At 46.9% G+C, this 144,179-nt stretch overlaps 1 protein-coding gene across 1 annotated transcript; it reads right to left on the bottom strand.

The window, feature by feature from the left end:
• Positions 1 to 36,635: 36,635 nt before the first annotated feature.
• Positions 36,636 to 141,017, bottom strand: SLC15A5 (solute carrier family 15 member 5). Its single transcript, XM_063930646.1, has 6 exons — positions 140,801 to 141,017; positions 119,157 to 119,343; positions 102,640 to 102,828; positions 61,630 to 61,761; positions 39,986 to 40,094; positions 36,636 to 37,323 (listed from the first exon to the last, which is right to left on the bottom strand). Exons 1-6 carry the CDS (start codon positions 140,972 to 140,974, stop codon positions 37,176 to 37,178), a joined length of 939 nt encoding a protein of 312 aa, XP_063786716.1. The 5' UTR covers positions 140,975 to 141,017; the 3' UTR covers positions 36,636 to 37,175.
• Positions 141,018 to 144,179: the final 3,162 nt, after the last annotated feature.

Here is a 144,179-nt window from a genome sequence, read left to right as displayed (position 1 = left end):
ACGGTATGCCATACTCCAGTATTAGGAAGATGTACGGAGTTCTGCAGAGCACTGCACAGTTTCTTATACCTCATTAATAGGAAGATGTACGGAGTTCTGCAGAGCACTGCACAGTATGCCTTACCTCAGTAATAGGAAGATGTACGGAGTTCTGCAGAGTACTGCACAGTATGCCATACTCCAGTAATAGGAAGATGTACGGAGTTCTGCAGAGCACTGCACAGTGTCACATACTCCAGTAATAGGAAATATAGGGAGTTCTGCAGGGTACTGCAGTGTCACATACCTCAGTAATAGGAAGATATACGGAGTTCTGCAGAGCACTGCACAATGTCACATACCTCAGTAATAGGAAGATATACGGAGTTCTGCAGAGCACTGCACAGTATCCCATATCTCAGCAATAGGAAGATATAAGGAGTTCTGCAGAGCACTGCACAGTATCACATACCTCAGTAATAGGAAGATATACAGAGTTCTGCAGAGCACTGCACAGTATACCTCAGTAATAGGAAGATGTACGGAGTTCTGCAGAGCACTGCACAGTGTCACATACCTCAGTAATAGGAAGATATACGGAGTTCTGCAGAGCACTGCACAGTGTCACATACCTCAGTAATAGGAAGATATACGGAGTTCTGCAGAGCACTGCACAGTATACCTCAGTAATAGGAAGATGTACGGAGTTCTGCAGAGCACTGCACAGTGTTACATACCTCAGTAATAGGAAGATATATGGAGTTCTGCAGAGCACTGCACAATGTCACATACCTCAGTAATAGGAAGATGTACGGAGTTCTGCAGAGCACTGCACAGTATCCCATATCTCAGCAATAGGAAGATATAAGGAGTTCTGCAGAGCACTGCACAGTATCACATACCTCAGTAATAGGAAGATATACAGAGTTCTGCAGAGCACTGCACAGTATACCTCAGTAATAGGAAGATATACGGAGTTCTGCAGAGCACTGCACAGTGTCACATACCTCAGTAATAGGAAGATATACGGAGTTCTGCAGAGCACTGCACAGTGTCACATACCTCAGTAATAGGAAGATATACGGAGTTCTGCAGAGCACTGCACAGTGTCACATACCTCAGTAATAGGAAGATATACGGAGTTCTGCAGAGCACTGCACAGTGTCACATACCTCAGTAATAGGAAGATATACGGAGTTCTACAGAGCACTGCACAGTATGCCATACTCCAGTAATAGGAAGATTTACAGAGTTCTGCAGAGCACTGCACAGTATGCCATACTCCAGTAATAGGAAGATGTACGGAGTTCTGCAGAGCACTGCACAGTGTCTTATACCTCAGTAATAGGAAGATATACAGAGTTCTGCAGAGTACTGCAAAGTGTCACATACTCCAGTAATAGGAAGATGTACGGAGTTCTGCAGAGCACTGCACAGTATACCATACTCCAGTAATATTAAGATGACGGAGTTCTGCAGAGCACTGCACGGTATGCCATACTCCAGTATTAGGAAGATGTACGGAGTTCTGCAGAGCACTGCACAGTGGGGGTAATTCCAAGTTGATCGCAGCAGGATTTTTGATAGCAGTTGGGCAAAACCATGTGCACTGCAGGGGAGGCAGATATAACATGTGCAGAGAAAGTTAGATTTGGGTGTGGTGTGTTCAATCTGCAATCTAATTTGCAGTGTAAAGATAAAGCATACAGTATTTACCCTGCACAGAAATAAAATAACCCACCCAAATCTAACTCTATCTGCACATGTTATATCTGCCTCCCCTGCAGTGCACATGGTTTTGCCCAATTGCTATCAAAAATCCTGCTGCGATCAACTTGGAATTACCCCCAGTGTCTTATACCTCAGTAATAGGAAGATGTACAGAGTTCTGCAGAGCACTGCACAGTATCCCATACTCCAGTAATAAGAAGATATATGGAGTTCTGCAGAGCACTGCACAGTATCTTATACCTCAGTAATAGGAAGATATACAGAGTTCTGCAGAGCACTGCACAGTATCCCATACTCCAGTAATATTAAGATGTACGGAGTTCTGCAGAGCACTGCACAGTATGCCGTACTCCAGTATTAGGAAGATGTACGGAGTTCTGCAGAGCACTGCACAGTGTCTTATATCTCAGTAATAGGAAGATGTACAGAGTTCTGCAGAGCACTGCACAGTATTCCATACTCCAGTAATAAGAAGATATATGGAGTTCTGCAGAGCACTGCACAGTGTCTTATACCTCAGTAATAGGAAGATATACAGAGTTCTGCAGAGCACTGCACAGTGTCTTATACCTCAGTAATAGGAAGATATACAGAGTTCTGCAGAGCACTGCAAAGTGTCACATACTCCAGTAATAGGAAGATGAATGGAGTTCTGTAGAGCACTGCACATTATGCCATACTCCAGTAATAGGAAGATGTACGGAGTTCTGCAGAGCACTGCACAGTGTCTTATACCTCAGTAATAGGAAGATATACAGAGTTCTGCAGAGCACTGCACAGTGTCACATACCTCAGTAATAGGAAGATATATGGAGTTCTGCAGAGCACTGCACAGTATCCCATACATCAGTAATAGGAAGATGTATGGAGTTCTGCAGAGCACTGCACAGTATCCCATACCTCAGCAATAGGAAGATGTACGGAGTTCTGCAGAGCACTGCACAGTGTCTTATACCTCAGTAATAGGATGATGTATGGAGATCTGCAGAGCACTGCACAAAATGCCTTACCACAGTAATAGGAAAATGTACGGAGTTCTGCAGAGAACTGCACAGTATGCCATACTCCAGTAATAGGAAGATGTACAGAGTTCTGCAGAGCACTGCACAGTGTCTTATACCTCAGTAATAGGAAGATATACGGAGTTCTGCAGAGCACTGCACAGTATCCCATACCTCAGTAATAGGAAGATGTACGGAGTTTTGCAGAGCACTGCACAGTGTCTTATACCTCAGTAATAGGAAGATATACGGAGTTCTGTAGAGCACTGCACAGTATCCCATACCTCAGTAATAGGAAGATGTACGGAGTTCTGCAGAGCACTGCACAGTGTCTTATACCTCAGTAATAGGAAGATATACAGAGTTCTGCAGAGTACTGCAAAGTGTCACATACTCCAGTAATAGGAAGATGTACGGAGTTCTGCAGAGCACTGCACAGTATACCATACTCCAGTAATATTAAGATGTACAAAGTTCTGCAGAGCACTGCACGGTATGCCATACTCCAGTATTAGGAAGATGTACGGAGTTCTGCAGAGCACTGCACAGTATCCCATACTCCAGTAATAAGAAGATATATGGAGTTCTGCAGAGCACTGCACAGTATCTTATACCTCAGTAATAGGAAGATATACAGAGTTCTGCAGAGCACTGCACAGTATCCCATACTCCAGTAATATTAAGATGTACGGAGTTCTGCAGAGCACTGCACAGTATGCCATACTCCAGTATTAGGAAGATGTACGGAGTTCTGCAGAGCACTGCACAGTGTCTTATACCTCAGTAATAGGAAGATATACAGAGTTCTGCAGAGCACTGCACAGTGTCACATACCTCAGTAATAGGAAAATATATGGAGTTCTGCAGAGCACTGCACAGTATCCCATACCTCAGTAATAGGAAGATGTACGGAGTTCTGCAGAGCACTGCACAGTATGCCATACTCCAGTAATAGGAAGATGTACAGAGTTCTGCAGAGCACTGCCCAGTCTTATACCTCAGTAATAGGAAGATATACGGAGTTCTGCAGAGCACTGCACAGTATCACATACTCCAGTAATAGGAAGATGTACGGAGTTCTGCAGAGCACTGCACAGTGTCACATACTCCAGTAATAGGAAGATGTATGGAGTTCTGCAGAGCACTGCACAGTGTCCCATACTCCAGTAATAGGAAGATGTACGGAGTTCTGCAGAGCACTGCACAGCATGCCATACTCCAGTATTAGGAAGATGTACGGAGTTCTGCAGAGTACTGCACAGTGTCTTATACCTCAGTAATAGGAAGATGTACAGAGTTCTGCAGAGCACTGCACAGTATCCCATACTCCAGTAATAAGAAGATGTACGGAGTTCTGCAGAGCACTGCACAGTATGCCATACTCCAGTAATAGGAAGATGTACAGAGTTCTGCAGAGCACTGCACAGTGTCTTATACCTCAGTAATAGGAAGATATACGGAGTTCTGCAGAGCACTGCACAGTGTCACATACTCCAGTAATAGGAAGATGTACGGAGTTCTGCAGAGCACTGCACAGTGTCACATACTCCAGTAATAGGAAGATGTACGGAGTTCTGCAGAGCACTGCACAGTGTCCCATACTCCAGTAATAGGAAGATGTACGGAGTTCTGCAGAGCACTGCACAGTATGCCATACTCCAGTATTAGGAAGATGTACGGAGTTCTGCAGAGCACTGCACAGTGTCTTATACCTCAGTAATAGGAAGATATACAGAGTTCTGCAGAGCACTGCACAGTGTCTTATACCTCAGTAATAGGAAGATATACAGAGTTCTGCAGAGCACTGCACAGTGTCACATACCTCAGTAATAGGAAGATATATGGAGTTCTGCAGAGCACTGCACAGTATCCCATACCTCAGTAATAGGAAGATGTACTGAGTTCTGCAGAGCACTGCACAGTATGCCATACTCCAGTAATAGGAAGATGTACAGAGTTCTGCAGAGCACTGCACAGTCTTATACCTCAGTAATAGGAAGATATACGGATTTCTGCAGAGCACTGCACAGTATCACATACTCCAGTAATAGGAAGATGTACGGAGTTCTGCAGAGCACTGCACAGTGTCACATACTCCAGTAATAGGAAGATGTATGGAGTTCTGCAGAGCACTGCACAGTGTCCCATACTCCAGTAATAGGAAGATGTACGGAGTTCTGCAGAGCACTGCACAGTATGCCATACTCCAGTATTAGGAAGATGTACAGAGTTCTGCAGAGTACTGCACAGTGTCTTATACCTCAGTAATAGGAAGCTGTACAGAGTTCTGCAGAGCACTGCACAGTATCCCATACTCCAGTAATAAGAAGATGTACGGAGTTCTGCAGAGCACTGCACAGTATGCCATACTCCAGTAATAGGAAGATGTACAGAGTTCTGCAGAGCACTGCACAGTGTCTTATACCTCAGTAATAGGAAGATATACGGAGTTCTGCAGAGCACTGCACAGTGTCACATACTCCAGTAATAGGAAGATGTACGGAGTTCTGCAGAGCACTGCACAGTGTCACATACTCCAGTAATAGGAAGATGTACGGAGTTCTGCAGAGCACTGCACAGTGTCCCATACTCCAGTAATAGGAAGATGTACGGAGTTCTGCAGAGCACTGCACAGTATGCCATACTCCAGTATTAGGAAGATGTACGGAGTTCTGCAGAGCACTGCACAGTGTCTTATACCTCAGTAATAGGAAGATGTACGGAGTTCTGCAGAGCACTGCACAGTGTCTTATACCTCAGTAATAGGAAGATATACAGAGTTCTGCATAGTACTGCAAAGTGTCACATACTCCAGTAATAGGAAGATGTACGGAGTTATGCAGAGCACTGCACAGTATCCCATACTCCAGTAATAGGAAGATGTACGGAGTTCTGCAGAGCACTGCACAGTATGCCATACTCCAGTAAGTATTAGGAAGATGTACGGAGTTCTGCAGAGCACTGCACAGTGTCTTATACCTCAGTAATAGTAAGATATACAGAGTTCTGCAGAGCACTGCACAGTGTCACATACCTCAGTAATAGGAAGATATATGGAGTTCTGCAGAGCACTGCACAGTATCCCATAGCTCAGTAATAGGAAGATGTACGGAGTTCTGCAGAGAACTGCACAGTATGCCATACTCCAGTAATAGGAAGATGTACAGAGTTCTGCAGAGCACTGCACAGTGTCTTATACCTCAGTAATAGGAAGATATACAGAGTTCTGCAGAGCACTGCACAGTGTCACATACTACAGTAATAGGAAGATGTACGGAGTTCTGCAGAGCACTGCACAGTGTCACATACTCCAGTAATAGGAAGATGTACGGAGTTCTGCAGAGCACTGCACAGTGTCTTATACCTTAGTAATAGGAAGATAAATGGAGTTCTGCAGAGCACTGCACAGTATCCCATACCTCAGTAATAGGAAGATGTACGGAGTTCTGCAGAGCACTGCACAGTTTCTTATACCTCAGTAATAGGAAGATGTACGGAGTTCTGCAGAGTACTGCACAGTATGCCATACTCCAGTAATAGGAAGATGTACGGAGTTCTGCAGAGCACTGCACAGTGTCACATACTCCAGTAATAGGAAGATGTAGGGAGTTCTGCAGGGTACTGCAGTGTCACATACCTCAGTAATAGGAAGATATACGGAGTTCTGCAGAGCACTGCACAATGTCACATACCTCAGTAATAGGAAGATATACGGAGTTCTGCAGAGCACTGCACAGTATCCCATATCTCAGCAATAGGAAGATATAAGGAGTTCTGCAGAGCACTGCACAGTATCACATACCTCAGTAATAGGAAGATATACGGAGTTCTGCAGAGCACTGCACAGTATACCTCAGTAATAGGAAGATGTACGGAGTTCTGCAGAGCACTGCACAGTGTTACATACCTCAGTAATAGGAAGATATATGGAGTTCTGCAGAGCACTGCACAGTATCCCATACCTCAGTAATAGGAAGATGTACTGAGTTCTGCAGAGCACTGCACAGTATGCCATACTCCAGTAATAGGAAGATGTACAGAGTTCTGCAGAGCACTGCACAGTCTTATACCTCAGTAATAGGAAGATATACGGAGTTCTGCAGAGCACTGCACAGTATCACATACTCCAGTAATAAGAAGATGTACGGAGTTCTGCAGAGCACTGCACAGTGTCACATACTCCAGTAATAGGAAGATGTATGGAGTTCTGCAGAGCACTGCACAGTGTCCCATACTCCAGTAATAGGAAGATGTACGGAGTTCTGCAGAGCACTGCACAGTATGTCATACTCCAGTATTAGGAAGATGTACGGAGATCTGCAGAGTACTGCACAGTGTCTTATACCTCAGTAATAGGAAGCTGTACAGAGTTCTGCAGAGCACTGCACAGTATCCCATACTCCAGTAATAAGAAGTTGTACGGAGTTCTGCAGAGCACTGCACAGTATGCCATACTCCAGTAATAGGAAGATGTACAGAGTTCTGCAGAGCACTGCACAGTGTCTTATACCTCAGTAATAGGAAGATATACGGAGTTCTGCAGAGCACTGCACAGTGTCACATACTCCAGTAATAGGAAGATGTACGGAGTTCTGCAGAGCACTGCACAGTTTCTTATACCTCAGTAATAGGAAGATGTACGGAGTTCTGCAGAGCACTGCACAGTATGCCTTACCTCAGTAATAGGAAGATGTACGGAGTTCTGCAGAGTACTGCACAGTATGCCATACTCCAGTAATAGGAAGATGTACGGAGTTCTGCAGAGCACTGCACAGTGTCACATACTCCAGTAATAGGAAGATGTAGGGAGTTCTGCAGGGTACTGCAGTGTCACATACCTCAGTAATAGGAAGATATACGGAGTTCTGCAGAGCACTGCACAGTATCCCATATCTCAGCAATAGGAAGATATAAGGAGTTCTGCAGAGCACTGCACAGTATCACATACCTCAGTAATAGGAAGATATACGGAGTTCTGCAGAGCACTGCACAGTATACCTCAGTAATAGGAAGATGTACGGAGTTCTGCAGAGCACTGCACAGTGTTACATACCTCAGTAATAGGAAGATATATGGAGTTCTGCAGAGCACTGCACAGTATCCCATACCTCAGTAATAGGAAGATGTACTGAGTTCTGCAGAGCACTGCACAGTATGCCATACTCCAGTAATAGGAAGATGTACAGAGTTCTGCAGAGCACTGCACAGTCTTATACCTCAGTAATAGGAAGATATACGGAGTTCTGCAGAGCACTGCACAGTATCACATACTCCAGTAATAAGAAGATGTACGGAGTTCTGCAGAGCACTGCACAGTGTCACATACTCCAGTAATAGGAAGATGTATGGAGTTCTGCAGAGCACTGCACAGTGTCCCATACTCCAGTAATAGGAAGATGTACGGAGTTCTGCAGAGCACTGCACAGTATGCCATACTCCAGTATTAGGAAGATGTACGGAGTTCTGCAGAGTACTGCACAGTATCTTATACCTCAGTAATAGGAAGCTGTACAGAGTTCTGCAGAGCACTGCACAGTATCCCATACTCCAGTAATAAGAAGTTGTACGGAGTTCTGCAGAGCACTGCACAGTATGCCATACTCCAGTAATAGGAAGATGTACAGAGTTCTGCAGAGCACTGCACAGTGTCTTATACCTCAGTAATAGGAAGATATACGGAGTTCTGCAGAGCACTGCACAGTGTCACATACTCCAGTAATAGGAAGATGTACGGAGTTCTGCAGAGCACTGCACAGTGTCACATACTCCAGTAATAGGAAGATGTACGGAGTTCTGCAGAGCACTGCACAGTGTCCCATACTCCAGTAATAGGAAGATGTACGGAGTTCTGCAGAGCACTGCACAGTATGCCATACTCCAGTATTAGGAAGATGTACGGAGTTCTGCAGAGCACTGCACAGTGTCTTATACCTCAGTAATAGGAAGATGTACGGAGTTCTGCAGAGCACTGCACAGTGTCTTATACCTCAGTAATAGGAAGATATACAGAGTTCTGCATAGTACTGCAAAGTGTCACATACTCCAGTAATAGGAAGATGTACGGAGTTATGCAGAGCACTGCACAGTATCCCATACTCCAGTAATAGGAAGATGTACGGAGTTCTGCAGAGCACTGCACAGTATGCCATACTCCAGTAAGTATTAGGAAGATGTACGGAGTTCTGCAGAGCACTGCACAGTGTCTTATACCTCAGTAATAGTAAGATATACAGAGTTCTGCAGAGCACTGCACAGTGTCACATACCTCAGTAATAGGAAGATATATGGAGTTCTGCAGAGCACTGCACAGTATCCCATAGCTCAGTAATAGGAAGATGTACGGAGTTCTGCAGAGAACTGCACAGTATGCCATACTCCAGTAATAGGAAGATGTACAGAGTTCTGCAGAGCACTGCACAGTGTCTTATACCTCAGTAATAGGAAGATATACGGAGTTCTGCAGAGCACTGCACAGTGTCACATACCTCAGTAATAGGAAGATGTACGGAGTTCTGCAGAGTACTGCACAGTATGCCATACTCCAGTAATAGGAAGATGTACGGAGTTCTGCAGAGCACTGCACAGTGTCACATACTCCAGTAATAGGAAGATGTAGGGAGTTCTGCAGGGTACTGCAGTGTCACATACCTCAGTAATAGGAAGATATACGGAGTTCTGCAGAGCACTGCACAGTATCCCATATCTCAGCAATAGGAAGATATAAGGAGTTCTGCAGAGCACTGCACAGTATCACATACCTCAGTAATAGGAAGATATACGGAGTTCTGCAGAGCACTGCACAGTATACCTCAGTAATAGGAAGATGTACGGAGTTCTGCAGAGCACTGCACAGTGTTACATACCTCAGTAATAGGAAGATATATGGAGTTCTGCAGAGCACTGCACAGTATCCCATACCTCAGTAATAGGAAGATGTACTGAGTTCTGCAGAGCACTGCACAGTATGCCATACTCCAGTAATAGGAAGATGTACAGAGTTCTGCAGAGCACTGCACAGTCTTATACCTCAGTAATAGGAAGATATACGGAGTTCTGCAGAGTACTGCACAGTATCACATACTCCAGTAATAAGAAGATGTACGGAGTTCTGCAGAGCACTGCACAGTGTCACATACTCCAGTAATAGGAAGATGTATGGAGTTCTGCAGAGCACTGCACAGTGTCCCATACTCCAGTAATAGGAAGATGTACGGAGTTCTGCAGAGCACTGCACAGTATGCCATACTCCAGTATTAGGAAGATGTACGGAGTTCTGCAGAGTACTGCACAGTGTCTTATACCTCAGTAATAGGAAGCTGTACAGAGTTCTGCAGAGCACTGCACAGTATCCCATACTCCAGTAATAAGAAGTTGTACGGAGTTCTGCAGAGCACTGCACAGTATGCCATACTCCAGTAATAGGAAGATGTACAGAGTTCTGCAGAGCACTGCACAGTGTCTTATACCTCAGTAATAGGAAGATATACGGAGTTCTGCAGAGCACTGCACAGTGTCACATACTCCAGTAATAGGAAGATGTACGGAGTTCTGCAGAGCACTGCACAGTGTCACATACTCCAGTAATAGGAAGATGTACGGAGTTCTGCAGAGCACTGCACAGTGTCCCATACTCCAGTAATAGGAAGATGTACGGAGTTCTGCAGAGCACTGCACAGTATGCCATACTCCAGTATTAGGAAGATGTACGGAGTTCTGCAGAGCACTGCACAGTGTCTTATACCTCAGTAAAAGGAAGATGTACGGAGTTCTGCAGAGCACTGCACAGTGTCTTATACCTCAGTAATAGGAAGATATACAGAGTTCTGCATAGTACTGCAAAGTGTCACATACTCCAGTAATAGGAAGATGTACGGAGTTATGCAGAGCACTGCACAGTATCCCATACTCCAGTAATAGGAAGATGTACGGAGTTCTGCAGAGCACTGCACAGTATGCCATACTCCAGTAAGTATTAGGAAGATGTACGGAGTTCTGCAGAGCACTGCACAGTGTCTTATACCTCAGTAATAGTAAGATATACAGAGTTCTGCAGAGCACTGCACAGTGTCACATACCTCAGTAATAGGAAGATATATGGAGTTCTGCAGAGCACTGCACAGTATCCCATAGCTCAGTAATAGGAAGATGTACGGAGTTCTGCAGAGAACTGCACAGTATGCCATACTCCAGTAATAGGAAGATGTACAGAGTTCTGCAGAGCACTGCACAGTGTCTTATACCTCAGTAATAGGAAGATATACGGAGTTCTGCAGAGCACTGCACAGTGTCACATACTACAGTAATAGGAAGATGTACGGAGTTCTGCAGAGCACTGCACAGTGTCACATACTCCAGTAATAGGAAGATGTACGGAGTTCTGCAGAGCACTGCACAGTGTCTTATACCTTAGTAATAGGAAGATAAATGGAGTTCTGCAGAGCACTGCACAGTATCCCATACCTCAGCAATAGGAAGATGTACGGAGTTCTGCAGAGCACTGCACAGTGTCTTATACCTCAGTAATAGGAAGATATACGGAGTTCTGCAGAGCACTGCACAGTGTCACATACTCCAGTAATAGGAAGATGTACGGAGTTCTGCAGAGCACTGCACAGTGTCACATACTCCAGTAATAGGAAGATGTACGGAGTTCTGCAGAGCACTGCACAGTGTCTTATACCTTAGTAATAGGAAGATAAATGGAGTTCTGCAGAGCACTGCACAGTATCCCATACCTCAGTAATAGGAAGATGTACGGAGTTCTGCAGAGCACTGCACAGTTTCTTATACCTCAGTAATAGGAAGATGTACGGAGTTCTGCAGAGCACTGCACAGTATGCCTTACCTCAGTAATAGGAAGATGTATGGAGTTCTGCAGAGTACTGCACAGTATGCCATACTCCAGTAATAGGAAGATGTACGGAGTTCTGCAGAGCACTGCACAGTGTCACATACTCCAGTAATAGGAAGATATACGGAGTTCTGCAGAGCACTGCACAATGTCACATACCTCAGTAATAGGAAGATATACGGAGTTCTGCAGAGCACTGCACAGTATCCCATATCTCAGCAATAGGAAGATATAAGGAGTTCTGCAGAGCACTGCACAGTATCACATACCTCAGTAATAGGAAGATATACGGAGTTCTGCAGAGCACTGCACAGTATACCTCAGTAATAGAAAGATGTACGGAGTTCTGCAGAGCACTGCACAGTATACCTCAGTAATAGGAAGATATATGGAGTTCTGCAGAGCACTGCACAATGTCACATACCTCAGTAATAGGAAGATGTAGGGAGTTCTGCAGAGCACTGCACAGTATCCCATATCTCAGCAATAGGAAGATATAAGGAGTTCTGCAGAGCACTGCACAGTATCACATACCTCAGTAATAGGAAGATATACGGAGTTCTGCAGAGCACTGCACAGTATACCTCAGTAATAGGAAGATATACGGAGTTCTGCAGAGCACTGCACAGTGTCACATACCTCAGTAATAGGAAGATATACAGAGTTCTGCAGAGCACTGCACAGTGTCACATACCTCAGTAATAGGAAGATATACGGAGTTCTGCAGAGCACTGCACAGTGTCACATACCTCAGTAATAGGAAGATATACGGAGTTCTGCAGAGCACTGCACAGTGTCACATACCTCAGTAATAGGAAGATATACGGAGTTCTACAGAGCACTGCACAGTATGCCATACTCCAGTAATAGGAAGATTTACAGAGTTCTGCAGAGCACTGCACAGTATGCCATACTCCAGTAATAGGATGATGTACAGAGTTCTGCAGAGCACTGCACAGTGTCTTATACCTCAGTAATAGGAAGATATACGGAGTTCTGCAGAGCACTGCACAGTATCCCATATCTCAGTAATAGGAAGATGTACTGAGTTCTGCAGAGTACTGCACAGTGTCAAATACCTCAGTAATAGGAAGATATACGGAGTTATGCAGAGCACTGCACAGTATCCCATACCTCAGTAATAGGAAGATGACCGGAGTTCTGCAGAGCACTGCAAAGTGACTTATACCTCAGTAATAGGAAGATATACGGAGTTCTGCAGAGCACTGCACAGTATCCCATACCTCAGTAATAGGAAGATGTACGGAGTTCTGCAGAGCACTGCACAGTGTCTTATACCTCAGTAATAGGAAGATGTACAGAGTTCTGCAGAGCACTGCACAGTATCCCATACTCCAGTAATAAGAAGATATATGGAGTTCTGCAGAGCACTGCACAGTGTCTTATACCTCAGTAATAGGAAGATATACAGAGTTCTGCAGAGCACTGCAAAGTGTCACATACTCCAGTAATAGGAAGATGAATGGAGTTCTGTAGAGCACTGCACATTATGCCATACTCCAGTAATAGGAAGATGTACGGAGTTCTGCAGAGCACTGCACAGTGTCTTATACCTCAGTAATAGGAAGATATACAGAGTTCTGCAGAGCACTGCACAGTGTCACATACCTCAGTAATAGGAAGATATATGGAGTTCTGCAGAGCACTGCACAGTGTCACATACCTCAGTAATAGGAAGATATAAGGAGTTCTGCAGAGCACTGCACAGTGTCACATACCTTAGTAATAGGAAGATATACAGAGTTCTGCAGAGTACTGCAAAGTGTCACATACTCCAGTAATAGGAAGATGTACGGAGTTCTGCAGAGCACTGCACAGTATCCCATACTCCAGTAATATTAAGATGTACGGAGTTCTGCAGAGCACTGCACAGTATGCCATACTCCAGTATTAGGAAGATGAACGGAGTTCTGCAGAGCACTGCACAGTGTCTTATACCTCAGTAATAGGAAGATGTACAGAGTTCTGCAGAGCACTGCACAGTATCCCATACTCCAGTAATAAGAAGATATATGGAGTTCTGCAGAGCACTGCACAGTGTCTTATACCTCAGTAATAGGAAGATATACAGAGTTCTGCAGAGCACTGCAAAGTGTCACATACTCCAGTAATAGGAAGATGAATGGAGTTCTGTAGAGCACTGCACATTATGCCATACTCCAGTAATAGGAAGATGTACGGAGTTCTGCAGAGCACTGCACAGTGTCTTATACCTCAGTAATAGGAAGATATACAGAGTTCTGCAGAGCACTGCACAGTGTCACATACCTCAGTAATAGGAAGATATATGGAGTTCTGCAGAGCACTGCACAGTATCCCATACCTCAGTAATAGGAAGATGTACGGAGTTCTGCAGAGCACTGCACAGTATCCCATACCTCAGCAATAGGAAGATGTACGGAGTTCTGCAGAGCACTGCACAGTGTCTTATACCTCAGTAATAGGATGATGTACGGAGATCTGCAGAGCACTGCACAAAATGCCTTACCTCAGTAATAGGAAAATGTACGGAGTTCTGCAGAGAACTGCACAGTATGCCATACTCCAGTAATAGGAAGATGTACGGAGTTCTGCAGAGCACTGCACAGTGTCTTATACCTCAGTAATAGGAAGATATACCGAGTTCTGCAGAGCACTGCACAGTGTCACATACTCCAGTAATAGGAAGATGTAGGGAGTTCTGCAGGGCACTGCACAGTGTCACATACCTCAGTAATAGGAAGATATACGGAGTTCTGCAGAGCACTGCACAATGTCACATACCTCAGTAATAGGAAGATATACGGAGTTCTGCAGAGCACTACACAGTATCCCATATCTCAGCAATAGGAAGATATAAGGAGTTCTGCAAAGCACTGCACAGTATTACATACCTCAGTAATAGGAAGATATACGGAGTTCTGCAGAGCACTGCACAGTATACCTCAGTAATAGGAAGATGTACGGAGTTCTGCAGATCACTGCACAGTGTCACATAACTCAGTAATAGGAAGATATAAGGAGTTCTGCAGAGCACTGCACAGTATCCCATACCTCAGTAATAGGAAGATGTACGGAGTTCTGCAGAGCACTGCACAGTTTCCTTACCTCAGTAATAGGAAGATATACGGAGTTCTGCAGAGTACTGCACAGTGTCACATACCTCAGTAATAGGAAGATACACAGAGTTCTGCAGAGCACTGCACAGTGTCACATACCTCAGTAATAGGAAGATATACGGAGTTCTGCAGAGCACTGCACAGTGTCACATACCTCAGTAATAGGAACATATATGGAGTTCTGCAGAGCACTGCACAGTGTCACATACCTCAGTCATAGGAAGATATACGGAGTTCTACAGAGCACTGCACAGTATGCCATACTCCAGTAATAGGAAGATGTACAGAGTTCTGCAGAGCACTGCACAGTATGCCATACTCCAGTAATAGGAAGATGTACAGAGTTCTGCAGAGCACTGCACAGTGTCTTATACCTCAGTAATAGGAAGATATACGGAGTTCTGCAGAGCACTGCACAGTATCCCATACCTCAGTAATAGGAAGATGTACGGAGTTCTGCAGAGCACTGCACAGTGTCTTATACCTCAGTAATAGGAAGATATACGGAGTTATGCAGAGCACTGCACAGTATCACATACCTCAGTAATAGGAAGATGACCGGAGTTCTGCAGAGCACTGCACAGTGTCATATACCTCAGTAATAGGAAGATATACGGAGTTCTGCAGAGCACTGCACAGTATCCCATACTCCAGTAATAGGAAGATGTACGGAGTTCTGCAGAGCACTGCACAGTATGCCATACTCCAGTATTAGGAAGATGTACGGAGTTCTGCAGAGCATTGCACAGTGTTTTATACCTCAGTAATAGGAAGATATATGGAGTTCTGCAGAGCACTGCACAGTATCCCATACCTCAGTAATAGGAAGATGTATGGAGTTCTGCAGAGCACTGCACAGTGTCTTATACCTCAGAAATAGGAAGATGTACGGAGATCTGCAGAGCACTGCACAATATGCCTTACCTCAGTAATAGGAAAATGTACGGAGTTCTGCAGAGAACTGCACAGTATGCCATACTCCAGTAATAGGAAGATGTACGGAGTTCTGCAGAGCACTGCATAGTGTCTTATACCTCAGTAATAGGAAGATATACAGAGTTCTGCAGAGCACTGCACAGTGTCACATACTCCAGTAATAGGAGGATGTAGGGAGTTCTGCAGGGCACTGCACAGTGTCACATACCTCAGTAATAGGAAGATATACGGAGTTCTGCAGAGCACTGCACAATGTCACATACCTCAGTAATAGGAAGATATACGGAGTTCTGCAGAACACTACACAGTATCCCATATCTCAGCAATAGGAAGATATAAGGAGTTCTGCAAAGCACTGCACAGTATCACATACCTCAGTAATAGGAAGATATACGGAGTTCTGCAGAGCACTGCACAGTGTCACATAACTCAGTAATAGGAAGATATAAGGAGTTCTGCAAAGCACTGCACAGTATCACATACCTCAGTAATAGGAAGATGTACGGAGTTCTGCAGAGCACTGCACAGTGTCACATAACTCAGTAATAGGAAGATATAAGGAGTTCTGCAGAGCACTGCACAGTGTCACATACCTCAGTAATAGGAAGATATACGGAGTTCTGTAGAGCACTACACAGTATGCCATACTCCAGTAATAGGAAGATGTACAGAGTTCTGCAGAGCACTGCACACTCAGTATGCCATACTCCAGTAATAGGAAGATGTACAGAGTTCTGCAGAGCACTGCACAGTGTCTTATACCTCAGTAATAGGAAGATATACGGAGTTCTGCAGAGCACTGCACAGTATCCCATACCTCAGTAATAGGAAGATGTACGGAGTTCTGCAGAGCACTGCACAGTGTCTTATACCTCAGTAATAGGAAGATATACGGAGTTCTGCAGAGCACTGCACAGTGTCACATACTTCAGTAATAGGAAGATATACGGAGTTCTGCAGAGCACTGTACAGTATCCCATACCTCAGTACTAGGAAGATGTACGGAGTTCTGCAGAGCACTGCACAGTATCCCATACCCCAGTAATAGGAAGATGTATGGAGTTCTGCAGAGCACTGCACAGTGTCACATACTCCAGTAATAGGAAGATGAACGGATTTCTGCAGAGCACTGCACAGTATCCCATACCCCAGTAATAGGAAGATGTACGGAGTTCTGCAGAGCACTGCACAGTGTCTTATACCTCAGTAATAGGAAGATATACAGATTTCTGCAGAGCACTGCACAGTGTCACATACTCCAGTAATAGGAAGATGAACGGATTTCTGCAGAGCACTGCAGAGTGTCACATACCTCAGTCATAGGAAGATATACGGAGTTCTGCAGAGCACTGCACAATGTCACATACCTCAGTAATAGGAAGATATACGGAGTTCTGCAGAGCACTGCACAGTATCCCATACCTCAGCAATAGGAAGATATAAGGAGTTTTGCAGAGCACTGCACAGTATCACATACCTCAGTAATAGGAAGATATAAGGAGTTCTGCAGAGCACTGCACAGTGTCACATTCCTCAGTAATAGGAAGATATAAGGAGTTCTGCAGAGCACTGCACAGTGTCACATACCTAAGTAATAGGAAGATATATGGAGTTCTGCAGAGCACTGCACAGTGTCATATACCTCAGTAATAGGAAGATATATGGAGTTCTGCAGAGCACTGCACAGTGTCACATACCTCAGTAATAGGAAGATATATGGAGTTCTGCAGAGCACTGCACAGTGTCACATACCTCAGCAATAGGAAGATATACGGAGTTCTGCAGAGCACTGCACAGTGTCACATACCTCAGTAATAGGAAGATATATGGAGTTCTGCAGAGCACTGCACAGTGTCACATACCTCAGTAATAGGAAGATATATGGAGTTCTGCAGAGCACTGCACAGTGTCACATACCTCAGCAATAGGAAGATATACGGAGTTCTGCAGAGCACTGCACAGTGTCACATACCTCAGTAATAGGAAGATATATGGAGTTCTGCAGAGCACTGCACAGTGTCACATACCTCAGTAATAGGAAGATATATGGAGTTCTGCAGAGCACTGCACAGTGTCACATACCTCAGTAATAGGAAGATATATGGAGTTCTGCAGAGCACTGCACAGTGTCACATACCTCAGCAATAGGAAGATATACGGAGTTCTGCAGAGCACTGCACAGTGTCACATACCTCAGTAATAGGAAGATATATGGAGTTCTGCAGAGCACTGCACAGTGTCACATACCTCAGCAATAGGAAGATATACGGAGTTCTGCAGAGCACTGCACAGTGTCACATACCTCAGTAATAGGAAGATATATGGAGTTCTGCAGAGCACTGCACAGTGTCACATACCTCAGTAATAGGAAGATATACGGAGTTCTGCAGAGCACTGCACAGTATCCCGTACCTCAGCAATAGGAAGATATAAGGAGTTCTGCAGAGCACTGCACAGTGTCACATACCTAAGTAATAGGAAGATATATGGAGTTCTGCAGAGCACTGCACAGTGTCACATACCTCAGTAATAGGAAGATATATGGAGTTCTGCAGAGCATTGCACAGTGTCACATACCTCAGTAATAGGAAGATATACGGAGTTCTACAGAGCACTGCACAGTATCCCGTACCTCAGCAATAGGAAGATATAAGGCGTTCTGCAGAGCACTGCACAGTGTCACATACCTCAGTAATAGGAAGATGTATGGAGTTCTGCAGAGCACTGCACAGTGTCACATACCTCATTGATAGGAAGATATAAGGAGTACTGCAGAGCACTGCACAGTGTCACATACCTCAGTAATAGGAAGATATAAGGAGTTCTGCAGAGCACTGCATAGTGTCACATACCTCAGTAATAGGAAGATATAAGGAGTTCTGCAGAGCACTGCACAGTGTCACATACCTCAGTAATAGGAAGATATAAGGAGTTCTGCAGAGCACTGCACAGTGGGGGTATCTCAGATGTGGCTGGTGTTGCTTTACATGCAGCAAAGTACCGATATCCCGGATCCCATGACGACGGACGCTGATTGGCATTAGATTGTCAGTGATTGGGGGCGGCTGTTACTGAGGAGGGAAGAGGATGTAGTTTTCCTGGACACTGTGTAGGACTTGCGGCGACCGGCTTGTGCGACACCACGGATCACGCAGCCAGCCGATGGTGACGGGGAAAATCAAATACTGCATCCTGGGATGCAGCTCAGGTCAGTGATGCAGCAGGAGGAATGACAGAGTTCTGCAGAGCATCGCACAGTATCAGTTACCTCATTGAGAGGGAAGTATTCAGATTTCTGCAGAGCATCGCACAGTGTAAGTTACCTCATTGATAAGGAGGTAGTCAGATTTCTGCAGAGCATCGCACAGTGTAAGTTACCTCATTGATAAGGAGGTAGTCAGATTTCTGCAGAGCATCGCACAGTGTAAGTTACCTCATTGAGAGGGAGGTAGTCAGATTTCTGCAGAGCATCGCACAGTGTAAGTTACCTCATTGAGAGGGAGGTATTCAGATTTTTGCAGAGCATCGCACAGTATCAGTTACCTCATTGATAAGGAGGTAGTCAGAGTTCTGCAGAGCATCGCACAGTGGGCCTAATTCAGACCTGATCACTGGGCTGCTAATTTTTAGGGATGAGCGGGTTTGGTTCTCTGAGAACCGAACCCTACCGGACTTTACCATTCGAACCCGGATCCGAGCCCAGCTCGGGTTTTCCTGCCTGACTCAGAAACCAGAACGAGGCAAAACGCCATCATATCGCTGTCGGATTCTTGCGGGGTTTGGATTCCATATAAGGAGCCGTGCGTCCCCGCCATATTCACTCCGGCATTGGAGAGTGTAGAGAGAGGACGTGTCTCCGTTCTCAGTGTCCGTGTCTTGTGCTGTCTTTGTCCAGTCACAGTGGTTGTGTCCTCTGCTGCCATATGTCCAGTGCTGCTGTATTGTGCTGCATCAGACCAGTGGTAGTGTCCTGGCCATCAGTCATTCCAGTGACCAGGCAGTCACAGTGGTATACGCTGCTGCTATATGTCCACTGCTACAGTATTATAATAATAATAATAATAATAATAATAATAATAAAAGTTCCTTGCAGTGCTGCTGTGTTGTGCTGCATCAGCCATCAGTCATTCCTATACCGCATATTGGGGGTCATTCCAAGTTGTTCGCTCGTTAGCAGTTTTTAGCAGCCATGCAAACGCTATGCCGCCGGCCACGGGGAGTGTATTTTCGCTTTGTAGGAGTGTGAACGCCTGAGCGGCAGAGCGCCTGTAAACACATTTTCTGCAGAACAAGACCAGCCCTGTAGTTACTTTTCCTGTGCGATGATTGCTGTGACGAGTAACATGGTAATGACGTCAGATACCCGCCCAGCAAACGCCTGGCCACGCCTACGTTTTTACAAACACTCCCAGAAAACGGTCAGTTAACACCCATAAACGCCCTCTTCCTGTCAATCTCCTTGCGTTCGGCTGTGCGATTGGAATCGTCGCTAGAACCAGTGCAAAACCACAATGGACTTTGTACCCGTACGACGCACGTGCGCATTGCAGTGCATACGCATGGGCAGATTAGCCATTTTTTTCACTGATTACTACGCAGCGAACAACGGCAGCTAGCGATCAACACGGAATGACCCCCATTGTGTCATATAACTCCAGAAAAATAATGGAGAACAAAAATTTGGAGGATAAACTAGGAAAAGATCAAGATCCACTTCCACCTCGTGCTGAAGCTGCTGCCACTAGTCATGGCCGAGACGATGAAATGCCAGCAACGTCGTCTGCCAAGGCCGATGCCCAATGTCATAGTACAGAGCATGTCAAATCCAAAACACCAAATATCAGTAAAATGACCCCAAAAAAAGAAATTTAAATCGTCTGAGGAGAAGCGTAAACTTGCCAATATGCCATTTACCACACGGAGTGGCAAGGAACGGCTGAGGCCCTGGCCTATGTTCATGGCTAGTGGTTCAGCTTCATATGACGATGGAAGCACTCATCCTCTCGCTAGAAAAAAGAAAAGACTCAAGCTGGCAAAAGCAGCACAGCAAAGAACTGTGCGTTCTTCGAAATCACAAATCCACAAGGAGAGTCCAATTGTGTCGGTTGCGATGCCTGACCTTCCCAACACTGGACGTGAAGAGCATGCGCCTTCCACCATTTGCACGCCCCCTGCAAGTGCTGGAAGGAGCACCCGCAGTCCAGTTCCTGATAGTCAGATTGAAGATGTCAGTGTTGAAGTACACCAGGATGAGGAGGATATGGGTGTTGCTGGCGCTGGGGAGGAAATTGACCAGGAGGATTCTGATGGTGATGTGGTTTGTTTAAGTCAGGCCCCGGGGGATACACCTGTTGTCCGTGGGATGAAGAAGCCCATTGTGATGCCTGGGCAAAATACCAAAAAAGACACCTCTCCGGTGTGGAATTATTTCTCCACAAATCCGGACAACAGGTGTCAAGCCGTGTGTTGCCTTTGTCCATCTGTAATAAGTAGCGGTAAGGACGTTAACCATCTAGGAACATCCTCCCTTATACGTCACCTGCAGCGCATTCATCAGAAGTCATTGTCAAGTTGTGAAACTTTGGGTAAGAGCGTAACCAGTCCACTGACACCTAAATCCCTTCTTCCTCCTGTACCCAAGCTCCTGCAACCAGGTGTAGTATGGTATGCCGGCGGCCGGTCTCCCGGCTACCAGCATACCGGCGCCGGGAGCCCGACCGCCGGCATACCGACAGCGTGGCGAGCGCTATTTTATAATACCTCCAGGGGGGTCGTGGACCCCCACGAGGGAGAAAAAGTGTCGGTATGTCGGCTATCGGGATTCCGGCACCGGTATACTGTGTGCCGGGATCCCGACAGTCGGCATACTGAAGACCACCCCTGCAACCCACACCACCAACTCCCTCAACGTCACTTTCCTCCTCAGCCAGGAACGTCAGTAGTCCTGCAGGCCATGTCACTGGCAATTCTGACGAGTCCTCTCCTGCCTGGGATTCCTCCGATGCATCCTTGCGTGTAACGCCTACTGCTGCTGGCGCTGCTGTTGTTGCCGCTGGGAGTCGATGGTCATCCCAGAGGGGAAGTCGTAAGCCCACTTGTACTACTTCCAGTAAGCAATTGACTGTTCAACAGTCCTTTGCGAGGAAGATGAAATATCACAGCAGTCATCCTGCTGCAAAGCGGATAACTGAGGCCTTGACAACTATGTTGTTGTTAGACGTATGTCCGGTTTCCGCCGTTAGTGCAGTGAGATTTAGACAATTGATGGAGGTATTGTGTCCCCGGTATCAAATCCCATATAGATTCCACTTCTCTAGGCAGGCGATACCGAGAATGTACAAGACATCAGAAAAAGACTCACCAGTGTCCTAAAAAATGCAGCTGTACCCAATGTCCACTTAACCACGGACATGTGGACAAGTGGAGCAGGGCAGACTCAGGACTATATGACTGTGACAGCCCACTGGGTAGATGTATTGCCTCCCGCTGCAAGAACAGCAGCGGCGGCACCAGTAACAGCATCTCGCAAACGCCAACTCGTTCCTAGGCAGGCTATGCTTTGTATCACCGGTTTCCAGAATACGCACACAGCTGAAAACCTCTTACGGAAACTGAGGAACATCATTGCAGAATGGCTTACCCCAATTGGACTCTCCTGGGGATTTGTGACATTGGACAACGCCACCAATATTGTGCGTGCATTACATCTGGCCAAATTCCAGCACGTCCCATGTTTTTGCACATACAATTCATTTGGTTGTGCAGAATTTTTGACAGGGGTGTACAGGAGATGCTGTCAGTGGCCCGAAAAATTGCGGGTCAGTTTCGACATTCAGCCATCGCGTGCCGAAGACTGGAGCACCAGCAAACACTCCTGAACCTGCCCTGCCATCAACTGAAGCAACAGGTAGTAATAAGGTGGAATTCAACCCTATATATTCTTCAGAGGATGGAGGAGCAGCACTAGGCCATTCAAGCCTATACATCTGCCTTCGATATAGGCAAAAGAGGGGGAATGCACCTGACTCATGCGCAGTGGAGAATGATTTCCGTCTTGTGCAAGGTTCTCCAACTCTTCGAACTTGCCACACGTGAAGTCAGTTCAGACACTGCCAGCTTGAGTCAGATCATTCCCCTCATCAGGCTTTTGCAGAAGCAGCTGGAGAAATTGAAGGATGAGCTAATACGGAGCGATTCCGTAAAGTATGTGGGACTTGTGGATGGAGCCCTTCATTTGTTTTGCCAGGATTCAAGGGTGGTCAATCTGATGAAATCAGAGCACTACATTTTGGCCACCGTGCTCGATCCTAGGTTTAAAGCCTATGTTGTATCTCTCTTTCTGGCAGACAAGTCGGCAGAGGTGCAAAGACCTGCTGGTGAGTAAATTGTCAACTGAAGCGGAATGTGACCCGTCAACAGCTCCTCCTTCAATTTCTCCCGCCACTGGGGCTGCAAGGAAAAGGATAAGATTTCCTAGCCCACCCGCTGGCGGTGATACAGGGCAGTCAGGAGCAAAAGCTGATATCTGGTCCGGACTGAAGGACCTGCCAATGATTACTGACATGTCTACTGTCACTGCATATGATTCTGTCACCATTGAAAGAATGGTGGAGGATTATATGAGTGACCGCATCCAAGTAGGCACGTCAGACAGTCCGTACGTATACTGGCAGGAAAAAGAGGCAATTTGGAGGCCCTTGCACAAACTGGCTTTATTCTACCTAAGTTGCCCTCCCTCCAGTGTGTACTCCGAAAGAGTGTTTAGTGCAGCCGGTAACCTTGTCAGCGATCGGCGTACGAGGTTACTTCCACAAAATGTGGAGAAGATGATGTTCATCAAAATGAATTATAATCAATTCCTCCGTGGAGACATTCACCAGCAGCAATTGCCTCCAGAAAGTACACAGGGACCTGAGATGGTGGATTCCAGTGAGGACGAATTAATAATTTGTGAGGAGGGGGATGTACACAGTGAAAGGGGTGATGAATCGGAGGATGAGGATGAGGTGGACATCTTGCCTCTGTAGAGCCAGTTTGTGCAAGGAGAGATTAATTGCTTCTTTTTTGGTGGGGGCCCAAACCAACCAGTCATTTCAGTCTCAGTCGTGTGGCAGACCCTGTCGCTGAAATGATGGGTTCGTTAAAGTGTGCATGTCCTGTTTATACAACATAAGGGTGGGTGGGAGGGCCCAAGGACAATTCCATCTTGCACCTCTTTTTCTTGTGTGCATCATGGGGGTAATTCTGAGTTGATCGCAGCAGGAAATTTTTTAGCAGTTGGGCAAAACCATGTGCACTGCAGGGGGAGGGCGGGCAGATATAACATGTGCAGAGAGAGTTAGATTTGGGTGGGCTATTTTGTTTCTGTGCAGGGTAAATACTGGCTGCTTTATTTTTACACTGCAATTTAGATTCAGTTTAAATACACCCCACCCAAATCTAACTCTCTCTGCACATGTTATATCTGTCCTCCGCTGCAGTGCACATGTTTTTGCCCAAGTGCCTAACAAATTTGCTGCTGCGATCAACTCAGAATTAGGCCCCATGTGCTGTTTGGGGATTAGTTTTTTAAAGTGCCATCCTGTGTGACACTTCCGTATATGTCCAGTGGTACTGCCATTTAATTCCAGTGATTTGGACGTATAATTCCAGTGATTTTGCCATTTAATTCCAATGATTTGGACGTATAATTCCAGTGATTTTGCCATTTAATTCCAGTGATTTGGACGTATAATTCCAGTGATTTTGCCATTTAATTTCAGTGATTTTGCCATTTAATTTCAGTGATTTGGACATATGGGCCCTCATTCCGAGTTGTTCGCTCGCAAGCTGCTTTTAGCAGCTTTACACACGCTAAGCCGCCGCCTACTGGGAGTGAATCTTAGCTTCTTAAAATTGCAAACGAAAGATTCGCAATATAGCGAAAAGACATCTCTGTGCAGTTTCTGAGTAGCTCGAGACTTACTCGGCATCTGCGATCAGTTCAGTGCTTGTCGTTCCTGGTTTGACGTCATAAACACACCCAGCGTTCGCCCAGACACTCCTCCGTTTCTCCAGCCACTCCCGCGTTTTTCCCAGAAACGGTAGCATTTTTTCGCACACACCCATAAAACGGCCAGTTTCCGCCCAGAAACACCCACTTCCTGTCAATCACATTACGATCACCAGAACGAAGAAAAAACCGTGAGTAAAAAACCTAACTGCATAGCAAATTTACTTTGCGCAGTCGCACAGCGGACATTGCGCATGCGCACTAAGCGGAAAATCGCTGCGATGCGAAAAAATTTACCGAGCGAACAACTCGGAATGACCCCCATAATTCCAGTGATTTTGCCATTTAATTTCAGTGATTTTGCCATTTAATTTCAGTGATTTGGACGTATAATTCCAGTGATTTGGACGTATAATTCCAGTGATTTGGACGTATAATTCCAGTGGGAATTGTTTGTGTCGCTTGCAGGGTCGGACTGGCCCACAGGGGAACGGGAAACCACCGGTGGGCCGTACTGCCTGGGGGCCCTCCTCCTCTAGGGATCATGTTCTAGACTGTCCTAGTGCACTGGATTTATGCATTATACATATGTTACATTATACTTCACAAGAATACGGTTTATTATATATTTACCAAGGGGCACAGAACATGTAATGGTTAATGGCTGGCCACGCCCCCACTGGAACCTGGCTACACCTCTAAGCATGGGTCCCTACAGCAGCATTCCCCCGGTGGGCCCTTCATACCCCAGTCCAACACTGGTCGCTTGGCATAGTCATACAGCTACCTCATTGCACCTCTTCGACATCTTTGCATGGGGTGCTGTTTGGGGCCTAGTTTTTGAAAAGTGCCATCCTGTGTGACACTGCCGTATGAATCCTGGGGTACTGCTGTATTAGTCCTGGGGTACTGCTGTATTAGTCCTGGGGTACTGCTGTATGAGTCCACCAATTGCAGATTTTTTCAAAAGTGACTGAAGCGTGCTGGAGGTGCTGTCAGTGGACCGAACAATTGCGGCCCACTCTCGACATTCAGCCACTGCAGTGCCACTCCTAGATGGGCCAGGTGTTTGTGTCGGCCACTTGTGTCGCTTAGCTTAGTCACACAGCGACCTCGGTGCAAATTTTAGGACTAAAAATAATATTGTGAGGTGTGAGGTGTTCAGAATAGACTGGAAATGAGTGGAAATTGTGGTTATTGAGGTTAATAATACCGTAGGAGCAAAATTACCCCAAAATTCTGTGATTTTAGCTGTTTTTGTCTTTTTAAAAAATCATCCAGATCCAAAACCAAAACATGAGCAGGGAATTAGAACCAAAACACGAAAAGTGCCCGCCGCACATCTCTAGTAATTTTGCTGTCCTGCGTTCAGATAGCCGACGCCCAAGGAGAGTGTAAAATTATCCGTGCAAGTGTGCGATTCGATATGTACGCTGTGCTAAAAATGTCCCTCAGTCAGCGGACATCTGCAAATCCGTTCACATCACACTCACCAGTGAATGGTTTTCCAGTGCGCGCAGCCCAGGACATACTGCTCCAGTGTGATGAGAACAGGCTGATCGGGGCCGGAGATGATGTCAGACACCCGCCATGACAACGCTTGGGAACGCCTGCGTATTTCCGGACACTCCCTGAAAACGGCCGGTTACCACCCACAAACGTCCTCTTCCTGTCAATCACCTTGAAAATGACTGACTGAAATTTTCGCACCAGCTTGTCGCTGTTCGGCGATGCCTGATGTTATTTGGCGCTCAGGGGCGGATCTAGACCTTGTGGCGCCCAGGGTGAAAAATAGGGGCGTGGCTTCATGGAGAAGGGGCGTGGTCAGTTATGCCCCCTGTAGCTGTGCCCCCTGTAGAGTTGTGCCCCCAGTAGTATTGCCCCAGTAGTGTGCCCCCTGTAGAGTTGTGCCCCCAGTAATACTGCCCTAGTACTGTGCCCCCTGTAGAGTTGTGCCCCCAGTAGTACTGCCCCAGTACTGTGCCCCCTGTAGAGTTGTGCCCCCTGTAGTACTGCCCCAGTACTGTGCCCCCTGTAGAGTTGTGCCCCTAGTAGTACTGCCCCAGTACTGTGCCCCCCTGTAGAGTTGTGCCCGCAGTAGTACTGCCCCAGTACTGTGCCCCCCTGTAGAGTTGTGCCCCCTGTAGTACTGCCCCAGTACTGTGCCCCCTGTAGAGTTGTGCCCCCAGTAGTACTGCCCCAGTACTGTGCCCCCCTGTAGAGTTGTGCCCCCTGTAGTATTGCCCCCTGTAGAGTTGTGTCCCATGTACTGTGCCCCCTGTAGAGTTGTGTCCCATGTACTGTGCCCCCTGTATAGTTGTGCCCTCAGTACTGTGCCCCCTGTAGAGTTGTGTCCCATATACTGTGCCCCCTGTAGAGTTGTGCCCCCAGTAGTATTGCCCCCTGTAGAGTTGTGCCCCGAGTAGTATTGCCCCCTGTAGAGTTGTGTCCCATGTACTGTGCCCCCTGTAGAGTTGTGCCCACAGTAGTATTGCCCCCTGTAGAGTTACGCCCCCTGTAGTATTGCCTCCAGTAGTATTGCCCCAGTACTGTGCCCCCTGTAGAGTTGTGCCCACAGTAGTATTGCCCCCTGTAGGGTTGTGTCCCATGTACTGTGCCCCCTGTAGAGTTGAGCCCACAGTAGTATTGCCCCAGTAGTGTGCCCCCTGTAGAGTTGTGCCCCCAGTAGTATTGCCCCAGTACTGTGCCCCCTGTAGAGTTGTGCCCACAGTAGTATTGCCCCAGTAGTGTGCCCCTGTAGAGTTGTGCCCACAGTAGTATTGCCCCAGTAGTGTGCCTCCTGTAGAGTTGTGCCCACAGTAGTATTGCCCCCAGTAGTGTGCCCCCTGTAGAGTTGTGCCCACAGTAGTATTGCCCCAGTAGTGTGCCCCTGTAGAGTTGTGCCCACAGTAGTATTGCCCCAGTAGTGTGCCCCCTGTAGAGTTGTGCCCACAGTAGTATTGCCCCAGTAGTGTGCCCCCTGTAGAGTTGTGCCCACAGTAGTATTGCCCCCAGTACTGTGCCCCCTGTAGAGTTGTGCCCACAGTAGTATTGCCCCAGTAGTGTGCCCCCGGTAGAGTTGTGCCCACAGTAGTATTGCCCCCAGTAGTGTGCCCCCGGTAGAGTTGTGCCCACAGTAGTATTGCCCCCAGTAGTGTGCCCCCTGTAAAGTTGTGCCCACAGTAGTATTGCCCCAGTAGTGTGCCCCCTGTAGAGTTGTGCCCACAGTAGTATTGCCCCAGTAGTGTGCCCCCGGTAGAGTTGTGCCCACAGTAGTATTGCCACCAGTAGTGTGCCCCCTGTAGAGTTGTGCTCACAGTAGTATTGCCCCAGTAGTGTGCCCCCTGTAGAGTTGTGCTCACAGTAGTATTGCCCCAGTAGTGTGCCCCCTGTAGAGTTGTGCCCACAGTAGTATTGCCCCAGTAGTGTGCCCCCTGTAGAGTTGTGCCCACAGTAGTATTGCCCCAGTAGTGTGCCCCCGGTAGAGTTGTGCCCACAGTAGTATTCCCCCCAGTAGTGTGCCCCCTGTAGAGTTGTGCCCACAGTAGTATTGCCCCAGTAGTGTGCCCCCTGTAGAGTTGTGCCCACAGTAGTATTGCCCCAGTAGTGTGCCCCTGTAGAGTTGTGCCCACAGTAGTATTGCCCCAGTAGTGTGCCCCCGGTAGAGTTGTGCCCACAGTAGTATTGCCCCAGTAGTGTGCCCCTGTAGAGTTGTGCCCACAGTAGTATTGCCCCAGTAGTGTGCCCCCTGTAGAGTTGTGCCCACAGTAGTATTGCCCCAGTAGTGTGCCCCCTGTAGTTGTGCCCACAGTAGTATTGCCCCAGTAGTGTGCCCCCTGTAGAGTTGTGCTCACAGTAGTATTGCCCCAGTAGTGTGCCCCCTGTAGAGTTGTGCTCACAGTAGTATTGCCCCAGTAGTGTGCCCCCTGTAGAGTTGTGCCCACAGTAGTATTGCCCCAGTAGTGTGCCCCCTGTAGAGTTGTGCCCACAGTAGTATTGCCCCAGTAGTGTGCCCCCTGTAGAGTTGTGCCCACAGTAGTATTGCCCCCAGTAGTGTGCCCCCTGTAGAGTTGTGCCCACAGTAGTATTGCCCCCAGTAGTGTGCCCCCTGTAGAGTTGTGCCCACAGTAGTATTGCCCCAGTAGTGTGCCCCCTGTAGAGTTGTGCCCACAGTAGTATTGCCCCAGTAGTGTGCCCCCTGTAGAGTTGTGCCCACAGTAGTATTGCCCCAGTAGTGTGCCCCCTGTAGAGTTGTGCCCACAGTAGTATTACCCCAGTACTGTGCCCCCTGTAGAGTTGTGCCCACAGTAGCATTGCCCCCTGTAGAGTTGTGCCCACAGTAGTATTGCCCCCAGTAGTGTGCCCCCTGTAGAGTTGTGCCCACAGAGTATTGCCCCCAGTAGTGTGCCCCTGTAGAGCTGTGCCCACAGTAGTATTGCCCCAGTAGTGTGCCCCCTGTAGAGTTGTGCCCACAGTAGTATTGCCCCAGTAGTGTGCCCCCGGTAGAGTTGTGCCCACAGTAGTATTGCCCCAGTAGTGTGCCCCCTGTAGAGTTGTGCCCACAGTAGTATTGCCCCCAGTAGTGTGCCCCCTGTAGAGTTGTGCCCACAGTAGTATTGCCCCAGTAGTGTGCCCCCTGTAGAGTTGTGCCCCCAGTAGTACTGCCCCAGTAGTGTGCCCCCGGTAGAGTTGTGCCCACAGTACTATTGCCCCCCCGTAGTGTGCCCCCGGTAGAGTTGTGCCCACAGTAGTATTGCCCCAGTAGTGTGCCCCCTGTAGAGTTGTGCCCACAGTAGTATTGCCCCAGTAGTGTGCCCCCGGTAGAGTTGTGCCCACAGTAGTATTGCCCCAGTAGTGTGCCCCCTGTAGAGTTGTGCCCACAGTAGTATTGCCCCAGTAGTGTGCCCCCTGTAGAGTTGTGCCCACAGTAGTATTGCCCCAGTAGTGTGCCCCCTGTAGAGTTGTGCCCACAGTAGTATTGCCCCAGTAGTGTGCCCCCTGTAGAGTTGTGCCCACAGTAGTATTGCCCCCTGTAGAGTTGTGCCCACAGTAGTATTGCCCCCAGTAGTGTGCCCCCTGTAGAGTTGTGCCCACAGTAGTATTGCCCCAGTAGTGTGCCCCCTGTAGAGTTGTGCCCACAGTAGTATTGCCCCAGTAGTGTGCCCCCGGTAGAGTTGTGCCCACAGTAGTATTGCCCCAGTAGTGTGCCCCCTGTAGAGTTGTGCCCACAGTAGTATTGCCCCAGTAGTGTGCCCCCTGTAGAGTTGTGCCCACAGTAGTATTGCCCCAGTAGTGTGCCCCCTGTAGAGTTGTGCCCACAGTAGTATTGCCCCAGTAGTGTGCCCCCTGTAGAGTTGTGCCCACAGTAGTATTGCCCCCTGTAGAGTTGTGCCCACAGTAGTATTGCCCCCAGTAGTGTGCCCCCTGTAGAGTTGTGCCCACAGTAGTATTGCCCCCAGTAGTGTGCCCCCTGTAGAGTTGTGCCCACAGTAGTATTGCCCCAGTAGTGTGCCCCCTGTAAAGTTGTGCCCACAGTAGTATTGCCCCAGTAGTGTGCCCCCTGTAGAGTTGTGCCCACAGTAGTATTGCCCCAGTAGTGTGCCCCCAGTAGAGTTGTGCCCACAGTAGTATTGCCACCAGTAGTGTGCCCCCTGTAGAGTTGTGCTCACAGTAGTATTGCCCCAGTAGTGTGCCCCCTGTAGAGTTGTGCTCACAGTAGTATTGCCCCAGTAGTGTGCCCCCTGTAGAGTTGTGCCCACAGTAGTATTGCCCCAGTAGTGTGCCCCTGTAGAGTTGTGCCCACAGTAGTATTGCCCCAGTAGTGTGCCCCCGGTAGAGTTGTGCCCACAGTAGTATTGCCCCAGTAGTGTGCCCCTGTAGAGTTGTGCCCACAGTAGTATTGCCCCAGTAGTGTGCCCCCTGTAGAGTTGTGCCCACAGTAGTATTGCCCCAGTAGTGTGCCCCCTGTAGAGTTGTGCCCACAGTAGTATTGCCCCAGTAGTGTGCCCCCTGTAGAGTTGTGCCCACAGTAGTATTGCCCCAGTAGTGTGCCCCCTGTAGTTGTGCCCACAGTAGTATTGCCCCAGTAGTGTGCCCCCTGTAGAGTTGTGCTCACAGTAGTATTGCCCCAGTAGTGTGCCCCTTGTAGAGTTGTGCTCACAGTAGTATTGCCCCAGTAGTGTGCCCCCTGTAGAGTTGTGCCCACAGTAGTATTGCCCCAGTAGTGTGCCCCCTGTAGAGTTGTGCCCACAGTAGTATTGCCCCAGTAGTGTGCCCCCTGTAGAGTTGTGCCCACAGTAGTATTGCCCCCAGTAGTGTGCCCCCTGTAGAGTTGTGCCCACAGTAGTATTGCCCCCAGTAGTGTGCCCCCTGTAGAGTTGTGCCCACAGTAGTATTGCCCCAGTAGTGTGCCCCCTGTAGAGTTGTGCCCACAGTAGTATTGCCCCAGTAGTGTGCCCCCTGTAGAGTTGTGCCCACAGTAGTATTGCCCCAGTAGTGTGCCCCCTGTAGAGTTGTGCCCACAGTAGCATTGCCCCCTGTAGAGTTGTGCCCACAGTAGTATTGCCCCCAGTAGTGTGCCCCCTGTAGAGTTGTGCCCACAGTAGTATTGCCCCCAGTAGTGTGCCCCTGTAGAGTTGTGCCCACAGTAGTATTGCCCCAGTAGTGTGCCCCCTGTAGAGTTGTGCCCACAGTAGTATTGCCCCAGTAGTGTGCCCCCGGTAGAGTTGTGCCCACAGTAGTATTGCCCCAGTAGTGTGCCCCCTGTAGAGTTGTGCCCACAGTAGTATTGCCCCAGTAGTGTGCCCCCTGTAGAGTTGTGCCCACAGTAGTATTGCCCCAGTAGTGTGCCCCCTGTAGAGTTGTGCCCACAGTAGTACTGCCCCAGTAGTGTGCCCCCGGTAGAGTTGTGCCCACAGTAGTATTGCCCCCCGTAGTGTGCCCCCTGTAGAGTTGTGCCCACAGTAGTATTGCCCCAGTAGTGTGCCCCCTGTAGAGTTGTGCCCACAGTAGTATTGCCCCAGTAGTGTGCCCCCGGTAGAGTTGTGCCCACAGTAGTATTGCCCCAGTAGTGTGCCCCCTGTAGAGTTGTGCCCACAGTAGTATTGCCCCAGTAGTGTGCCCCCTGTAGAGTTGTGCCCACAGTAGTATTGCCCCAGTAGTGTGCCCCCTGTAGAGTTGTGCCCACAGTAGTATTGCCCCAGTAGTGTGCCCCCTGTAGAGTTGTGCCCACAGTAGTATTGCCCCAGTAGTGTGCCCCTGTAGAGTTGTGCCCACAGTAGTATTGCCCCCAGTAGTGTGCCCCCTGTAGAGTTGTGCCCACAGTAGTATTGCCCCAGTAGTGTGCCCCCTGTAGAGTTGTGCCCACAGTAGTATTGCCCCCAGTAGTGTGCCCCCTGTAGAGTTGTGCCCACAGTAGTATTGCCCCAGTAGTGTGCCCCCGGTAGAGTTGTGCCCACAGTAGTATTGCCCCCAGTAGTGTGCCCCCTGTAGAGTTGTGCCCACAGTAGTATTGCCCCAGTAGTGTGCCCCCTGTAGAGTTGTGCCCACAGTAGTATTGCCCCAGTAGTGTGCCCCCTGTAGAGTTGTGCCCACAGTAGTATTGCCCCCTGTAGAGTTGTGCCCACAGTAGTATTGCCCCCAGTAGTGTGCCCCCTGTAGAGTTGTGCCCACAGTAGTATTGCCCCCAGTAGTGTGCCCCCTGTAGAGTTGTGCCCACAGTAGTATTGCCCCAGTAGTATTGCCCCCTGTAGAGTTGTGCCCACAGTAGTATTGCCCCAGTAGTGTGCCCCCTGTAGAGTTGTGCCCACAGTAGTATTGCCCCAGTAGTGTGCCCCCTGTAGAGTTGTGCCCACAGTAGTATTGCCCCAGTAGTGTGCCCCCTGTAGAGTTGTGCCCACAGTAGTATTGCCCTCAGTAGTGTGCCCCCTGTAGAGTTGTGCCCACAGTAGTATTGCCCCAGTAGTGTGCCCCCTGTAGAGTTGTGCCCCCTAGTTGCGCCGCTTACAATAAATAAATAAATACTCACCATCTCCTCTCCTGCTTCCTGACCGCTGCTGTCCTCCGTCTCCGGCCGCCGGCGCCGCTCCTCTGATCTATGGGAGAGACGTCATGACATCTCTCCCACAGCACCGCATAGACACTAGTGTCTATGTGCTGCTCCCACAATGCCGTGCGGTGCGCGATGACTTCATCGCGCACCGCACAGCACCGCATCTACACAGCACCGGGTGGCACCAGTAGCGGATCTTGCCATGGCGGTGGCGCCCTCCGGACGGTGGCAGCGCCCTCCGGAAGGCGGCGCCCCTGGCAAAAATCCTGCTTGCCCGTAACAAGATCCGCTACTGTTGGCGCTGTATGCGCAGTCTATCGATAATCGCCCAGCAGCAATCAGGTCTGAATCGGGCCCTGTGCCTCATTGATAGGGAGATAGTCAGAGTTCTGCAGAGCATCGCACAATATCAGTTACTACATTGATAGGGAGGTAGTCAGAGTTCTGCAGAGCATCGCACAATATCAGTTACTACATTGATAGGGAGATAGTCAGAGTTCTGCAGAGCATCGCACAATATCAGTTACTACATTGATAGGGAGGTAGTCAGAGTTCTGCAGAGCATCGCACAATATCAGTTACTACATTGATAGGGAGGTAGTCAGAGTTCTGCAGAGCATCGCACAATATCAGTTACTACATTGATAGGGAGGTTGTCAGAGTTCTGCAGAGCATCGCACAATATCAGTTACTACATTGACATGGAGGTAGTCAGAGTTCTGCAGAGCATCGCACAATATCAGTTACTACATTGATAGGGAGGTAGTCAGAGTTCTGCAGAGCATCGCACAATATCAGTTACTACATTGACATGGAGGTAGTCAGAGTTCTGCAGAGCATCGCACAGTAGGGATTATTCAGAGATGGACGACCAGCATGTGTTTGCCCCACCTCGTGATGTATTCAAAAATTAATTGCGAGCGTATCGATTTGTGGACGACCCCTACCTGCTCAGACAGGCAGTCCAGCGCCATCTTTTTCCTCAGAGCGGTTGCATGTGACGTCACGCAGTTGCCCCTGGAAACGGTCCGAACATGCCTCCATTGTTTGGCCGCGCTAACGAAATGCCGTGGCGCCGCCTCCCCCGTTGCCTGGAACTGTCAATCATGATGCGATCACATGTTCCGGGATGCGACATGACAGGCTGCCGGTGCGCGCTGCGTACAGACTGAATCAGACCCAGCGTCTGCAGCGCACAGATAGGGAGAAAACAGAACGTAATGACATCACTAATAGAACAGCCTGAGAATTGTGATGTCAGTAAGAAGTGACGCTGCAGACTGTACATTGTATCATATGTGTTTTATTGGCGCTAACAGAAGATATAATACACAAACCCGTGATATACAATAACAAACGCACACGTCACAATATCATGCACACATATATACATACCACATACATGTAACCATTACTGTACATGACATACACATGAATACCACATACATGTAACCATTACTGTACATGACATACACATGAATACCACATACATGTAACCATTACTGTACATGACATACACATGAATACCACATACATGTAACCATTACTGTACATGACATACACATGAATACCACATACATGTAACCATTACTGTACATGACAAACACATGAATGCCACATACATGTAACCATTACTGTACATGACATAGACATGAATACCACATACATGTAACCATTACTGTACATGACATAGACATGAATACCACATACATGTAACCATTACTGTACATGACATACACACGAATACCACATACATGTAACCATTACTGTACATGACATACACACGAATACCACATACATGTAACCATTACTGTACATGACATACACACGAATACCACATACATGTAACCATTACTGTACATGACATAGACATGAATACCACATACATGTAACCATTACTGTACATGACATACACACGAATACCACATACATGTAACCATTACTGTACATGACATAGACATGAATACCACATACATGTAACCATTACTGTACATGACATAGACATGAATACCACATACATGTAACCATTACTGTACATGACATAGACATGATGGATGGGATGTCACTAATCCTCCGCCTTTCTATTCTTACCCCCCCATACTGTCTCCCCTCTGTGCTGCCCCTACTATTCTACCACTCACTACCTACCCCTACACTCCACACTGTTTCTAGGTACCCCTCCCCCTGCGTGTGATGCCGACACACATCTCATGTATGTCTGTTTATCCCGTCTGTGTCCATCCCATGAGTGTTATACAGTATATAGATACCCCCTTCCCCCCAATGTCATTATAATGCCAGCTGGCAGGATCCCGACACTGGAGTCCCGACACCCAATATTTTACAGGCTGTCGAAGTGCCGACAACCCCCCCTAGTTCTCACTCGGTTGGTGGGTCCACGCCACCAACCGAGTAAGAACGCTCGCCACCAAGCCCGAAGCATGGTGAGTGCAGCGAGCCCGGGAGGGGACTCGCTGGCGGTATACCGGATGACGGGGTGCACTGTCGGTATACGTCAGCCGGTATATCATCCCCATTTACCCCTGCGATTGGTATTTATGTATTCCTGTTCTATACTGTTACACTAACAGAATATTTCTCACTATTTTCCACATGTAATAAACAGTCACGTTATTCTCCAAGCCCTTAATGCTGCATTGTGTCAGTAAGCAGATCGTATTTCCCATGCTTGTAATGGGGAAGGTGATCTGGTTCAGATTTATAAAAGTCCAGCTGTGAAAAAGGGAGCCCTGTGATAATAACGCTCTCTTCAGATGGTGTTATTAGGTCTTCCCTCCGGTTCCCCTACTCTAGCTCAGCTTTTCCCCTTCTGTGATCAGCCATATGAGAGACCACAGGCTGATCACTGCATAGAAAACACCTGCACCCAGGGACCGGTGAGCTCCAAACACCCGTCTACAGGCCTGACCTTCACGCCCGTCTACAGGCCTGACCTTCACACCCGTCTACAGACCTGACCTTCACACCCATCTACAGACCTGACCTTCACACCCATCTACAGACCTGACCTTCACACCCATCTACAGACCTGACCTTCACACCCATCTACAGACCTGACCTTCACACCCGTCTGACCTTCACACCCGTCTGACCTTCACGCTCGTCTACAGACCTGACCTTCACACCTGTCTACAGACCTGACCTTCACACCCATATACAGACCTGACCTTCACACCCATCTACAGACCTGACCTTCACACCCGTCTACAGACCTGACCCTGATGAGTCTGTTTAGGGCCAGATTTATCGCAAGCTGCATTATTGATGCCATGTCACCTAAAATCACAAGGTGACAATGCCCTCACTGGGAGAGGTGCACTGATTGGAATCCGTCCTGGTGAAGAGCAGCTTGCGCAATCCCCTGCGGGTACTGTGCGTCTGTCTGCCAGCACGTGTCTCGGGGGATGAGGGAAGGGGACCCCCAGGATCCGCACTATAGTAGGCTAATGCCATCGCCAGCTTGGTAGAAACCTATGGGAACTGTTTGCGGATGGAAATGGACGGCCCGTAGAAGATATTGGAGATATCTCGGCTGTCCCTCCATGGTATATCCCGGGGGTTATGAATAGGCCCTTTATCAGGTACGAGAGACACCACATTTCCTGTACTGGATCACATTGTGTTTGCCTGTGGACTCATACACTATGGCAGTGGTTCTCAGGCCTCAGGACCCCACACAGGTCAGGTTTTCCATGTCACCCGGCAGGCGCACAGGTGTATTCATTACTCCATGACACATTTATAAAGATCCACAGGTGGAGCTGATTATTTCACTGGTGATTCAGTGAGGAGATCTGGAAAACATGCCCTGTGTGGGGTCCTGAAGACCATGGTATGTGATTACAGCCACTATTTGAGACTGTGGGCGGGATATATTAACATACATCGCCGCCCCTTGCAGCAATGTTGATCGCATATGTACTAACATATGCGATCAACATGGAAATGCGGTGACGGAGGCCCCCCGCATTACCTGTCTCTGTCACCTCCCTGGACTCTCCCTCTCCTCAGCTGCTGGGAACACGGCAGCAGACTGTTCCCGGTGCCTCCTCCGGCTGCGTTGCTAGGGAGAGAAGGAGTTTACCTTCTGGGTCCAGGCTTCCTGGAGGCAGGTATGCCAGGGAGGAGGAGGGTCTGCAGCGGGGAGCGGCGGAATGAGCGGCCGGCGAAAAGAAGCCCATAGGCTTCTATAGGGTATCGCCATCAGCTGCGAAAACCCGGCGGCCGGGTCTTAGTACATATGAAAATGAGGTAAGACCCCTGAAAACGGGGGTTTTACTGCATTTTCCCTTTAGTACACCCGCCCTGTGTATGACCCCACTTGTAATATGCATGAATTATTTGTATTGCTGTATATATTTCTATATAATATGACATTGTGTCCAATAGCGTGGCAGACCAGAATAGCGCAGTCAGCCCCAGGCCGCCTCTGTGTGTGTATGAGATCAGCGTCTTGTGAGCAGGTAACGCCTGCATTACCTGGGGCAGATTACAATCACAGTCTGGTCTCCATAGGGGTATAAGGTGACGGCCAATCCAGGACAGAGTCATAAAACTTCAGGGACTTTTCATGGAGCAGTAAGTTCTCCTCTAAGAGACTCTGTCTGAATCCTTGGTCGCTGTGTTCATCCAGATCCCGGTACCTGTTACAGAGGCGGCAGTCAGTGGGGAACTACTGGTTACAGGATAGATGGGTGACATGCTCCCGCTGACGCCTGGTTACAGGATAGATGGGTGACATGCTCCCGCTGACGCCTGGTTACAGGATAGATGGGTGACATGCTCCCGCTGACGCCTGGTTACAGGATAGATGGGTGACATGCTCCCGCTGACGCCTGGTTACAGGATAGATGGGTGACATGCTCCCGCTGACGCCTGGTTACAGGATAGATGGGTGACATGCTCCCGCTGACGCCTGGTTACAGGATAGATGGGTGACATGCTCCCGCTGACGCCTGGTTACAGGATAGATGGGTGACATGCTCCCGCTGACGCCTGCTTACAGGACTTTGCTTCATTTGTAGGTTTATTGGAGCTTATCTGCAGCTCTATTACATAAACGTAGAACTTTGCACCCTGCAGCCGCCAGCCTGGACGTGGAACAGGACACGGTCTCTGTATTACTCCTCCTGTCAGTCACAGACCAGTGTACTCTGCAGTACTTATATATTCTTATGTTTCTCTGACATAACTTTTATTATTCACCATTTATCAAGACTGTACCAAGAAACATCTGCAATTATACATTTGTGGGCCCATCGCAGGATTTTTTAAGGGCCCCCATATACTGACCAAGGGTGAAAACACACAGACATGAGAGGTGGGCTTTCCAGAAGGGGGCCTCATAGCACCACATATAGGGTAGGATGTAATGAAATCCGAGTAGGCCAGAGGTGTGGGTTCCCGGGTTTTTTTTTAAAGCAGCAATCACTTACAACGCATGGTTTTACCTTGTACATGATTTATGCTTTAAAAAAGTCAGAGTAGCTACATCTCCAGCCAATTTCATCACACCCGGCCCATAGTGGGTTCTCAGGGCCAGCAGATCCTTTCACTCCCACAAACAGGACACGGATATGAAGGTCTGGGGCAGGGGTTAAAGTGGGGGGATTGAGGTGAAACTGAGTTGGTAATGGTACCTGTAATGGTAGGTGCCCTCATGACCTTGCACAGTATAAGCGGTACCACTGTGTAGCATAATGTAAATAAGGGACACTGCTGTGTGGTGTAATGTGAATCAGGGGCACTATGTGCGGTGTAATGTGAATCAGGGGCACTACGTGCGGTGTAATGTGAATCAGGGGCACTACATGCGGTGTAATATGAATCAGGGGCACTACATGCGGTGTAATATTAATCAGGGGCACTACATGTGGTGTAATGTGAATCAGGGGCACTACATGCGGTGTAATATAAATCAGGGGCACTACATGTGGTGTAATATGAATCAGGGGCACTGCATGTGGTGTAATGTGAATCAGGGGCACTACATGCGGTGTAATATTAATCAGGGGTACTACATGTGGTGTAATGTGAATCAGGGGCACTACATGCGGTGTAATATAAATCAGGGGCACTACATGTGGTGTAATGTGAATCAGGGGCACTACATGTGGTGTAATATGAATCAGGGGCACTACATGCGGTGTAATATTAATCAGGGGCACTACATGTGGTGTAATATGAATCAGGGACACTACATGCGGTGTAATATGAATCAGGGGCACTACATGCGGTGTAATATGAATCAGGGGCACTACATGCGGTGTAATGTGAATCAGGGGCACTACATGCGGTGTAATATGAATCAGGGGCACTACATGCGGTGTAATATGAATCAGGGGCACTACATGCGGTGTAATGTGAATCAGGGGCACTACATGCGGTGTAATATGAATCAGGGGCACTACATGCGGTGTAATATGAATCAGGGGCACTACATGCGGTGTAATGTGAATCAGGGGCACTACATGCGGTGTAATATGAATCAGGGGCACTACATGCGGTGTAATGTGAATCAGGGGCACTACATGCTGTGTAATATGAATCAGGGGCACTACATGTGGTGTAATATGAATCAGGGGCACTACATGTGGTGTAATGTGAATCAGGGGCACTACATGCGGTGTAATATGAATCAGGGGCACTACATGTGGTGTAATGTGAATCAGGGGCACTACATGCGGTGTAATATGAATCAGGGGCACTACATGTGGTGTAATATGAATCAGGGGCACTACATGCGGTGTAATATGAATCAGGGGCACTACATGCGGTGTAATATGAATCAGGGGCACTACATGCGGTGTAATATGAATCAGGGGCACTACATGCGGTGTAATATAAATCAGGGGCACTACATGTGGTGTAATGTGAATCAGGGGCACTACATGCGGTGTAATATGAATCAGGGGCACTACATGCGGTGTAATATTAATCAGGGGCACTACATGTGGTGTAATGTGAATCAGGGGCACTACATGTGGTGTAATGTGAATCAGGGGCACTACATGTGGTGTAATGTGAATCAGGGGCACTACATGCAGTGTAATGGGAATAGAATCATGCTACTGTGTGGTGTCATTTGAATTGGGGGTACTATTGTGTGACCACACCCTTCCTTGTCTCTTTATAATGTATGGGAGGTAAAGCACAAATCTATAGTTTGTAGGGGGACGCTGAACACCCTAGCACTGGCCCTGGCTCTGTCTAATGGGGAGTGGTGGGGGGTGGTTTGGGGTGGTGGCAGGGTAAATACGTTTCACCACCTCTCCTGGACCACTTGAAGCCCTGGTCTGGGATTACCTGTGAGAGATTCGCCAGAAAGCCAGTGAGTTCAGGAGCATAGCGGAGGCCAACACGAAGAAGAATCTCTCTAAATGGCCATTTGACAAGATGGTCGGGTACCAGTCCCCTGAGGAGAGAGCAACAGATGTATGTCACAGAGCTGCATTATCACAGCGGCGGGGTGAGGCCTTTCCTGTCATACTAACGTCTGCACCAGAGTTTTGACTATATAAAGTATATGAAAAATACAGAGAATATGTTAGAAATATCTTCTTTATACTATTCTAATCGACTTTATAGTCAAAACTCTGGAGTAAAAAGTCTGTGGCAGGTGAGGCAGTGCCCCCCCCCTCTTCGCTACCTATCTTTTCCACACATCTCTGATCAAAGCGCACCAAATATCCAGGGCTTTTACTGTGTATAATGCCCACGTGAATATACCGCTGCACCTGTGTATAATGCCCACATGTATATACCGCTGCACCTGTGTATAATGCCCAGATGTATATACCGCTGCACCTGTGTATAATGCCCACATGTATATACCGCTGCACCTGTGTATAATGCCCACATGTATATACCGCTGCACCTGTGTATAATGCCCACATGTATATACTGCTAATGCGAAGGATGATACAGCGCCACTTGTGGATTAAGATCTCAGTGGTAAAAAATTTTATTAAAAAAAAATTGTTAAGAAGAAATTTAAAACACAACCGCCTTGTTATAGGTGTCTGCCACCCCTTAAGGTTGCAACACTAGTACAATGCTGCCTAAAAAGATATACAGTGGGGGGATAAGGGTACCGGCGACTACTGTTGTGTGAACGCGCAAAAGGTTACTATTAAAAACGTATGATTCATGAGCCAAAAAATATAAAATCGAACAAACAGTTTTAATAGCAGATATAGGTAAGATACATAAAAGGTCATAAAAGATCCAAAAACACGTAAAAAGGGTAAAAAGATAAAAAGGTAAGGACTTAGCTTTTAAAATAGGCAAGGGGGTCACTGCAGGGAACCCAACGCGTTTCGTCACATCAGACTTCTTCAAAGGGTAGGGACAGAGTGAGATGGCATGCCTATTTATAGCCCTAGTGGTGGCTGATATGGATGTGTGATGACATCATTGATCATGTGATCAGTAAACAACATTCAAGGATATTTAACATAAGCACAGTCAGGACATGGCATCAGAGCATGGCCCCAGATAGTATGGATCACAGTAGCCAATATCTTGTAGAAAACGAGTATTCACAGTTAATATAATAGTTCAGAGGGACTTAAAACAGTAAATTGCGGCACTTCCGCCACCCTTCCGGTGACGGAGGTAGCGCGTCACGTGACCTCCGATACTTCCGCCCCACTTCCGGTTCGCTTGTGCGCATGCGCCGGCGGCGATTCGTGTGCACCGCGCATGTGCCCATTGTCCTGTTCAGGTTAGCAGCAGACGTGCTTCTTGGGCTCAGGGGAACTGTATGTCCATCACATCGGGTATTACGGCGGCCATTTTGCAGGGGCTGTGTTCCATAGGAAATACATGGATTGCGACGACCATCTTTCCGGAGTCTAAGGAGACTCAGTGCTAGCGATTTTGCGGTATCCATGGCAACAGTCATATGTAAATAGAACAAACAGGAAAAACGTGGTGAAACCTATGTAGTGGTCTTTACCTAGATATATAACTTGTTAGTTTGAGACATCTGAGTGGCCACACATGTATAATAATGCAATATTTCAATGTTTGATATATTCTTAAAAGTTTGTGAAGAGATGATACCAAGTGCAGGGTAAAATAAGGGGAACAGTTAGTGCAGAAAGTGAGCCAGGTGCAAAGTGAGATTGCATAGTAATTAATAAACATACTTATGTCTTATAAACTGGTATTTTAAATATATATATATTTGTTATAAATTGACTTAATTTTAGGAAAGAGTGTGTACTCCATAATTAATAGTAAAGTGGCATGTGCAATATGTGACCTCATGTGTGTCAAGTGATGACAGACCGGTTACTGGTTGGCTTGACGTCATTTGTCAGTCATTACAGTACCCGATCTTCCCGGATAGTCACCCTCTCTGGTACTGGTCGGGCCCAAACACTGCTTAGCTTCCAAGGTCGGACGAGATTGGGCGTGCCAGTGTGGTTTGACTGTACACACCGGTAGACGTCGTAACACCAGTACATGATCGCATGATACTTGAAACACAGCTTTATTTGTGATCACAGATACAGACAAAAGAACACGGAAAGTTGTGAAAAGAAGATACGGCACCTCATAGGAAGGGTGCAATCTCATATCCCTCGTTCAGACCCCTCGGTTGCAGGGTCTGCAGCTGGAATATCCAATACATCTCCCTTCTCGAGAGTTTGTTCGCAAGGTCGCCTCCTCTTTCTCCAAGACAAACATGCTCGATGGCCTTGAATGTGAGATCTTCAGGATTGGAGTTGTGCCGTGCCGTAAAATGTCTTGAAACAGTGTGGCCCTCCACCTTGTTCTTGATGTTTCGTATGTGTTCCTGGATCCTTGTTTTAAGTGATCTTTTAGTCTTTCCCACATATCTCTTTTTGCAGGGGCATTCAAGTAAGTAGATCACGGACATACTGTTGCAATTCATGAAGTCTTTTATGGTGTACTGTTTCTTGTCATCTGTGTCGCTGAATGTTTTCCGGTTAGGATGCAGGTATTTGCAGATGTTGCATTTTCCACATTTAAAGGACCCCACACATTTGGGCATCATGTTGTTCCTGGTCTGATTCTCCTTCAAAAGACTCGGAGCAAGATGGTCCTTGAGGTTTCTGGATTTCTTAAAAATAAGGACAGGTTCGGGCGGTAGGATGTCCTTGAGTACCGGGTCCATGAGGAGAATATTCCAGTGGTTCCTAAGTGAGTTCCTAATGGTCTTCTCATGTTGGCTGTAGGTGGTGATGAAGGCAACAGAATTCATATTGGTATCCCTTTGCTTATACTTCAGGAGGTCCCTTCTGTCCACTCTCCTTGTTTTTGCTAGGGCTTCCTCCAGAATGGGTCCTGGATATTCCTTGTCCTTGAATCTTTTGCTGTAGATCTCTAGTTGGTCCTCACAATCCTTGGGATTCGTGCAGTTCCTTTTCACCCTTGAAAATTGTGATGCTGGTATGTTGTCCTTCCACTTCCGGAGGTGGTTGCTCTGGTAGTGCAAATAACTGTTCATATCCACCTCCTTGATGAAGTTCTTAGTGGTGATCCTTCCATCTTCACCAGTAAGAATCAGGTCCAGATACTCAACAGATTTGGCATCAAGTTTTGAGGTGAAAGTTAAGTTGAGATCATTACTTCCCATTGTGTTTAAAAATTCATTAAAAGATTCTGCAGAGCCGTTCCAAATAATTAAAATGTCATCGATGTATCGTTTGTACAGTATCACATTCTTAAAAGCACTGGAGTTATAGACATGTGTCTCTTCCCACCGTCCCATGAATAAATTAGCAAAGCTCGGGGCAAAGATAGTCCCCATAGCTGTGCCACATCGTTGCAGATAAAACTGGTTAAGAAACTTAAAATAATTGCGGCTGAGGATAAAAAGCATAAGATCGCAAATAAAATCTCGGTGAATGGGGGTTAAATCTAGATCGTTGTCCAAGTATTCCCTGCACGCAGCTATGCCCTTAGAGTGTTCGATGCAAGTATATAAAGATTGGACATCCACGGTCGCCCATAAATATGTGTCCTTCCATTCCACCGCACTGAGTATGTTGAGTATCGATGTCGTGTCCTTGAGATATGATGGCAATGCTGTTACGTGCTTTTTCAAAAAAATATCCACATATTCGGATAGATTGGAGGTCAGAGAGCCTATGCCCGCCACTATCGGTCTCCCTGGCGGGTTCGTCGTGGATTTGTGGACCTTCGGTAAGAAGTAAAAAATGGGGGTAATGGGATTGGATTGTATGAGATACTGGTATTCCTCCTTTGTTATCACATTCTTTCGAAGGCCATGCAAGAGTTTGGTCCTCAGCTCTTCCACAAATGGTTCCTTCGGGTCACCCTGTAGTGGTGTGTAAGAGTTTGTATCTCCAAGCAGTCTTAATGCCTCTTTGGTGTAGAGGTCATGGTCCATGATAACCAATCCCCCCCCTTTGTCAGCCGGTTTTATGACTATATTATTATTTCTCTGCAGTTTTTTCAGTGCTTCGCATTCGCGATTCCCCAAATTTTTTCCTTCAGCCGGTTTCTGTTCAGTTTCACACAGGTCCTTCTTCACCATGTCATAGAAGATACTAACATTTGATCCCTTGGATTCTAAGGGGTAGTACTTTGACACTGGTTTCAGGCCTGACTTGGAACGTTCCTCATAGTTGCTAATGATGGCATCTTCTTTGCGCAGGAAGTGTCTCTTTAGTGTAAGTTTTCTCACAAACTTGTTTAGGTCGATGAAAGTCTCAAATTTATTCAAACCGCTCGTGGGTGCAAAAGACAAACCTCTGCTGAGTAATGTTAATTCTGGAGCTGTTAGAACGTGTTTGGACAAGTTGAAGATGCCTTTTTCCCTTGGTTCGGCTAGTGCAGGTTTCTTCTTTTCTGGTCTCTCCCTCCTACCGCCCCGTTTTCCTCTTCCTCTGCGAGTCTTCTTTTCAAAGGTGAAGCCTGTCTGCTGTCTTCCCTCACTGTGTTTCTTATCATGTCTTTGGCTCTTGCGCCTGTCCTTACTGATAAAAAATCCTGGTCCCCCGTGGAGTCTCTTCTTTGTAATGTAGAGAATCTGTTCGTAGTTTTTAGGTGTGGGTTACATGGGGAGTCCTCACTGTTGATCCTGGTTCTCTTCCCTTTGTTCGGTATCGTTCTCCATTGGTATTTCCCTGTTCCATTGGGTAAATGACCTGGAGCCTTGAATCTGCTCCAGTTTTTCATATGTCCTTGAATGTAGTCGTTTTTGTCCCGAAGAAACTTCTTTTCTTTCCCTTTGATGACTTCCCCTTCTATATGCTCTAATTTTTTGTTAAGAACCTTTTCGTTAATGATATAGTCCTCTTTGTCCTTGAATTCGATCAGTTCAGATTCTTTTGCCTTTATTTCAACCTCTAATTCTGCCAAAACATCCTTCTTTTTGCGGATGAGGAGTTTCATGAGGTCTATTGAACATCTGTGTAAGATGGAATCCCATTCTTCTATGAAGTCTGTGTCCATCGTACCTGAGGTGGGTTGTTTGAGTAATCTTAGGCCCCTGGGTACTCGGTTGACTGTAATATAGTGCTCAAGTCCTTTCACATCCCACCAGGCTTTTACTTCTTTAATGAGAAGTTTCTCCATGCCCCAGAATAGATCATCAAGGTCTTGTGTGGGTGTTGGAGCGTCCACCTGCTTGTTTTCATTAAATATTTTTTGGCATAAATCATTTCTTTTGCCCGCGCGATCAGTGTTTCTAAACATTCTGATCTAATTTGTTCAGTACTGGATGTTATGCTCACCAGGCTGCTATATCGATGTACCAAAAGATAATAGTAATGCGAAGGATGATACAGCGCCACTTGTGGATTAAGATCTCAGTGGTAAAAATTTTTATTAAAAAAAAATTGTTAAGAAGAAATTTAAAACACAACCGCCTTGTTATAGGTGTCTGCCACCCCTTAAGGTTGCAACACTAGTACAATGCTGCCTAAAAAGATATACAGTGGGGGGATAAGGGTACCGGCGACTACTGTTGTGTGAACGCGCAAAAGGTTACTATTAAAAACGTATGATTCATGAGCCAAAAAATATAAAATCGAACAAACAGTTTTAATAGCAGATATAGGTAAGATACATAAAAGGTCATGAAAGATCCAAAAACACGTAAAAAGGGTAAAAAGATAAAAAGGTAAGGACTTAGCTTTTAAAATAGGCAAGGGGGTCACTGCAGGGAACCCAACGCGTTTCGTCACATCAGACTTCTTCAAAGGGTAGGGACAGAGTGAGATGGCATGCCTATTTATAGCCCTAGTGGTGGCTGATATGGATGTGTGATGACATCATTGATCATGTGATCAGTAAACAACATTCAAGGATATTTAACATAAGCAGTCAGGACATGGCATCAGAGCATGGCCCCAGATAGTATGGATCACAGTAGCCAATATCTTGTAGAAAACGAGTATTCACAGTTAATATAATAGTTCAGAGGGACTTAAAACAGTAAATTGCGGCACTTCTGCCACACTTCCGGTGACGGAGGTAGCGCGTCACGTGACCTCCGATACTTCCGCCCCACTTCCGGTTCGCTTGTGCGCATGCGCCGGCGGCGATTCGTGTGCACCGCGCATGTGCCCATTGTCCTGTTCAGGTTAGCAGCAGACGTGCTTCTTGGGCTCAGGGGAACTGTATGTCCATCACATCGGGTATTACGGCGGCCATTTTGCAGGGGCTGTGTTCCATAGGAAATACATGGATTGCGACGGCCATCTTTCCGGAGTCTAAGGAGACTCAGTGCTAGCGATTTTGCGGTATCCATGGCAACAGTCATATGTAAATAGAACAAACAGGAAAAACGTGGTGAAACCTATGTAGTGGTCTTTACCTAGATATATAACTTGTTAGTTTGAGACATCTGAGTGGCCACACATGTATAATAATGCAATATTTCAATGTTTGATATATTCTTAAAAGTTTGTGAGGAGATGATACCAAGTGCAGGGTAAAATAAGGGGAACAGTTAGTGCAGAAAGTGAGCCAGGTGCAAAGTGAGATTGCATAGTAATTAATAAACATACTTATGTCTTATAAACTGGTATTTTAAATATATATATATTTGTTATAAATTGACTTAATTTTAGGAAAGAGTGTGTACTCCATAATTAATAGTAAAGTGGCATGTGCAATATGTGACCTCATGTGTGTCAAGTGATGACAGACCGGTTACTGGTTGGCTTGACGTCATTTGTCAGTCATTACAGTACCCGATCTTCCCGGATAGTCACCCTCTCTGGTACTGGTCGGGCCCAAACACTGCTTAGCTTCCAAGGTCGGACGAGATTGGGCGTGCCAGTGTGGTTTGACTGTACACACCGGTAGACGTCGTAACACCAGTACATGATCGCATGATACTTGAAACACAGCTTTATTTGTGATCACAGATACAGACAAAAGAACACGGAAAGTTGTGAAAAGAAGATACGGCACCTCATAGGAAGGGTGCAATCTCATATCCCTCGTTCAGACCCCTCGGTTGCAGGGTCTGCAGCTGGAATATCCAATACATCTCCCTTCTCGAGAGTTTGTTCGCAAGGTCGCCTCCTCTTTCTCCAAGACAAACATGCTCGATGGCCTTGAATGTGAGATCTTCAGGATTGGAGTTGTGCCGTGCCGTAAAATGTCTTGAAACAGTGTGGCCCTCCACCTTGTTCTTGATGTTTCGTATGTGTTCCTGGATCCTTGTTTTAAGTGATCTTTTAGTCTTTCCCACATATCTCTTTTTGCAGGGGCATTCAAGTAAGTAGATCACGGACATACTGTTGCAATTCATGAAGTCTTTTATGGTGTACTGTTTCTTGTCATCTGTGTCGCTGAATGTTTTCCGGTTAGGATGCAGGTATTTGCAGATGTTGCATTTTCCACATTTAAAGGACCCCACACATTTGGGCATCATGTTGTTCCTGGTCTGATTCTCCTTCAAAAGACTCGGAGCAAGATGGTCCTTGAGGTTTCTGGATTTCTTAAAAATAAGGACAGGTTCGGGCGGTAGGATGTCCTTGAGTACCGGGTCCATGAGGAGAATATTCCAGTGGTTCCTAAGTGAGTTCCTAATGGTCTTCTCATGTTGGCTGTAGGTGGTGACTATATACCAGAGTTTTGACTATATAAAGTATATGAAAAATACAGAGAATATGTTAGAAATATCTTCTTTATACTATTCTAATCGATTTTATAGTCAAAACTCTGGAGTAAAAAGTCTGTGGCAGGTGAGGCAGTGCCCCCCCCCCCTCTTCGCTACCTATCTTTTCCACACATCTCTGATCAAAGCGCACCAAATATCCAGGGCTTTTACTGTGTATAATGCCCACGTGAATATACCGCTGCACCTGTGTATAATGCCCACATGTATATACCGCTGCACCTGTGTATAATGCCCAGATGTATATACCGCTGCACCTGTGTATAATGCCCACATGTATATACCGCTGCACCTGTGTATAATGCCCACATGTATATACCGCTGCACCTGTGTATAATGCCCAGATGTATATACCGCTGCACCTGTGTATAATGCCCACATGTATATACCGCTGCACCTGTGTATAATGCCCACATGTATATACCGCTGCACCTGTGTATAATGCCCACATGTATATACTGCTATCTTTTATTAAGAAAAATTGCAACATACATTACATAAATATGGTAAAACTCATAAAAATAGGACATACAATATACATTGAATTGTTGCCCAATAATCCAAACCAAAAAGCAACAAAGCTTGTATAACTATACGCAATGTCAAAATTGCTTAACATCTAAGCAAAAAACAACCTACTGTATTCGAACAACACATCTCATAACCACAAGCAATGAAAAGATGAATGAAGTCTTTTAGTCACATGCAAACCGCTTTAATGAAAAAAACAGAAAAAAGAAAATCTACGGGAAGGTGAAGGATAGGAAGCCATAAGATGAACAAGAAAAGGACTTCTGCTACCCACTCAAGGGGGTTTCAGGTTGCGCCAGAGCCTGGACCACCCGACAGCATCCAACCTCTTCCTATCCATATCCATCATCCTCTTAACCTCGTGCAGAATATTTCCCACCACCTCCTCACAGGGGAGGACCTTTGCTCTAAGGGAAACCTGACACCGTGCACCCCATGTGTGAAACCTAACTGCTAAACTAACTATAAAAATTGTGGTTAAATCAAACCTTCTATACCCTTTGAACGCCCTATAAACCCACTCAGGGTAACTAAGCCCCGAAAGGCACGGGATGCGTAAGGCCCTTGATACCGCTCTGTAAACCTTTATATTGAAGGGACACTCAAGGAGGAAATGGTCCATTGTCTCCACCTCCCCTAGACATTCCTCACGTGGGCAGCCACGATCATTGGCACTTCGACACTTGAGGTTACCCCATACATAAAGCCTCCCTTGGAAAGAAAGCCAGGCAATATCTCTGAACTTCAGTGGGATTCCTTGAGAATTAATCAAAGACAACCCATCTGAGCAGACACTGCCTGGGCAGTCCCTCAATGACAGCGGAGCATAAAAGTGAGTCCGCAAAATTCTTCTCTCCAACTCCCTTCTAGAGAAGTTTTTGACTTCACCCACCTCCAGCCCCCAAAGCCTCGTCATCTTCAAGCACAGTATAACGTAGATCGGGAGGTAGCCATGCCGGACTCGAAAGGTTTTTACTTGGCCACCATCCATCCATAACCTGAGGAAGGGAAACACCCAGGCCCTAAAACTCTCTACCCATCGAGGGGGAGTTCTTAGAAACAAACTCCCTAGATTCAGTTTTAAAAACGTTGTAGCAAAAAACACCACAGGGTTGACCATACTCAGCCCCCCCTGTTCCCTCGATCTGTAGGTGATCCCTCTCTTGACCAGATTCATTCTATTCCCCCATAACATCAGGAAGAATAAAGAATTCATCTTAGTCCACAAAGACTGTGGCAAGAAGCACACATAACTGACATACAGAAAAAGCGGAATCAGATAGGTTTTGCATAAGTCAACCCTCTCCCTGAGAGAAAGTTGCCACCTTCTCCAGAACTGCACCTTCCTGGTAGCATCTTCCAGCCTCTTCTCCCAATTCTGAGTGTCATAATCACCACGGCCAAATTTGATACCTAGAATTTTTATCTCTGGACTGGCGCTGGGGAGGCTATCCGGAAGGGTAAACTCATCACCTTCCTCCCCCATCCAGAAAGCTTCACACTTATCCTGATTGATTCGGGAGCACGAAGCCTCAGAGTACTCACAGATAAGATGTTCCATGCCACGTGCCTCTGCCACAGATAACAGGACCACAGTAACATCGTCTGCGTAGGCAACCACCCTCAGCGGCAACCCAGGGCCCAGCTGAACCCCTGCCACAGCACCGCTCTCAATCCTCCGCACAAAAGGATCAATTGCAAATACATATAGAAGGGAGCTCAGGGGACACCCCTGACGGACACCCGAGTCGACCGCAAAAGCAGGGCCTACCCAGCCATTGACCATTGGGAAGCTCTCAGCCTGATTGGCTACGTGTCATTTACAATCTACCACCCTCGCTGGAAGACCATACCTCTCCAGCACAGCCCACAGGTACTGATGATTAACTCGGTCAAAAGCCTTGGACTGATCCAATGCCAGCAAATACTTACCCCATTTTTCAGCACGACATTGCTCCACAGCCTCCCGGATGCCAAGGACAGCACTAAAGGTGCTTCGGCCTTTTACAGTGCAATGCTGAGATGGAGAAAGTAACAGCCCGGAAACTTCCATCAGCCGATTAAAAAGTACCTTTGCCAGAATCTTTCTGTCCGTATTGAGAAGAGCGATGGGGCGCCAGTTCTCAACACGCACCGGGTCCCTACCTTTAGACAATAATATGAAAGCAGAGGATCTCATAGAGGGAGGGAGTGATCCCTTACCCAGGCTTTCATTAAATACCTCCATGAGATGAGGAGCCAAGATGTCTGAAAAAGCTTTAAAAAATTCAGATGTTAACCCATCTGGGCCCGGAGATTTTTTTATAGACAAACGTCTATGGCTCTCTTGACCTCCTCCACTGTCACATCACTGCCCAAAGAGTCAAAAGAAGGATCAAGTTGCTCAAGCCCAGGTGTCTCCCTCAGAAACTGATCCATCCTCTCTCTGATGAGTGGCTGCTCAGACAAAAGGCTGGAGTAATAGGACCTGATGACTCCCAAAATACCATCCCTGTCTTCATGAAGAGTACCCTGGTCATCAAACAGGCCCCGGACCTCCCTCAAATCAACTGATTTTCTGCAACTCTGGTAGGGATCAGGCGAGTGGTACTTTCCATAATCCCTCTCCAGAATCAAAGAAGCCAGGCGATCGTACTGATATTCCTTCATCTGAGCCTTCACCCGGGAGATTTCCCCACTATCTCCACGCTCAGAGATCAAGAAATCCAGTTTCTTTCTCAGGCTCTGGTAGATACATCTTTTTGTCAAGTTTTTCCTGGCTACCAGCCTTTGAAAAAGCCTTTGAGTCCTCTTTTTACACTCCTCCCACCACTCAGACCTACTCCAACCAGCCTCCAGAAGTGTTTCCTGTAGTTGAAGAAAGTCTCTAAAGGACTGTCTAACTCCCTCCTCCTTTAGGAGCTCGGAATTCAAACGCCAAAGGCCATGCCCTTTCTGAGGGGTTTCTGAGACGTTCAAAGCAACACACAGAAAAACGTGATCGGAGAACTCTACTGGCTTTGTCTCAGGAGGCAAAGTTTTCGAGGACTCCTTAACAAAAAACCTATCTATCCTAGACCTACGACTACCACAATGATAGGTGAAACCTGTGAGGTCTGGGAAATGGCGAACGTGCACATCCACCAGACCAGCCTCTCTAATCATGCTAACTAGAAAATTGGAATCATAGCCCAGGGTCGCCTTTGTGTCCCCTCTGTCTTTTGGCCTAATGACGGTGTTAAAATCACCTCCAAAGACAATCTGCCGGGCCGTAAAAAGAAATGGTTTTATCTCCCTGAAAAGACATTTCCTGTCCTACTTTGAATGGGGCCCATAGATGTTTATTAGCCTCAGGTCATGTCCTCTCAGGTTGACATCTAAAACCATGCACCTACCTACCTGTAAATCTATAATCCTGTGCACGTTTACCATATCAGTAAAAAGCACTGCCAACCCACTGGACGCCTCGGCCGCAAGAGACCAGAAGGAAGGCCCCCGCTTCCACTGACACTTGGCCCGATGGAGTGTGGCCAAGTCACCTACCCTGGTCTCCTGCAAAAATAAAAAGTCAACATCAACCGTGTTGAAAAAAATCGAAGGCCAAGAAACGAGCACGTTCAGAAAACACGGAAGCCACATTAATGGTGGCACATCGTATAGGTTGGGGATCCATGTTTCTTGGATTATAGAGGTAGGACCCCATTCACTTTTTCTTTGCTTGTCTTTTAGAATCCTCATCCGAGGATCCTACTCTTTTACACGTAACCCCGAAAGGAAGAACATCCTCATCGGACAAAGAGATTTCTTCCACCTCCCCCTCCTCCACCCCACCAACAGAGACCGCAGTCTCACAGAACAGACCCTTAGATCCCTCTACAACAACACCCTCCCTAATATCACACCCCTCCCCATTTGCAACCCTGTCTGGGGGAGGATCCGGATCAGGGGCTTTTGGGGCAATAATACAAGAACCGCCCCCAGGATCATCCCCACCAGAGGATGCCAAAGGAGAATAGGTAAGGCTCCCCGCCTCAAGGCTAGGAGTCTCCTCCACCACCATCACTTCTCCCGGAGATTGAGGGGCCTTCAGATTAGAGGCCTGTTTTGGCTTTTTACTTTTAGAAGTATTCGGAACAAACACTAGCTCTTTTCCCCCAACCATGACTACCTCCCCCTCATCCTCATCATCAGCGGAGGACAAAATGTCAAACCTATTAGAGCATACAACGTCCACCCCCCTCTTTTTCAGCTTCTTCCTCCTGCCTTTACTCACTGCATGAAAAGATGCTTCCCCCCTTTCGACCTGGACTTTCCCTACCCCGCAAGCTTCTAGTTTCCTCAACATATCCTGATGCTGTAAAGCAACCACCATGTTATCCTCATGACTGGGCCTGATTTCTAGTGCCTCCTCAACCACCCCTGCATCATGATTATGCAATGCTTTAGGGCACCGACTATAGGGATGGCCATCCGCTCCGCAGAGATTGCACCTCACCTTATTACACTCACGGGACCCATGCCCCATCTGGCCACACAGAGCACATTTAACAACCGTACAATCATTACTAAGGTGGCGAAAGTCACCACACTTGTGACAAGTTCTGGGCTGCCCAGGATAGAAGCACTGAAGCCGGTCACGGCCAATATAAGCAGCAGATGGTATGTGCTTAGTCTCAGCCCCTACCTGGTGCAACCTCACAAAGGTCGAATAGGCACCACCCCAGACCCCCTTAGTGTAATCAAATTTCTCAAGTGGGGACAACACTGTGCAGGACCTGGACAAACAATATATGATATCTGCAGACGGTAGTGACTCATTGCGCACCAGAACAGTAATCTTTACCCTATCCTGCCTGGTGATGGTGTTGGGTTTTAAAATGGCAGTACGGCTCCTTGGTCTTGTTCTTCTCCCATTGGGAGCCAAAAGCTTGCAAACCATTCAGGGAGAGGAAGCTCAGATCAAAGTCGGGAGTTCTCACCGGATGGATGCACGCAAAAAGGTCTGCGGCCCTAAAACCCAGCGAGAATACTATATCCAAGAACTCCGACTTTGAAGGAGCCTCCCCCTCCCCTACCCATCTAAACTGAACCACATTACGCCTTTTTATAGGCTGACCCCCACTTACCCCAAGCTGAGGACCAGTACTAGCCCAACCAGAACCCTCCAAAGTTTTGGCATATGAACCAGATCCTGGTCTAACCACAGGAGAGATTACAGGGAGACCCTTGGGTGCCTTTACATTTACCTTCTTACTGACCTCTATACCCGCACTACCAGCCCCACCAGCCATCCTAGTTTGGTTTGCCTGGATCAAGCTTATGGCCGCTAAAGCCCTCACAGGCATATCCATATCTCCGTAAACTGTTTCTACTAGTGTAGTCTCCTCAGGGGTTAAGATGCTCTTATCAACTGCCGGCAGTCCTTGGGCCAATCTTTGCCCAGTTTTTAATATGGCTTCATACTCCGGAATTCCCATTGATGCAGTTAATGATGTCACTCGTGATGTCACACATGATGCGTCTTTGGCCCCGCCCCCCTCAGCCACCACAGCGACTAAGCCAGAGCCAGTCGCTGCTGGCTTACAGGGAGAGCCAGCCTCAGCATCTACCACGGCCCGCGCCGTCCCCATATCCGCAGCTTCAGAGACAAGTGCATCGGGAGCAAGTCCACAGGAAGCAGTAGCAGCCACCAGAGCTCTGGCTGCCCACCTCCATGTCTTCCACTGGAAATATGAGCTCAGATGCCGCCACAGAACCCGCCGGGACCGGGCCGCCATCACATCCGCCATCTTGTCCTGGTATGGACTCTAGCAGTGCTTTTTCCTTTTGCAATAGAGCCTGATCCTGCAACATTTTAATACTCTTTTTAACTGCAGCCAAAGTGTCATTCAGCTCCCAAAGTTCATCTTTCAGGGCAACTCTCTCCCATCTGCTGCTACAGTTACGCCTTCTTTTTTTATATGTAATACGGGAGTATATACGGTTCTGCTCCATTCTTAATTCCTCTAGACTCATATTCATGTATTTATCACTAGAGGATGTTGAATCCTCCAGGCTGCAATCAGAAACCTCAGCATCTCCACCTGCAGCACTAACCCCCGCCCCACCACAGGCAAGTTCATTCACCTTATCACCTCCCTGGGTTACCTCACCCAGAGAGCCGGCATCCTGTGGTTTGGGGGTCTCCAGTTGGGGATCCTGTTTCATCGCCGGACCCACAATCACTGGAAATGCTGTACTGTCCAAATCCTCCAGCACTGAGGCTTCCACTGCAATCGGTAGGTCAGAATTCCCAGGGCCTCCCTCAGGCCTTGCAGCCTGGGACTCTCCGTCATCCTCCTCCCCAGGAGGATCCATCCTCCCCTGGGAGGCTCCCAGGGGAAACACTGCAGGCTTTTAAGAAGAACCAGGGCCTAGGAGCTATACACTGAATGTCCAGATGTATATACTGCTGCACCTGTGTATAATGTCCAGATGTATATACTGCTGCACCTGTATGTAATGCCCACATGTATATACCGCTGCACCTGTGTATAATGTCCACATGTATATACTGCTGCACCTGTGTATAATACCCAGATGTATATACCGCTGCACTTGTGTATAATACCCAGATCTATATACCGCTGCACCTGTGTATAATGCTCAGATGTATATACTGCTGTACCTGTGTATAATACCCGCATGTATATACTGCTGCACCTGTGTATAATGCCCACATGTATATACTGCTGTACCTGTGTATAATGCCCACATGACTATACCCGCTACACCTGTGTATAATGCCCACATGAATATACCGCTGCACCTGTGTATAATGCCCACATGTATATACCGCTGCACCTACGTATAATGCCCACATGTATATACCGCTGCACCTACGTATAATGCCCACATGTATATACTGCTGTACCTGTGTATAATGCCCACATGAATATAACGCTGCACCTGTGTATAATGCCCACATGAATATACCGCTGCACCTGTGTATAATGCCCACATGTATATACCGCTGCACTTGTGTATAATACCCAGATGTATATACTGCTGCACTTGTGTATAATACCCAGATGTATATACCGCTGCACCTGTGTATAATGCTCACATGTATATACTGCTGTACCTGTGTATAATACCCGCATGTATATACTGCTGCACTTGTGTATAATGCCTGCATGTATATACCCGCTACACCTGTGTATAATGCCCACATGAATATACCGCTGCAACTGTGTATAATGCCCACATGAATATACCGCTGCAACTGTGTATAATGCCCACATGTATATACCGCTGCACCTGTGTATAAGGCCCACATGTATATACTGCTGCTCCTATGTATAATGCGCACATGTATACACCGCTGCACCTGTGTATAATGCCCAGATGTATATACTGCTGTACCTGTGTATAATACCCACATGTATATACTGCTGCACCTGTGTATAATGCTCGCATGTATATACCGCTACACCTGTGTATAATGCCCACATGAATATACCGCTGCACCTGTGTATAATGCCCACATGAATATACCGCTGCACCTGTGTATAATGCCCACATGTATATACTGCTGCACCTGTGTATAATGCCCACATGTATATACCGCTGCACCTGTGTATAATGTCCACATGTATACACCGCTGCTCCTGTGTATAATGCCTACATGTATATACTGCTGCACCTGTGTATACTGCCCACATGTATATTAGAGATGAGTGGGTTCGGTTCGTCGAAATCTGAACCCTCCCGAACTTCACGTGGTTTTCACAGGTCCGAGGCAGCCTCGGTTCTTCCCGCCTTGCTCGGTTAACCCGAACGAGGCTGAACGTCATCATCCCGCTGTCGGGTTCTCGCTAGATTCGTATTCCGTATAAAGAACCGTGCGTCGCCGCCATTTTCACTCATGTATTGTAGATTGAGCGGAGAGGATGTGGCTATGTTCTCTGCCTGAAAAGCTCAATATCTGTGCTCAGTGTGCTGCATTGTGGTGACCAGTATATATAGTAGTACAGTGCTGCATTGTGGTGACCACCAGTATATAGTAGTATAGTACAGTAGGCCATTGCTGTATCTTGCAGCACCGTGTCAGACTCAGTTCTAGTATCCTAATCAGTGCTCAATATCTGTGCTGCATTGTTATGACCAGTATATAGTAGTACAGTATAGTAGCATTGTGGTGACCACCAGTATATAGTAGTACAGTACAGTAGGCCATTGATGTATCTTGCTGCTCTGTGTCACTTCTAGTATCCTGATCAGTGCTCAATATCTGTGCTGCATTGTGGTGACCAGTATATAGTAGTGCAGTGCTGCATTGTGGTGACCACCAGTATATAGTAGTACCATAGTACAGTAGGCCATAGCGTTATCTTGCTGCACCGTGTCACTTCTAGTATCCTGATCAGTGCTTAATATCTGTGCTCAGTGTCAGTGCTGCATTGTGGTGACCAGTATACTACAGTACAATAGTCCAGTGCTGTTCTCGCTGCTCAGTGTCAGTTCTCCGTACTATCATCAGTGCTCAGTATCATCAGTGCTCAGTATCATCAGTGCTCAGTATCATCAGTGCTCAGTATAATCAGTTCTCAGTATAATCAGTGCGCTGTTAGACGTGCGCCCATTTTCCACCATTAGTGCATTGGGATTTAGACAATTGATGAAGTTATTGTGTCCCCGGTACAAAATCCCATCTAGATTCCACTTCACTAGGCAGGCGATAGCGAGATTTTACCAATTAATATCAGTGATTTATAATTATTAATTACAGTGATTTTGCCAAATAATACCATTGATTAGTACGAATAATTCCTGTGATTTTGTCATTTTCTTCCAGTGATTTGGACTAATAATACCATTGATTAGAACGAATAATTCCTGTGATATTGAGGTGTTTGTGTCGCTTAGCTTAGCCATCTAGCGACCTTGATGCACCTCTTTTTCTCTTTGCATCATGTGCTGTTTGGGGACTATTTTTTTAAGTGCCATCCTGTCTGACACTGCAGTGCCACTCCTAGATGGGCCTGGTGTTTGTGTCGGCCACTTGGGTCGCTTAGCTTAGTCACACAGCAACCTCGGTGCAAATTTTAGGACTAAAAATAATATTGTGAGGTGTGAGGTGTTCAGAATAGACTGGAAATGAGTGGAAATTGTGGTTATTGAGGTTAATAATACTATAGGATCAAAATTACCCCAAAATTCTAGGATTTTAGCTGTTTTTGAGGTTTTTTTAAAAATCACCCGAATCCAAAACACGTCCGAATCCAAAACCTGAAAGGGTGGTTTTGCCAAAACGCGTCCGAATCCAAAACACGGCCGCGGACCCGAATCCAAAACCAAAACACAAAACCCGAAAAATGTCTGGTGCACATCTCGAATGTATATACTGCTGCCCCTGTGTATAATGCCCACATGTATATATACCGCTGCACCTGTGTATAATGCCCACATGTATATACCGCTGCACTTGTGTATAATGCCCACATGTATATACCGCTGCACCTGTGTATAATGCTCATATGTATATACCGCTGCACCTGTGTATAATGCCCAGATGTATATACTGCTACACCTGTGTATAATGCCCACATGTATATACTGCTGCACCTGTGTATAATGCCCACATGTGTATATATAGCTGCACCTGTGTATAATGCCCACATGTATATATACTGCTGCACCTGGGTATAATGTCCACATGTATATACTGCTGCACCTGTGTATAATGGCCACATGTATATATAGCTGCACCTGTGTATAATGCCCACATGTATATATACTGCTGCACCTGGGTATAATGTCCACATGTATATACTGCTGCACCTGTGTATAATGGCCACATGTGTGTATATATAGCTGCACCTGTGTATCAGGGACGTGCAGTCAGGGGAGGCAGTGCCTCACCTGTCATTAATGAGTAAAATAATACAAAGAAGATACTTATGACACATAAGTTTCTTCTTTATTATTTTACTCATGATTAAATCAGTTTGGGAGGCACCGATCGTGGTGCCTCCCGTACCGACTGATAAAAGATATGGGAGCGGGGGGCGGGTGCGGGCCTAACAATGGGCAGGAAAAGCCCATTGAAATTGTATGGGAAAGCGGCACCATTAGAGGTGCCGCTTTCCTACAGGGACGTGCTTTCAACCTATGAAAGCACGTCCCCTGTCAGTGAGGCCACAGTGATTGGCCAGCGGATCCGTCACTGGATCCGCTGTCAATCACTGTGTGGGCCTCGGTGGCGGCGGAGGTGCGGGCGGCGGAGGTGCGGGATGCGGCGGGCCGGGCGGCGGAGGTGCTGGCGGCGGTGATGCGGACGACGGTAGCGGCGGGACGCGGCATTACCTACAGTTCAGCAGAGTTTGGCAGCGGAAGCGGTACCCATTTCAAAAATGGCGCCTCAGCGTCATTTTTGAAATTCAAGATGGCCGCCGCGAGCCGGCTCGCCGCGTCATCGCCCCGCCCCCTCCGCTGACTTATATAAGTCAGCGCGAGGCAGCGGCTGTCAGTCCGACGGCGGAGGAGGAGCTGAGAAGAGCTCCTGAAGACCGAAGACGCCGGAAGTCCTGGATGGGCGGTGGCTCTGCAAAAGAGCTTAGCAGCCGCCGCCCACCAGGTGAAGATGCCGCCGCCCATCCAGGACTTCCGGCGTCTTCGGTCTTCAGGAGCTCTTCTCAGCTCCTCCTCCGCCGTCGGACTGACAGCCGCTGCCTCGCGTCAGCGGAGGGGGCGGGGCGATGACGCGGCGAGCCATGATTGGCTTAGCGGCGGCCATCTTGAATTTCAAAAATGACGCTGAGGCGCCATTTTTGAAATGGGTACCGCTTCCGCTGCCAAACTCTGCTGAACTGTAAGTAATGCCGCGTCCCGCCGCTACCGTCGTCCGCATCACCGCCGCCAGCACCTCCGCCGCCCGCACCTCCGCCGCCACCGAGGCCCACACAGTGATTGACAGCGGATCCAGTGACGGATCCGCTGGCCAATCACTGTGGCCTCACTGACAGGGGACGTGCTTTCATAGGTTGAAAGCACGTCCCTGTAGGAAAGCGGCACCTCTAATGGTGCCGCTTTCCCATACAATTTCAATGGGCTTTTCCTGCCCATTGTTAGGCCCCACCCGCACCCCGCTCCCATATCTTTTATCAGTCGGTACGGGAGGCACCACGATCGGTGCCTCCCAAACTGATTTAATCATGAGTAAAATAATAAAGAAGATACTTATGTGTCATAAGTATCTTCTTTGTATTATTTTACTCATTAATGACAGGGGAGGCACTGCCTCCCCTGCCTCCCCTGACTGCACGTCCCTGCCCCCCAGCTGGTTCTGCCTGGTGCTGGTTTTAGCGGTGGGGGGGAACTGCATTTTTTTGTGTGTGCGGGGGATGGGGGGGGGGTTAGTTGCAGTGCCTCCCCAGCCCCTGACCTCACCGCACGTCACTGTTCTCAGAATGTGTGCCGTGGCACCTGGGGTACCTGGGGGCGCTTGCAGGGGTGCCCTGAGTTGGTGGTCCAGGACCAATTAAAATTATTTATGGTCAATGTAATAGGCAAAATCAGCGCCGGTGGCCGACAATATTAAAATATGTGGAAAAACAATTTACTTAATTTAATATTTATTTTCTACATTTCTCAATAAGAAACTTATAGCCTAGGAGAGCCGTGAAGAAAATTCTGACGCTCTAGGGCGCCGTTCACACCATATAAGAAAACGGTTCCTGTAGTTCCTTTATAACCCCCCCACCCCCCCATGTCATCTGTGGCCAGTAGGACCAGGGCAGGATGTGTATTAGCTATGAGACCCCCACTCATCCCATCCAGACCAGAGTGCTCGCTCACATACAGTAATGTGCAGGTAATACGGCTTCCAGCTGCGGCCACTTCTGCTATTATTGTCCAGTAATGACAGATATTCTGTTGCTGGGAATCGGGCGACTCAGAGAGCGCTCTCCCACGATGTGACTCCCTGGAACAGCTCATCGTGTCCAGCAACATCACAACCTATCGCAGTGCGCAGGAAAATTGAGCAATGTTCAGCAAACGTGTGCAGCCAAACACCGGCCGCACATCACCGCTGACTCATGTCCGACATCCCGGGGGAAACAAATCATTTATTACATGAATCCTGATGACTGGAAATTAGTCTTTCCATAGCATACCTCCCGATATCGGGAGACGGGGAAGTGCGACTCCCAGGCACGCCGAAAGGGACATGACTTGCATAAAAGGGGGCGTGGCTTCGCAGAGTGCCACGATCACAAGCCACTCCCCCAGTTTCCATCACTATGCGGGCATGCCCATCGCTCTGTGAGCAGACCCTCTGTTTCCCGTGGCACTGCGTCTATTCTCCGGCGAGTTGAAGTGACATCATCCCCGGAGATGTGCTCTGCGCTGTTACCAGCGACGGGCTGCTGTCTGTGATGAGGTGAAGTGACATCGTCCCCGGAGGTGTGCTCTGCGCTGTTACCAGCGACGGGCTGCTGTCTGCGGCAAGGTGAAGTGACATCGTCCCCGGAGGTGTGCTCTGCGCTGTTGCCAGTGACGGGCTGCTGTCTGCGGCGAGGTGAAGTGACATCATCCCCGGAGGTGTGCTTTGCGCTGTTAACAGCGACGGGCTGCTGTCTGCGGTGAGGTGAAGTGACATCATCCCCGGAGGTGTGCTCTGCGCTGTTACCAGTGACGGGCTGCTGTCTGCGGCGAGGTGAAGTGACATCATCCCCGGAGGTGTGCTCTGCGCTGTTACCAGCGACGGGCTGCTGTGTAATGCACAGCACCCAGCGGAGACGGTATTACATAGCAGCTGATTGTTAGGAGTCACTTCCAATTTCTTTAAGATTAGAAACACATTTTTACAAGATTCCAGGTTTTGAAATATTCTCCACTAAACGATTCCCTTCCTGGGACCTTAGTGCGGAAGATTCTAGAGAAATTGCAATGTCTGATCCTAGGACCTGAGCTCCAGGTCTAGCAGTAGAACGTTACCACCTGTTTGTTTTGTTTCCCATTTCCATAAGGAGATATAGCACAATTAATTCAGAAAAATAGATCCACAAGAATCCAAAAAGGAGGCAATGTCCTCTTCTAGAGACACTGGGAGGGTCGCGGCTCCTAAACTATAACATTATTCTGTAATGACCTCTATACACCACATAAGGTAATATATTCATACCACTAGTGTATTATATAGATATTATCAGAGCTCCCTACTAGTCCCCAGGATAGTCTGACTGGCAATATGGAAGCGGAACACTAATGGAGCATAATATCTGTGATGAGTTAGATAATAGTGCAAACCCCAGACACTTACCTTCTGATGCTATAAACACTGATCGGATGAGAAGTGCTCCTAAAAAGCAGCCCATTGCCTGGAAGAGAGTCATAACGGCCATGCAGATGCTTCTGATCCGAATCGGAGCCAGGCGAAATATTATAAAGGAACCTGGAGATACAGCAATTGGAGTAGGGGTACTGTAATCAGGGTGAGGAATCAGTATAGGACTGAGGAAGACAGTAATCGGTGTAAGGAATCAGTAATAGAAGTGAGGTGTCAGTAATCAGGGTGAGGAATCAGGAATAGGAGTGAGGAATCAGTAATGGGAGTGAGGGGTCAGTAATCAGGGTGAGGAATCAGTAACAGGAGTGAGGGGTCAGTAATCGGGGTGAGGAATCAGTAATAGAAGTGAGGGGTCAGTAATCAGGGTGAGGAATCAGTAATAGGACTGAGGGGTCAGTAATCAGGGTGAGGAATCAGTAATAGGAGCGAGGGGTTTGTAATCAGGGTAAGGAATCAGTATAGGACTGAGGAGGACAGTAATCAGGGTGAGGAATCAGTAATAGGACTGAGGGTTCAGTAATCAGGGTGAGGAATCAGTAATAGGAGCGAGGGGTTTGTAATCAGGGTAAGGAATCAGTATAGGACTGAGGAGGAGAGTAATCAGGGTGAGGAATCAGTAATAGGAGTGAGGGGTCAGTAATCAAGGTGAGGAATCAGTAATAGGACAGAGGGGTCAGTAATCAGGGTGAGGAATCGGTAATAGGAATGAGGGGTCAGTAATCAGGGTGAGGAATCAGTATAGGACTGAGGAGGACCGTAATCAGGGTGAGGAATCAGGAATAGGAGTGAGGAATCAGTAATGGGAGTGAGGGGTCAGTAATCAGGGTGAGGAATCAGAAATAGGAGTGAGGGGTCAGTAATCAGGGTGAGGAATCAGTAATAGGACTGAGGGGTCAGTAATCAGGGTAAGGAATCAGTAATAGGAGCGAGGGGTTTGTAATCAGGGTAAGGAATCAGTATAGGACTGAGGAGGACAGTAATCAGGGTGAGGAATCAGTAATAGGACTGAGGGGTCAGTAATCAGGGTAAGGAATCAGTAATAGGAGCGAGGGGTTTGTAATCAGGGTAAGGAATCAGTATAGGACTGAGGAGGACAGTAATCAGGGTGAGGAATCAGTAATAGACCTGAGGGGTCAGTAATCAGGGTGAGGAATCAGTAATAGGAGTGAGGGGTCAGTAATCAGGGTGAGGAATCAGTAATAGGAATGAGGGGTCAGTAATCAGGGTGAGGAATCAGTAATAGAAGTGAGGGGTCAGTAATCAGGGTAAGGAATCAGTAATAGGAGCGATGGGTCAGTAATCAGGGTGAGGAATCAATATAGGACTGAGGGGTCAGTAATCAGGGTGAGGAATCAGTAATAGGAGCGAGGAGTTTGTAATCAGTGTAAGGAATCAGTATAGGACTGAGGAGGACAGTAATCAGGGTGAGGAATCAGTAATAGGACTGAGGGGGCAGTAATCTGGGTGAGGAATCAGTAATAGGAGCGAGGGGTCAGTAATCAGGGTGAGGAATCAGTATAGGACTGAGGAGGACAGTAATCAGGGTGAGGAATCAGTCATAGAAGTAAGGGGTCAGTAATCAAAGTCAGGAATCAGTATAGGACTGAGGGGTCAGTAATCAGGGTGAGGAATCAGTAATAGGAGCGAGGGGTCAGTAATCAGGGTGAGGAATCAGTAATAGGAGCGAGGGATCAGTAATCAGGGTAAGGAATCAGTATAGGACTGAGGGGTCAGTAATCGGGGTAAGGAATCAGTAATAGGAGCGAGGGGTCATTAATCAGGGTAAGGAATCAGTATAGAACTGAGGAAGACAGTAATCGGGGTAAGGAATCAGTAATAGAAGTGAGGGGTCAGTAATCAGGGTAAGGAATCAGTATAGGACTGAGGAGGACAGTAATCAGGGTGAGGAATCAGTAATAGGAGTGAGTGGTCAGTAATCAGGGTGACGAATCAGTAAAAGGAGTGAGGGGTTTGAAATCAGGGTGAGGAATCAGTAATAGGAGCGAGGGGTCAGTAATCAGGGTAAGGGATCAATATAGGACTGAGGAATACACTAATCGGGGTATGGAATCAGTAATAGAAGTGAGGGGTCAGTAATCAGGGTGGGGAATCAGTAATAGGAGTGAGGGGTCAGTAATCAGGGTGAGGAATCAGTAATAGGGCTGAGGACGTCAGTAATCGTGAGGAATCAGTAATAGGAGTGAGGGGTTTGTAATCAAGGTGAGGAATCAATAATAGGACAGAAAGGTCAGTAATCAAGGTGAGGAATCAGTAATAGGACAGAGGTGTCAGTAATCAGGGTGAGGAATCATTAATAGGAATGAGGGGTCAGTAATCAGGGTGAGGAATCAGTATAGGACTGAGGAGGACAGTAATCAGGGTGAGGAATCAGTAATAGGACTGAGGGGTCAGTAATCAGGGTGAGGAATCAGTAATAGGAGCGAGGGGTTTGTAATCAGGGTAAGGAATCAGTATAGGACTGAGGAGGACAGTACTCAGGGCGAGGAATCAGTAATAGGACTGAGGGGTCAGTAATCAGGGTGAGGAATCAGTAATAGGAGCGAGGGGTTTGTAATCGGGGTAAGGAATCAGTATAGAACTGAGGAGGACAGTAATCAGGGTGAGGAATCAGTAATAGGAGTGAGGGGTCAGTAATCAGGGTAAGGAATCAGTAATAGGAGTGAGAGGTCAGTAATCAGGGTGAGGAATCAGTAATAGGAATGAGGGGTCAGTAATCAGGGTGAGGAATCAGTAATAGGAGTGAGGGGTCAGTAATCAGGGTGAGGAATCAGTATAGGACTGAGGAGGACAGTAATCAGGGTGAGGAATCAGTAATAGGACTGAGGGGTCAGTAATCAGGGTGAGGAATCATTAATAGGAGTGAGGGGTCAGTGATCAGGGTGAGGAATCAGTATAGGACTGAGGAGGACAGTAATCAGGGTGAGGAATCGGTAATAGAAGTGAGAGGTCAGTAATCAGGGTGAGGAATCAGTAATAGGAGCGATGGGTCAGTAATCAGGGTGAGGAATCAGTAATAGAAGTGAGGGGTCAGTAATGAGGGTGAGGAATCATTAATAGGAATGAGGGGTCAGTAATCAGGGTGAGGAATCAGTAATAGAAGTGAGGGGTCAGTAATCAGGGTGAGGAATTAGTATAGGACTGAGGAGGACAGTAATCAGGGTGAGGAATCAGTAATAGAAGTGAGAGGTCAGTAATAAGGGTGAGGAATCAGTAATAGGAGCGATGGGTCAGTAATCAGGGTGAGGAATCAGTAATAGAAGTGAGGGGTCAGTAATGAGGGTGAGGAATCAGTAATAGGAGTGAGGGGTCTGTAATCGGGGTAAGGAATCAATAATAGAAGTGAGGGGTCAGTAATCAGGGTGATGAATCAGTAATAGGCGTGAGGGGTCAGTAATCGGGGTGACGAATCAGTAATAGAAGTGTGGGGTCAGTAATCAGGGTGAGGAATCAGTATAGGACTGAGGAGGACAGTAATCAGGGTGAGGAATCAGTAATAAGACTGAGGGGTCAGTAATCAGGGTGAGGAATCAGTAATAGGAGCGAGGGGTCAGTAATCAGGGTAAGGAATCAGTATAGGACTGAGGAAGACAGTAATCGGGGTATGGAATCAGTAATAGAAGTGAGGGGTCAGTAATCAGGGTGAGGAATCAGTAATAGGAGTGAGGGGTCAGTAATCAGGGTGAGGAATCAGTAAAAAGAGTGAGGGGTTTGTAATCAAGGTGAGGAATCAATAATAGGACAGAAAGGTCAGTAATCAAGGTGAGGAATCAGTAATAGGACAGAGGGGTCAGTAATCAGGGTGAGGAATCAGTAATAGGACAGAGGTGTCAGTAATCAGGGTGAGGAAACAGTAATAGGAGTGAGGGGTCAGTAATGAGGGTGAGGAATCAGTAATAGGCGTGAGGGGTCAGTAATCTGGGTGATGAATCAGTAATAGAAGTGAGGGGTCAGTAATCAGGGTGAGGAATCAGTATAGGACTGAGGAGGACAGTAATCAGGGTGAGGAATCAGTAATAGACCTGGGGGGTCCGTAATCAGGGTGAGGAATCAGTAATAGGAGCGAGGGGTTTGTAATCAGGGTAAGGAATCAGTATAGGACTGAGGAGGACAGTAATCAGGGTGAGGAATCCGTAATAGGAGAGAGGGGTCAGTAATCAGGGTGAGGAATCAGTAATAGGAGTGAGTGGTCAGTAATCAGGGTGACGAATCAGTAATAGGACTGAGGGGTCAGTAATCAGGGTGAGGAATCAGTAATAGAAGCGAGGGGTCAGTAATCAGGGTAAGGGATCAGTATAGGACTGAGGAAGACAGTAATCGGGGTATGGAATCAGTAATAGAAGTGAGGGGTCAGTAATCAGGGTGGGGAATCAGTAATAGGAGTGAGGGGTCAGTAATCAGGGTGAGGAATCAGTAATAGGGCTGAGGACGTCAGTAATCGTGAGGAATCAGTAATAGGAGTGAGGGGTTTGTAATCAAGGTGAGGAATCAATAATAGGACAGAAAGGTCAGTAATCAAGGTGAGGAATCAGTAATAGGACAGAGGTGTCAGTAATCAGGGTGAGGAATCATTAATAGGAATGAGGGGTCAGTAATCAGGGTGAGGAATCAGTATAGGACTGAGGAGGACAGTAATCAGGGTGAGGAATCAGTAATAGGACTGAGGGGTCAGTAATCAGGGTGAGGAATCAGTAATAGGAGCGAGGGGTTTGTAATCAGGGTAAGGAATCAGTATAGGACTGAGGAGGACAGTACTCAGGGCGAGGAATCAGTAATAGGACTGAGGGGTCAGTAATCAGGGTGAGGAATCAGTAATAGGAGCGAGGGGTTTGTAATCGGGGTAAGGAATCAGTATAGAACTGAGGAGGACAGTAATCAGGGTGAGGAATCAGTAATAGGAGTGAGGGGTCAGTAATCAGGGTGAGGAATCAGTAATAGGAGTGAGAGGTCAGTAATCAGGGTGAGGAATCAGTAATAGGAATGAGGGGTCAGTAATCAGGGTGAGGAATCAGTAATAGGAGTGAGGGGTCAGTAATCAGGGTGAGGAATCAGTATAGGACTGAGGAGGACAGTAATCAGGGTGAGGAATCAGTAATAGGACTGAGGGGTCAGTAATCAGGGTGAGGAATCATTAATAGGAGTGAGGGGTCAGTGATCAGGGTGAGGAATCAGTATAGGACTGAGGAGGACAGTAATCAGGGTGAGGAATCAGTAATAGAAGTGAGAGGTCAGTAATCAGGGTGAGGAATCAGTAATAGGAGCGATGGGTCAGTAATCAGGGTGAGGAATCAGTAATAGAAGTGAGGGGTCAGTAATGAGGGGGAGGAATCAGTAATAGGAATGAGGGGTCAGTAATCAGGGTGAGGAATCAGTAATAGAAGTGAGGGGTCAGTAATCAGGGTGATGAATCAGTAATAGGCGTGAGGGGTCAGTAATCAGGGTGAGGAATCAGTATAGGACTGAGGAGGACAGTAATCAGGGTGAGGAATCAGTAATAAGACTGAGGGGTCAGTAATCAGGGTGAGGAATCAGTAATAGGAGCGAGGGGTCAGTAATCAGGGTAAGGAATCAGTATAGGACTGAGGAAGACAGTAATCGGGGTATGGAATCAGTAATAGAAGTGAGGGGTCAGTAATCAGGGTGAGGAATCAGTAATAGGAGTGAGGAGTCAGTAATCGGTGAGGAATCAGTAATAGGAGTGAGGGGTCAGTAATCAGGGTGAGGAATCAGTAAAAAGAGTGAGGGGTTTGTAATCAAGGTGAGGAATCAATAATAGGACAGAAAGGTCAGTAATCAAGGTGAGGAATCAGTAATAGGACAGAGGGGTCAGTAATCAGGGTGAGGAATCAGTAATAGGACAGAGGTGTCAGTAATCAGGGTGAGGAAACAGTAATAGGAGTGAGGGGTCAGTAATGAGGGTGAGGAATCAGTAATAGGAGTGAGGGGTCAGTAAACGGGGTAAGGAATCAATAATAGAAGTGAGGGGTCAGTAATCAGGGTGATGAATCAGTAATAGGCGTGAGGGGTCAGTAATCTGGGTGATGAATCAGTAATAGAAGTGAGGGGTCAGTAATCAGGGTGAGGAATCAGTATAGGACTGAGGACAGTAATCAGGGTGAGGAATCAGTAATAGGAGCGATGGGTCAGTAATCAGGGTGAGGAATCAGTAATAGAAGTGAGGGGTCAGTAATGAGGGTGAGGAATCAGTAATAGGAGTGAGGGGTCTGTAATCGGGGTAAGGAATCAATAATAGAAGTGAGGGGTCAGTAATCAGGGTGATGAATCAGTAATAGGCGTGAGGGGTCAGTAATCAGGGTGAGGAATCAGTATAGGACTGAGGAGGACAGTAATCAGGGTGAGGAATCAGTAATAAGACTGAGGGGTCAGTAATCAGGGTGAGGAATCAGTAATAGGAGCGAGGGGTCAGTAATCAGGGTAAGGAATCAGTATAGGACTGAGGAAGACAGTAATCGGGGTATGGAATCAGTAATAGAAGTGAGGGGTCAGTAATCAGGGTGAGGAATCAGTAATAGGAGTGAGGAGTCAGTAATCGGTGAGGAATCAGTAATAGGAGTGAGGGGTCAGTAATCAGGGTGAGGAATCAGTAAAAAGAGTGAGGGGTTTGTAATCAAGGTGAGGAATCAATAATAGGACAGAAAGGTCAGTAATCAAGGTGAGGAATCAGTAATAGGACAGAGGGGTCAGTAATCAGGGTGAGGAATCAGTAATAGGACAGAGGTGTCAGTAATCAGGGTGAGGAAACAGTAATAGGAGTGAGGGGTCAGTAATGAGGGTGAGGAATCAGTAATAGGAGTGAGGGGTCAGTAAACGGGGTAAGGAATCAATAATAGAAGTGAGGGGTCAGTAATCAGGGTGATGAATCAGTAATAGGCGTGAGGGGTCAGTAATCTGGGTGATGAATCAGTAATAGAAGTGAGGGGTCAGTAATCAGGGTGAGGAATCAGTATAGGACTGAGGACAGTAATCAGGGTGAGGAATCAGTAATAGACCTGAGGGGTCCGTAATCAGGGTGAGGAATCAGTAATAGGAGCGAGGGATCAGTAATCAGGGTAAGGAATCAGTATAGGACTGAGGAGGACAGTAATCGGGGTAAGGAATCAGTAATAGGAGCGAGTGGTCAGTAATCAGGGTGAGGAATCAGTAATAGGAGTGAGGGGTCAGTAATCAGGGTGAGGAATCAGTAATAGGACTGAGGGGTCAGTAATCGGGGTAAGGAATCAGTAATAGGAGCGAGGGGTCATTAATCAGGGTAAGGAATCAGTATAGAACTGAGGAAGACCGTAATCGGGGTAAGGAATCAGTAATAGAAGTGAGGGGTCAGTAATCAGGGTGAGTAATCAGCAATAGGAGCAATGGGTCAGTAATCAGGGTAAGGAATCAGTATAGGACTGAGGAGGACAGTAATCAGGGTGAGGAATCAGTAATAGGAGCGAGGGGTCAGTAGTCAGGGTGAGGAATCAGTAATAAGACTGAGGGGTCAGTAATCAGGGTGAGGAATCAGTAATAGGAGCAAGGGGTCAGTAATCAGGGTAAGGAATCAGTATAGGACTGAGGAGGACAGTAATCAGGGTGAGGAATCAGTAATAGGAGCGAGGGGTCAGTAATCAGGGTGATGAATCAGTAATAAGACTGAGGGGTCAGTAATCAGGGTGAGGAATCAGTAATAGGAGCGAGGGGTCAGTAGTCAGGGTAAGGAATCAGTAATAGGACTGAGGAAGACAGTAATCGGGGTATGGAATCAGTAATAGAAGTGAGGGGTCAGTAATCAGGGTGAGGAATCAGTATAGGACTGAGGAGGACAGTAATCAGGGTGAGGAATCAGTAATAGACCTGAGGGGTCCGTAATCAGGGTGAGGAATCAGTAATAGGAGCGAGGGATCAGTAATCAGGGTAAGGAATCAGTATAGGACTGAGGAGGACAGTAATCGGGGTAAGGAATAAGTAATAGGAGCGAGTGGTCAGTAATCAGGGTGAGGAATCAGTAATAGGAGTGAGGGGTCAGTAATCAGGGTGAGGAATCAGTAATAGGACTGAGGGGTCAGTAATCGGGGTAAGGAATCAGTAATAGGAGCGAGGGGTCATTAATCAGGGTAAGGAATCAGTATAGAACTGAGGAAGACCGTAATCGGGGTAAGGAATCAGTAATAGAAGTGAGGGGTCAGTAATCAGGGTGAGTAATCAGCAATAGGAGCAATGGGTCAGTAATCAGGGTAAGGAATCAGTATAGGACTGAGGAGGACAGTAATCAGGGTGAGGAATCAGTAATAGGAGCGAGGGGTCAGTAGTCAGGGTGAGGAATCAGTAATAAGACTGAGGGGTCAGTAATCAGGGTGAGGAATCAGTAATAGGAGCAAGTGGTCAGTAATCAGGGTAAGGAATCAGTATAGGACTGAGGAGGACAGTAATCAGGGTGAGGAATCAGTAATAGGAGCGAGGGGTCAGTAATCAGGGTGATGAATCAGTAATAAGACTGAGGGGTCAGTAATCAGGGTGAGGAATCAGTAATAGGAGTGAGGAGTCAGTAATCGGTGAGGAATCAGTAATAGGAGTGAGGGGTCAGTAATCAGGGTGAGGAATCAGTAAAAAGAGTGAGGGGTTTGTAATCAAGGTGAGGAATCAATAATAGGACAGAAAGGTCAGTAATCAAGGTGAGGAATCAGTAATAGGACAGAGGGGTCAGTAATCAGGGTGAGGAATCAGTAATAGGACAGAGGTGTCAGTAATCAGGGTGAGGAAACAGTAATAGGAGTGAGGGGTCAGTAATGAGGGTGAGGAATCAGTAACAGGAGTGAGGGGTCAGTAATCGGGGTAAGGAATCAATAATAGAAGTGAGGGGTCAGTATCAGGGTGATGAATCAGTAATAGGCGTGAGGGGTCAGTAATCGGGGTGACGAATCAGTAATAGCAGTGAGGGGTCAGTAATCAGGGTGAGGAATCAGTATAGGACTGAGGAGGACAGTAATCAGGGTGAGGAATCAGTAATAGGAGCGAGGGGTTTGTAATCAGTGTAAGGAATCAGTATAGGACTGAGGAGGACAGTAATCAGGGTGAGGAATCAGTAATAGGAGAGAGGGGTCAGTAATCAGGGTGAGGAATCAGTAATAGGAGTGAGGGGGCAGTAATCAGGGTGAGGAATCAGTAATAGGAATGAGGGGTCAGTAATCAGGGTGAGGAATCAGTAATAGGAATGAGCGGTCAGTAATCAGGGTGAGGAATCAGTAATAGGAGTGAGGGGTCAGTAATCAGGGTGAGGAATCAGTATAAGACTGAGGAGGACAGTAATCAGGGTGAGGAATCAGTAATAGAAGTGAGGGGTCAGTAATCAGGGTGAGTAATCAGCAATAGGAGCAAGGGGTCAGTAATCAGGGTAAGGAATCAGTATAGGACTGAGGAGGACCGTAATCAGGGTGAGAAATCAGTAATAGGAGCGAGGGGTCAGTAATCAGGGTGAGGAATCAGTAATAAGACTGAGGGGTCAGTAATCAGGGTGAGAAATCAGTAATAGGAGCGAGGGGTCAGTAATCAGGGTGAGGAATCAGTAATAGGAGCGAGGGGTCAGTAATCAGGGTGAGGAATCAGTAATAGGGCTGAGGACGTCGGTAATCTGTGAGGAATCAGTAATAGGAGTGAGGGGTCAGTAATCAGGGTGAGGAATCAGTAAAAGGAGTGAGGGGTTTGTAATCAAGGTGAGGAATCAATAATAGGACAGAAAGGTCAGTAATCAAGGTGAGGAATCAGTAATAGGACAGAGGGGTCAGTAATCAGGGTGAGGAATCAATAATAGGACAGAGGTGTCAGTAATCAGGGTGAGGAATCAGTAATATAAGTGAGGGGTCAGTAATCAGGGTGAGGAATCAGTAATAGGAGTGAGGGGGCAGTAATCAGGGTGAGGAATCAGTAATAGGAATGAGGGGTCAGTAATCAGGGTGAGGAATCAGTAATAGGAATGAGCGGTCAGTAATCGGGGTGACGAATCAGTAATAGGAGCGAGGGATCAGTAATCAGGGTGAGGAATCAGTATTGGACTGAGGAGGACAGTAATCAGGGTGAGGAATCAGTAATAGGACTGAGGGGTCAGTAATCAGGGTGAGGAATCAGTAATAGGAGCGAGGGGTTTGTAATCAGGGTAAGGAATCAGTATAGGACTGAGGAGGACAGTAATCAGGGTGAGGAATCAGTAATAGGAGAGAGGGGTCAGTAATCAGGGTGAGGAATCAGTAATAGGAGTGAGGGGGCAGTAATCAGGGTGAGGAATCAGTAATAGGAATGAGGGGGCAGTAATCAGGGTGAGAAATCAGTAATAGGACTGAGGGGTCAGTAATCGGGGTGAGGAATCAGTAATAGGAGCGAGGGATCAGTAATCAGGGTAAGGAATCAGTATAGGACTGAGGAGGACAGTAATCGGGGTAAGGAATCAGTAATAGAAGCGAGGGGTCAGTAATCAGGGTGAGGAATCAGTAATAGGAGCAAGGGGTCAGTAATCAGGGTAAGGAATCAGTATAGGACTGAGGAGGACAGTAATTAGGGTGAGGAATCAGTAATAGGAGCGAGGGGTCAGTAATCAGGGTGAGGAATCAGTAATAGGAGTGAGGGGTCATTAATCAGGGTAAGGAATCAGTATAGAACTGAGGAAGACAGTAATCGGGGAATGGAATCAGTAATAGAAGTGAGGGGTCAGTAATCAGGGTGAGGAATCAGTAATAGGAGTGAGGGGTCAGTAATCAGGGTGAGGAATCAGTAATAGGAGCGAGGACGTCAGTAATCGGTGAGGAATCAGTAATAGGAGTGAGGGGTCAGTAATCAGGGTGAGGAATCAGTAAAAAGAGTGAGGGGTTTGTAATCAAGGTGAGGAATCAATAATAGGACAGAAAGGTCAGTAATCAAGGAGAGGAATCAGTAACAGGATAGAGGGGTCAGTAATCAGGGTGAGGAATCAGTAATAGGAGTGAGGGGTCAGTAATGAGGGTGAGTAATCAGCAATAGGAGCAAGGGGTCAGTAATCGGGGTAAGGAACCAATAATAGAAGTGAGGGGTCAGTATCAGGGTGATGAATCAGTAATAGGCGTGAGGGGTCAGTAATCGGGGTGACGAATCAGTAATAGAAGTGAGGGGTCAGTAATCAGGGTGAGGAATCAGTAATAGGAGTGAGGGGGCAGTAATCAGGGTGAGGAATCAGTAATAGGAATGAGGGGTCAGTAATCAGGGTGAGGAATCAGTAATAGGAATGAGCGGTCAGTAATCGGGGTGACGAATCAGTAATAGAAGTGAGGGGTCAGTAATCAGGGTGAGGAATCAGTATAGGACTGAGGAGGACAGTAATCAGGGTGAGGAATCAGTAATAGGACTGAGGGGTCAGTAATCAGGGTGAGGAATCAGTAATAGGAGCGAGGGGTTTGTAATCAGGGTAAGGAATCAGTATAGGACTGAGGAGGACAGTAATCAGGGTGAGGAATCAGTAATAGGAGAGAGGGGTCAGTAATCAGGGTGAGGAATCAGTAATAGGAGTGAGGGGGCAGTAATCAGGGTGAGGAATCAGTAATAGGAATGAGGGGTCAGTAATCAGGGTGAGGAATCAGTAATAGGAATGAGCGGTCAGTAATCAGGGTGAGGAATCAGTAATAGGAGTGAGGGGTCAGTAATCAGGGTGAGGAATCAGTATAAGACTGAGGAGGACAGTAATCAGGGTGAGGAATCAGTAATAGAAGTGAGGGGTCAGTAATCAGGGTGAGTAATCAGCAATAGGAGCAAGGGGTCAGTAATCAGGGTAAGGAATCAGTATAGGACTGAGGAGGACAGTAATCAGGGTGAGAAATCAGTAATAGGAGCGAGGGGTCAGTAATCAGGGTGAGGAATCAGTAATAAGACTGAGGGGTCAGTAATCAGAGTGAGGAATCAGTAATAGGAGCGAGGGGTCAGTAATCAGGGTAAGGAATCAGTATAGGACTGAGGAAGACCGTTATCGGGGTATGGAATCAGTAATAGAAGTGAGGGGTCAGTAATCAGGGTGAGGAATCAGTAATAGGAGTGAGGAGTCAGTAATCAGGGTGAGGAATCAGTAATAGGGCTGAGGACGTCGGTAATCTGTGAGGAATCAGTAATAGGAGTGAGGGGTCAGTAATCAGGGTGAGGAATCAGTAAAAGGAGTGAGGGGTTTGTAATCAAGGTGAGGAATCAATAATAGGACAGAAAGGTCAGTAATCAAGGTGAGGAATCAGTAATAGGACAGAGGGGTCAGTAATCAGGGTGAGGAATCAATAATAGGACAGAGGTGTCAGTAATCAGGGTGATGAAACAGTAATAGGAGTGAGGGGTCAGTAATAAGGGTGAGGAATCAGTAATAGGAGTGAGGGGTCAGTAATCAGGGTGATGAATCAGTAATAGGCGTGAGGGGTCAGTAATCAGGGTGAGGAATCAGTATAGGACTGAGGAGGACAGTAATCAGGGTTAGGAATCAGTAATAGACCTGAGGGGTCCGTAATCAGGGTGAGGAATCAGTAATAGGAGCGAGGGGTTTGTAATCAGGGTAAGGAATCAGTATAGGACTGAGGAGGACAGTAATCAGGGTGAGGAATCCGTAATAGGAGAGAGGGGTCAGTAATCAGGGTGAGGAATCAGTAATAGGAGTGAGGGGGCAGTAATCAGGGTGAGGAATCAGTAATAGGACTGAGGGGTCAGTAATCAGGGTGAGGAATCAGTAATAAGAGCGAGGGATCAGTAATCAGGGTAAGGAATCAGTATAGGACTGAGGAGGACAGTAATCGGGGTAAGGAATCAGTAATAGAAGTGAGGGGTCAGTAATCAGGGTGAGTGATCAGCAATAGGAGCAAGGGGTCAGTAATAAGGGTAAGGAATCAGTATAGGACTGAGGAGGACAGTAATCAGGGTGAGGAATCAGTAAAAAGACTGAGGGGTCAGTAATCAGGGTAAGGAATCAGTATAGTACTGAGGAGGACAGAAATTAGGGTGAGGAATCAGTAATAGGAGCGAGGGGTCAGTAATCAGGGTGAGGAATCAGTAATAGGAGTGAGGGGTCATTAATCAGGGTAAGGAATCAGTATAGAACTGAGGAAGACAGTAATCGGGGTATGGAATCAGTAATAGAAGTTAGGGGTCAGTAATCAGGGTGAGGAATCAGTAATAGGAGTGAGGGGTCAGTAATCAGGGTGAGGAATCAGTAAAAGAAGTGAGGGGTTTGTAATCAAGGTGAGGAATCAATAATAGGACAGAAAGGTCAGTAATCAAGGTGAGGAATCAGTAATAGGACAGAGGGGTCAGTAATCAGGGTGAGGAATCAGTAATAAGACTGAGGGGTCAGTAATCAGGGTGAGGAATCAGTAATAGGAGCGAGGGGTCAGTAATGAGGGTAAGGAATCAGTATAGGACTGAGGAAGACAGTTATCGGGGTATGGAATCAGTAATAGAAGTGAGGGGTCAGTAATCAGGGTGAGGAATCAGTAATAGGAGTGAGGAGTCAGTAATCAGGGTGAGAAATAAGTAACAGGGCTGAGGACGTCGGTAATCTGTGAGGAATCAGTAATAGGAGTGAGGGGTCAGTAATCAGGGTGAGGAATCAGTAAAAGGAGTGAGGGGTTTGTAATCAAGGTGAGGAATCAATAATAGGACAGAAAGGTCAGTAATCAAGGTGAGGAATCAGTAATAGGACAGAGGGGTCAGTAATCAGGGTGAGGAATCAATAATAGGACAGAGGTGTCAGTAATCAGGGTGAGGAAACAGTAATAGGAGTGAGGGGTCAGTAATGAGGGTGAGGAATCAGTAATAGGAGTGAGGGGTCATTAAACGGGGTAAGGAATCAATAATAGAAGTGAGGGGGCAGTAATCAGGGTGAGGAATCAGTAAAAGGAGTGAGGGTTTTGTAATCAGGGTGAGGAATCAGTATAGGACTGAGGAGGACAGTAATCAGGGCGAGGAATCAGTAATAGGACTGAGGGGTTAGTAATCAGGGTGAGGAATCAGTAATAGGAGCGAGGGGTCAGTAATCAGGGTGAGGAATCAGTATAGGACTGAGGAGGACAGTAATCAGGGTGAGGAATCAGTAATAGAAGTGAGGGGTCAGTAATGAGGGTGAGGAATCAATAATAGGAGTGAGGGGTCAGTAATCGGGGTAAGGAATCAATAATAGAAGTGAGGGGTCAGTAATCAGGGTGATGAATCAGTAATAGGCGTGAGGGGTCAGTAATCGGGGTGACGAATCAGTAATAGAAGTGAGGAGTCAGTAATCAGGGTGAGGAATCAGTATAGGACTGAGGAGGACAGTAATCGGGGTGAGGAATCAGTAATAGGACTGAGGGGTCCGTAATCAGGGTGAGGAATCAGTAATAGGAGCGAGGGGTTTGTAATCAGGGTAAGTAATCAGGGTGAGGAATTAGTAATAGGAGAGAGGGGGTCAGTAATCAGGGTAAGGAATCAGTAATAGGACTGAGGGGTCAGTAATCGGGGTAAGGAATCAGTAATAGGAGCGAGGGGTCATTAATCAGGGTAAGGAATCAGTATAGGACTGAGGAGGACAGTAATCGGGGTAAGGAATCAGTAATAGGAATGAGCGGTCAGTAATCGGGGTGACGAATCAGTAATAGAAGTGAGGGGTCAGTAATCAGGGTGAGGAATCAGTATAGGACTGAGGAGGACAGTAATCAGGGTGAGGAATCAGTAATAGGACTGAGGGGTCAGTAATCAGGGTGAGGAATCAGTAATAGGAGCGAGGGGTTTGTAATCAGGGTAAGGAATCAGTATAGGACTGAGGAGGACAGTAATCAGGGTGAGGAATCAGTAATAGGAGAGAGGGGTCAGTAATCAGGGTGAGGAATCAGTAATAGGAGTGAGGGGGCAGTAATCAGGGTGAGGAATCAGTAATAGGAATGAGGGGTCAGTAATCAGGGTGAGGAATCAGTAATAGGAATGAGCGGTCAGTAATCAGGGTGAGGAATCAGTAATAGGAGTGAGGGGTCAGTAATCAGGGTGAGGAATCAGTATAAGACTGAGGAGGACAGTAATCAGGGTGAGGAATCAGTAATAGAAGTGAGGGGTCAGTAATCAGGGTGAGTAATCAGCAATAGGAGCAAGGGGTCAGTAATCAGGGTAAGGAATCAGTATAGGACTGAGGAGGACAGTAATCAGGGTGAGAAATCAGTAATAGGAGCGAGGGGTCAGTAATCAGGGTGAGGAATCAGTAATAGGAGTGAGGGGGCAGTAATCAGGGTGAGGAATCAGTAATAGGAATGAGGGGTCAGTAATCAGGGTGAGGAATCAGTAATAGGAATGAGCGGTCAGTAATCAGGGTGAGGAATCAGTAATAGGAGTGAGGGGTCAGTAATCAGGGTGAGGAATCAGTATAAGACTGAGGAGGACAGTAATCAGGGTGAGGAATCAGTAATAGAAGTGAGGGGTCAGTAATCAGGGTGAGTAATCAGCAATAGGAGCAAGGGGTCAGTAATCAGGGTAAGGAATCAGTATAGGACTGAGGAGGACCGTAATCAGGGTGAGAAATCAGTAATAGGAGCGAGGGGTCAGTAATCAGGGTGAGGAATCAGTAATAAGACTGAGGGGTCAGTAATCAGGGTGAGAAATCAGTAATAGGAGCGAGGGGTCAGTAATCAGGGTGAGGAATCAGTAATAGGAGCGAGGGGTCAGTAATCAGGGTGAGGAATCAGTAATAGGGCTGAGGACGTCGGTAATCTGTGAGGAATCAGTAATAGGAGTGAGGGGTCAGTAATCAGGGTGAGGAATCAGTAAAAGGAGTGAGGGGTTTGTAATCAAGGTGAGGAATCAATAATAGGACAGAAAGGTCAGTAATCAAGGTGAGGAATCAGTAATAGGACAGAGGGGTCAGTAATCAGGGTGAGGAATCAATAATAGGACAGAGGTGTCAGTAATCAGGGTGAGGAATCAGTAATATAAGTGAGGGGTCAGTAATCAGGGTGAGGAATCAGTAATAGGAGTGAGGGGGCAGTAATCAGGGTGAGGAATCAGTAATAGGAATGAGGGGTCAGTAATCAGGGTGAGGAATCAGTAATAGGAATGAGCGGTCAGTAATCGGGGTGACGAATCAGTAATAGGAGCGAGGGATCAGTAATCAGGGTGAGGAATCAGTATTGGACTGAGGAGGACAGTAATCAGGGTGAGGAATCAGTAATAGGACTGAGGGGTCAGTAATCAGGGTGAGGAATCAGTAATAGGAGCGAGGGGTTTGTAATCAGGGTAAGGAATCAGTATAGGACTGAGGAGGACAGTAATCAGGGTGAGGAATCAGTAATAGGAGAGAGGGGTCAGTAATCAGGGTGAGGAATCAGTAATAGGAGTGAGGGGGCAGTAATCAGGGTGAGGAATCAGTAATAGGAATGAGGGGGCAGTAATCAGGGTGAGAAATCAGTAATAGGACTGAGGGGTCAGTAATCGGGGTGAGGAATCAGTAATAGGAGCGAGGGATCAGTAATCAGGGTAAGGAATCAGTATAGGACTGAGGAGGACAGTAATCGGGGTAAGGAATCAGTAATAGAAGCGAGGGGTCAGTAATCAGGGTGAGGAATCAGTAATAGGAGCAAGGGGTCAGTAATCAGGGTAAGGAATCAGTATAGGACTGAGGAGGACAGTAATTAGGGTGAGGAATCAGTTATAGGAGCGAGGGGTCAGTAATCAGGGTGAGGAATCAGTAATAGGAGTGAGGGGTCATTAATCAGGGTAAGGAATCAGTATAGAACTGAGGAAGACAGTAATCGGGGAATGGAATCAGTAATAGAAGTGAGGGGTCAGTAATCAGGGTGAGGAATCAGTAATAGGAGTGAGGGGTCAGTAATCAGGGTGAGGAATCAGTAATAGGAGCGAGGACGTCAGTAATCGGTGAGGAATCAGTAATAGGAGTGAGGGGTCAGTAATCAGGGTGAGGAATCAGTAAAAAGAGTGAGGGGTTTGTAATCAAGGTGAGGAATCAATAATAGGACAGAAAGGTCAGTAATCAAGGAGAGGAATCAGTAACAGGATAGAGGGGTCAGTAATCAGGGTGAGGAATCAGTAATAGGAGTGAGGGGTCAGTAATGAGGGTGAGTAATCAGCAATAGGAGCAAGGGGTCAGTAATCGGGGTAAGGAACCAATAATAGAAGTGAGGGGTCAGTATCAGGGTGATGAATCAGTAATAGGCGTGAGGGGTCAGTAATCGGGGTGACGAATCAGTAATAGAAGTGAGGGGTCAGTAATCAGGGTGAGGAATCAGTAATAGGAGTGAGGGGGCAGTAATCAGGGTGAGGAATCAGTAATAGGAATGAGGGGTCAGTAATCAGGGTGAGGAATCAGTAATAGGAATGAGCGGTCAGTAATCGGGGTGACGAATCAGTAATAGAAGTGAGGGGTCAGTAATCAGGGTGAGGAATCAGTATAGGACTGAGGAGGACAGTAATCAGGGTGAGGAATCAGTAATAGGACTGAGGGGTCAGTAATCAGGGTGAGGAATCAGTAATAGGAGCGAGGGGTTTGTAATCAGGGTAAGGAATCAGTATAGGACTGAGGAGGACAGTAATCAGGGTGAGGAATCAGTAATAGGAGAGAGGGGTCAGTAATCAGGGTGAGGAATCAGTAATAGGAGTGAGGGGGCAGTAATCAGGGTGAGGAATCAGTAATAGGAATGAGGGGTCAGTAATCAGGGTGAGGAATCAGTAATAGGAATGAGCGGTCAGTAATCAGGGTGAGGAATCAGTAATAGGAGTGAGGGGTCAGTAATCAGGGTGAGGAATCAGTATAAGACTGAGGAGGACAGTAATCAGGGTGAGGAATCAGTAATAGAAGTGAGGGGTCAGTAATCAGGGTGAGTAATCAGCAATAGGAGCAAGGGGTCAGTAATCAGGGTAAGGAATCAGTATAGGACTGAGGAGGACAGTAATCAGGGTGAGAAATCAGTAATAGGAGCGAGGGGTCAGTAATCAGGGTGAGGAATCAGTAATAAGACTGAGGGGTCAGTAATCAGAGTGAGGAATCAGTAATAGGAGCGAGGGGTCAGTAATCAGGGTAAGGAATCAGTATAGGACTGAGGAAGACCGTTATCGGGGTATGGAATCAGTAATAGAAGTGAGGGGTCAGTAATCAGGGTGAGGAATCAGTAATAGGAGTGAGGAGACAGTAATCAGGGTGAGGAATCAGTAATAGGGCTGAGGACGTCGGTAATCTGTGAGGAATCAGTAATAGGAGTGAGGGGTCAGTAATCAGGGTGAGGAATCAGTAAAAGGAGTGAGGGGTTTGTAATCAAGGTGAGGAATCAATAATAGGACAGAAAGGTCAGTAATCAAGGTGAGGAATCAGTAATAGGACAGAGGGGTCAGTAATCAGGGTGAGGAATCAATAATAGGACAGAGGTGTCAGTAATCAGGGTGATGAAACAGTAATAGGAGTGAGGGGTCAGTAATAAGGGTGAGGAATCAGTAATAGGAGTGAGGGGTCAGTAATCAGGGTGATGAATCAGTAATAGGCGTGAGGGGTCAGTAATCAGGGTGAGGAATCAGTATAGGACTGAGGAGGACAGTAATCAGGGTTAGGAATCAGTAATAGACCTGAGGGGTCCGTAATCAGGGTGAGGAATCAGTAATAGGAGCGAGGGGTTTGTAATCAGGGTAAGGAATCAGTATAGGACTGAGGAGGACAGTAATCAGGGTGAGGAATCCGTAATAGGAGAGAGGGGTCAGTAATCAGGGTGAGGAATCAGTAATAGGAGTGAGGGGGCAGTAATCAGGGTGAGGAATCAGTAATAGGACTGAGGGGTCAGTAATCAGGGTGAGGAATCAGTAATAAGAGCGAGGGATCAGTAATCAGGGTAAGGAATCAGTATAGGACTGAGGAGGACAGTAATCGGGGTAAGGAATCAGTAATAGAAGTGAGGGGTCAGTAATCAGGGTGAGTGATCAGCAATAGGAGCAAGGGGTCAGTAATAAGGGTAAGGAATCAGTATAGGACTGAGGAGGACAGTAATCAGGGTGAGGAATCAGTAAAAAGACTGAGGGGTCAGTAATCAGGGTAAGGAATCAGTATAGTACTGAGGAGGACAGAAATTAGGGTGAGGAATCAGTAATAGGAGCGAGGGGTCAGTAATCAGGGTGAGGAATCAGTAATAGGAGTGAGGGGTCATTAATCAGGGTAAGGAATCAGTATAGAACTGAGGAAGACAGTAATCGGGGTATGGAATCAGTAATAGAAGTTAGGGGTCAGTAATCAGGGTGAGGAATCAGTAATAGGAGTGAGGGGTCAGTAATCAGGGTGAGGAATCAGTAAAAGAAGTGAGGGGTTTGTAATCAAGGTGAGGAATCAATAATAGGACAGAAAGGTCAGTAATCAAGGTGAGGAATCAGTAATAGGACAGAGGGGTCAGTAATCAGGGTGAGGAATCAGTAATAAGACTGAGGGGTCAGTAATCAGGGTGAGGAATCAGTAATAGGAGCGAGGGGTCAGTAATGAGGGTAAGGAATCAGTATAGGACTGAGGAAGACAGTTATCGGGGTATGGAATCAGTAATAGAAGTGAGGGGTCAGTAATCAGGGTGAGGAATCAGTAATAGGAGTGAGGAGTCAGTAATCAGGGTGAGAAATAAGTAACAGGGCTGAGGACGTCGGTAATCTGTGAGGAATCAGTAATAGGAGTGAGGGGTCAGTAATCAGGGTGAGGAATCAGTAAAAGGAGTGAGGGGTTTGTAATCAAGGTGAGGAATCAATAATAGGACAGAAAGGTCAGTAATCAAGGTGAGGAATCAGTAATAGGACAGAGGGGTCAGTAATCAGGGTGAGGAATCAATAATAGGACAGAGGTGTCAGTAATCAGGGTGAGGAAACAGTAATAGGAGTGAGGGGTCAGTAATGAGGGTGAGGAATCAGTAATAGGAGTGAGGGGTCATTAAACGGGGTAAGGAATCAATAATAGAAGTGAGGGGGCAGTAATCAGGGTGAGGAATCAGTAAAAGGAGTGAGGGTTTTGTAATCAGGGTGAGGAATCAGTATAGGACTGAGGAGGACAGTAATCAGGGCGAGGAATCAGTAATAGGACTGAGGGGTTAGTAATCAGGGTGAGGAATCAGTAATAGGAGCGAGGGGTCAGTAATCAGGGTGAGGAATCAGTATAGGACTGAGGAGGACAGTAATCAGGGTGAGGAATCAGTAATAGAAGTGAGGGGTCAGTAATGAGGGTGAGGAATCAATAATAGGAGTGAGGGGTCAGTAATCGGGGTAAGGAATCAATAATAGAAGTGAGGGGTCAGTAATCAGGGTGATGAATCAGTAATAGGCGTGAGGGGTCAGTAATCGGGGTGACGAATCAGTAATAGAAGTGAGGAGTCAGTAATCAGGGTGAGGAATCAGTATAGGACTGAGGAGGACAGTAATCGGGGTGAGGAATCAGTAATAGGACTGAGGGGTCCGTAATCAGGGTGAGGAATCAGTAATAGGAGCGAGGGGTTTGTAATCAGGGTAAGTAATCAGGGTGAGGAATTAGTAATAGGAGAGAGGGGGTCAGTAATCAGGGTAAGGAATCAGTAATAGGACTGAGGGGTCAGTAATCGGGGTAAGGAATCAGTAATAGGAGCGAGGGGTCATTAATCAGGGTAAGGAATCAGTATAGGACTGAGGAGGACAGTAATCGGGGTAAGGAATCAGTAATAGGAATGAGCGGTCAGTAATCGGGGTGACGAATCAGTAATAGAAGTGAGGGGTCAGTAATCAGGGTGAGGAATCAGTATAGGACTGAGGAGGACAGTAATCAGGGTGAGGAATCAGTAATAGGACTGAGGGGTCAGTAATCAGGGTGAGGAATCAGTAATAGGAGCGAGGGGTTTGTAATCAGGGTAAGGAATCAGTATAGGACTGAGGAGGACAGTAATCAGGGTGAGGAATCAGTAATAGGAGAGAGGGGTCAGTAATCAGGGTGAGGAATCAGTAATAGGAGTGAGGGGGCAGTAATCAGGGTGAGGAATCAGTAATAGGAATGAGGGGTCAGTAATCAGGGTGAGGAATCAGTAATAGGAATGAGCGGTCAGTAATCAGGGTGAGGAATCAGTAATAGGAGTGAGGGGTCAGTAATCAGGGTGAGGAATCAGTATAAGACTGAGGAGGACAGTAATCAGGGTGAGGAATCAGTAATAGAAGTGAGGGGTCAGTAATCAGGGTGAGTAATCAGCAATAGGAGCAAGGGGTCAGTAATCAGGGTAAGGAATCAGTATAGGACTGAGGAGGACAGTAATCAGGGTGAGAAATCAGTAATAGGAGCGAGGGGTCAGTAATCAGGGTGAGGAATCAGTAATAAGACTGAGGGGTCAGTAATCAGAGTGAGGAATCAGTAATAGGAGCGAGGGGTCAGTAATCAGGGTAAGGAATCAGTATAGGACTGAGGAAGACCGTTATCGGGGTATGGAATCAGTAATAGAAGTGAGGGGTCAGTAATCAGGGTGAGGAATCAGTAATAGGAGTGAGGAGTCAGTAATCAGGGTGAGGAATCAGTAATAGGGCTGAGGACGTCGGTAATCTGTGAGGAATCAGTAATAGGAGTGAGGGGTCAGTAATCAGGGTGAGGAATCAGTAAAAGGAGTGAGGGGTTTGTAATCAAGGTGAGGAATCAATAATAGGACAGAAAGGTCAGTAATCAAGGTGAGGAATCAGTAATAGGACAGAGGGGTCAGTAATCAGGGTGAGGAATCAATAATAGGACAGAGGTGTCAGTAATCAGGGTGATGAAACAGTAATAGGAGTGAGGGGTCAGTAATAAGGGTGAGGAATCAGTAATAGGAGTGAGGGGTCAGTAATCAGGGTGATGAATCAGTAATAGGCGTGAGGGGTCAGTAATCAGGGTGAGGAATCAGTATAGGACTGAGGAGGACAGTAATCAGGGTTAGGAATCAGTAATAGACCTGAGGGGTCCGTAATCAGGGTGAGGAATCAGTAATAGGAGCGAGGGGTTTGTAATCAGGGTAAGGAATCAGTATAGGACTGAGGAGGACAGTAATCAGGGTGAGGAATCCGTAATAGGAGAGAGGGGTCAGTAATCAGGGTGAGGAATCAGTAATAGGAGTGAGGGGGCAGTAATCAGGGTGAGGAATCAGTAATAGGACTGAGGGGTCAGTAATCAGGGTGAGGAATCAGTAATAGGAGCGAGGGATCAGTAATCAGGGTAAGGAATCAGTATAGGACTGAGGAGGACAGTAATCGGGGTAAGGAATCAGTAATAGAAGTGAGGGGTCAGTAATCAGGGTGAGTGATCAGCAATAGGAGCAAGGGGTCAGTAATAAGGGTAAGGAATCAGTATAGGACTGAGGAGGACAGTAATCAGGGTGAGGAATCAGTAAAAAGACTGAGGGGTCAGTAATCAGGGTAAGGAATCAGTATAGTACTGAGGAGGACAGAAATTAGGGTGAGGAATCAGTAATAGGAGCGAGGGGTCAGTAATCAGGGTGAGGAATCAGTAATAGGAGTGAGGGGTCATTAATCAGGGTAAGGAATCAGTATAGAACTGAGGAAGACAGTAATCGGGGTATGGAATCAGTAATAGAAGTTAGGGGTCAGTAATCAGGGTGAGGAATCAGTAATAGGAGTGAGGGGTCAGTAATCAGGGTGAGGAATCAGTAAAAGAAGTGAGGGGTTTGTAATCAAGGTGAGGAATCAATAATAGGACAGAAAGGTCAGTAATCAAGGTGAGGAATCAGTAATAGGACAGAGGGGTCAGTAATCAGGGTGAGGAATCAGTAATAAGACTGAGGGGTCAGTAATCAGGGTGAGGAATCAGTAATAGGAGCGAGGGGTCAGTAATGAGGGTAAGGAATCAGTATAGGACTGAGGAAGACAGTTATCGGGGTATGGAATCAGTAATAGAAGTGAGGGGTCAGTAATCAGGGTGAGGAATCAGTAATAGGAGTGAGGAGTCAGTAATCAGGGTGAGAAATAAGTAACAGGGCTGAGGACGTCGGTAATCTGTGAGGAATCAGTAATAGGAGTGAGGGGTCAGTAATCAGGGTGAGGAATCAGTAAAAGGAGTGAGGGGTTTGTAATCAAGGTGAGGAATCAATAATAGGACAGAAAGGTCAGTAATCAAGGTGAGGAATCAGTAATAGGACAGAGGGGTCAGTAATCAGGGTGAGGAATCAATAATAGGACAGAGGTGTCAGTAATCAGGGTGAGGAAACAGTAATAGGAGTGAGGGGTCAGTAATGAGGGTGAGGAATCAGTAATAGGAGTGAGGGGTCATTAAACGGGGTAAGGAATCAATAATAGAAGTGAGGGGGCAGTAATCAGGGTGAGGAATCAGTAAAAGGAGTGAGGGTTTTGTAATCAGGGTGAGGAATCAGTATAGGACTGAGGAGGACAGTAATCAGGGCGAGGAATCAGTAATAGGACTGAGGGGTTAGTAATCAGGGTGAGGAATCAGTAATAGGAGCGAGGGGTCAGTAATCAGGGTGAGGAATCAGTATAGGACTGAGGAGGACAGTAATCAGGGTGAGGAATCAGTAATAGAAGTGAGGGGTCAGTAATGAGGGTGAGGAATCAATAATAGGAGTGAGGGGTCAGTAATCGGGGTAAGGAATCAATAATAGAAGTGAGGGGTCAGTAATCAGGGTGATGAATCAGTAATAGGCGTGAGGGGTCAGTAATCGGGGTGACGAATCAGTAATAGAAGTGAGGAGTCAGTAATCAGGGTGAGGAATCAGTATAGGACTGAGGAGGACAGTAATCGGGGTGAGGAATCAGTAATAGGACTGAGGGGTCCGTAATCAGGGTGAGGAATCAGTAATAGGAGCGAGGGGTTTGTAATCAGGGTAAGTAATCAGGGTGAGGAATTAGTAATAGGAGAGAGGGGGTCAGTAATCAGGGTAAGGAATCAGTAATAGGACTGAGGGGTCAGTAATCGGGGTAAGGAATCAGTAATAGGAGCGAGGGGTCATTAATCAGGGTAAGGAATCAGTATAGGACTGAGGAGGACAGTAATCGGGGTAAGGAATCAGTAATAGAAGTGAGGGGTCAGTAATCAGGGTGAGTAATCAGCAATAGGAGCAAGGGGTCAGTAATCAGGGTAAGGAATCAGTATAGGACTGAGGAGGACAGTAATCAGGGTGAGGTATCAGTAACAGGAGCAAGGGGTCAGTAATCAGGGTGAGGAATCAGTAATAGGAGTGAGGGGTCAGTAATCAGGGTAAGGAATCAGTATAGGACTGAGGAAGACAGTAATCGGGGTATGGAATCGGTAATAGAAGTGAGGGGTCAGTAATCAGGGTGAGGAATCAGTAATAGGAGTGAGGGGTCAGTAATCAGGGTGAGGAATCAGTAAAAGGAGTGAGGGGTTTGTAATCAAGGTGAGGAATCAATAATAGGACAGAAAGGTCAGTAATCAAGGTGAGGAATCAGTAATAGGACAGAGGGGTCAGTAATCAGGGTGAGGAATCAGTAATAGGACAGAGGTGTCAGTAATCAGGGTGAGGAAACAGTAATAGGAGTGAGGGGTCAGTAATCAGGGTGAGGAATCAGTAATAGGAGTGAGGGGTTTGTAATCAGGGTAAGGAATCAGTATAGGACTGAGGAGGACAGTAATCAAGGTGAGGAATCAGTAATAGGACAGAGGGGTCAGTAATCAAGGTGAGGAATCAGTAATAGGACAGAGGGGTCAGTAATCAGGGTGAGGAATCCGTAATAGGAGCGAGGGGTCATTAATGAGGTTAAGGAATCAGTATAGGACTGAGGAAAACAGTAATCGGGGTAAGGAATCAGTAATAGAAGTGAGGGGTCAGTAATCAGGGTGAGGAATCAGTAATATGAGCGAGGGGTCAGTAATCAGGGTGAGGAATCAGTAATAGGGCTGAGGAGGTCAGTAATCAGGGTGAGGAATCAGTAAAAGGAGTGAGGGGTTTGTAATCAGGGTGAGGAATCAATAATAGGACATAAAGGTCAGTAATCAGGGTGAGGAATCAATAATAGGACAGAAAGGTCAGTAATCAGGGTGAGGAATCAGTAATAGGACAGAGGTGTCAGTAATCAGGGTGACGAATCAGTAAAAGGAGTGAGGGGTTTGAAATCAGGGTGAGGAATCAGTAATAGGAGCGAGGGGTCAGTAATCAGGGTGAGGTATCAGTAATAAGAGTGAGATGTCAGTAATCAGGGTGAGGAATCAGTAAAAGGAGTGAGGGGTTTGTAATCAGGGTGAGGAATCAATAATAGGACAGAGAGGTCAGTAATCAGGGTGAGGAATCAGTAATAGGACAGAGGTGTCAGTAATCAGGGTGAGGAATCAGTAAAAGGAGTGAGGGTTTTGTAATCAGGGTGAGGAATCAGTAAAAGGAGTGAAGGGTCAGTAATCAGGGTGAGGAATCAGTAATAGGAGTGAGGGGTCAGTAATCGGGGTAAGGAATCAGTATAGGACTGAGGAGGACAGTAATCAGGGTGAGGAATCAGTAATAGAAGTGAGGGGTCAGTAATCAGGGTGAGTAATCAGTAATAGGAGTGAGGGGTCAGTAATCAGGGTGAGGAATCAGTATAGTACTGAGGAGGACAGTAATCAGGGTGAGGAATCAGTAATAGGACTGAGGGGTCAGTAATCAGGGTGAGGAATCAGTAATAGGACTGAGGGGTCAGTAATCAGGGTGAGGAATCAGTAATAAGACTGAGGGGTCAGTAATCAGGGTGAGGAATCAGTAATAGGAGCGAGGGGTCAGTAATGAGGGTAAGGAATCAGTATAGGACTGAGGAGGACAGTAATCAGGGTGAGGAATCAGTAATAGGACTGAGGGGTCAGTAATCAGGGTGAGGAATCAGTAATAGGAGCGAGGGGTCAGTAATCAGGGTGAGGAATCAGTAATAGGAGCGAGGGGTCAGTAATGAGGGTAAGGAATCAGTATAGGACTGAGGAAGACAGTTATCGGGGTATGGAATCAGTAATAGAAGTGAGGGGTCAGTAATCAGGGTGAGGAATCAGTAATAGGAGTGAGGAGTCAGTAATCAGGGTGAGGAATCAGTAATAGGGCTGAGGACGTCGGTAATCTGTGAGGAATCAGTAATAGGAGTGAGGGGTCAGTAATCAGGGTGAGGAATCAGTAAAAGGAGTGAGGGGTTTGTAATCAAGGTGAGGAATCAATAATAGGACAGAAAGGTCAGTAATCAAGGTGAGGAATCAGTAATAGGACAGAGGGGTCAGTAATCAGGGTGAGGAATCAATAATAGGACAGAGGTGTCAGTAATCAGTGTGAGGAAACAGTAATAGGAGTGAGGGGTCAGTAATGAGGGTGAGGAATCAGTAATAGGAGTGAGGGGTCATTAAACGGGGTAAGGAATCAATAATAGAAGTGAGGGGCAGTAATCAGGGTGATGAATCAGTAATAGGCGTGAGGGGTCAGTAATCGGGGTGATGAATCAGTAATAGAAGTGAGGGGTCAGTAATCAGGGTGAGGAATCAGTATAGGACTGAGGAGGACAGTAATCAGGGTTAGGAATCAGTAATAGACCTGAGGGGTCCGTAATCAGGGTGAGGAATCAGTAATAGGAGCGAGGGGTTTGTAATCAGTGTAAGGAATCAGTATAGGACTGAGGAGGACAGTAATCAGGGCGAGGAATCAGTAATAGGACTGAGGGGTTAGTAATCAGGGTGAGGAATCAGTAATAGGAGCGAGGGGTCAGTAATCAGGGTGAGGAATCAGTATAGGACTGAGGAGGACAGTAATCAGGGTGAGGAATCAGTAATAGAAGTGAGGGGTCAGTAATGAGGGTGAGGAATCAATAATAGGAGTGAGGGGTCAGTAATCGGGGTAAGGAATCAATAATAGAAGTGAGGGGTCAGTAATCAGGGTGATGAATCAGTAATAGGCGTAAGGGGTCAGTAATCGGGGTGACGAATCAGTAATAGAAGTGTGGAGTCAGTAATCAGGGTGAGGAATCAGTATAGGACTGAGGAGGACAGTAATCAGGGTGAGGAATCAGTAATAGGACTGAGGGGTCCGTAATCAGGGTGAGGAATCAGTAATAGGAGCGAGGGGTTTGTAATCAGGGTGAGGAATTAGTAATAGGAGAGAGGGGGTCAGTAATCAGGGTGAGGAATCAGTAATAGGAGTGAGGGGGCAGTAATCAGGGTGAGGAATCAGTAATAGGAATGAGGGGTCAGTAATCAGGGTAAGGAATCAGTATAGGACTGAGGAGGACAGTAATCAGGGTGAGGAATCAGTAATAGAAGTGAGGGGTCAGTAATCAGGGTGAGGAATCAGTAATAGGACTGAGGGGTCAGTAATCAGGGTGAGGAATCAGTAATAGGAGCGAGGGATCAGTAATCAGGGTAAGGAATCAGTATAGGACTGAGGAGGACAGTAATCGGGGTAAGGAATCAGTAATAGGAGCGAGTGGTCAGTAATCAGGGTGAGGAATCAGTAATAGGAGTGAGGGGTCAGTAATCAGGGTGAGGAATCAGTAATAGGGCTGAGGACGTCAGTAATCGGTGAGGAATCAGTAATAGGAGTGAGGGGTCAGTAATCAGGGTGAGGAATCAGTAAAAGAAGTGAGGGGTTTGTAATCAAGGTGAGGAATCAATAATAGGACAGAAAGGTCAGTAATCAAGGTGAGGAATCAGTAATAGGACAGAGGGGTCAGCAATCAGGGTGAGGAATCAGTAATAAGACTGAGGGGTCAGTAATCAGGGTGAGGAATCAGTAATAGGAGCGAGGGGTCAGTAATGAGGGTAAGGAATCAGTATAGGACTGAGGAAGACAGTTATCGGGGTATGGAATCAGTAATAGAAGTGAGGGGTCAGTAATCAGGGTGAGGAATCAGTAATAGGAGTGAGGAGTCAGTAATCAGGGTGAGGAATCAGTAACAGGGCTGAGGACGTCGGTAATCTGTGAGGAATCAGTAATAGGAGTGAGGGGTCAGTAATCAGGGTGAGGAATCAGTAAAAGGAGTGAGGGGTTTGTAATCAAGGTGAGGAATCAATAATAGGACAGAAAGGTCAGTAATCAAGGTGAGGAATCAGTAATAGGACAGAGGGGTCAGTAATCAGGGTGAGGAATCAATAATAGGACAGAGGTGTCAGTAATCAGGGTGAGGAAACAGTAATAGGAGTGAGGGGTCAGTAATGAGGGTGAGGAATCAGTAATAGGAGTGAGGGGTCATTAAACGGGGTAAGGAATCAATAATAGAAGTGAGGGGGCAGTAATCAGGGTGAGGAATCAGTAAAAGGAGTGAGGGTTTTGTAATCAGGGTGAGGAATCAGTAATAGGACTGAGGGGTCAGTAATCAGGGTGAGGAATCAGTAATAGGAGCGAGGGGTTTGTAATCAGTGTAAGGAATCAGTATAGGACTGAGGAGGACAGTAATCAGGGCGAGGAATCAGTAATAGGACTGAGGGGTTAGTAATCAGGGTGAGGAATCAGTAATAGGAGCGAGGGGTCAGTAATCAGGGTGAGGAATCAGTATAGGACTGAGGAGGACAGTAATCAGGGTGAGGAATCAGTAATAGAAGTGAGGGGTCAGTAATGAGGGTGAGGAATCAATAATAGGAGTGAGGGGTCAGTAATCGGGGTAAGGAATCAATAATAGAAGTGAGGGGTCAGTAATCAGGGTGATGAATCAGTAATAGGCGTGAGGGGTCAGTAATCGGGGTGACGAATCAGTAATAGAAGTGAGGAGTCAGTAATCAGGGTGAGGAATCAGTATAGGACTGAGGAGGACAGTAATCGGGGTGAGGAATCAGTAATAGGACTGAGGGGTCCGTAATCAGGGTGAGGAATCAGTAATAGGAGCGAGGGGTTTGTAATCAGGGTAAGTAATCAGGGTGAGGAATTAGTAATAGGAGAGAGGGGGTCAGTAATCAGGGTGAGGAATCAGTAATAGGAGTGAGGGGGCAGTAATCAGGGTGAGGAATCAGTAATAGGAATGAGGGGTCAGTAATCAGGGTAAGGAATCAGTATAGGACTGAGGAGGACAGTAATCAGGGTGAGGAATCAGTAATAGAAGTGAGGGGTCAGTAATCAGGGTGAGGAATCAGTAATAGGACTGAGGGGTCAGTAATCAGGGTGAGGAATCAGTAATAGGAGCGAGGGATCAGTAATCAGGGTAAGGAATCAGTATAGGACTGAGGAGGACAGTAATCGGGGTAAGGAATCAGTAATAGGAGCGAGTGGTCAGTAATCAGGGTGAGGAATCAGTAATAGGAGTGAGGGGTCAGTAATCAGGGTAAGGAATCAGTAATAGGACTGAGGGGTCAGTAATCGGGGTAAGGAATCAGTAATAGGAGCGAGGGGTCATTAATCAGGGTAAGGAATCAGTATAGGACTGAGGAGGACAGTAATCGGGGTAAGGAATCAGTAATAGAAGTGAGGGGTCAGTAATCAGGGTGAGTAATCAGCAATAGGAGCAAGGGGTCAGTAATCAGGGTAAGGAATCAGTATAGGACTGAGGAGGACAGTAATCAGGGTGAGGTATCAGTAACAGGAGCAAGGGGTCAGTAATCAGGGTGAGGAATCAGTAATAGGAGTGAGGGGTCAGTAATCAGGGTAAGGAATCAGTATAGGACTGAGGAAGACAGTAATCGGGGTATGGAATCAGTAATAGAAGTGAGGGGTCAGTAATCAGGGTGAGGAATCAGTAATAGGAGTGAGGGGTCAGTAATCAGGGTGAGGAATCAGTAAAAGGAGTGAGGGGTTTGTAATCAAGGTGAGGAATCAATAATAGGACAGAAAGGTCAGTAATCAAGGTGAGGAATCAGTAATAGGACAGAGGGGTCAGTAATCAGGGTGAGGAATCAGTAATAGGACAGAGGTGTCAGTAATCAGGGTGAGGAAACAGTAATAGGAGTGAGGGGTCAGTAATCAGGGTGAGGAATCAGTAATAGGAGTGAGGGGTTTGTAATCAGGGTAAGGAATCAGTATAGGACTGAGGAGGACAGTAATCAAGGTGAGGAATCAGTAATAGGACAGAGGGGTCAGTAATCAAGGTGAGGAATCAGTAATAGGACAGAGGGGTCAGTAATCAGGGTGAGGAATCCGTAATAGGAGCGAGGGGTCATTAATGAGGTTAAGGAATCAGTATAGGACTGAGGAAAACAGTAATCGGGGTAAGGAATCAGTAATAGAAGTGAGGGGTCAGTAATCAGGGTGAGGAATCAGTAATATGAGCGAGGGGTCAGTAATCAGGGTGAGGAATCAGTAATAGGGCTGAGGAGGTCAGTAATCAGGGTGAGGAATCAGTAAAAGGAGTGAGGGGTTTGTAATCAGGGTGAGGAATCAATAATAGGACATAAAGGTCAGTAATCAGGGTGAGGAATCAATAATAGGACAGAAAGGTCAGTAATCAGGGTGAGGAATCAGTAATAGGACAGAGGTGTCAGTAATCAGGGTGAGGAATCAGTAAAAGGAGTGAGGGGTCAGTAATCAGGGTGACGAATCAGTAAAAGGAGTGAGGGGTTTGAAATCAGGGTGAGGAATCAGTAATAGGAGCGAGGGGTCAGTAATCAGGGTGAGGTATCAGTAATAAGAGTGAGATGTCAGTAATCAGGGTGAGGAATCAGTAAAAGGAGTGAGGGGTTTGTAATCAGGGTGAGGAATCAATAATAGGACAGAGAGGTCAGTAATCAGGGTGAGGAATCAGTAATAGGACAGAGGTGTTAGTAATCAGGGTGAGGAATCAGTAAAAGGAGTGAGGGTTTTGTAATCAGGGTGAGGAATCAGTAAAAGGAGTGAGGGGTCAGTAATCAGGGTGAGGAATCAGTAATAGGAGTGAGGGGTCAGTAATCGGGGTAAGGAATCAGTATAGGACTGAGGAGGACAGTAATCAGGGTGAGGAATCAGTAATAGAAGTGAGGGGTCAGTAATCAGGGTGAGAAATCAGTAATAGGAGTGAGGGGTCAGTAATCAGGGTGAGGAATCAGTATAGGACTGAGGAGGACAGTAATCAGGGTGAGGAATCAGTAATAGGACTGAGGGGTCAGTAATCAGGGTGAGGAATCAGTAATAGGAGCGAGGGGTCAGTAATCAGGGTGAAGAATCAGTAATAGGAGTGAGGGGTCAGTAATCAGGGTGAGGAATCCGTAATAGGAGTGAGGGGACAGTAATCGGGGTAAGGAATCGGTATAGGACTGAGGAGGACAGTAATCAGGGTGAGGAATCAGTAATAGGACTGAGGGGTCAGTAATCAGGGTGTGGAATCAGTAATAAGACTGAGGGGTCAGTAATCAGGGTGAGGAATCAGTAATAGGAGCGAGGGGTCAGTAATGAGGGTAAGGAATCAGTATAGGACTGAGGAGGACAGTAATCAGGGTGAGGAATCAGTAATAGGACTGAGGGGTCAGTAATCAGGGTGAGGAATCAGTAATAGGAGCGAGGGGTCAGTAATCAGGGTGAGGAATCAGTAATAGGAGCGAGGGGTCAGTAATGAGGGTAAGGAATCAGTATAGGACTGAGGAAGACAGTTATCGGGGTATGGAATCAGTAATAGAAGTGAGGGGTCAGTAATCAGGGTGAGGAATCAGTAATAGGAGTGAGGAGTCAGTAATCAGGGTGAGGAATCAGTAATAGGGCTGAGGACGTCGGTAATCTGTGAGGAATCAGTAATAGGAGTGAGGGGTCAGTAATCAGGGTGAGGAATCAGTAAAAGGAGTGAGGGGTTTGTAATCAAGGTGAGGAATCAATAATAGGACAGAAAGGTCAGTAATCAAGGTGAGGAATCAGTAATAGGACAGAGGGGTCAGTAATCAGGGTGAGGAATCAATAATAGGACAGAGGTGTCAGTAATCAGGGTTAGGAATCAGTAATAGACCTGAGGGGTCCGTAATCAGAATGAGGAATCAGTAATAGGAGCGAGGGGTTTGTAATCAGTGTAAGGAATCAGTATAGGACTGAGGAGGACAGTAATCAGGGCGAGGAATCAGTAATAGGACTGAGGGGTTAGTAATCAGGGTGAGGAATCAGTAATAGGAGCGAGGGGTCAGTAATCAGGGTGAGGAATCAGTATAGGACTGAGGAGGACAGTAATCAGGGTGAGGAATCAGTAATAGAAGTGAGGGGTCAGTAATGAGGGTGAGGAATCAATAATAGGAGTGAGGGGTCAGTAATCGGGGTAAGGAATCAATAATAGAAGTGAGGGGTCAGTAATCAGGGTGATGAATCAGTAATAGGCGTGAGGGGTCAGTAATCGGGGTGACAAATCAGTAATAGAAGTGAGGAGTCAGTAATCAGGGTGAGGAATCAGTATAGGACTGAGGAGGACAGTAATCAGGGTGAGGAATCAGTAATAGGACTGAGGGGTCCGTAATCAGGGTGAGGAATCAGTAATAGGAGCGAGGGGTTTGTAATCAGGGTAAGTAATCAGGGTGAGGAATTAGTAATAGGAGAGAGGGGGTCAGTAATCAGGGTGAGGAATCAGTAATAGGAGTGAGGGGGCAGTAATCAGGGTGAGGAATCAGTAATAGGAATGAGGGGTCAGTAATCAGGGTAAGGAATCAGTATAGGACTGAGGAGGACAGTAATCGGGGTAAGAAATCAGTAATAGGAGCGAGTGGTCAGTAATCAGGGTGAGGAATCAGTAATAGGAGTGAGGGGTCAGTAATCAGGGTAAGGAATCAGTAATAGGACTGAGGGGTCAGTAATCGGGGTAAGGAATCAGTAATAGGAGCGAGGGGTCATTAATCAGGGTAAGGAATCAGTATAGGACTGAGGAGGACAGTAATTGGGGTAAGGAATCAGTAATAGAAGTGAGGGGTCAGTAATCAGGGTGAGTAATCAGCAATAGGAGCAAGGGGTCAGTAATCAGGGTAAGGAATCAGTATAGGACTGAGGAGGACAGTAATCAGGGTGAGGTATCAGTAACAGGAGCGAGGGGTCAGTAATCAGGGTGAGGAATCAGTAATAGGAGTGAGGGGTCAGTAATCAGGGTGAGGAATCAGTAAAAGGAGTGAGGGGTTTGTAATCAAGGTGAGTAATCAATAATAGGACAGAAAGGTCAGTAATCAAGGTGAGGAATCAGTAATAGGACAGAGGGGTCAGTAATCAGGGTGAGGAATCAGTAATAGGACAGAGGTGTCAGTAATCAGGGTGAGGAAACAGTAATAGGAGTGAGGGGTCAGTAATCAGGGTGAGGAATCAGTAATAGGAGTGAGGGGTTTGTAATCAGGGTAAGGAATCAGTATAGGACTGAGGAGGACAGTAATCAAGGTGAGGAATCAGTAATAGGACAGAGGGGTCAGTAATCAAGGTGAGGAATTAGTAATAGGACAGAGGGGTCAGTAATCAGGGTGAGGAATCCGTAATAGGAGCGAGGGGTCATTAATGAGGTTAAGGAATCAGTATAGGACTGAGGAAAACAGTAATCGGGGTAAGGAATCAGTAATAGAAGTGAGGGGTCAGTAATCAGGGTGAGGAATCAGTAATATGAACGAGGGGTCAGTAATCAGGGTGAGGAATCAGTAATAGGGCTGAGGAGGTCAGTAATCAGGGTGAGGAATCAGTAAAAGGAGTGAGGGGTTTGTAATCAGGGTGAGGAATCAATAATAGGACATAAAGGTCAGTAATCAGGGTGAGGAATCAATAATAGGACAGAAAGGTCAGTAATCAGGGTGAGGAATCAGTAATAGGACAGAGGTGTCAGTAATCAGGGTGAGGAATCAGTAAAAGGAGTGAGGGGTCAGTAATCAGGGTCAGGAATCAGTAAAAGGAGTGAGGGGTTTGTAATCAGGGTGAGGGATCAATAATAGGACAGAGAGGTCAGTAATCAGGGTGAGGAATCAGTAATAGGACAGAGGTGTCAGTAATCAGGGTGAGGAATCAGTAAAAGGAGTGAGGGTTTTGTAATCAGGGTTAAAATCAGTAAAAGGAGTGAGGGGTCAGTAATCAGGGTGAGGAATCAGTAATAGGAGTGAGGGGTCAGTAATCGGGGTAAGGAATCAGTATAGGACTGAGGAGGACAGTAATCAGGGTGAGGAATCAGTAATAGAAGTGAGGAGTCAGTAATCAGGGTGAGTAATCAGTAATAGGAGTGAGGGGTCAGTAATCAGGGTGAGGAATCAGTATAGGACTGAGGAGGACAGTAATCAGGGTGAGGAATCAGTAATAGGACTGAGGGGTCAGTAATCAGGGTGAGGAATCAGTAATAGGAGCGAGGGGTCAGTAATCAGGGTGAGGAATCAGTAATAGGAGTGAGGGGTCAGTAATCAGGGTGAGGAATCCGTAATAGGAGTGAGGGGACAGTAATCGGGGTAAGGAATCAGTATAGGACTGAGGAGGACAGTAATCAGGGTGAGGAATCAGTAATAGAAGTGAGGGGTCAGTAATCAGTGTGATGAATCAGTAATAGGAGCGAGGGGTCTATAATCAGGGTAAGGAATCAGTATAGGAATGAGGAGGGCAGTGATCAGGGTGAGGAATCGGTAATAGGAGCGAGGGGTCAGTAATCAGGGTGAGGAATCCGTAATAGGAGCGAGGGGTCATTAATCAGGGTAAGGAATCAGTGTAGGACTGAGGAAGACAGTAATCGGGGTAAGGAATCAGTAATAGAAGTGAGGGGTCAGTAATCAGGGTGAGGAATCAGTAAAAGGAGTGAGGGGTTTGTAATCAGGGTGAGGAATCAATAATAGGACAGAAAGGTCAGTAATCAGGGTGAGGAATCAGTAATAGGACAGAGGGGTCAGAAATCAGGGTGAGGAGTCAGTAATAGGACAGAGGTGTCAGTAATCAGGGTGAGGAATCAGTAATAGGAGTGAGGGGTTTGTAATCAGGGTGAGTAATCAGTATAGGACTGAGGAGGACAGTAATCAGGGTGAGGAATCAGTAATAGAAGTGAGGGGTCAGTAATCAGGGTGAGGATTCAGTAATAGGAGCGAGGGGTCAGTAATCAGGGTGAGGAATCAGTATAGGACTGAGGAGGACAGTAATCAGGGTGAGGAATCAGTAATAGGACTGAGGGGTTAGTAATCGGGATGAGGAATCAGTAATAGGAGCGATGGGTCAGTAATCAGGGTGAGGAATCAGTAATAGCGTGAGGGGTCAGTAATCGGGGTGACGAATCAGTAATAGAAGTGAGGGGTCAGTAATCAGGGTGAGGAATCAGTATAGGACTGAGGGGTCAGTAATCAGGGTAAGGAATCAGTATAGGACTGAGGAGGGCAGTAATCAGGGTGAGGAATCGGTAATAGGAGCGAGGGGTCAGTAATCAGGGTGAGGAACCAGTAATAGGAGTGAGGGGTCAGTAATCAGGGTGAGGAATCAGTAATAGTACTGAGGGGTCAGTAATCGGGGTAAGGAATCAGTAATAGGAGCGAGGGGTCATTAATCAGGGTAAGGAATCAGTAATAGGAGCGAGGGGTTTGTAATCAGGGTAAGAAATCATTATAGGACTGAGGAGGACAGTAATCAGGGTGAGGAATCCGTAATAGGAGCATGGGGTCAGTAATCAGGGTGAGGAATCAGTATAGGACTGAGGAGGGCAGTAATCAGGTTGAGGAGTTAGTAATAGGAGCGAGGGGTCAGTAATCAGGGTAAGGAATCCGTAATAGGAGCGAGGGGTCAGTAATCAGGGTGACGAATCAGTAAAAGGAGTGAGGGGTTTGTAATCAGGGTGAGGAATCAGTAATAGGAGTGAGGGGTCAGTAATCAGGGTGAGGAATCAGTAATAGTACTGAGGGGTCAGTAATCGGGGTAAGGAATCAGTAATAGGAGCGAGGGGTCATTAATCAGGGTAAGGAATCAGTAATAGGAGCGAGGGGTTTGTAATCAGGGTAAGGAATCAGTATAGGACTGAGGAGGACAGTAATCAGGGTGAGGAATCCGTAATAGGAGCGAGGGGTCAGTAATCAGGGTGAGGAATCAGTATAGGACTGAGGAGGGCAGTAATCAGGTTGAGGAGTTAGTAATAGGAGCGAGGGGTCAGTAATCAGGGTGAGGAATCCGTAATAGGAGCGAGGGGTCAGTAATCAGGGTGACGAATCAGTAAAAGGAGTGAGGGGTTTGTAATCAGGGTGAGGAATCAGTAATAGGAGCGAGGGGTCAGTAATCAGGGTGAGGAATCAGTAATAAGAGTGAGATGTCAGTAATCAGGGTGAGGAATCAGTAATAGGAGTGAGGGGTTTGTAATCAGGGTAAGGAATCAGTATAGGACTGAGGAGGACAGTAATCAGGGTGAGGAATCAGTAATAGGAGTGAGGGGTCAGTAATCAGGGTGAGGAATCAGTAATAGTACTGAGGGGTCAGTAATCGGGGTAAGGAATCAGTAATAGGAGCGAGGGGTTTGTAATCAGGGTAAGGAATCAGTATAGGACTGAGGACAGTAATCTGGGTGAGTAATCCGTAATAGAAGCGAGGGGTCAGTAATCAGGGTGAGGAATCAGTAATAAGACTGAGGGGTCAGTAATCAGGGTGAGGAATCAGTAATAGGAGTGAGGGGTCAGTAATCAGGGTGAGGTATCAATAATAGGACAGAAAGGTCAGTAATCAGGGTGAGGAATCAGTAATAGGACAGAGGTGTCAGTAAACAGGGTGAGGAATCAGTAATAGGAGTGAGGGGTCAGTAATCAGGGTGACGAAGCAGTAAAAGGAGTGAGGGGTTTGTAATCAGGGTGAGGAATCAGTAATAGAAGCGAGGGGTCAGTAATCAGGGTGAGGAATCAGTAATAAGAGTGAGATGTCCATAATCAGGGTGAGGAATCCGTAAAAGGAGTGAGTGGTTTGTAATCAAGGTGAGGAATCAATAATAGGACAGAAAGGTCAGTAATCAAGGTGAGGAATCAGTAATAGGACAGAGGGGTCAGTAATCAGGGTGAGGAATCAGTAATAGGACAGAGGTGTCAGTAATCAGGGTGAGGAATCAGTAATAGGAGTGAGGGGTCAGTAATCAAGGCGACGAATCAGTAAAAGGAGTGAGGGGTTTGTAATCAGGGTGAGGAATCAGTAATAGGAGTGAGGGGTCAGTAATCAGGGTAAGGAATCAGTAATAGAAGTGAGGGGTCAGTAATCAGGGTGAGGAATCAGCAATAAGAGAGAGGGTTCAGTAATCAGGGTAAGGAATCAGTATAGGACTGAGGAGGACTGTAATCAGGGTGAGGAATCAGTAATAGGACTGAGGGGTCAGTAATCAGGGTGAGGAATCGGTAATAGGAGCGAGGGGTCAGTAATCAGGGTAAGGATTCAGTATAGGACTGAGTAGGGCAGTAATCAGGGTGAGGAATCAGTAATAGGAGCGAGGGGTCATTAATCAGGGTAAGGAATCAGTATAGGACTAAGGAAGACAGTAATCGGGGTAAGGAATCAGTAATAGAAGTGAGGGGTCAGTAATCAGGGATAGGAATCAGTATAGGACTGAGGAGGGCAGTAATCAGGTTGAGGAGTTAGTAATAGGAGCGAGGGGTCAGTAATCAGGGTAAGGAATCCGTAATAGGAGCGAGGGGTCAGTAATCAGAGTGACGAATCAGTAAAAGGAGTGAGGGGTTTGTAATCAGGGTGAGGAATCAGTAATAGGAGTGAGGGGTCAGTAATCAGGGTGAGGAATCAGTAATAGTACTGAGGGGTCAGTAATCGGGGTAAGGAATCAGTAATAGGAGCGAGGGGTCATTAATCAGGGTAAGGAATCAGTAATAGGAGCGAGGGGTTTGTAATCAGGGTAAGGAATCAGTATAGGACTGAGGAGGACAGTAATCAGGGTGAGGAATCCGTAATAGGAGCGAGGGGTCAGTAATCAGGGTGAGGAATCCGTATAGGACTGAGGAGGGCAGTAATCAGGTTGAGGAGTTAGTAATAGGAGCGAGGGGTCAGTAATCAGGGTGAGGAATCCGTAATAGGAGCGAGGGGTCAGTAATCAGGGTGACGAATCAGTAAAAGGAGTGAGGGGTTTGTAATCAGGGTGAGGAATCAGTAATAGGAGCGAGGGGTCAGTAATCAGGGTGAGGAATCAGTAATAAGAGTGAGATGTCAGTAATCAGGGTGAGGAATCAGTAATAGGAGTGAGGGGTTTGTAATCAGGGTAAGGAATCAGTATAGGACTGAGGAGGACAGTAATCAGGGTGAGGAATCCGTAATAGAAGCGAGGGGTTAGTAATCAGGGTGAGGAATCAGTAATAGGAGTGAGGGGTCAGTAATCAGGGTGAGGAATCAGTAATAGTACTGAGGGTTCAGTAATCGGGGTAAGGAATCAGTAATAGGAGCGAGGGGTTTGTAATCAGGGTAAGGAATCAGTATAGGACTGAGGACAGTAATCTGGGTGAGTAATCCGTAATAGAAGCGAGGGGTCAGTAATCAGGGTGAGGAATCAGTAATAAGACTGAGGGGTCAGTAATCAGGGTGAGGAATCAGTAATAGGAGTGAGGGGTCAGTAATCAGGGTGAGGTATCAATAATAGGACAGAAAGGTCAGTAATCAGGGTGAGGAATCAGTAATAGGACAGAGGTGTCAGTAAACAGGGTGAGGAATCAGTAATAGGAGTGAGGGGTCAGTAATCAGGGTGACGAAGCAGTAAAAGGAGTGAGGGGTTTGTAATCAGGGTGAGGAATCAGTAATAGAAGCGAGGGGTCAGTAATCAGGGTGAGGAATCAGTAATAAGAGTGAGATGTCCATAATCAGGGTGAGGAATCCGTAAAAGGAGTGAGTGGTTTGTAATCAAGGTGAGGAATCAATAATAGGACAGAAAGGTCAGTAATCAAGGTGAGGAATCAGTAATAGGACAGAGGGGTCAGTAATCAGGGTGAGGAATCAGTAATAGGACAGAGGTGTCAGTAATCAGGGTGAGGAATCAGTAATAGGAGTGAGGGGTCAGTAATCAGGGCGACGAATCAGTAAAAGGAGTGAGGGGTTTGTAATCAGGGTGAGGAATCAGTAATAGGACAGAGGTGTCAGTAATCAGGGTGACGAATCAGTAAAAGGAGTGAGGGGTCAGTTATCAGGGTGAGGAATCAGTAATAGGAGTGAGGGGTCAGTAATCAGTGTGAGGAATCAGTAATAGGAGCGAGGGGTCAGTAATCAGGGTGAGGAATCAGTAATAGGACTGAGGGGTCAGTAATCACGGTGAGGAATCGGTAATAGGAGCGAGGGGTCAGTAATCAGGGTAAGGATTCAGTATAGGACTGAGTAGGGCAGTAATCAGGGTGAGGAATCAGTAATAGGAGCGAGGGGTCATTAATCAGGGTAAGGAATCAGTATAGGACTGAGGAAGACAGTAATCGGGGTAAGGAATCAGTAATAGAAGTGAGGGGTCAGTAATCAGGGATAGGAATCAGTAATAGGAGTGAGGGGTCAGTAATCAAAGTGAAGAATCCGCAATAGGAGCGAGGGGTCAGTAATCAGGGCGAGGAATCAGTAATAGGGCTGTGGAGGTCAGTAATCAGGGTGAGGAATCAGTAATAAGAGTGAGATGTCAGTAATCAGGGTGAGGAATCAGTAAAAGGAGTGAGGGGTTTGTAATCAGGGTGAGGAATCAATAATAGGACAGAAAGGTCAGTAATCAAGGTGAGGAATCAATAATAGGACAGAGGGGTCAATAATCAGGGTGAGGAATCAGTAATAGGACAGAGGTGTCAGTAATCAGGATGAGGAATCCGTAATAGGAGTGAGGGGTCAGTAATCAGGGTGACGAATCAGTAAAAGGAGTGAGGGGTCAGTTATCAGGGTGAGGAATCAGTAATAGGAGTGAGGGGTCAGTAATAAGGGTGAGGAATCAGTAATAGGAGCGAGGGGTCAGTAATCAGGGCGAGGAATCAGTAATAGGATAGAGGGGTCAGTAATCAGGGCGAGGAATCAGTAATAGGAGCGAGGGGTCAGTAATCAGGATGAGGAATCAGTAATAAGAGTGAGATGTCAGTAATCAGAGTGAGGAATCAGTAATAGGAGTGAGGGGTCAGTAATCCGGATGTTCCCTCCCCTCCCTGCATGTTACAAACATTAGTGTCCCCTCAGCTCCCCATGTGTCACAGACATTAGTGTCCCCTCAGTTCCCCGCATGTCACAAAATTAGTGTCCCCTCAGTTCCCCGCATGTCACAGACATTAGTGTCCCCTCAGCTACCCGCGTGTCACAAACATTAGTGTCCCCTCAGCTCCCCTCGTGTCACAAACATTAGTGTCCCCTCAGCTCTCTGTGTGTCACAGACAGTGTCCCCTCAGCTACCCACGTGTCACAGAAATTAGTGTCCCCACAGCTCCCCGTGTGTCACATACATTAGTGTCCCCTTGGCTCCCTGTGTGTTACAAACATTAGTGTCCCCTCACCTCCCTGTGTGTCACAGAAATTAGTGTCCCCTCAGCTCCCCATGTGTCACAGAAATGAGTGTCCCCTCAGCTCCCCATGTGTCACAGACATTAGTGTCCCCTTGGCTCTCTGTGTGTCACAGACATTAGTGTCCCCTCAGCTCCCTGCGTGTCACAGACATTAGTGTCCCCTCAGCTCCCTGCGTGTCACAAACATTAGTGTCCCCTCAGCTCCCCGCGTGTCACAGACATTAGTGTTCCCTCAGCTACCCACATGTCACAGAAATTAGTGTCCCCTCAGCTCTCCATGTGTCACAGACATTAGTGTCCCCTCAGCTCCCTGCGTGTCACAGACATTAGTGTCCCCTCAGCTCTCTGTGTGTCACAGACATTAGTGTCCCCACAGCTCCCCGCGTGTCACAGCCATTAGTGTCCCCTCAGCTCCCCACGTGTCACAGACATTAGTGTCCCCGCAGCTCCCCATGTGTCACAGACATTAGTGTCCCCACAGATACCAACGTGTCACAGACATTAGTGTCCCCTCAGCTCCCCACGTGTCACAGACATTAGTGTCCCCACAGCTCCCCACGTGTCACAGACATTAGTGTCCCCTCAGCTCCCCACGTGTCACAGACATTAGTGTTCCCTCAGCTCTCTGTGTGTCACAGACAGTGTCCCCTCAGCTCCCCACGTGTCACAGAAATTAGTGTCCCCACAGCTCCCCATGTGTCACAGACATTAGTGTCCCCTCAGCTTTTTGATCACTAGAACAGATACCATGTTACACTTACAAGCTGGAGCCACCATTGCTTCTGCAACGCCCAGCAAGGCGTATTGAGGGGCTAAGTGGAGACAGGACATTGAAGACACTAATAAAACCTTTCCTGAAAGGGTCTGTTCCACTAGAGGGAACCACTTGCGATGGATTTCATAGATTCCAGCGACGAACAGCGAGAAGGCGGCACCAACATGGCCACAAACTAAAGAGAAGAATAATCATTAACTTTACATAATTCAGAGCGTTCATGTTAACGACTACACAGAGATTGGCGAGGTCAGCGGTGGCACTTGCTGGCGGTATGCATGGGGAAGACTATGTATATAGCGCACACATATTCTGCAGCGCTTTACAGACAATATATTCTCATCAGTCACTGCCCCAGTGAGCTTACACTCTATATTCCCTGTCACATGTACACATACACGCCCCGTCCAGCATGTGTGGCGCTGCCTCACACTGCATTCGCAATTAAATTGCGGACGTATTGAATTAAGGTGGACCCCCGCCTGCGCAGCCTGGATCAGGCATTACCCAGTTATACAGTATATGTTACAGTATACCGCACAGGACTACAATGCGTTGCTGTTATTAATCTGGTGCAGTATTACTATATACATATCTCCCAACTGTCCCTACTTTTGGTGGGACAGTCACATTTTTGTTTGGAGCTAGCTGCTCACAGAACGCTGGGCATGCACCCATGGTGATGAAAATGGGGGGCGTGGCTTGCGATCGCGGTATTCCCACAAAGCCACTTTCCCCGAGGTCATGCCCCCTTTGCATGGACATGTGACTTCAGCACGCATAAGTGTCCCTACTTGAACATTGTTGGGAGGTATTTATCTATGGTTCCAGACCATGCACTCTCTAATTGCGTTTGGTAAATTTCCATGATTGAAAAATTGACCAAAGACAGAACACGGGTGTAATCACAAATACGATCAACTACACCAACGGCCAATCGCTGGAGTGCTCTCATAGAAATAACAAAACACGGGAATTTACTAGAGATGAGCGGGTTCGGTTTCTCTGAATCCGAACCCGCCAGAACTTCATGTTTTTTTTCACGGGTCCGAGCGACTCGGATCTTCCCGCCTTGCTCGGTTAACCCGAGCGCGCCCGAACGTCATCATGACGCTGTCGGATTCTCGCGAGGCTCGGATTCTATCGCGAGACTCGGATTCTATATAAGGAGCCGCGCGTCGCCGCCATTTTCACACGTGCATTGAGATTGATAGGGAGAGGACGTGGCTGGCGTCCTCTCCGTTTAGAATAGATTAGAGAGACACTTGATTTACTAATTTTGGGGAGCATTAGGAGTACTCAGTACAGTGCAGAGTTTTGCTGATAGTGACCACCAGTTTTATTTATAATCCGTTCTCTGCCTGAAAAAAGCGATACACAGCACACAGTGACTCAGTCACATACCATATCTGTGTGCACTGCTCAGGCTCAGGCCAGTGTGCTGCATCATCTATTATCTATATATAATATTATATATATCTGTCTGACTGCTCAGCTCACACAGCTTATAATTGTGGGGGAGACTGGGGAGCACTACTGCAGTGCCAGTTATAGGTTATAGCAGGAGCCAGGAGTACATAATATATTATATAGTGAGTGACCACCAGACACACAGTGCAGTTTATTTAATATATCCGTTCTCTGCCTGAAAAAAGCGATACACACAGTGACTCAGTCAGTCACATACCATATCTGTGTGCACTGCTCAGGCTCAGGCCAGTGTGCTGCATCATCTATATATATTATATATCTGTCTGACTGCTCAGCTCACACAGCTTATAATTGTGGGGGAGACTGGGGAGCACTACTGCAGTGCCAGTTATAGGTTATAGCAGGAGCCAGGAGTACATAATATTATATTAAAATTAAACAGTGCACACTTTTGCTGCAGGAGTGCCACTGCCAGTGTGACTAGTGACCAGTGACCTGACCACCAGTATATATAATATTAGTAGTATACTATCTCTTTATCAACCAGTCTATATTAGCAGCAGACACAGTACAGTGCGGTAGTTCACGGCTGTGGCTACCTCTGTGTCGGCACTCGGCAGCCCGTCCATAATTGTATATACCACCTAACCGTGGTTTTTTTCTCTTTCTTTATACATACATACTAGTTACGAGTATACTATCTCTTTATCAACCAGTCTATATTAGCAGCAGACACAGTACAGTGCGGTAGTTCACGGCTGTGGTTACCTCTGTGTCGGCACTCGGCAGCCCGTCCATAATTGTATATACCACCTAACCGTGGTTTTTTTTTCTTTCTTTATACATACATACTAGTTACGAGTATACTATCTCTTTATCAACCAGTCTATATATTAGCAGCAGACACAGTACAGTGCGGTAGTTCACGGCTGTGGCTACCTCTGTGTCGGCACTCGGCAGCCCGTCCATAATTGTATATACCACCTAACCGTGGTTTTTTTTTCTTTCTTTATACATACATACTAGTTACGAGTATACTATCTCTTTATCAACCAGTCTATATATTAGCAGCAGACACAGTACAGTGCGGTAGTTCACGGCTGTGGCTACCTCTGTGTCGGCACTCGGCAGCCCGTCCATAATTGTATATACCACCTAACCGTGGTTTTTTTTTCTTTCTTTATACATACATACTAGTTACGAGTATACTATCTCTTTATCAACCAGTCTATATATTAGCAGCAGACACAGTACAGTGCGGTAGTTCACGGCTGTGGCTACCTCTGTGTCGGCACTCGGCAGCCCGTCCATAATTGTATATACCACCTAACCGTGGTTTTTTTTTCTTTCTTTATACATACATACTAGTTACGAGTATACTATCTCTTTATCAACCAGTCTATATATTAGCAGCAGACACAGTACAGTGCGGTAGTTCACGGCTGTGGCTACCTCTGTGTCGGCACTCGGCAGCCCGTCCATAATTGTATATACCACCTAACCGTGGTTTTTTTTTCTTTCTTTATACATACATACTAGTTACGAGTATACTATCTCTTTATCAACCAGTCTATATATTAGCAGCAGACACAGTACAGTGCGGTAGTTCACGGCTGTGGCTACCTCTGTGTCGGCACTCGGCAGCCCGTCCATAATTGTATATACCACCTAACCGTGGTTTTTTTTTCTTTCTTTATACATACATACTAGTTACGAGTATACTATCTCTTTATCAACCAGTCTATATTAGCAGCAGACACAGTACAGTGCGGTAGTTCACGGCTGTGGCTACCTCTGTGTCGGCACTCGGCAGCCCGTCCATAATTGTATATACCACCTAACCGTGGTTTTTTTTTCTTTCTTTATACATACATACTAGTTACGAGTATACTAACTCTTTATCAACCAGTCTATATATTAGCAGCAGACACAGTACAGTGCGGTAGTTCACGGCTGTGGCTACCTCTGTGTCGGCACTCGGCAGCCCGTCCATAATTGTATACTAGTATCCAATCCATCCATCTCCATTGTTTACCTGAGGTGCCTTTTAGTTGTGCCTATTAAAATATGGAGAACAAAAATGTTGAGGTTCCAAAATTAGGGAAAGATCAAGATCCACTTCCACCTCGTGCTGAAGCTGCTGCCACTAGTCATGGCCGAGACGATGAAATGCCAGCAACGTCGTCTGCCAAGGCCGATGCCCAATGTCATAGTACAGAGCATGTCAAATCCAAAACACCAAATATCAGTAAAAAAAGGACTCCAAAACCTAAAATAAAATTGTCGGAGGAGAAGCGTAAACTTGCCAATATGCCATTTACCACACGGAGTGGCAAGGAACGGCTGAGGCCCTGGCCTATGTTCATGGCTAGTGGTTCAGCTTCACATGAGGATGGAAGCACTCAGCCTCTCGCTAGAAAAATGAAAAGACTTAAGCTGGCAAAAGCACCGCAAAGAACTGTGCGTTCTTTGAAATCCCAAATCCACAAGGAGAGTCCAATTGTGTCGGTTGCGATGCCTGACCTTCCCAACACTGGACGTGAAGAGCATGCGCCTTCCACCATTTGCACGCCCCCTGCAAGTGCTGGAAGGAGCACCCGCAGTCCAGTTCCCGATAGTCAGATTGAAGATGTCAGTGTTGAAGTACACCAGGATGAGGAGGATATGGGTGTTGCTGGCGCTGGGGAGGAAATTGACCAGGAGGATTCTGATGGTGAGGTGGTTTGTTTAAGTCAGGCACCCGGGGAGACACCTGTTGTCCGTGGGAGGAATATGGCCGTTGACATGCCAGGTGAAAATACCAAAAAAATCAGCTCTTCGGTGTGGAGGTATTTCACCAGAAATGCGGACAACAGGTGTCAAGCCGTGTGTTCCCTTTGTCAAGCTGTAATAAGTAGGGGTAAGGACGTTAACCACCTCGGAACATCCTCCCTTATACGTCACCTGCAGCGCATTCATAATAAGTCAGTGACAAGTTCAAAAACTTTGGGTGACAGCGGAAGCAGTCCACTGACCAGTAAATCCCTTCCTCTTGTAACCAAGCTCACGCAAACCACCCCACCAACTCCCTCAGTGTCAATTTCCTCCTTCCCCAGGAATGCCAATAGTCCTGCAGGCCATGTCACTGGCAATTCTGACGAGTCCTCTCCTGCCTGGGATTCCTCCGATGCATCCTTGCGTGTAACGCCTACTGCTGCTGGCGCTGCTGTTGTTGCCGCTGGGAGTCGATGGTCATCCCAGAGGGGAAGTCGTAAGCCCACTTGTACTACTTCCAGTAAGCAATTGACTGTTCAACAGTCCTTTGCGAGGAAGATGAAATATCACAGCAGTCATCCTACTGCAAAGCGGATAACTGAGTCCTTGACAACTATGTTGGTGTTAGACGTGCGTCCGGTATCCGCCGTTAGTTCACAGGGAACTAGACAATTTATTGAGGCAGTGTGCCCCCGTTACCAAATACCATCTAGGTTCCACTTCTCTAGGCAGGCGATACCGAGAATGTACACGGACGTCAGAAAAAGACTCACCAGTGTCCTAAAAAATGCAGTTGTACCCAATGTCCACTTAACCACGGACATGTGGACAAGTGGAGCAGGGCAGGGTCAGGACTATATGACTGTGACAGCCCACTGGGTAGATGTATGGACTCCCGCCGCAAGAACAGCAGCGGCGGCACCAGTAGCAGCATCTCGCAAACGCCAACTCTTTCCTAGGCAGGCTACGCTTTGTATCACCGCTTTCCAGAATACGCACACAGCTGAAAACCTCTTACGGCAACTGAGGAAGATCATCGCGGAATGGCTTACCCCAATTGGACTCTCCTGTGGATTTGTGGCATCGGACAACGCCAGCAATATTGTGTGTGCATTAAATCTGGGCCAATTCCAGCACGTCCCATGTTTTGCACATACCTTGAATTTGGTGGTGCAGAATTTTTTAAAAAACGACAGGGGCGTGCAAGAGATGCTGTCGGTGGCCAGAAGAATTGCGGGACACTTTCGGCGTACAGGCACCACGTACAGAAGACTGGAGCACCACCAAAAACTACTGAACCTGCCCTGCCATCATCTGAAGCAAGAAGTGGTAACGAGGTGGAATTCAACCCTCTATATGCTTCAGAGGTTGGAGGAGCAGCAAAAGGCCATTCAAGCCTATACAATTGAGCACGATATAGTAGGTGGAATGCACCTGTCTCAAGCGCAGTGGAGAATGATTTCAACGTTGTGCAAGGTTCTGATGCCCTTTGAACTTGCCACACGTGAAGTCAGTTCAGACACTGCCAGCCTGAGTCAGGTCATTCCCCTCATCAGGCTTTTGCAGAAGAAGCTGGAGACATTGAAGGAGGAGCTAACACGGAGCGATTCCGCTAGGCATGTGGGACTTGTGGATGCAGCCCTTAATTCGCTTAACAAGGATTCACGGGTGGTCAATCTGTTGAAATCAGAGCACTACATTTTGGCCACCGTGCTCGATCCTAGATTTAAAGCCTACCTTGGATCTCTCTTTCCGGCAGACACAGGTCTGCTGGGGTTGAAAGACCTGCTGGTGACAAAATTGTCAAGTCAAGCGGAACGCGACCTGTCAACATCTCCTCCTTCACATTCTCCCGCAACTGGGGGTGCGAGGAAAAGGCTCAGAATTCCGAGCCCACCCGCTGGCGGTGATGCAGGGCAGTCTGGAGCGACTGCTGATGCTGACATCTGGTCCGGACTGAAGGACCTGACAACGATTACGGACATGTCGTCTACTGTCACTGCATATGATTCTCTCAACATTGATAGAATGGTGGAGGATTATATGAGTGACCGCATCCAAGTAGGCACGTCACACAGTCCGTACTTATACTGACAGGAAAAAGAGGCAATTTGGAGGCCCTTGCACAAACTGGCTTTATTCTACCTAAGTTGCCCTCCCACAAGTGTGTACTCCGAAAGAGTGTTTAGTGCCGCCGCTCACCTTGTCAGCAATCGGCGTACGAGGTTACATCCAGAAAATGTGGAGAAGATGATGTTCATTAAAATGAATTATAATCAATTCCTCCGCGGAGACATTGACCAGCAGCAATTGCCTCCACAAAGTACACAGGGAGCTGAGATGGTGGATTCCAGTGGGGACGAATTGATAATCTGTGAGGAGGGGGATGTACACGGTGATATATCGGAGGGTGAAGATGAGGTGGACATCTTGCCTCTGTAGAGCCAGTTTGTGCAAGGAGAGATTAATTGCTTCTTTTTTGGGGGGGGTCCAAACCAACCCGTCATATCAGTCACAGTCGTGTGGCAGACCCTGTCACTGAAATGATGGGTTGGTTAAAGTGTGCATGTCCTGTTTTGTTTATACAACATAAGGGTGGGTGGGAGGGCCCAAGGACAATTCCATCTTGCACCTCTTTTTTCTTTTCTTTTTCTTTGCATCATGTGCTGATTGGGGAGGGTTTTTTGGAAGGGACATCCTGCGTGACACTGCAGTGCCACTCCTAGATGGGCCCGGTGTTTGTGTCGGCCACTAGGGTCGCTAATCTTACTCACACAGTCAGCTACCTCATTGCGCCTCTTTTTTTCTTTGCGTCATGTGCTGTTTGGGGAGGGTTTTTTGGAAGGGACATCCTGCGTGACACTGCAGTGCCACTCCTAGATGGGCCCGGTGTTTGTGTCGGCCACTAGGGTCGCTAATCTTACTCACACAGCTACCTCATTGCGCCTCTTTTTTTCTTTGCGTCATGTGCTGTTTGGGGAGGGTTTTTTGGAAGGGACATCCTGCGTGACACTGCAGTGCCACTCCTAGATGGGCCCGGTGTTTGTGTCGGCCACTAGGGTCGCTTATCTTACTCACACAGCGACCTCGGTGCAAATTTTAGGACTAAAAATAATATTGTGAGGTGTGAGGTATTCAGAATAGACTGAAAATGAGTGTAAATTATGGTTTTTGAGGTTAATAATACTTTGGGATCAAAATGACCCCCAAATTCTATGATTTAAGCTGTTTTTTAGTGTTTTTTGAAAAAAAACCCGAATCCAAAACACACCCGAATCCGACAAAAAAAATTCGGTGAGGTTTTGCCAAAACGCGTTCGAACCCAAAACACGGCCGCGGAACCGAACCCAAAACCAAAACCCGAAAAATTTCAGGCGCTCATCTCTAGAATTTACCAAGATTCATGTTTTCAGACACACCCGTGAATTGTCCATACTCGCCCCAAAATTGAAGCTCCAAATGTACCCCCTCGTGTCCGCGGAATCACCCGTGATAATTTCATTACTTACAACAGAAAATTCCTCATTTAACAAAAAAATGATATACTTATTATTATTAACAAACAATAAACCCCAGTTCCCACTGATTGTGGATACAATAACCGCACATGCGCATGTTACTCGTCACTGAATACACTGTATATACACAGGTCCTTCATGTAAATGTGAAGGTGTTGGGACATGGTTTTTTAGTTGGGTTACCCATATAATAGTTTACAATAAATATACTACATACCTGCCACCATCCACTGGAGGTAAATCGGGTAGAGGGGGCGTGGTCTGTGGGAAAAGGGGTGTAGCTTCGCCAGGATGCCGCGATCGCAGACCACGACTCACATTTTAGTCACAGTGGGGGCATTACCAGCGCTATGTGAGCTGATGACCACACCCCCAGCCCCTCTGCCTCCCGGGAATAGACGCTGCGCGCATACACCAAGCAGAGCAGCGAGTGACAGGAGCATCCCAACTGCCACCCCCCCCCCCCACCGCGGGACACTGCAGCCCACGGGAGGGACTGCGGGACACTGCAACCCACGGGAGGGACTGCGGGACACTGCAACCCACGGGAGGGACTGCGGGACACTGCAACCCACGGGAGGGACTGCGGGACACTGCAACCCACGGGAGGGACAGCGGGACACTGCAGCCCACGGGAGGGACAACCCACGGGATGGACAGCGGGACACTGCAGCCCACGGGAGGGACAGCGGGACACTGCAGCCCACGGGAGGGACTGCGGGACACTGCAGCCCACGGGAGGGACAGCGGGACACTGCAGCCCACGGGAGGGACAGCCCACGGGAGGGACAGCGGGACACTGCAGCCCACGGGAGGGACAGCCCCCCAAAAAACAGGACACTTGGGAGACATGCATATGACTTGTCAACGGATGCTTAAAAATATAAATATCTAAAAGCGTTTTGTAGTCCTGTAAACCTTTCTTTGGTGACATTGGGGCAGATTTATTAAGCCTGATGACGTGATAAAGTTGAGGGAGATAAAGTACCAGACAATCAGCTCCTAATTGTCATTTTTCAAACCCAGCCTGTGGCATGGCAGTTAGGAGCTGATTGTCTGGTACTTTATCACTTCACCAGGCTTAATAAATCTGCCCCATTGAAACATAAATGGACAGGATGCACTTTTTATAAGAAATGACGTTATCACTTTAATAACAATGGTGGTGTCCAGTTTGGAAACACAGGAATACGGATGCAACTGAAAAACAAAGACTGGACTCAGAAGCAGCCATTTATAGGAGCGCTGGGTGATTCTCACCTGAAAACCCCACAGCGCGTAACAGATAATAAAAGATATATGTAGTCACCTGTTTGGAGGTCTCAGGTGGTCTCGACGGCTCCCGGTGGTCTCCCCTCCATCTTCCGACTAGGGAGGGGCTGCTGAGCTGGAGCAAGGACTGCTGGGAGATGTAGTTCTCCCAGTGGCCACCTCTGGGGGATCACACACAGAAGGGTCTCACACACACACTCCCAGGGCTTCTCTCTGCAGCGCTGGTTTGAAAAATCTGATCGGATCCCTCCCAGCATGCCTCAAAGGCCGCCAGGTCACTCAGTCAGAATGACTCCCAGGGCCGAAACCTGGAAGTCAGGGACCCACCGGAGATCGCGAATGGACAGCTGTTAGAGGAAGAGCTGTCCTCTGCAATACTAAAGGCATATGTTAGTGCATATGCAATTTGTATCAGTGCGATGGGCGGCGATGTCATTTAGTACATCCCGCCCTGAGTGAGAAGGTATTGCGTCTTCATCATATGAAATTACAGAAGAAGATGCCTGACTGCATTTGGACCCAGCTTCCACAATAGTGCATGAAACAACAGTAGCACTAGAAGGACCACCACTCACAAACAGTGGCCATGGCCTGAGTCTTTCCTTACCACTGTGTGTGGTATATGGAATGTTGGCAATATTACATATTTCGGCAGTAAATGATTTCTATATTATTAGAGATCATGTTTTCTTTACATTGTAAAATATTTCGATTTCAGGTGCCCCAAACTTTGTGTCTCCTGAACCACCTTTAGTAGATGTTGTAGTACTACCATGACTGGCAGCAGCCACAGCACTAGTACTGGGTTGCTGCTCCTGCTCTTCTATCTATCTAACTTTTTTTTTTTTTTTACACACTGCGATTCACAGTATTTCTAATATTGGTGGCATTTCTAATTTTGAGTTTTATATTTTTAACACGGTGCCTGCATTGAACATAGAAACGCAGTGACTCACAGTGCTGCACCCCACAGCCCTTCGCTGACAGTCACAGCAGTGATACAGCCCACAGTCTTTCACAGTCCAAAATAGCCACAGCAGTGCTGCAGCCCTTTACAGTCCGACACAGCCACAGTAGTACTGCAGCCCCCAGCTGTTCAGTGTGACACAATCGCAGTAGTGCCACAGCAGTGATGCAGCCCACAGCCCATACCAGTCTGACATAGTCACAGCAGTGCTGCAGCCCACAGCCCATAACAGTCTGACACAGTCACAGCAGTGCTGCAGCCCACAGCCTTTCACAGTGTGACAGAAACACAGCAGTGCTGCAGCCCACAGCCCTTCACAGTGTGACAGAAACACAGCAGTGCTGCAGCCCACAGCCCTTCACAGTGTGACAGAAACACAGCAGTGCTGCAGCCCACAGCCCTTCACAGTGTGACAGAAACACAGCAGTGCTGCAGCCCACAGCCCTTCACAGTGTGACAGAAACACAGCAGTGCTGCAGCCCACAGCCCTTCACAGTGCGACAGAACCACAGCAGTGCTGCAGCCCACAGTCCTTCACAGTACGACAGAACCACAGCAGTGCTGCAGCCCACAGTCCTTCACAGTGCGACAGAACCACAGCAGTGCTGCAGCCCACAGTCCTTCACAGTGCGACAGAACCACAGCAGTGCTGCAGCCCACAGTCCTTCACAGTACGACAGAACCACAGCAGTGCTGCAGCCCACAGTCCTTCACAGTACGACAGAACCACAGCAGTGCTGCAGCCCACAGCCCTTCACAGTGTGACAGAAACACAGCAGTGCTGCAGCCCACAGCCCTTCACAGTGTGACAGAAACACAGCAGTGCTGCAGCCCACAGCCCTTCACAGTGTGACAGAAACACAGCAGTGCTGCAGCCCACAGCCCTTCACAGTGTGACAGAAACACAGCAGTGCTGCAGCCCACAGCCCTTCACAGTGTGAAACAATCACAGTAGTGATGCAGCCCACAGCCCTTCACAGTGTGACAGAAACACAGCAGTGCTGCAGCCCACAGCCTTTCACAGTGTGACAGAAACACAGCAGTGCTGCAGCCCACAGCCCTTCACAGTGTGACAGAAACACAGCAGTGCTGCAGCCCACAGCCCTTCACAGTGTGACAGAAACACAGCAGTGCTGCAGCCCACAGCCCTTCACAGTGTGACAGAAACACAGCAGTGCTGCAGCCCACAGCCCTTCACAGTGTGACAGAAACACAGCAGTGCTGCAGCCCACAGCCCTTCACAGTGTGACAGAAACACAGCAGTGCTGCAGCCCACAGCCCTTCACAGTGTGAAACAATCACAGTAGTGATGCAGCCCACAGTCCATAACAGTCTGACACAGTCACAGCAGTTCTGCAGCCCACAGTCCTTCACAGTGCGACAGAACCACAGCAGTGCTGCAGCCCACAGTCCTTCACAGTGCGACAGAACCACAGCAGTGCTGCAGCCCACCGTTCATAACAGTCTGACACAGTCACAGCAGTGCGGCTTGGCCTCATTAAAATGGGCGTGGCCTCATCTGAAATCATCACGGTCACCACAGGGGAAAAAATAATAATCAAAAGTCCCCATTTTACAGAGTACGGCAGGCAAGAGTCCCAATTTTACACAGTGCGGCAGGCAAGAGTCCCACTTTTATGAAGTGCAGCAGGCAAGAGTCCCAATTTTACATAATGCGGCAGGCAAGTGTCCCCATTTTACACAGTACAGCAGGCAAGTGTCCCCATTTTACACATTTCGGCAGGCAAGAGTCCCCATTTTACACAGTGCGGCAGGCAAGTGTCCCCATTTTACACAGTACGACAGGCAAGTGTCCCCATTTTACACAGTACGGCAGGGAAGTGTCCCCATTTTACACAGTACAGCAGGCAAGTGTCCCCATTTTACACAGTACGGCAGGGAAGTGTCCCCATTTTACACAGTACAGCAGGCAAGTGTCCCCATTTTACACAGTACGGCAGGGAAGTGTCCCCATTTTACACAGTACGGCAGGCAAGTGTCACTATTTTACACAGTACGGCAGGCAAGAGTCCCTATTTTACACAGTACGGCAGGCAAGAGTCCCTATTTTACACAGTACGGCAGGGAAGTGTCCCCATTTTACACAGTACGGCAGACAAGAGTCCCCATTTTACACAGTACGGCAGGCAAGAGTCCCCATTTTACACAATGCGGCAGGCAAGTGTCCCTATTTTACACAGTACGGCAGGCAAGAGTCCCCATTTTACACAATGCGGCAGGCAAGTGTCCCTATTTTACACAGTACGGCAGGCAAGAGTCCCCATTTTACACAGTACGGCAGGCAAGAGTCCCCATTTTACACAATGCGGCAGGCAAGTGTCCCTATTTTACACAGTACGGCAGGCAAGAGTCCCCATTTTACACAGTACGGCAGGCAAGTGTCCCCATTTTACACAGTACGACAGGCAAGTGTCCCCATTTTACACAGTACGGCAGGCAAGAGTCCCCATTTTACACATCACGGCAGGCAAGAGTCCCCATTTTACACATTACGGCAGGCACGAGTCCCCATTTTACACATTACGGCAGGCACGAGTCCCCATTTTACACATTACGGCAGGCACGAGTCCCCATTTTACACATTACGGCAGGCATGAGTCCCCATTTTACACAGTACGGCAGGCAAGAGTCCCCATTTTACACATCACAGCAGACAAGAGTCCCCATTTTACACATCACGGCAGGCAAGAGTCCCCATTTTACACATCACGGCAGGCAAGAGTCCCCATTTTACACATTACGGCAGGCACGAGTCCCCATTTTACACATTACGGCAGGCACGAGTCCCCATTTTACACATTACGGCAGGCACGAGTCCCCATTTTACACATTACGGCAGGCACGAGTCCCCATTTTACACATTACGGCAGGCACGAGTCCCCATTTTGCACAGTACGGCAAGTGGGGGGGAACGAGGGGGGAAGGGAGAGGGAGGGGGGGAAAGAGACTACTTGCATATGAAGAGGTTCTTCCTGCTCTTCGGTTCGGGCCGCCTCTCCTCCCTCCAGCTTGTCTCCCCCTCCTCCCTCTTCCCGAGTACTCCTGGGCGGGGTTTCGTGGAATGATGCGATTGTGTTGTGACGTCACGACGCAACCGCGTCATTCCGCAAAACTCCCCCCCCCCGAGGGAGGAGAGGGAGACAAGGACCCACAAAGTGCCGCGGCACACCCGCCGCAAGAAAAGGCACTGAGTCAGACACAGTCACAGCAGTGCTGCAGCCCACAGCCCATAACATTGTGACACAGTCACAGCTGCCTCATGATAAAGGCTCATACTAAAACACATCCAGAGAGCTAACATACCTGGGAGCCACCCCCAGGATCTTCCATTAGCACTACAAGGAACAGCATGCCTTCCAAATCCTGCTCCCATTCAATGCCTTTCTCACACATGCAGACAAACAGTGGCAGTTGCTCTATCATTCCTGGGGGTATATTTACTAAGATTCGTAATTGTCGGGATTTGGTGGGAGATTAAACACGAATGACATCGGTAGTGTGAATTTGCAACTTTTTTGTTTTTTTTACGTGTAATTTACTATGCTGTCGTATTTTGCATTTTCGTATTTTCCGATGTCGATGTCATTCGTAATGTCTGGCAGTGTTTTACGGGAGTGATTAGTAAAACACTACCGGACTTAACACAATGAATCCCGGCCGGATCTGTGAGATCCATGCAGGGCTTCATTGTGTATATTGGAGGTCATTCCGAGTTGTTCGCTCGCAAGGCGATTTTAGCAGATTTGCTCATGCTAAGCCGCCGCCTACTGGGAGTGAATCTTAGCATCTTAAAATTGCGAACGAAGTAATCGCAATATTGCGATTACACACCTCGTAGCAGTTTCTGAGTAGCTTCAGACTTACTCGGCATCTGCGATCAGTTCAGTGCTTGTCGTTCCTGGTTTGACGTCACAAACACACCCAGCGTTCGCCCAGACACTCCTCCGTTTCTCCGGCCACTCCTGCGTTTTTTCCGGAAACAGTAGTGTTTTTTCCCAAACGCCCATAAAACGGCCAGTTTCCGCCCAGTAACACCCATTTCCTGTCAATCACATTACGATCGCCAGACCGATGAAAAAGCCGTGAGTAAAATTACTAAGTGCATAGCAAATTTACTTGGCGCAGTCGCAGTGCGGACATTGCGCATGCGCATTAAGCGGAAAATCGCTGCGATGCGAAGATTTTTACCGAGCGAACAACTCGGAATGAGGGCCATTATGAGAAGTGAAGAAAGAGTTAAAAATCATTTTTTTTAAAATGCGTGGGTCCCCCCTCCTAAGCAAACCAGCCTCGGGCTCTTTGAGCCGATCCTGTTTGTAAAAATAGAGAAAAAAAAATGACTGGGGTCCCCCCATATTTAAACAACCAGCACCGGGCTCTGCACCTGGTCCTGGTGCATGCGGGACAAAAAACGTAGGGGTCCCCCGTATTTTTAACACCAGCACTGGGCTCCATTAGTCAGAGAGTTAATGCAACAGCCGGGGGACACTTTTATACTGGTCCCTGCGGCCGTGGCATTAAATCCCCAACTAGTCACCCCTGGCCGGGGTACCCTGGAGGAGTGGGGACCCCTTAAATCAAGGAGTCCCCCCCTCCAAGCACCCAAGGACCAGGGGTGAAACCCAAGGCTGCCCCCCCCATCCGTGGGCGGTGGATGGGAGGCTGATAGCCTTTTGTGTAAAAAGAAAGAATATTGTTTTTTGTAGCGGATCTAGAAGTCCCAGCAAGCCTCCCCCGCAATCTGGTACTTGGAGAACCACAAGTACCAGCATGCAGGGAAAAAATTGTCCCGCTGGTACCTGTAGTTCTACTCAAAAAAAAATACCCAAATAAAAACACAACACAGACACCGTGACAATACAAGTGTACATACATGCACACTTACATACACACATACTTACCTACGTTGACACGAAGCAGTCGGTCCTCTTGTCCAGTAGAATCCAGGGGTACCTGTAAATAAAAATTATACTTACAAAGAATCCGGAGTAGATCGGTCTCTTCTTAAAAGTTATAATCCAGGGACTTGGCAAAAAAAACAAACCGCTCACCCGAACCACGAACTGAAAGGGGATCCATGTTTACACATGGATCCCCTATCCCCGAATGTCGGGACCCCCTGTGACTCCTGTCAAAGAGGGTCCCTTCAGCCAATCAGGGAGCGCCATGTCATGGCACTCTCCTGATTGGCTGTGCATGCCTGCACTGTCAGTCAAGCGGAGTACTGCGGATACAATGTAGCGTAGCAGCGCTACATTATATCCAATGGTGGGAACTTTGCGGTCTGCGGTAGACCGCGAGGTTAAGTGGGGTCACTCTTGTGGGTGACATTTGGGGAAAGGGGTCCCATGTGTAAACATGGATCCCCTTTCAGTTCGTGGTTCGGGTGAGCGGTTTTTTTTTTTCCCAAGTCCCTGGATTATAACTTATAGAAGAGACCGATCTACTCCGGATTCTTTGTAAGTATAATTTTATTTACAGGTACCCCTGGATTCTACTGGACAAGGGGACCGACTGCTTTGTGTCAATGTAGGTAAGTATGTGTGTATGTATGTAAGTGTGCATGTATGTACACTTGTATTGTCACGGTGTGTGTGTTGTGTTTTTATTTGGGTATTTTTTTTGCAGTATAACTACAGGTACCAGTGGACCCATTTCCCCCCCGCATGCTGGTACTTGTGGTTCTCCAAGTACCAGCTTGCGGGGGAGGCTTGCTGGGATTTGTAGTTCTGCTACAAAAAACAATATTATTTATTTTTACACAAAAGGCTATCAGCCTCCCATCCACTGCCCGCGGATGGGGGGGGGGGGCAACAACCTCGGGCTTCACCCTGGCCCTTGGGTGCCTGGAGGGGGGTAACCCTTGATTTAAGGGGTCCCCATTCCTCCAGGGTACCCGGCCAGGGGTGACTAGTTGGGGATTAATGTCTGGGCCGCAGGGACCAATTTAAAAGTGTCCCCCAGCTGTGGCATTAACTCTCTGACTAGTGGAGCCCGGTGCTGGTGTTAAAATACAGGGGACTGCTTGTGTGTGAGAGGCATTGAATGGGAGCAGTATTTGGAAGGCATGCTGTTCCTTGTAGTGCCAATGGGAGATCCTGGGGGTGGCTCCCGGGTAAGTTAGCTCTCTGTCTGGATGTGTTTTAGTAATAACCTTTATCATGAGGCCTTACTGTAGACAAATTACATAGCCCTATGTGGGCACTATAATGTAGTGTTAGGACTGCTGATATCGGAGAAGCCGTGAAGTGGCTCAGCAGCTAAACATGTCTTTGCAAACACGTGTGACCAATTCTCTGAATAATAGAGCAACTGCCACTGTTTGTCTGACTGTGTGTGACTGGCCAGATATTCTCTGTACAGCGCTGTGGACTGTGTGTGCGCTACATAAATAAATGGTAATAGTTAGTATCTAAGATGTGATCCTGAAGTTACGGCCACTGACTTGGGTGCACAGTCGGACAATAATCGCTCAACTGCGTAAGATGAGCACTGCGTACATCTCTGAATGAAGCCCACTATAGATAAAGCATACTGTACCTATTGATGTTCCGGGCTGTAGTCCGTACCCACGTCGGGAAAACAGAAATGAGTTGATGCTCTCTAGACAAGGAGCCAGAATCAGGATTGGGATTATGCTTAGAATCTTCATTACCGCAATCGGCAGCAGAACCCCATTTAAGCTCAAGTTTGTGTTCATAGATTGAATGAAGTATCCAGATGCAACCTGTACATTAAACACAATATGTACACAAATTCACCACACACATTATAAACCCCCTATCCGCAGACGTGAGATCGAGGGGCTCCTCAAAAACCCCTTTAACAATAAAACCCTAAACCAGAGGTTCCCAAAGGTGGTCCTCAAGGCACCCAACGGTCCAGGTTTTAGGTTTATCTATGCTTGGCCACAGGTGACCTTAATTAGCACCTAAGTCAATTTGATGTCAATTTAGGATATACCTAAAACCTGGCATGTTGGGTGCCTTGAGGACAGCATTTGGGAACTTCTGCTCTAAACTTAACTAAAATAAGGTCACGGACAACAGAAATGCCATTAAAATCGGTCAACTTTTTATTATTCAAGAAAGCTCTTTGATTAGGTATGGTGGCAGAAAGAAAGAAAGAAAGAATGGGCAGTAAACACATGTGCGCATTGGGCAATGGGAGTGCGCACAACTACCGCACGCGACTTACCTGACTTGTACAGGCCCCACAGGAAAGCTTGTGCGGGATGTAGTTATGTGACCAGTGGTCAGGAGAACGCCGGACACGATACCTCCCCCTACATCCCGCCCCCTTAGTATCCAGACAGCCGGCATCCCGACTAGCAGGGACTATTCCCACTCACCACTGAGCACGCAGCGCGGCGAGCGCAGTAAGCTCACAAGGGGCTTGTTGCATTTGCCCCCTCGAGATGCCGGGATCCCGGTGTTGGTATGATGACGGCAGTCAGGATACCCGTTTCCCAAAATAAACGCCTCCCACTGATCCGTGCACCCCGATCGGTGATAGCGCGATTTTTTTGTTTTCTTTGCCACCAATACTTCCCTCACCGAGGAACGCAGGAAAGAGAGACCCCATCTGGGATTAGACATTCTACCCTATACACGCCTCCAGGAATACCTATCTGCCAAACAATCCCTAACCTTCCCTGAGTGACAGCCCTCAGTCTCACTCTCCCTAGGAGCTTACGCTCACCCGACATACTAATACAACAACGATTACACATGCACATAGGACACACTAATACAACAACGATTACCCATGCACATAGGACACACTAATACAACAACGATTACACCTGCACATAGGACATACTAATACAACAACGATTACACCTGCACATAGGACATACTAATACAACAACGATTACACCTGCACATAGGACACACTAATACAACAACGATTACACCTGCACATAGGACACACTAATACAACAACGATTACACCTGCACATAGTACACACTAATACAACAACGATTACACCTGCACATAGGACACACTAATACAACGATTACACCTGCACATAGGACATACTAATACAACAACGATTACACCTGCACATAGGACACACTAATACAACAACGATTACACCTGCACATAGGACACACTAATACAACAACGATTACACCTGCACATAGGACATACTAACACAACAACGATTACACCTGCACATAGGACACACTAATACAACAACGATTACACCTGCACATAGGACACACTAATACAACAACGATTACACCTGCACATAGGACACACTAATACAACAACGATTACCCATGCACATAGGACACACTAATACAACAACGATTACACCTGCACATAGGACATACTAATACAACAACGATTACACCTGCACATAGTACACACTAATACAACAACGATTACACCTGCACATAGGACATACTAACACAACAACGATTACACCTGCACATAGGACACACTAATACAACAATGATTACACCTGCACATAGGACACACTAATACAACAACGATTACACCTGCACATAGGACACACTAATACAACAACGATTACACCTGCACATAGGACATACTAATACAACGATTACACCTGCACATAGGACACACTAATACAACAATGATTACACCTGCACATAGGACACACTAATACAACAACGATTACACCTGCACATAGGACACACTAATACAACAACGATTACACCTGCACATAGGACACACTAATACAACAACGATTACACCTGCACATAGGACATACTAATACAACGATTACACCTGCACATAGGACACACTAATACAACAATGATTACACCTGCACATAGGACACACTAATACAACAATGATTACACCTGCACATAGGACATACTAATACAACAATGATAACACACGCACATAGGACACACTAATACAACAACGATTACACCTGCACATAGGACATACTAATACAACAATGATAACACACGCACATAGGACACACTAATACAACAACGATTACACCTGCACATAGGACATACTAATACAACAATGATAACACACGCACATAGGACATACTAATACAACAACGATTACACCTGCACATAGGACACACTAATACAACAACGATTACACCTGCACATAGGACACACTAATACAACAACGATTACACCTGCACATAGGACATACTAATACAACAACGATTACACCTGCACATAGGACATACTAACACAACAACGATTACACCTGCACATAGGACACACTAATACAACAATGATTACACCTGCACATAGGACACACTAATACAACAACGATTACACCTGCACATAGGACATACTAATACAACGATTACACCTGCACATAGGACACACTAATACAACAATGATTACACCTGCACATAGGACACACTAATACAACAACGATTACACCTGCACATAGGACACACTAATACAACAACGATTACACCTGCACATAGGACACACTAATACAACAATGATTACACCTGCACATAGGACACACTAATACAACAACGATTACACCTGCACATAGGACACACTAATACAACGATTACACATGCACATAGGACACACTAATACAACAATGATTACACCTGCACATAGGACACACTAATACAACAACGATTACACCTGCACATAGGACATACTAATACAACAACGATTACACCTGCACATAGGACATACTAACACAACAACGATTACACCTGCACATAGGACATACTAACACAACAACGATTACACCTGCACATAGGACACACTAATACAACAATGATAACACACGCACATAGGACATACTAATACAACAACGATTACACCTGCACATAGGACACACTAATACAACAACGATTACACCTGCACAAAGGACACACTAATACAACAACGATTACACCTGCACATAGGACACACTAATACAACAACGATTACACCTGCACATAGGACACACTAATACAACGATTACACCTGCACATAGGACATACTAATACAACAACGATTACACCTGCACATAGGACATACTAATACAACAACGATTACACCAGCACATAGGACACACTAATACAACAACGATTACACCTGCACATAGGACACACTAATACAACAACGATTACACCTGCACAAAGTACACACTAATACAACAACGATTACACCTGCACATAGGACACACTAATACAACAACGATTACACATGCACATAGGACACACTAATACAGCAACGATTACACCTGCACATAGGACACACTAATACAACAACGATTACACCTGCACATAGTACACACTAATACAACAACGATTACACCTGCACATAGTACACACTAATACAAAAACGATTACACCTGCACATAGGACACACTAATACAACAACGATTACACATGCACATAGGACACACTAATACAGCAACGATTACCCATGCACATAGGACACACTAATACAACAACGACTACACCTGCACATAGGACACACTAATACAACGATTACACCTGCACATAGGACACACTAATACAACAACGATTACACCTGCACATAGGACATACTAATACAACAACGATTACACCTGCACATAGGACACACTAATACAGCAACGATTACACCTGCACATAGGACACACTAATACAACAACGATTACACCTGCACATAGGACACACTAATACAACAACAATTACACCTGCACATAGGACACACTAATACAACAACTATTACACCTGCACATAGGACACACTAATACAACAACGATTACACCTGCACATAGGACACACTAATACAACAACGATTACACATGCACATAGGACACAATAATGCAACAACGATTACACCTGCACATAGGACACACTAATACAACAACGATTACACCTGCACATAGGACACACTAATACAGCAACGATTACACCTGCACATAGGACATACTAATACAACGATTACACCTGCACATAGGACATACTAATACAACAACGATTACACCTGCACATAGGACACACTAATACAACAACGATTACACCTGCACATAGGACACACTAATACAACGATTACACCTGCACATAGGACACACTAATACAACAACGATTACACCTGCACATAGGACACACTAATACAACGATTACACCTGCACATACAGTAGGACACACTAATACAACAATAATCACACATGCATATAGGGCGCCAGAGGCTATTAGAGACCCCGAAATACTGAACTCAACTGAATGCAATAGTATGTACTGATCTAGCACTGCCTAACCTATGTGTGACCACAACCTCACAACACATACAACTAACAATACAGTGACCACAACCTCACAACACATACAACTAACAATACAGTGACCACAACCTCACAACACATACAGTACAACTAACATTACAGTGACCACAACCTCACAACACATACAGTACAACTAACATTACAGTGACCACAACCTCACAACACATACAACTAACATTACAGTGACCACAACCTCACAACACATACAGTACAACTAACATTACAGTGACCACAACCTCACAACACATACAGTACAACTAACATTACAGTGACCACAACCTCACAACACATACAACTAACATTACAGTGACCACAACCTCACAACACATACAGTACAACTAACATTACAGTGACCACAGCCTCACAACACATACAGTACAACTAACATTACAGTGACCACAACCTCACAACACATACAACTAACATTACAGTGACCACAACCTCACAACACATACAGTACAACTAACATTACAGTGACCACAACCTCACAACACATACAGTACAACTAACATTACAGTGACCACAACCTCACAACACATACCGTACAACTAACATTACAGTGACCACAACCTCACAACACATACAGTACAACTAACATTACAGTGACCACAACCTCACAACACATACAGTACAACTAACATTACAGTGACCACAACCTCACAACACATACAGTACAACTAACATTACAGTGACCACAACCTCACAACACATACAGTACAGCTAACATTACAGTGACCACAACCTCACAACACATACAACTAACATTACAGTGACCACAACCTCACAACACATACAACTAACATTACAGTGACCACAACCTCACAACAGATACAGCTAACATTACAGTGACCACAACCTCACAACACATACAGTACAACTAGCATTACAGTGAGCACAACCTCACAACACATACCGTACAACTAACATTACAGTGACCACAACCTCACAACACATACAACTAACATTACAGTGACCACAACCTCACAACACATACAACTAACATTACAGTGACCACAACCTCACAACACATACAGTACAACTAACATTTCAGTGACCACAACCTCACAACACATACAGTACAACTAACATTACAGTGACCACAACCTCACAACACATACAACTAACATTACAGTGACCACAACCTCACAACACATACAGTACAACTAACATTACAGTGTCCACAACCTCACAACACATACAGTACAACTAACAATACAGTGACCACAACCTCACAACACATACAGTACAACTAACATTACAGTGACCACAACCTCACAACACATACAACTAACATTACAGTGACCACAACCTCACAACACATACAACTAGCATTACAGTGAGCACAACCTCACAACACATACAGTACAACTAGCATTACAGTGAGCACAACCTCACAACACATACCGTACAACTAACATTACAGTGACCACAACCTCACAACACATACAACTAACATTACAGTGACCACAACCTCACAACACATACAGTACAACTAACATTACAGTGACCACAACCTCACAACACATACAGTACAACTAACATTACAGTGACCACAACCTCACAACACATACAGTACAACTAACATTACAGTGACCACAACCTCACAACACATACAGTACAACTAACATTACAGTGACCACAACCTCACAACACATACAGTACAACTAACATTACAGTGACCACAACCTCACAACACATACAGTACAACTAACATTACAGTGACCACAACCTCACAACACATACAACTAACATTACAGTGACCACAACCTCACAACACATACAACTAACATTACAGTGATCACAACCTCACAACACATACAGTACAACTAGCATTACAGTGAGCACAACCTCACAACACATACAACTAACATTACAGTGACCACAACCTCACAACACATACAACTAACATTACAGTGACCACAACCTCACAACACATACAGTACAACTAACATTACAGTGACCACAACCTCACAACACATACAGTACAACTAACATTACAGTGACCACAACCTCACAACACATACAACTAACATTACAGTGACCACAACCTCACAACACATACAGTACAACTAACATTACAGTGACCACAGCCTCACAACACATACAGTACAACTAACATTACAGTGACCACAACCTCACAACACATACAACTAACATTACAGTGACCACAACCTCACAACACATACAGTACAACTAACATTACAGTGACCACAACCTCACAACACATACAGTACAACTAACATTACAGTGACCACAACCTCACAACACATACCGTACAACTAACATTACAGTGACCACAACCTCACAACACATACAGTACAACTAACATTACAGTGACCACAACCTCACAACACATACAGTACAACTAACATTACAGTGACCACAACCTCACAACACATACAGTACAACTAACATTACAGTGACCACAACCTCACAACACATACAGTACAACTAACATTACAGTGACCACAACCTCACAACACGTACAACTAACATTACAGTGACCACAACCTCACAACACATACAACTAACATTACAGTGACCACAACCTCACAACAGATACAGCTAACATTACAGTGACCACAACCTCACAACACATACAGTACAACTAGCACTACAGTGAGCACAACCTCACAACACATACCGTACAACTAACATTACAGTGACCACAACCTCACAACACATACAACTAACATTACAGTGACCACAACCTCACAACACATACAACTAACATTACAGTGACCACAACCTCACAACACATACAGTACAACTAACATTTCAGTGACCACAACCTCACAACACATACAGTACAACTAACATTACAGTGACCACAACCTCACAACACATACAACTAACATTACAGTGACCACAACCTCACAACACATACAGTACAACTAACATTACAGTGTCCACAACCTCACAACACATACAGTACAACTAACAATACAGTGACCACAACCTCACAACACATACAGTACAACTAACATTACAGTGACCACAACCTCACAACACATACAACTAACATTACAGTGACCACAACCTCACAACACATACAACTAACATTACAGTGACCACAACCTCACAACACATACAGTACAACTAGCATTACAGTGAGCACAACCTCACAACACATACCGTACAACTAACATTACAGTGACCACAACCTCACAACACATACAACTAACATTACAGTGACCACAACCTCACAACACATACAGTACAACTAACATTACAGTGACCACAACCTCACAACACATACAGTACAACTAACATTACAGTGACCACAACCTCACAACACATACAGTACAACTAACATTACAGTGACCACAACCTCACAACACATACAGTACAACTAACATTACAGTGACCACAACCTCACAACACATACAGTACAACTAACATTACAGTGACCACAACCTCACAACACATACAGTACAACTAACATTACAGTGACCACAACCTCACAACACATACAGTACAACTAACATTACAGTGACCACAACCTCACAACACATACAACTAACATTACAGTGACCACAACCTCACAACACATACAACTAACATTACAGTGATCACAACCTCACAACACATACAGTACAACTAGCATTACAGTGAGCACAACCTCACAACACATACCGTACAACTAACATTACAGTGACCACAACCTCACAACACATACAACTAACATTACAGTGACCACAACCTCACAACACATACAACTAACATTACAGTGACCACAACCTCACAACACATACAACTAACATTACAGTGACCACAACCTCACAACACGTACAACTAACATTACAGTGACCACAACCTCACAACACATACAACTAACATTACAGTGACCACAACCTCACAACACATACAACTAACATTACAGTGACCACAACCTCACAACACATACAACTAACATTACAGTGACCACAACCTCACAACACATACAACTAACATTACAGTGAGGGCTGGTTCTAGACCTTGTGGTGCCCAGGGCGAAAGTTTCCTGTGGGGCTCTCTCCCCCGCAGGTAAAATAGAGTTGGTGCGCGCCGAAGGGGTGTGGCTTCTTCATAGGTAAAGGGCTTGCCCACTGTTTTCCCCCTGTACTTGTGCCCCTCTGTAGCTGTGCCCCCAGTAGTTGTGACCCCAGTAGATTTGCCCCTGTAGCTGTGACCCCCCAGTAGATTTGCCCCCAGCAGCTGTGCCCCCAGTAGATTTGCCCCCAGCAGCTGTGCCCCCAGTAGATTTGCCCCTAGTAGATTTGCCCCCTGTAGTAGTGCCCCCAGTAGCTGTGACCCCAGCAATATTGCCCCCTCCTGTAGCTGTGCCCCCAGTAGTAGTGCCCTCAGCAGTTGTGCCCCCTGTAGTAGTGCTCCCAGTAGTAGTGCCCTCAGCAGTTGTGCCCCCTGTAGTAGTGCTCCCAGTAGTAGTGCCCTCAGCAGTTGTGCCCCCTGTAGTAGTCCTCCCAGTAGTAGTGCCCTCAGCAGTTGTGCCCCCTGTAGTAGTGCTCCCAGTAGTAGTGCCCTCAGAAGTTGTGCCCCCTGTAGTAGTGCTCCCAGTAGTAGTGCCCTCAGCAGTTGTGCCCCCTGTAGTAGTGCTCCCAGTAGTAGTGCCCTCAGCAGTTGTGCCCCCTGTAGTAGTGCTCCCAGTAGAAGTGCCCTCAGAAGTTGTGCCCCCTGTAGTAGTGCTCCCAGTAGTAGTGCCCTCAGAAGTTGTGCCCCTTGTAGTAGTGCTCCCAGTAGTAGTGCCCTCAGAAGTTGTGCCCCCTGTAGTAGTGCTCCCAGTAGTAGTGCCCTCAGCAGTTGTGCCCCCTGTAGTAGTGCTCCCAGTAGTAGTGCCCTCAGCAGTTGTGCCCCCTGTAGTAGTGATCCCAGTAGTAGTGCCCTCAGCAGTTGTGCCCCCTGTAGTAGTGCTCCCAGTAGTAGTGCCCTCAGAAGTTGTGCCCCCTGTAGTAGTGCTCCCAGTAGTAGTGCCCTCAGCAGTTGTGCCCCCTGTAGTAGTGCCCCCAGTAGCTGTGACCCCAGCAACAGTGCCCCCTGTAGCTGTGCCCCCAGTAGTAGTGCCCTCAGCAGTTGTGCCCCCAGTCGCAGTGCCCCCAGTAGTAGTGCCCTCAGCAGTTGTGCCCTCTGTAGCAGTGCCCCCTGTAGTTGTGACCCCTGTAGCGCCGCTTACAAACACACAAAAAAACACAAAAAAACCCACAATACTTACCAGCCCCGCTCCTGCTTCCCGATCGCTGCTGCGCTGTCCTCCGTCTCCGGCCGCCGACTCCTCTGTATGGCAGAACCGTCATGACATCTCTCCCATAGCAGCGCCGCACAGACACTAGAGGTCAATTATGACCTCTAGTGTCTGTCAGTGGAGCCACCTGCAGAGGGAACCTACACAGCCCACGGCGCCTGCTGCAGCCGGGAGAGGGGAGCGGGGATCAGTAGCGGCTCCTGCCAGGGCGGCGGCAGCGCCCTCGGGACAGCGACGCCCTAGGCAAAAAGCCTGCTTGCCCGTGGCAAGAGCCTCTACTAATTACAGTGACCACAACCTCACAACACATACAACTAACATTACAGTGACCACAACCTCACAACACATACAACTAAAATTGCAGTGACCACAACTTCGCAACACATACAACTAACATTACAGTGATCACAACCTCACAACACATACAACTAACATTGCAGTGACCACAACTTCGCAACACATACAACTAACATTACAGTGACCACAACACATACATTGCAGTGACCACAACCTCACAATACAGTGACCACAACCTCACAACACATACAACTAACATTACAGTGACCACAACCTCACAACACATACAACTAAAATTGCAGTGACCACAACTTCGCAACACATACAACTAACATTACAGCGACCACAACCTCACAACACATACAACTAACATTACAGTGACCACAACCTCACAACACATACAACATTACAGTGACCACAACCTCACAACACATACAACTAACATTACAGTGACCACAACCTCACAACACATACAACTAACATTGCAGTGACCACAACTTCGCAACACATACAACTAACATTACAGTGACCACAACACATACATTGCAGTGACCACAACCTCACAATACAGTGACCACAACCTCACAACACATACAACTAACATTACAGTGACCACAACCTCACAACACATACAACTAAAATTGCAGTGACCACAACTTCGCAACACATACAACTAACATTACAGTGACCACAACACATACATTGCAGTGGCCACAACCTCACAATACAGTGACCACAACCTCACAACACAGTGACCACAACCTCACAACACATACAACATTACAGTGACCACAACCTCACTACACGTACAACTAACATTACAGTGACCACAACCTCACAGTACTCACCCTAAATACTACCCCTACCTCCAGGACATAACCGAAACCTGACCTACCACCTGGCCCCTGGAACATGTCCTACCCCACAGCCTCCCCGATATACAGCATCCCCCCCAGGCCAGAGACACACACTACCTTACAACAACACCCCACACCACCCCAGCCCCAGGGACTTCCACCACTCACCATGCCCCCCCATTCCCAGGTACATACACTGCCCAGCCCCATGGCCCACTAGACACAGTACCCCCCCAACCCTGGGACTTACACTATCCACCCCCAAGGAACATACAGATCCCCACCTTACCCCCTGGTCACCTAAACACAGTGCCACCCCAACCCAGGGACATACACTATTCACCCTATTCTTTTCCTGTGGAGGCTAACGTGTTTTAATTTTTCCAGTAGGGGTCAATGTGTTTTTTTCCCTGTCGGGGGTCAATGAGTTTGTTTTTCTTTTCTTTTCCTTGTGGGGGCCAATGTTTTTTATTTTTTGGTATAGTGGCTAATATGTTTTTTGTTTCTCCTTTCAGGAGTCAGTGGTTTTTTTTCCTTACCTATGGGGGCCAATGTGTTTGTTTTTTGTCTGTGGGGACTAATGTGTTTGTTTTTTTTCTTGTTGAGGCCAATTTTTTTGTTTTTATTCCCTGTGGGAGCAGATTTCTTTTTATCCATCTCCTGTAATGGTCAATGTGTTTTATTTTTTCCCCTGTATGGGCTAATGTGCGTGTGTTTTATTTTTTTCTTTACTGTCGGGTGAAAGGGGGGGGGGGGGGGGGGGGAGTGTAATGTATTTGTTTGCTTTTTCCTGTGGTGGCCAATAGTTTTTTTTTCCTCCTATTGAGGCTAATATGTTTTTTTTCTCTGTTTATTCTTCTGTGGGGGTCAGTGTGTGTGGTTTTTCCTGTGGTGGAAAAATAGGATTTTGGTACCTACCGGTAAATCCTTTTCTCGTAGTCCGTAGAGGATGCTGGGGTCCACATTAGTACCATGGGGTATAGACGGGTCCACCAGGAGCCATTGGCACTTTAAGAGTTTTAGAGTGTGGGCAGGCTCCTCCCTCTGTGCTCCTCTTACCAGACTCAGTCTAGAAACTGTGCCCAAGGAGACAACATACCTTGAGAGAAGGATTATACACAGATAGTGGTGAGATTCATACCAGCTCACACATACAAGGCACGTCAAGACAACTAGCTTGAACTACTCAGCAACAGCTGAAACATTACTTACCAAGTAACAATGCAGTACTCAACTAAACGAAGGGGTACTGAACGAAATAACACTTGCCGGAAAACGAAGCACTGGTCTGGCGCCCAGCATCCTCTACGGACTACGAGAAAAGGATTTACCGGTAGGTACCAGAATCCTATTTTCTCTTACATCCTAGAAGATGCTGGGGACCACATTAGTACCATGGGGATGTACCAAAGCTCCCAGAATGGGAGGGAGAACGCGGAGGCTCCTGCAGAACTGATTGACTGAACTTCAGATCATCAGAGGCCAAAGTATCGAACTTGTAGAACTTTGCAAACGTGTTCGACCCAGACCAAGTTGCAGCTCGGCAAAGTTGTAACGCTGAGACACCCCGGGCAGCCACCCAGGAAGAACCCACCTAACGAGTAGAGTGGTCCTTAACAGATTTTGGACACGGCAGTCCTGCCGTAGAATAAACGTGCTGGATAGTGAATCTGATCCAGTGAGAGATCGTCTGCTTAGAAGCAGGACACCCAATTTTCTTGGGATCATACAGGACAAACAGAGAGTCTGACTTTCTGTGATGAGAAGTTCTCTTCACATATATCTTCAGAGCCCTTTATGACATCCAAGGACTTTGAAGTAATTGAGGAGTCAGTAGCCACTGGCACCACAATAGGTTGGTTGATATGAAATGCTGACACAACCTTCGGAAGAAACTGCTGATGAGTCCGGAGCTCAGCTCTATCTTCGTGGAAGATCAAGTAAGGGCTTTCACAGGATAAATCCCCAGCTCGGACACACGTCTAGCAGAAGCCAAGGCCAACAAAGTGACCGCCTTCCATGTAAGAAATTTGAGCTCTACCTCCTGTAGAGGTTCAAATGAATCCGATCGGAGGAACTGCAACACCACGTTAAGGTACCAAGGCGCCGTAGGCGGTACAAAGGGAGGTTGGATATGCAGAACTCCCTTCAAAAAGGTCTGAACCTCAGTGAGGGCAGCCAATTGTTTCTGAAAGAAAATGGATAGGGCTGAAATCTGGACCTTCAGAGATCCCAACTGCAGACCCATATCCACTCCTGCTTGCAGGAAGAGGAGGAAACATCCCAGTTGAAACTCCAACGTAGGAAACTTCTTGGACTCACACCAAGAGATATATTTCTTCCAAATACGATGGTAATGTTTAGACGTTACCCCTTTCCTAGCCTGTATGAGGGTAGGAATAACCTTCTTATGAATGCCCTTCCGAGCAAGAATCAGGCGCTCAACTTCCATGCCATTAAACGTAGCCACGGTAAGTCTTGATAGGCGAACAGCCCCTGCTGCAGCAGGTCTTCCCAAAGAGGAAGAGGCCTTGGCTCTTCATATAGTAGATTCAGAAGATCCGCGTACCAAGCCCTTCTTGGCCAGTCTGGGGCAATGAGGATCGCTTGAACCCTTGTTCTCCTTATGAGCTTTAGGATTCTTGGGATGAATGGAAATGGTGGAAACATGTACACTGACTGGAACACCCACGGAGACACCAGGGCGTCCACTGCCACTGCCTGTGGGTCCCTTAACCTGGAACAATAACGCCGAAGCTAATTGTTGAGACAAGAGGCCATCATGTCTATTTGGGGTAGGCCCCAAAGATCTGTTATTTCCTTGAACACCTCCGGATGGAGTCCCCACTCTCCTGGATGGAGATCGTGTCTGCTGAGGAAGTCTGCTTCCCAGTTGTCTACTCCCGGAATGAAGATGGCTGACAGCACCAACGCGTGCTTTTCTGTCTAGAGGAGTATTCTTGTCACCTCCGACATTGCCGCTCTGCTCTTCGCTCCGCCCTGTCGGTTTATGTAAGCCACTGTTGTTACGTTGTCTGACTGCACTTGAATAGCCCGATTTCTTAGAAGAGGGGCCGCCTGAAGAAGACCTTTGTAGACGGCTCTTAGTTCCAGAATGTTGATGGGCAGGCCGGCTTCCAGGCTTGACCACCTTCCTTGGAAGTTGTTAGCAGGACCCAGTCCTGAATCCCGAACCTGCGGCCTTCCAGGAGGTGAGGCAATTGGAGCCACCAGAGGAGTGAAATCCTGGCCCTTGGCGACAGACGAATTCTCTGATGCATGTGGAGGCGAGATCCTGACCACTTGTCCAGGAGATCCAGTCGGAAGGTCCGAGCGTGGAACCTCCCATACTGGAGGGCCTCGTAAGAGGCCACCATCTTTCCCAATAGGCGAATGCAAAGATGAACCGACACCCGGGGTGGCTTCAAGACATCCCGGACCATGGATTGGATCACCAACGCCTTTTTCTGCGGAAGAAACACCCGTTGCACTTCCATATCCAGGATCATTCCCAGAAATGACAATCTCTGGGTTGGTTACAAATGTGACTTTGGAAAATTCAGAATCCAACCGTGACTCTGGAGCAGTCGCATTGTGAGAACAATGGATTGCAGTAGCTTCTCCTTGGACGATGCCTTTATCAGGAGATCATCCAGATATGGAATGATGTTCACACCCTGATTGCGGAGGAGTATCATCATTTCCGCCATCACCTTGGTAAATACCCACGGTGCTGTGGAGAGGCCGAATGGCAGAGCCTGGAACTGAAAATAACAGTCCAGCAATGCGAATCGGAGATAAGCCTGATGCGGCAGCCAGATCGGAATGTGAAGGTACGCATCCTTGATATCCAGTGATTCCAGGAATTCCCCCTCTTCTAGACCTGATATCACCACCCTGAGAGGCTCCATCTTGATCTCCTTTAGAAAGGGGTTCAATGATTTTAGGTTCAGAATGGGCCTGACCGAACCATCCGGTTTCGGTACCACAAAAAGGTTCGAATAGTAACCATTGTTCAGCATGTGAGGTGGCACTGGCACAACGACCTGTGCCTCCACCAGCTTTTGGACAGCGTCCTGAAGCACTGCGCTGTCCTCCAACAGAGTTGGTAAGCCCGCCTTGAAAAAGCGATGAGGAGGGAGACTTTGAAATTCCAGCCTGTATCCCTGAGACACAATATCTACTACCCAGGGATCCAGGCCGGACAACACCCAGACATGACTAAAATGTCTGAGTCTCGCTCCTACTGGCCCCACCGCCGGGCCGCGCAGTCCACCGTCATGCGGAGGTCTTTGGTGTACCCGAAGCAGGCTTTTGTTCCTGGAAATCTGCAGCAGCAGGTTTCTTGGACTTAAGCCGACCTCCCTAAAGAAGGTATTGGAAGTTCTGGCCTTTCTAGGCTTGTTAGGCCGAAAGGCCTGCTGCGTAGCTGAGGAGAAGGATTTCTTTGGAGCAGGAGCTGCTGAGGGAAGAAACGGAGACTTACCCGCTGAAGCAGTGGAAATCTACGCGTCTAGAGCTTCCCCAAAGAGAGCCTGACCTGTATAGGGTAGAGACTCCACACTTCTTTTCGATTCCGCGTCGGCCGACCACTGGCGGAGCCATAGTCCCCGACGAGCTGAAACAGACATGGAAGAAATTCCCGCAGCCATGGAACCCAGGTCTTTCATGGATCCTACCATAAAACCTGCAGAATCATGAATGTGGCGTAAATATAATGCAACGTCATCCCTATCCATCATATCCCAATCCTCAAGTAAGGTAGCCGACCACTTTACTATTGCTTTTGCAATCCATGCACTAGCAATAGTGGGATGTAATATGGCCCCTGAAGCAGTGTACATTGATTTAAGTGTGTTATCAATCTTTCTATCTGCTGGCTCCTTTAAGGCGGTAGATCCTGGGACAGGTAAAACCATCTTCTTTGATAGAGGAAAACCACTCTGGATCCCTTGCTGGAATCTGTGCTAAACCAGTGCTAACCTGATTACATGGAATAATGGGGGGATAAATCCTCTGCAGCATATGACGCAGTGTCCCTGGACATAGCTAAAGGAGACCACCAAACACTACACACACACACACACACACACACACACACACACACACACACACACACACTCCACACACACACACACACACACACACACACAGTTCTCCCCCCCAAGAAAGGCAAGAGAGACAGAGATTGGAGCCAACCCACACACAGCGCTTTTACCAAAGGGAAACCCCCTGTCAGCGCTGACTGTGCACCTTAATAGGACACACAGACGTATTACAGCCTCCCCTCCCTTCTACAACCCCCTGGTACCGTGTACTGATAGCTGGAGTTGCTGTGGAGGGACCTGTTCTTCCATCCAGCGCTGTGCAGGCAGGAAAATGGCGCGGGAACGCTGCTAGGTCCGCTCTGAGGAAAAGCTCCGCCCCCTTAATGGTGCTGTCTTCCCGCTCTTCAGGTGATTATTAGAGATGAGCGCCTGAAATTTTTCGGGTTTTGTGTTTTGGTTTTGGGTTCGGTTCCGCGGCCGTGTTTTGGGTTCGAACGCGTTTTGGCAAAACCTCACCGAATTTTTTTTGTCGGATTCGGGTGTGTTTTGGATTCGGGTGTTTTTTTCCAAAAACACTAAAAAACAGCTTAAATCATAGAATTTGGGGGTCATTTTGATCCCAAAGTATTATTAACCTCAAAAACCATAATTTACACTCATTTTCAGTCTATTCTGAATACCTCACACCTCACAATATTATTTTTAGTCCTAAAATTTGCACCGAGGTCGCTGTGTGAGTAAGATAAGCGACCCTAGTGGCCGACACAAACACCGGGCCCATCTAGGAGTGGCACTGCAGTGTCACGCAGGATGTCCCTTCCAAAAAACCCTCCCCAAACAGCACATGACGCAAAGAAAAAAAGAGGCGCAATGAGGTAGCTGTGTGAGTAAGATTAGCGACCCTAGTGGCCGACACAAACACCGGGCCCATCTAGGAGTGGCACTGCAGTGTCACGCAGGATGGCCCTTCCAAAAAACCCTCCCCAAACAGCACATGACGCAAAGAAAAAAAGAGGCGCAATGAGGTAGCTGTGTGAGTAAGATTAGCAGACTGTGTCTGCTGCTAATATATAGACTGGTTGATAAAGAGATAGTATACTCGTAACTAGTATGTATGTATAAAGAAAGAAAAAAAAACCACGGTTAGGTGGTATATACAATTATGGACGGGCTGCCGAGTGCCGACACAGAGGTAGCCACAGCCGTGAACTACTGTACTGTGTCTGCTGCTAATATATAGACTGGTTGATAAAGAGATAGTATACTCGTAACTAGTATGTATGTATAAAGAAAGAAAAAAACCACGGTTAGGTGGTATATACAATTATGGACGGGCTGCCGAGTGCCGACACAGAGGTAGCCACAGCCGTGAACTACTGTACTGTGTCTGCTGCTAATATATAGACTGGTTGATAAAGAGATAGTATACTCGTAACTAGTATGTATGTATAAAGAAAGAAAAAAAAACCACGGTTAGGTGGTATATACAATTATGGACGGGCTGCCGAGTGCCGACACAGAGGTAGCCACAGCCGTGAACTACCGCACTGTACTGTGTCTGCTGCTAATATATAGACTGGTTGATAAAGAGATAGTATACTCGTAACTAGTATGTATGTATAAAGAAAGAAAAAAAAACCACGGTTAGGTGGTATATACAATTATGGACGGGCTGCCGAGTGCCGACACAGAGGTAGCCACAGCCGTGAACTACCGCACTGTACTGTGTCTGCTGCTAATATATAGACTGGTTGATAAAGAGATAGTATACTCGTAACTAGTATGTATGTATAAAGAAAGAAAAAAAAACCACGGTTAGGTGGTATATACAATTATGGACGGGCTGCCGAGTGCCGACACAGAGGTAGCCACAGCCGTGAACTACCGCACTGTACTGTGTCTGCTGCTAATATATAGACTGGTTGATAAAGAGATAGTATACTCGTAACTAGTATGTATGTATGAAGAAAGAAAAAAAAACCACGGTTAGGTCACTGGTATATACAATTATGGACGGGCTGCCGAGTGCCGACACAGAGGTAGCCACAGCCGTGAACTACCGCACTGTACTGTGTCTGCTGCTAATATAGACTGGTTGATAAAGAGATAGTATACTACTAATATTATATACTGGTGGTCAGGTCACTGGTCACTAGTCACACTGGCAGTGGCACTCCTGCAGCAAAAGTGTGCACTGTTTAATTTTAATATAATATTATGTACTCCTGGCTCCTGCTATAACCTATAACTGGCACTGCAGTGCTCCCCAGTCTCCCCCACAATTATAAGCTGTGTGAGCTGAGCAGTCAGACAGATATATATAATATTATATATAGATAATAGATGATGCAGCACACTGGCCTGAGCCTGAGCAGTGCACACAGATATGGTATGTGACTGACTGAGTCACTGTGTGTATCGCTTTTTTCAGGCAGAGAACGGATATATTAAATAAACTGCACTGTGTGTCTGGTGGTCACTCACTATATAATATATTATGTACTCCTGGCTCCTGCTATAACCTATAACTGGCACTGCAGTAGTGCTCCCCAGTCTCCCCCACAATTATAAGCTGTGTGAGCTGAGCAGTCAGACAGATATATATAATATTATATATAGATAATAGATGATGCAGCACACTGGCCTGAGCCTGAGCAGTGCACACAGATATGGTATGTGACTGACTGAGTCACTGTGTGTATCGCTTTTTTCAGGCAGAGAACGGATATATTAAATAAACTGCACTGTGTGTCTGGTGGTCACTCACTATATAATATATTATGTACTCCTGGCTCCTGCTATAACCTATAACTGGCACTGCAGTAGTGCTCCCCAGTCTCCCCCACAATTATAAGCTGTGTGAGCTGAGCAGTCAGACAGATATATAATATATATAGATGATGTCATGCAGCACACTGGCCTGAGCCTGAGCAGTGCACACAGATATGGTATGTGACTGACTGAGTCACTGTGTGTATCGCTTTTTTCAGGCAGAGAACGGATATATTAAATAAACTGCACTGTGTGTCTGGTGGTCACTCACTATATAATATATTATGTACTCCTGGCTCCTGCTATAACCTATAACTGGCACTGCAGTAGTGCTCCCCAGTCTCCCCCACAATTATAAGCTGTGTGAGCTGAGCAGTCAGACAGATATATAATATATATAGATGATGTCATGCAGCACACTGGCCTGAGCCTGAGCAGTGCACACAGATATGGTATGTGACTGACTGAGTCACTGTGTGTATCGCTTTTTTCAGGCAGAGAACGGATATATTAAATAAACTGCACTGTGTGTCTGGTGGTCACTCACTATATAATATATTATGTACTCCTGGCTCCTGCTATAACCTATAACTGGCACTGCAGTAGTGCTCCCCAGTCTCCCCCACAATTATAAGCTGTGTGAGCTGAGCAGTCAGACAGATATATATAATATTATATATAGATAATAGATGATGCAGCACACTGGCCTGAGCCTGAGCAGTGCACACAGATATGGTATGTGACTGAGTCACTGTGTGCTGTGTATCGCTTTTTTCAGGCAGAGAACGGATTATAAATAAAAGTGGTGGTCACTGGTCACTATCAGCAAAACTCTGCACTGTACACTACTGAGTACTCCTAATGCTCCCCAAAATAAGTAAATCAAGTGTCTCTCTAATCTATTCTAATTCTAAACGGAGAGGACGCCAGCCACGTCCTCTCCCTATCAATCTCAATGCACGTGTGAAAATGGCGGCGACGCGCGGCTCCTTATATAGAATCCGAGTCTCGCGATAGAATCCGAGCCTCGCGAGAATCCGACAGCGTCATGATGACGTTCGGGCGCGCTCGGGTTAACCGAGCAAGGCGGGAAGATCCGAGTCGCTCGGACCCGTGAAAAAAAACATGAAGTTCTGGCGGGTTCGGATTCAGAGAAACCGAACCCGCTCATCTCTAGTGATTATACCGGCCTGAGGACTTTTGCTGGCTGAGATCCGCGGACCTCGACAGACTTGCTGACCAGTGTAGGGGGTAAGCGCTGGCCCAGGGCGCCCCTCACAGCGCCGCACAGTTAATACTGTGCTCACTACCCGTTGCCGCCATCTTCACACCTGCCCCCCGCTTGATAGGGGGGTCGGTGACTCACTCACCACTTCTTTAGCTCTGTAAGGGGTCGGAGGCATGCTGCTGGGGCGAGCGGTATCCTGTGGCGGAGAACGATCCGACCCCTCTGGAGCTCAGTGTCCAGTCAACGGAGACAGTGGCTCAGACCCCTCGGGGTGGACACTGCTCCCCTCCTTAGTCCCTCATTGCAGGCAGGCTGTTGCCCACAGCCTCCTGTAAAATAATAAACTCTAAAAATAACTTTAACTAGAAAAGCTCTGTAGAGCTCCCCTAGCTGTGACCGGCTCCTCCGGGCACATTATCTAATCTGAGTCTGGTAGGAGGGGCATAGAGGGAGGAGCCAGCCCACACTCTCAAACTCTTAAAGTGCCAATGGCTCCTGGTGGACCCGTCTATACCCCATGGTACTAATGTGGACCCCAGCATCCTCTAGGACGTAAGAGAAATGTTTTTTGTGTGCAATGTTTTATGTCTATGAGCTGCACGGTGCATGCATCCTGATGGTGTGCGTTCCGAGTTGCAGCACAGATTTATAAGCACGCACCAAGGAGTATATTAGAAATGTGTTGGCCATTCCTAGAGGTTAGCTAATCAGATAGATGTAACATAGCATGAGTGTGCCGGGTATAGAGACACATTGGAGGCCATACGGAGACGGATGATCTGTACCTAGCATAGGGCTGGGGAAAGTTTCCATGGTGTGACCTCTGGTAGCATCTAAAGATGCACTAAGCTTTACTGCAGCGTCTGTAGGCCCGGAAAGTGGGTGTCTCAGCCCTTGCATGTTTAGACACATGGATGTACACCAGAGAAGGGCAGTGTAGCGTCATTAGCCTAAAGTCACGGACGCAACTGCAGCAATAGTCACAAGGAAAGCCGCAACTGCATCCAACCAGAATCAGCCCCATTAGGACTGGTCCATAAATTTCCTAGGCTGCTTTTCCATCCCAATCTGCCCCTGGCTAATCGCATTTCTAAGTACATACCTGATAAGTATGTACTGATAAGTGGCGGGATATACCGCATCGTGGATGAGATGCATATTCCACCCCACCCATAGTGAGGGTCATTGTGGTACCTGGTGAGGCAGCCATCCTGGACCCTCGTTCAGTAGGTAGGAGCATCTGACGATGGAGTTAGCTACTGGAGTCAGATCTGAAAACTTTTATTTTTTAGAACTTGCTAAATAGTACAACGGTGACCATCCTCATACATTGTACGTTGACCGCTACGGCGCGAGTCTTACAGTAACACAGAAGATATCGCCGTTAGAGGCTTCGCTATTTGCTTCATTTAGTTTCCTGTGCTGAATAGCTTAGTAAATAGACCTCATAAGTTACTGAGCAGTGCATTCAGGGGGGCTGCACGGAGAATCTGGGGTCTGAGACTGCGCCAGTCACTCACCTGCGTGATACAAATTCTATACAGGACTTGTAGGATGCACAATGGGAGGAGCCTGGTCAAGGCCTTTGTGTTCTCCACGTAGGACTCGCTGTAGCGGCCTCCATTGTATTCCTTTGCTCGATCTAGCCAGGTGGACACCTGCCCCCCAACATGTCGATAGTGAATACAGCACATCCTTATCGCATTTGCAAACACACCAAGGGTTGTCCGCACAGAACCACCTGCAATGCACAAATAACATAGCGTCAGTCACATGTTCAACGATCAATGGCGAGAGAAGCATGGTGGATGACAGGATGTCCATATAACGTCTTGTGCAAGATGAAGACCTTCACAGGCCCTAAGCACAGCTTGTGGTGCCCCCATATACTGTGTATTTTGCTCCCTCAAAAAAAACCTCAAAGAAAAGTTATGTACAAAATTCTTGCCAAGACCTTTGAAAACCTCCAAATTCTCGCTATGAGATGGACAGCTATGAGACTGCTCGCTATGAGATGGACAGCTAGGAGACTGCTCGCTATGAGATGGACAGCTATGAGACTGCTCGCTATGAGATGGACAGCTAGGAGACTGCTCGCTATGAGATGGACAGCTATGAGACTGCTCGCTATGAGATGGACAGCTATGAGACTGCTCGCTATGAGATGGACAGCTATGAGACTGCTCGCTATGAGATGGACAGCTAGGAGACTGCTCGCTATGAGATGGACAGCTATGAGACTGCTCGCTATGAGATGGACAGCTAGGAGACTGCTCGCTATGAGATGGACAGCTATGAGACTGCTCGCTATGAGATGGACAGCTATGAGACTGCTCGCTATGAGATGGACAGCTAGGAGACTGCTCGCTATGAGATGGACAGCTAGGAGACTGCTCGCTATGAGATGGACAGCTATGAGACTGCTCGCTATGAGATGGACAGCTATGAGACTGCTCGCTATGAGATGGACAGCTATGAGACTGCTCGCTATGAGATGGACAGCTAGGAGACTGCTCACTATGAGATGGACAGCTCTGAGACTGCTCGCTATGAGATGGACAGCTATGAGACTGCTCGCTATGAGATGGACAGCTAGGAGACTGCTCGCTATGAGATGGACAGCTAGGAGACTGCTCGCTATGAGATGGACAGCTAGGAGACTGCTCGCTATGAGATGGACAGCTATGAGACTGCTCGCTATGAGATGGACAGCTAGGAGACTGCTCGCTATGAGATGGACAGCTATGAGACTGCTCGCTATGAGATGGACAGCTATGAGACTGCTCGCTATGAGATGGACAGCTATGAGACTGCTCGCTATGAGATGGACAGCTATGAGACTGCTCGCTATGAGATGGACAGCTATGAGACTGCTCGCTATGAGATGGACAGCTAGGAGACTGCTCGCTATGAGATGGACAGCTATGAGACTGCTCGCTATGAGATGGACAGCTATGAGACTGCTCGCTATGAGATGGACAGCTATGAGACTGCTCGCTATGAGATGGACAGCTATGAGACTGCTCGCTATGAGATGGACAGCTATGAGACTGCTCGCTATGAGATGGACAGCTATGAGACTGCTCGCTATGAGATGGACAGCTATGAGACTGCTCGCTATGAGATGGACAGCTATGAGACTGCTCGCTATGAGATGGACAGCTAGGAGACTGCTCGCTATGAGATGGACAGCTATGAGACTGCTCACTATGAGATGGACAGCTATGAGACTGCTCGCTATGAGATGGACAGCTATGAGACTGCTCGCTATGAGATGGACAGCTATGAGACTGCTCGCTATGAGATGGACAGCTATGAGACTGCTCGCTATGAGATGGACAGCTATGAGACTGCTCGCTATGAGATGGACAGCTATGAGACTGCTCGCTATGAGATGGACAGCTAGGAGACTGCTCGCTATGAGATGGAAAGCTAGGAGACTGCTCGCTATGAGATGGATAGCTAGGGGACTGCTCGCTATGAGATGGATAGCTAGGAGACTGCTCGCTATGAGATGGACAGCTATGAGACTGCTCGCTATGAGATGGACAGCTATGAGACTGCTCGCTATGAGATGGACAGCTATGAGACTGCTCGCTATGAGATGGACAGCTATGAGACTGCTCGCTATGAGATGGACAGCTATGAGACTGCTCGCTATGAGATGGACAGCTATGAGACTGCTCGCTATGAGATGGACAGCTATGAGACTGCTCGCTATGAGATGGACAGCTAGGAGACTGCTCGCTATGAGATGGACAGCTATGAGACTGCTCGCTATGAGATGGACAGCTATGAGACTGCTCGCTATGAGATGGACAGCTATGAGACTGCTCGCTATGAGATGGACAGCTATGAGACTGCTCGCTATGAGATGGACAGCTATGAGACTGCTCGCTATGAGATGGACAGCTATGAGACTGCTCGCTATGAGATGGACAGCTATGAGACTGCTCGCTATGAGATGGACAGCTATGAGACTGCTCGCTATGAGATGGACAGCTATGAGACTGCTCGCTATGAGACGGACAGCTATGAGACTGCTCGCTATGAGACGGACAGCTATGAGACTGCTCGCTATGAGACGGACAGCTATGAGACTGCTCGCTATGAGATGGATAGCTATGAGACGGCTCGCTATGAGATGGATAGCTAGGAAACTGCTCGCTATGAGATGGATAGCTAGGAGACTGCTCGCTATGAGATAAATAGCTATGAGACGGCTCGCTATGAGATGGATAGCTATGAGACGGCTCGCTATGAGATGGATAGCTATGAGACTGCTCGCTATGAGATGGATAGCTAGGAGACTGCTCGCTATGAGATGGAAAGCTAGGAGACTGCTCACTATGAGATGGACAGCTAGGAGACTGCTCGCTATGAGATGGACAGCTAGGAGACTGTTCGCTATGAGATGGACAGCTAGGAGACTGCTCGTTATGAGATGATCAGCTATGAGACTGCTCGCTATGAGATGGAAAGCTAGGAGACTGCTTGCTATGAGATGGATAGCTAGGAGACTGCTCGCTATGAGATGGATAGCTAGGAGACTGCTCGCTATGAGATGGAAAGCTACGAGACTGCTCGCTATGAGATGGAAAGCTACGAGACTGCTCGCTATTAGATGGATAGCTACGAGACTGCTCGCTATGAGAAGGATAGCTAGGAGACTGCTCGCTATGAGATGGATAGCTATGAGACTGCTCGCTATGAGATGGATAGCTAGGGGACTGCTCGCTATGAGATGGATAGCTAGGAGACTGCTCGCTATGAGATGGACAGCTATGAGACTGCTCGCTATGAGACTGCTCGCTATGAGATGGATAGCTACGAGACTGCTCGCTATGAGATGGATAGCTACGAGACTGCTCGCTATGAGATGGATAGCTATGAGACTGC

This window comes from Pseudophryne corroboree, chromosome 6 (assembly GCF_028390025.1).
Source record: "Pseudophryne corroboree isolate aPseCor3 chromosome 6, aPseCor3.hap2, whole genome shotgun sequence".
NCBI lineage: Eukaryota > Metazoa > Chordata > Amphibia > Anura > Myobatrachidae > Pseudophryne > Pseudophryne corroboree.
Note: the sequence above shows the minus strand (reverse complement) of the source record. Positions and strands in the feature narration are given on the sequence as shown.

Excerpts from the sequence above, each read along its gene's own strand:
- SLC15A5 (XM_063930646.1), bottom strand. The coding sequence starts at position 140,974 with ATGTGCTGTATTCACTATCGACATGTTGGGGGGCAGGTGTCCACCTGG. Across the intron at positions 61,762-102,639 it reads AGCAATGGTGGCTCCAGCTT|GTTCCTTTATAATATTTCGC; the intron begins GTAAGTGTAACA and ends CTGTATCTCCAG. Across the intron at positions 40,095-61,629 it reads AGTGTTTATAGCATCAGAAG|GGGACTGGTACCCGACCATC; the intron begins GTAAGTGTCTGG and ends CTCTCTCCTCAG.